This window comes from Haliotis rufescens, unplaced genomic scaffold (assembly GCF_023055435.1).
Source record: "Haliotis rufescens isolate VD_foot unplaced genomic scaffold, xgHalRufe1.0.p SCAF_13, whole genome shotgun sequence".
NCBI classification, from domain to species: domain Eukaryota; kingdom Metazoa; phylum Mollusca; class Gastropoda; order Lepetellida; family Haliotidae; genus Haliotis; species Haliotis rufescens.
In genome coordinates this window covers 27,103,481-27,247,659 of record NW_025963813.1, presented here as the reverse complement: position 1 = coordinate 27,247,659, position 144,179 = coordinate 27,103,481, and the positions used below count along the sequence as shown (strand labels likewise).

At 39.7% G+C, this 144,179-nt stretch overlaps 3 protein-coding genes across 10 annotated transcripts in view; 2 read left to right on the top strand and 1 right to left on the bottom strand.

Moving 5' to 3' along the window:
* Positions 1-43,774, top strand: part of LOC124152499 (zinc finger protein castor homolog 1-like) — a 50,999-nt gene extending 7,225 nt beyond the window's left edge. For 4 of the 5 annotated variants that reach the window (XM_046525452.2, XM_046525454.2, XM_046525455.2 and 1 more), the window contains 10 exons: positions 11,008-12,150; positions 29,085-29,210; positions 32,363-32,507; positions 33,335-33,587; positions 33,969-34,185; positions 34,674-34,811; positions 34,996-35,614; positions 36,793-36,915; positions 37,829-37,946; positions 38,166-43,774. In XM_046525452.2, the coding sequence (XP_046381408.2) occupies positions 11,079-12,150; positions 29,085-29,210; positions 32,363-32,507; positions 33,335-33,587; positions 33,969-34,185; positions 34,674-34,811; positions 34,996-35,614; positions 36,793-36,915; positions 37,829-37,946; positions 38,166-40,457 (5,103 nt within the window). In that variant the 5' untranslated portion in view covers positions 11,008-11,078 and the 3' untranslated portion in view covers positions 40,458-43,774. The remainder of the gene's footprint in view (positions 1-11,007; positions 12,151-29,084; positions 29,211-32,362; positions 32,508-33,334; positions 33,588-33,968; positions 34,186-34,673; positions 34,812-34,995; positions 35,615-36,792; positions 36,916-37,828; positions 37,947-38,165) is intronic. The other variant, XM_048394370.1, reaches the window with a different exon arrangement.
* Positions 43,775-49,766: 5,992 nt separating this feature from the next.
* On the bottom strand, positions 49,767-53,067 carry LOC124152502 (signal peptidase complex subunit 1-like). The gene is made up of 4 exons (XM_046525460.1): positions 52,941-53,067; positions 51,824-51,883; positions 51,047-51,133; positions 49,767-50,006 (listed from the first exon to the last, which is right to left on the bottom strand). Exons 1-4 carry the CDS (start codon positions 52,995-52,997, stop codon positions 49,887-49,889), a joined length of 324 nt encoding a protein of 107 aa, XP_046381416.1. The 5' UTR covers positions 52,998-53,067; the 3' UTR covers positions 49,767-49,886.
* A 226-nt stretch (positions 53,068-53,293) lies between these two features.
* LOC124152504 (5'-3' exoribonuclease 1-like) lies at positions 53,294-141,999 on the top strand. 4 transcript variants are annotated; one of them, XM_048394366.1, is made up of 41 exons: positions 53,294-53,520; positions 63,688-63,819; positions 65,096-65,196; positions 67,314-67,411; positions 69,080-69,189; positions 70,040-70,150; positions 73,323-73,411; positions 74,154-74,241; positions 75,479-75,650; positions 76,291-76,358; positions 79,690-79,821; positions 79,977-80,052; positions 80,569-80,710; positions 82,634-82,723; positions 84,514-84,670; positions 86,727-86,846; positions 87,436-87,605; positions 88,892-89,018; positions 89,617-89,715; positions 91,712-91,815; positions 92,412-92,534; positions 92,680-92,754; positions 93,247-93,334; positions 94,888-95,001; positions 98,524-98,610; positions 100,123-100,382; positions 101,928-102,011; positions 108,926-109,061; positions 121,118-121,180; positions 122,037-122,239; positions 123,464-123,809; positions 124,398-124,511; positions 125,601-126,026; positions 126,452-126,590; positions 127,878-128,061; positions 130,753-130,831; positions 131,247-131,360; positions 132,444-132,470; positions 135,620-135,749; positions 136,976-137,244; positions 138,750-141,999. In XM_048394366.1, the coding sequence occupies exons 1-41, from the start codon at positions 53,446-53,448 to the stop codon at positions 139,023-139,025; spliced, it is 5,598 nt and encodes a 1,865-aa protein (XP_048250323.1). In that variant the 5' UTR covers positions 53,294-53,445; the 3' UTR covers positions 139,026-141,999. The 4 variants fall into 4 exon arrangements, with proteins under 4 accessions (XP_048250323.1, XP_048250322.1, XP_048250325.1 ...); XM_048394365.1 differs by having other exon boundaries at positions 127,878-128,073; XM_048394368.1 differs by having other exon boundaries at positions 127,878-128,073; positions 136,976-137,146; positions 138,750-138,888.
* The last annotated feature ends 2,180 nt before the right edge of the window (positions 142,000-144,179 follow it).

The following is a 144,179-nucleotide window of genomic DNA, read 5'->3' as shown; positions in this document are numbered from 1 at the left end:
ACATTGTTAGACATTGATGCAGTCCATGATGTTAAGCCTTATGTTTACAGGGGTTGTGGTATGCATGATATTGCATGCTTTCTTGAAACAAATGTTGCAATAAGAAAACATCTGAACACAAAGTATTCTTCATGTTTATATGTGATTCAAGGCACTTTTCAGTAATGTATTTTATCTGTTTTCTTTTTGTGGAAAGATACTGTCTCACAGCCTTCTTTGACTTATTAAAGCAGTAACTACCCTTGTGTTTAAGTAATTGTACAATGCATAATTTGACAAGTTTTCAGCTGCACAGATAATGAGAAAGCAACCGTCAAGTAAAATTATTATGCATAGTAATATTACTATAAATTCATCCAAGGTTGTCTTTCTCAGAAATAATAGAGTTTTATCAGAAAGTGATCTAGGAAGTTACTCAAAAGATATAATTGATGATTTTGCACCAAGCAACATATCGCCTAACAAAAACTGTAAGAAATAAATAGCTTATAAGTGTTTTGGGAATCAGTGTATGTTAATGATGTTTTTTTTTATTATATTATCTTATTTTTGTCTTCTTCTTTTTTTCTCCAAAACCAAGAGTTCCAATGACTTTTCTTGAGAAAAAAGATTAGCCTATGCAATCTCTTCTCTTTATTCTGTTATTTTAATCTTTCCCTGCTTGGAATTTGTATTCATTGTCTGATTTGACCAGAATATCATTTTCAGATTATGAACAATGATAAAAAATCTGTAAAATTCCATGAATGTGTTTGGGTAATGACATGTTGATATAATGATTTGCTCAGAAATCCTTGTAAACACAGATCTTGTGGGTATTGATTAAGACAATGTTGGATAAATATTTACATTTCACTTTTTGAGGCAATATTTCTCTGACTGGAGACCAGAGTTGACGATGCTACAGCATCATCTCATTAAATGGAATAGTCAAAATTCCTCCCTCTATTAAAGGGTCGGTTCACTCTCCAGGGGGTAGGTCTTTTACCTTTGTTCCTTTCCTGGTTAAAACAATTGAATTGGCACCAAAATTAGTCTGTGTGAAATTGGCATTTAGGATTTATAAGTATTGTAAATATAGGATTATCAGATATTAAATAAAAATTATCTAAATGGAACCATATATAATATAATAAGTTGTTTTGAATACATTTATAATAGGATCTTTGTATGAAAGATGATTTTTTAAAATATATTAACATATTCAAATACTTTTTGTGTGTGTGTTTGTGATGTGTAATGGAATGATAAAGTGTACTTGATGTTGGACATTTGTATTAAAATATTTGATTGACAAGAGGTTTGCATACTTACGTCAGAGCACTGACTGTTAATTGTTTTTTCATGTTTATTTGTAGGTTGTTATCTACATTGAAACACATGGTCATGATACAATTTACAGTTTTAGTTATTTCAGCTGCTTACCCAGTGATGTTGTAACAAATGATCGAGTAACAACAGAATGAATTATTTTGAATAATAACCACCATCATCAAAGGCATGCCAGCCTAGGCCTGTCTCCATTTTCTGTATATGTGTGTTTTACAAGCCAGGGGATTTGGAATGATAAATAGACATACATATCGTTTGTGGTATTCAAACAAAATGCCTGCTGCAGCAATCACCACACTTTACCCTTCACCCTGTCACAACCAGAAAATATGATACATGGCTTGCACCTAGATAAAATATTACCCAGTAATATTGTGTTACTATCAATTTGTGCAGTTATCTCGGTACTCAGATCAGGTGCTTTGCATATAAGTATTTGACCTAATAGTGTACGATAGGGTAGATAGAAATGTTACAGTGAAGACTGTTCCAAATAAGGTTCTCTCGATAAGCAGATGCTGTAATATGGGATTTGGTTTACGATAAGGGGCTGATTGAGTGTTGTAGAAAGATGGGAAGGGCAATTCTTTATCCACGAGTGAGGGTCTGTGACCCCCAACAAATGTATGTAATGATCAGTGACTAAATTTTTCGGGCTATACTTGCTCAAACTTGTCTTTTTGTCAAGATTTAGGACTCACATGAACATGTTTATTGCCCAGTTTACAGTCTGAAAGATATTTTTCTAGATTTGGTTTTAAGTCTGTGAATTACTCTCTCAGAATACTTTTCTGAATTTGGCCATGACCCTTTATGCTATCCACCCTTCCAAGGCTGTAACATGTTTTAGTGAATTTGCCTTCATTCTTCCTGAGAACACTCTTTTTCGATTGTATTATCACTATCAGATTTTCACATACTATGTTCTGAATATGTTAATTCATAACAATTTGTTTGTTAATATCATAATTACCAACTAAAAAAACTGTACGTAGTGTTTTCAGATTAAAGCATTTGGACAATCCATGTTAAGGGTGAGATATTAAGCCTTCTTTCCTGACATTTTGTACAGTTCTCCCAAATCAGTTTTTAGCTTATGGCTAGGATCCCTTGATTTGTATGCATATTTGATTAAGTAATTTATGTTTTGTCAAACAACTCTCAACCCCTCCTAATAACATGCTTATATCAAGGTTTCCCTTGAGGCTGTAGGTGTATTATTTCAATATTATCAGGTATAAGATTAAAGTGTAACTTGTTTGTAATATTGATTGTTACTGTAGCATACATATTATTTCAAAGATGTTCATCTGTACGAAATAATCCGACATCTTTGAATAATGAATTTTTCAAGTTTTTGCCTGTCCCTTTTATGTGAGATATTACCCATATCTTACAACCCTATGCGGGGCAGAGCCAGCCAATAGCTTGGTTGTTATGCTAAGTCATATATTTGTTTCTTTTTTAGGGAATTATAAAATCCTAAACATGATACGAGGCTCTATCACAACACAAACACTTCTTGGACTCAGTGCACATATTTTATCATATTACTGCCTGACCCACATTTTAACATTTATTTATCAAACATTATCCACCACTCGATGGATGAGGTAAGTCGCTATGTGTGGAGATGAGTTTGTCCTATCCAGAGTTTTCTTTCATCTGGGATTACCGTTCCGACCTACGAACTCCAGAAATGATACGTTTGAGAGAAATTTAAGGCATGTGCATTCTTCCAAAGCATTTATTATTTCCATGCTTTGCTGAATAGTTGTCCAAAGGAAATTTGAAATTTTGCCAAATTTGATAAGAATTCTTTTGTATGCATTCATTGTGGATGTATTATTTGACTAAGAAATCGTATGTTGGGTACTTCGACATATTGAATTAGGTTGTGAAAGGTAAAATAGTCATACATTGCTGAAGGACAGTGTTTGACTTCATAGCTTAGTTTACACACCAGGTCTCTTGATTCAAACTCTATGCAGTAGGTACAATATGGCTCCTTGAATTATGTTCTGAACAAAACCTAAAACTTAAAGAAAGATAAAGTTGCAGTCCTGTATTTTGTTTCCTAACTATACTGAAACACTTTGAAAACACATATTCAATGTTTGGGTAACATTTTTCAAAATGGCCACTAAAATCAAGGTTGTTCTGGGTATTTACACATGAGATATAACACAACAATCTCATTGTATGAGTTTTAATTTCACTAGTTGTGAGCAGAAAAGCATGTCTTTTTAAGGTTTCGAGTTAAACTTGATTATGTGTTTTCATTGTGTGTCAGTGTATTTGAAGGAGAGAAGTATGGGGGTTTAATTACATTGATTACTTAGTCGGCATCCCCATGTCGAGTCTATTTGGAAACGCTGCTGTTAGGGTCATGATAAAATCAGTCAATTATTTTTTCATCATTGATTGAAATTTAGTAATTTCTCTTGATGTTGGAAATTTTTATGTCATATTCCATTTCTTAACATGTTAGTACTTTCTTGCACAACTTTGTCTCTGTATATACTACTCAAAAGAAGTTAAGGAACAACCCATTCTTTCATATTACTTAGATAATTAATCGGTCATGCCGTGACAGATGTTCTTTAAGTTCTTCGAGAAGTATAGAACAGTACTGCTTTAAAAATATGTCAGGAATAAAACTTTCATGTAATCCTGTAATCAGCCAAGTTCATTATGCGATATGAAGAATAATACATATAACTACTCCATTTTTATAGGGATATTTTCATCTTTAGATACACCAAAATGGTTCTTGTAATATTTCAAGTACCTGGCATATATGTGATTATCCCTTTCAAAAGTTGATTAGTATACATAGGAATAAGTTTTCTCCTTAATTAGCTCTGGGAATAGTGAACCTTAACTAGTTGCAATAAGACTTGCTTTTATCTGCGACTTAATTAATCCAAATTCGACCTGGGAATAGTGAAACTTAATTAGTTCCCATTAGAGGCATAACGATACATCAGTGCACTGGTGCATTGTGAGTTTTCATGTGCAGATACGATACACAACATCGGTATTTGTTTACATTTATTTCTGCATCGATACAAGACGATACACTTGCTAAAATACATCACAGCCTGTTTCATGAACCCCCAGAGGTTTTGTTAGTTAAAAATCGCAAAATGTGTTGAAATTAAGTTCACTGCTGAAAAGTGCTGCAACAAACATGTGTCTACAGCTAGCTTTTCCTTTTGAACCTGCTCTGAAATATTTATGATCAAGACGTTTCCACACGATTTGACGTAAATATGCATATCACGATACGTATCGTATTGTGACCTTTTTATCGTGATACATATTGTATCACGACCTTGCTGTTTTACCCCTAGTTCCAGTAAGATATGCTTTAAAAAGGTATTATTCAAATTGAACTCCCTGGAAAAGAATATGCAGGACAATTTTTGGGTCAATCTGAAAAGATTTAAAATTCTGGTAATTCTACAATATCTAGCTAAAACATGTACATCTTGATATTTAAACATGTATGAATTTTCTGTATATATGTTATCAACTTGATCTACTTAGTAACAAAATTTGGTCAAAACCATGTCAATTTCCACATTAAGCATTTGTCTCTGTGTTGACATACACAGTCAATAAACAGAGGATCTATACACAATAAACCTGTCTACAATCATCCCTAATTACCCCAATTGTGTGATTGTTATTTCATCCCATCTGTCATATACCCCCCACACCCCCCACACCCTATCCCCATCCCCTTCGCTAACCCCAGGGTATTAAGCACCCGTAAAGCACCAGTGTAATGATCCTCATTGTCCTCTATGCTAATACATTGTCTCCCCCATCTGGAAGGCTCTGACTGGAATGGTGTGTTGTGATAGTGAAGGATTATCTCTAAACTCTTACTTTTAATTAGTTACTGTTCAGTGTCAGCTTAATTACTGGCTTAATTACCTGGATTAATGTGATTATCTCTTAATCTCTTTCTTAAGAACAGATTATACCACTGATGTCCTTTTGAGTAACTTTGGTTGTTTTCTTTGCAAAAGTGTTATATTTAAGCAGATCTTGTTCACTGAATCAGTACATTTGTGAATCTTGAATGGAAAGGAGGTTAAGGTTTATTTCCCAGAATCTTGGATTTATTTTAGCAGTCGTACATACCGGTAAGATAGCCTGTCACATTACTATATAACAATGATTCTTGTGCACTGGTACTTTTTGGGTCAGATGATAGCTGAACAAGAGTCATTGTTATAAGTGCATGTGATTTCACAATTCATTAAACACATGCATTATAGCAGAATTATACAGATAAATGTCATGCTTTAAATGCCACATCGTAAGCATTATGTAAAGTTCATTGTTTTCAGCTTCTTTTGTGTCGATGGTGTAATTATTTCATGTTCCTTAGCTTTTGTAATGTTCCAGCTATATATATTCATGGTGTGTCAGTGTTCAAGTTTGTTCAAGAAGCAATGTTTTAGACAGTTTGACCCTCTTATGATATTCACCTGAGAGCAAGTTCATGCTTGTGAATTAGTTAAATGTGTCGTTGGTGTTGAGTTACTCACAAGCTTAAAAACCAAATTTCACAGGATTAGTACAGCTAAATTGTGCAGCCTGTTGAAATATTCCCAAGTGAATTTTCAAAAATATTTAGCCAGGTCAAAACTGGTTCTTCAGAAAGGTAGGCGAAATGAGAAGTGATAGGGGTGGAGTGTGAGGGTGGTAAGGAAATTTGTGTCCGTTTTTTGCGAAATGAGAAATGTCAGATTGTTATGTTTTTAGGAAAAAGTTTTATATCAACTTAATAACATTATAACAAAATTATAATTGGTTTGGAAACAAAGGGGTTGTGTTTGATTTGAATACTTAATTTATTTATCAACAATAGACTTGTGACTGACATGTGACCTGCAGTTTGACATGCAGATAATCATAACATGAAGCTAATTCAAAATTGTATGTCTAGAATGGGCTGGAATGAATTTGCTTTTGACTTAACTTTGAACGATGAGCAAAACAATTTCTCAGCCTCAGTAAATATATGGCCTTATCCTTGGATGGTATTGGACAAAGGGGGTATCTTCATTAAGGAGAGACAGGTGATTGTCTTTTTGCATGTCATATTCCCATCTTGTTCACCCATGTCATATCAACAATACTTGTTTTATGAATGAGGCGTGAGTTTAACACACAAATGAATACACATGAATGGGCAATAACCTTTGTGTCAAAAAATGTTGTCATTGTCAGGAATATTTGAGCACAGAGTGACCAGTGAAGGTAATGACAAGTTGACATTGACGGATCACTTTGAGGAAATGGACAGATTTTAAAAAGGCCATATTGTAATAATTGACAAGATTAGGCCCTAAAGCTAGTATGGGGATCTAATCCTGTGTCAGTTTAGCTACTTTTGTCTCCCAATTGCATTTACTGCAGTAACCTGGATAGGGAGACTGTCGCCTGTGTTGGAATTTCCTGTATAAACCATGTTTCTATGGCAGGAAACTAGCGGTAGGGAAAGTCTATAAAAATTGGCTGCCAGTGTCCCTAGTTATGTCGCCATGGGCATACTTGCCCCGATAGTTGTGTAGATATATGAACAGAGGAGGGGCCTCACTGATATTGCAAACTTTATGTACTTTGATATTTGGAGAAGTCTTGTCTTTCTGTGGTTTGTTGGCAATGAGATAGCTGTACATGGTGAGTTGGACCAGCTTGCTGTTTTTCTGGTGTAAATTTCCACCAGTGCTCTTAGGAAAATCACTTTCATTGTTTTAGTTGTCAATTTATTGTATTTATGTTATAATTTTTAATAATGTTGTAATGTTTTTCTTAATTTCATTTAACTGACACTTTGTGTTAGTAACACTGAGGGACCTACATGATAGAAGTTTTGTAATTTATTCCATCAAAAATGAATATGCATTCATGATATCACTATATTTGTTTAAAAAATCTTATGTTGCCAAAAATGTTAATGCCGGTAATTCTCTTCAAATTATTTTTGCTGACTTTTTTTGGTAAATATGCAGACTATTATTATGAATATTAGCTGTGACAGAAAGAGTTTTGAGGTTTGGAATAGGTGCTGAAGTTCCAGATTGTTAGTGTCTTTTGTAAGAACCACTATAAAAGACATGGTATAGTAATAAATATTTGTTACATTGCAATTTTATGAAAACATATTTAATTTCTGTATGTATTTTGGCATGGTGTGCATAATCACGACCATATTTTTTATATGTGACACAGGGTGATTGTTGCTAAGGGCTTTGTTTCTGCCTCAACTGTTGGAATGATTGATATTTTTCATCAGAATGTCATTTTTGTTTTCCCTACTGCATGAAGGACAGTGTTCACATCATTGTGTCCCCCACCAGGCCAGGAAACTCACCTCAGTCACAGGGTGAAAAACACTGCCTCCCGTCAGGGATCATTTCATTACTGTCATTATCATTTATTCATCATATGTTAAGAAACTCAATCTTTTGCTTTAATTTGACTGGCATCTCATGAAAGGTAATGTCCCTATCAATCCCAAGCAAAACCTAATGATTGATTGTGTAAATTTTTTGCTTGTAAAATAAGGCGACGCTAGAAGTAGGTGCGTTCATGTTAAAAAACAATTGAGCTTGACTATTATGTTTTTGTTGCCATAACAAGTGCAAGATCTTTCTGTTTCCATGGTATGAGGTGGCCAGGATAAACTATTCATGTCATGTTAATTTGGACGGGCATTTCTAATGTGAAATAATAGTTTCTAAGTGCTGGCTATTGTCTTGGAGGTGAGATATGCTTGATGTTTTTATCCTTTTAACAGGGAATAATAGTGATGTTATAGATTAGTCTTGTCGATTGTTGGGAGGATTAACAGTGTTTCTGACACGCATGATGCGTTTCGTGTTGGGCTCCGTTACTATAGCATCAGATATCAATATGTGTAATGTCGGCCTATATTGTAGAGTCTATGTGGAGACTCCTACAGCGTCTATGGGGTTCACACACAGGACCAAACTGAGGCTGATTATGTTGGAACTTGGTGATAGTACCTGCTCACATTTCACACCAGATTGGTTTTGTTGTCAGGAGAAATGGAATATCTGATGTCACAATGTCCTTTGTGATAGTTTGCCATCTACCAAGTTTAACTCAGAGTGAACAGTTTATTTACTGGGAAAATCTACAACAGGGTGATGAAATATACTGTAAAAAGAGTGTTAATCTGTACATATTGGTCGGAATCAGATTGTTGCTATGGTTACAAGCAAATTTGGTCAATTTTACATGAATAAGTAATTTGGTAGTTACAAATATTTTGTTACGACTTTCAATTTAAAAGTTTCTGTAGTGTTACCTTTCTATATATTTTTTTAATATACATATTATACTAATACACATTTCCATTCCTCTGTGCTCCGAATTAGCTAATGTATATGTGTGTCAGTTTTTACACATATATTTCTGCAGGAGTATTTGAACAAACAAAGATGTACAAAACTTGTGTTTGTTGGAGCAGCTTTCATGTCCGTCTACATCACTATAATTATCCAACAAAGCCTGACACTCTAACAACAGTACTAGAGGCTGAGCAGTATAGAAATTAACCCAACCAGAGGAAATGTCTCTCACCAGCTTCCACCAACTCAACAACTGGGAAATATTTTATTATTTATTTGTCAAAGTACTTGGCACTGTCAATGGATTTTACAATTGAGCTGATATTAACTCAGGGTTAATAAATATTTCATTGCGAGAACATATTTCATGAGAATTGTGCCAGCACTACTACTGTATGTAGACAAATTCTAATAAAGTGAGTAACTTCCCTGAGAAATTCAGCTGGTTCAGTCCCAGGCCTTTGTTGCTAGTGTAATAACCTGCATTTGATCTGTTTAGTATAATTTGGCTATGAATGGTTGCCATAACGATGTCATTTAAGAATGTTGAGCATTGATATGTGGCAGCTCGCTCAGTCAGCAACTGTGTGAATACACCAAACATCAATCCACGTTGACATTTCACCAAAATACGACTCCAATAGAAAATTATTCAAATTGCCACAATTTAGTGAGAAACTGTAAATTGGGGTGAAAATTGATATATCCAGTGCCACGGAATGAGCTTCGTCGCAGTTTCACTCAGTTTTTGAATGTCAAAAGTTTATCCAATATATCTGAATCATGTGAATTATGGGTAAATTTATTGGAAGAATGTCGTCCGTGAGAAAATGGACTTTGATCGACTCAAATTGCTTACATTAGTAGAACTGTGATTTATATTGTATTGATATATGTAGTGCTAATTACATGGTGCTGAATAACACTAGCCACTGTAATTGATGCTTAATCATCCAGCTATGTAGGATTCTTTAACTGGATGACAAATCCAATAATTTTCCATATTCATGTCATCGTAAATGGGAAAATCTAGTTCTAAAGTTTTTTTACGCCTTGTAAACATTTGTTGTGCATCATGGGACTTGAAAACATATCATTTTGCTGGATAATTTTATTTTATTGAGTAAATTTCAATTGTGGGAGTTGCAGATAATTTCACTTCACCTACATGCGTATGGTGGATGTTGTGAACTAAGTCACCTTATTTCATCTATTCATCATTGGATTTTTAAATACAGCCTGTGCTGAAGTATGTTTAACACTAGCCCCAGAATAGTATGCTCACATGCCTGTTATCAAATGTGATATCCTCCAGAGTTTTTCTTGAGGGAAATGTACTTTAGTTGTAAAGACTTATGTGGGATGGTATTTTGAACGAAATAGCAATATTTTGCATGCATTAATCCATATAATTTCATAATTGTCACTGTTTGAAATTAGGGGAGGTCTAATCTAATGGTATTTGAATCTTGGGCCCCCTGAATCTTTAATTTGTAACATAAGGGTTATGACAAGGACCCCAGACTCTCATGCTTAATCTGAACACTGAAAGTAATCTCGGGAAACTACTTTTTGTAAACTTTATGATTTATGGATCTGGATCCTCTTGGACAAAGTGATCCAAGTGCTATGACGATTGTAGCTCCCATGCTTTAACAGGGACTTACCTTAGCCTTAGCGCTAAGATTACTTTGTGCAAGTGGGCCATCGTTTTGATGGTGATAAAGTTTTGGGTTAACCTTTCAATATTTTTCAGTATTACCCATAAGCTGGCTGGATCACTGAATGTAGTAATTGTCCAATATTTGTACATGTGTAATTTTCACACTTCTCAAAGATGATTGGTTAGTTGCATCATCATCAAGTCAAATTGCTGTGTATTTATATATAATACATAATATAACATCCTCCATTATTCATGACATCACAGATTGATGACATTACTCATTTGAATAAATATGCTAACATCAGTGAAGCATCACTTCATGAACTCATAATTACTTATATCCCATTGTGACTGAATGCCATAGTTTTCCACTAAATTGTCACCATATGGCAGAGGTATTGCCAGTGTGATACAAAATTTTAACTCACTCTTTTTCGTAAGGCTAAGGACTTTCATCATTCTTTTTCATAACTTTGGACAGCAAATCTATAATTCATTATAGCTATAGGGTTAGTTATTATATAAATGGTCCTGGTTTCTTGTTGAGTCTTTTGATTTGGTTGAGGGAAGATCTAAACATCATGTGACAAGTCTTTTCATCATTTACAGGTTGTACAGTACTCTCGTCATGTGATCTGGCCACGTAAGAACAAAATACAACCCTTGGTCAAACTGCTGATATGGCGCTTTCATTGAAACTTGGCAAGCTGGATGCCATCTGTGCCAAACTCAAATCCCACACACCTGAAGCGCCGAGTTCTAACGACAATGATGAGGCTTCGCTTTCGGAACCGCCAGAGGCCTCAGAAAGCAACAACAACAACCAGAAGACCCTAGACTTCAACGGAAGTGTGCCTCCCGAGCCAGTTGCTCCGTCCACCCCCATCATACAACCTGCACCTCTTCTTGCTTCGACACCTGACACAGCCAAAACTTATCAGGCAGCTACACCCAAGTCATCAAAATCAAGTGGTCGCAAGAAAAGTCGGAAATCTGCTTGCCCTAGGAATCTAGCCCAGTATGAAGATGTGAAATTCTCTGAGGGTACGAGGAAGGATGAGTTGGGTCCGTATGAGATCAACAATCAGAACACAGACTTTCCCCCACAGGAAGGAGAGACGGATGAATTGCTTGCTCAGGACTTGTCCATGGACAGTTCTCGCGCCACCTCACCTGGTGACCTTGACCCTCACTCACAGATTGATTCAATGGCAAGTGATAAGGAGGATTCTATATGTGCAGAGAAGTCAGAATTAAACTCTAGTTCCTATGCCAGTTCGGGTTTCCCACTCGACCTGTCGGTCAGTCGTGCTGCTGATGATGCAAGTGTCAACGGTAGCCCTCGATCAGCCGATAGTGACAGAGAAGCCACGTACCAGTCAACGTTGGAGTCACATGATCATGCTGCTGACCTCTCTACTGATCACGTGACACCAGATACTCACGATTCCCCTGCGAAACCAATGGTATCTGCTGAAGCACGTGTTCTTCAGGACTATGCAAAAAACACAATGAATGAACTGCTCAGTATTTATGGTTTTGGTGGGTCTGCTGATTCCGTCACGAAACAAATACCTCTCAAAAACTTTACATTGTACCAGCACCAGTCCCCAAGCGCCCAGGACCTGATGGAAGGGATTTCGTCAGACATTCAACCATTATCCAAAACAGCTCACATGGATGGAAAGTCCCAGAGTTCCACCAAGGGCATCTTCAACAATCAATTCCAAAAACTTGCTCAAATTAATGGAGGTGAGTTTATTGTATTTTATATGAGTATTATTTTGTTCATCACATCGAAACATTAGCTCCTATGTTTTCAAGGATCAAATTTGCACTATTTCAAGTCAGTTCACCTAACTAATGTTGAGGGTATGCTGAGGGCTAGTAGAATTTCAGCCTTTTTCAGAGTGAGTGGTAGAGGATTGACGCCACTTTCAGCAATGTTTCAGCAGTATCACTGTGTGGGGCACCTAAGGTAGTTGTTGTTCTTGTTGGTTATTCCTAATTGGCTTAGTAAACATTTCAGTTCTATTTCTACCACTGTTTTTTTTAAGCCTAAATAAAACATAATCGTAAACCATTAGAGATATGACTTTCTGTTGCTCGTGCACTCATAAAATGTTGCTTGGTCGAGTTGCTGTGTACATCACAGCTGCATGCATTGATGGCCTCCAATCCTCCCATGTTTGTGTTTATTTTGTAAGCATTAAATGAAGCACACATGATTTTGTTGATTACACCTATGGATCATTAAGGACGTAATTGTTCTTTTTCTGCTTTATTACTGAATCTAGGCGAGACATGTTCTTATTAATTTGTTAGTTAATGTTCAGTATCAAATGGGAATTATGATAATGGGCCTACAGTGTGTCTGTAATTGTGTGATGGAGTGGCAGGCTACTCGGTAAGGTAATCCATTCCTTGTATGGAAATGCCTGGCCGTGTTGCTTGGAAATGCATTGGTTGTTTGGAATCACTGATGCTAGGGAAGAAAGACTTTGTGTTCAATAATTTAGAAGCAAGAAGGATGGGAATGAATTCCATCTACCTAGGCAGCTGTGCGTGTGACACCTTCAATACTATTGTCAAGACAACCAATGTAAAGACATTGGTGATTGTGGGATGTTTCCATGGCTGATTGGTTTAGGAGAAGACTATTATTCCTGTAAACTGGCTATCATAATATAACTGCTTTACTCCTCTCCAACGAGAATAATTTGATGACATCAAATTACCTTCAAATCATAAACAGTAGAACATTATCTGCATTTTACTTTACAGTTTGTGTTTAATGGTTCTCTTTGCACATGGATGATCCGCAGGGTTGAAACAGAACTGTGGTTACCAGGTCCTGAGGTTAGAACCGTGATGGTATGGGACGGATTTCCTAATCAGATGTAGAGTAGGAGTAAGTGGTTTTAAACTGCTTTTAGCACTATTTCAGCAATATCATGGCGGGGGACACCCGAAATGGGCTTCACACAGTTAACAGTGAGAATTTGAAACCAGGCCTATGGCGTGACGATCTAATGCATTAACCACTAGGCTACCAGACAGATCTTGAGTGGAAGGATGTTATGGAAGTTATAACTGTTATAGTTTGTTTGTTGTTTAACACTGCCCTCAGTGAGTCTGGACCAGACAATCCAGTCATTGACATCATGCACATCGATCTACACAATTAGTACGGGTCTTGGGAAAGCATTACCTTGTCAGAGGCATAAGAATAAGTTCCCAAGTTGCAACATAAGTTGAAAGTCCTGTCATGACACTAATGTTAAAAATGAAATGTGTAGAGTGTCCATACACAAGAATAGGTTACTAGAGCCAAAACATGATCACTTTGATTTGTAAAACTGTATGTTGCGGGGTGATTTGCATTGTGATCAGATTGAGGTACGGTATACAAGCCGAAACACTGGAAAGTCTGCATTGCCATCAGATAAATGAGTCTAGCTAGAGGACATGTGGCCATTTCTATCTCTGTAAAAACCAAGTGGAATTAGGCATTGGCCTTCACAACTTTCTATGTTTGCAGCCAATTTCTTAAAAAAAAAGATGTATACTGTGTTATATTTAGGACCCATGTCAAATCTTGACACAACACTGGTGTCATACATTGAAAGTGAGTTTTGTTTTTCACCTCTGTCAAGTAACATGACAGCTGAATGTCATATAATAATTAAGTCTAGATGAGACGAACCAGTGGTTGACAGAATGAGCATGTTACTTGGCTCTTACATCAAGCACTAAGGGTGCTGGGGACCTATTCTGCACAAGTACCCCAGAGAGAGACGTAAGTTGAGAACAGTGAAGTTACTCTATGTATGATGTTGAGAAGATACATGGATTGTGTGTCATATGGTCAGTCAAGTAACAAATCTTTTGAATTAAATCTTAATGTGGAGGACAAGAAACGGCCGATGTTGGGTTCTCTTACATTGTTACAAGAAATATCTTTGGAATAATAATACTTTGTTACAATTATAGGAATTAACTTATAATTCAATAGCATATGGTTAATATTACTAAAGGAATATGACAGTATGTGTTTTTTATTACAAGCCTGAAGTTAATGTTATTTCTGGAGTAAATTGATGTCAGAAGCCTTAACTTGAGATGGTAGGGTAAAGATAAATATTATATAACACAGCATTGCTGTGCAGTACAAAGTACTAGTCGCTTGTTCTTCACAATCCCTTCATATAGTGGTCTGATAAAAACTGATAATTTCCTCTCAAAACAGGTCAGGCAATTTGCTATCATTTCTCCCTATTTGATAAAATCTTTATCAGTATTTTTTTCTCAGCTCTAAATGTGCAAAACAACAATGTTATACTGGTTCATTACTTCATCAGATAACATTAGATAATTCATCATTTATTCTTGTGTATTCATCTGAGAAGTAGTTTACAACCTTCCCTTACTAGGAAGTCTGTTAGATATATTTATGAACGGGGAATGTAAGAGTTGCAAATCATGACATGTGAATAAATTTACATTCAAGTTGGTTATAAAAACTATTAAGATTTCACACATTATTTCTAGTGTGTCACAGCTCACATGTAGTCACAATGATAGCTTTCAGGATTTCCTATACATGCCTGGCATGTTTTTTGAGTATGAAGAAGCCTTTGAATATAATATGAATATACTTCTGAATATATGTACTGTATGTGTGCCAGAACTTGATATTTGTATTAATAGTGATATCTTTCAATGACCTGGCAATCTGCCTGGACCTGTTTCTACCTTCCTAGCAATGGACTAAATATTTTTGTCTCTATGAAAAAAAAGCATTATTGAGTTGGTATGTTACATATTAACTATCTTTGACTTTGTTTTGTCAATAATGCTGTTACACTTAGATAGTCACTTTGACATATATTTAACTGTTTGGGTCCAAAGTTAATTTTGTTCTACATTTAAATGTAAAATTTGAAGTTAAGAAAAGTAAAAAAGTAAAAGTGTTATTTTTTTAAATTGAATATTTTTATTATTTGAGTTTGATAACCTTTTCCCCCTTTTTGTGTACTTTATAATCAATATTGTATAAGGTACCTCTCTGTGCCTAATAGTTGAAAATAAACAAGGCAAGAGTTCGAGACAGATAAATATTGATAAATTTGAATTTAGGGGCATTTCCTGCATAAATCAATGTTTTATGAGTTATACAAGCTACATAAACCCAATAGTTTTTATTGGGAGACTCTCTGCTCAATATTTGTGTTTGAATAGAATTGTGAGTGATTAAATATGGTCGTCCTACAGACCCAATGTTGGGTTGAAATAACCTGCTTGATGAACCAATGGCGAGACATTCATACATAATGTCTATAGATATAGCTCTATATCCCAGCAAACTCCATACAGGTACAAACAATTTTCCCCTGATTTTAGGCCTGTTGGCCCACATGTTTATGGAAGTTTGTGGAATTGCTAGGCATTATGGTTTAGTAGGCTGAACTCTATATTGAGAAATGTCCTCGTGTCAAATGATAGAATTTGTCTTTCAGTCCCCTTGACTACCGGTTGCCGGGGCCATGACTTCCCGATTGTGTGCTTGTTTAAGATCTTTGACTGGCGAATACTTTTGATATATCTTAATTCAATTGAACAGCCTACCCGGGTTGGCAGATTTCACAGAAACATTAGGTGGTGTAACAGTGATTACGATTTCTATACCCATGCCCCGTTTGTCAACTCTATTGGAAAATCCTCTATAGTTCCATTGGTTGCCATGGTGTCATTAGCCCAAGCAGAGAATTAGTGACGATCAGGTTTATTATGGGTCTCTCTCTCTCCAAAATACTGGAATTTCTGGTTTGGGCCGTCAGCCAATAAATATCAAGGCTTGTAAGGAGACACGTTTGTCTAAAAGTTTGCGGGAGCAATTGCTGTTTAGTTATTGATAATACTGTCCCACCCCTCAGATTGTATAGTGCTGGAGTTTGGTGAATGAGAAGGCTGTTATGGTTTTTGTCAGTTATTTAGTGTGTTTAACATGGACTGACATTAAATGAAATTAGACCCAATTTATGAAAATGATAAATAAGGAAATATGGTGTGTTTTTTGTATTTGCCTCAGTTTTCTCATATGCGATAGGGAAATGATTTATTTTCGGAATGGTATTTGTAATTTTAATCTTTACTATCTTGAATAGATGTATTGTAAATTTATGAATTGTTTAAATCCTTTGTGGTAATTGAAAGGATAATTTATATGATTTTGCTTTGATCAAGTTTTATGATAATTTAGAATTGATTGTATCTGTGTTTGCTAAAACAAGCAAATCGCTGCAACTTTGGTGGGTCATGGAAAGAATCAAACATGGCTTTATAAATCCCCCTTGACCCTTCAAAATATGGGTGGGGTGGGGGAGGGGAAAAGGAGGATTTGACAATAACCCCAATGTGACCTGTGACCTGTAGTTCAAATAGTATTAGAATAGATCAGGAGGAAGTAGCCATTGTGTGTCCATTGTGTTGTACCCCTGATCAGCTGGGCCATGGTGGCTGGTCATTCAGACCATGCTTACCTACCTGTGATATAACTTGACCGCTCCCACCCAGCTGCAGCCACACCCATTCTCTAGGAAACTGACCCTTCAATACTGCCCAGTTAAAGTACATGTGGAGGACTTGATGCAGTTCACTGGGTAAAGTAGCACAAGGGTTTTTACAGTAGTTCCACTCAGCTGTTTTTCTTGTGTTTGGGAATTTAGTCAATGGAACCTTCTGCCATACAGTCAAACTCTTTCATTTAAGACAGAATTTGGTCCAGATTTTTAAAAAGAGTTTGGATTGTATAGCCCTTGAAATAACTCTATTCTCTGTTCTTAACTAATTCCATATATCTGTAAACAAATATCTGGTTTCATTTGAAGGTTCCATTTTGAGCGTTTGTAAATATGATTTTGAGAAAAAAAATTATGATATGTCAATTTCATAATTCAATCTGAAATGTATTGTTGGCATATTCCTTGGTAGAACAAGAAGTTTGTGGTTTATGAAGGAAACCATGAATATCAGTAATTTACATGTGGAGTTTTTTCACAACAGATTTCATGGATGCTACAGTGTAATCCGACTTTGCAAAAGGAAGACAAAGCGATTGACATCGTTCATTGCTGATGTGTGGAATATATATTTCTGGTTTCTTTTCCAAAACTGTATCAATCATAATCAATCAACTTTTTGGAATATGATGATTGTGATGCAATAAAACAAGTATTTTAAACTTCCATAAAAATTATTCTCAATAACAAGCAGAATCACAGAATTGGAATCATTTCAGGAAAACAATAGCTCTAATATTTACTTAGTGTTTCAGTGTGGATTCTTAACATTCTAATTGCAAGGATTACGATTAAATACTAGAGATGTAATTGACAAAATAATCTGCCATTATCCAATATTAGATGTTTGTGTTGTTGAATTGCTACAACACTAGAGAAGTATCATCTACTCGTTTAGCTCGGCCAAATCATATCTTAACGTTTACCTGGACGTGTTCTCACCTGTAGACTCACAATCAATTGCTCAGATTAAATTTCAAATTCATCACCCAGTGGACAGTATTTGAGTCCTGCTTTGATAGAGCAATACAAATATCGCATTGATTTTTTTTGGTATTTTTGTGTTTATTGCTTGCATGCAATGTTAAGATCAGATAACTGGCCCTATAATCTTGCATGGCTGATTGTATCAGGTCTGGCTAGAACACTGGAGGACAAGGCTTTGTATTCTATATTGAACACTTTATTGTACTTCTGGATATATTCAACATATATGGACTCCCTATGGATTCGTAATGAAATATATTTCAAAGAATTAATTACTTGGCCGCCGGAAGTTATAACTTGAGGCTCATGATTTTAGAAATTTACAGTTTATTTACCTGTGTTATTTTCTTACCATACATTTATTATATATAAGTATATAAATAAACGGTGACCTTGCGGTGCCTTCATCAATTATAATTTTTTCCAGTTCAGTTCATATTATTCTACTTTTATTATTATTTGTTTAAAATCCGTACTTGTACTATTGGTCTGTGGTTTTACAGTTAAACGACAATAAAATTGAATATTATTTCTGTACTGCATGTTAGGTGATATTTTAGGGACGTCAGTGTTTCCATATTGTGGTCAAAATATTTTTGTCTTATGTTAGAGAACTTTTTTGTTTAGGGTGAACTACACCTAGAATCATTCTGAGAGATTTAGCTTGAGCTGGTTACCAGTTCGGACATGACGCCACAGGCGGTTTTCGACTGAAACTGTGAAGTTTTGATTAATCTCAATTATGCTGCAAGAGTTTATGGCAAAGTGAAGGGGGAAAGGATGTCAGCTTCCACACTTTAGCCATGTTTTATTGCACATTAATTAAACATACCTCACACTGTTGTCATATATATATCATTGTCGTTAAAATACTAGAAATTCTCTTGTAATAAAACTGTCAACAATACAACGTATATTGCCTCAAAACGACACTGTTGGTCTTGGCCATGTTGTTTTCTTGGGGGGTGTATTTTTAATTTTCTGCCTTTCAGTGTTTGCAATTAATGGACACTAATATTATTCAAGACTTTATTAAACCTTAAAAATGAGTCTTTTGTCGTTTAACGCATTTTAGACGATGCATGTACAAATGAAATAAGTGGTAAGGATATCAACTTTTGGGACAGGAAGTTGTGTGTTTCCCATCATCATGCACTTTATGCAGTTGATGCTTGCCAATTCCCAATGGAGGCCCAGGTTAGACTGTTTCGCCACTACCCAATTGCTTGTCGTAATAGGCATAGTGGTTAATGGTTCGCTTGTCACGCCAAAGACCGAGGTTCGATTCCCCACATGAGTACAATGTGTGAAGTCCATTTCTGATGTCCCACCCCATGATTTTCTGGAATATCAGGGATGTCATGGAGCGGGACCACAAAAATGGGCTTTACCCATTTTACCCATGTGGGAATCAAACCGTATCTTAGCGTGGTGATGAGTGAACACTTTAACCATTAGGCTACCCCACAGTCCCTCTCTGTGTTGACATTGGAATAGGACAAAAATAATTTCATTCATTTTCAGCTCCATTCTCACATTATACTGTTGTGATCTTTTATATCCTGTGATAAAACTCTTGATGCTTCAAACTCAAGGACCTCACATATGAGCTCATGCCTTTGTCATTACTTTGCAGCAACCCAATACAAGCCATGGGTGTTTGCTTATAAGTAATAGCATGGATGGTAAGGTCTTCCATTAAGGTCCCACACAATAATATCAAACACCCTAGCACAGGTGAGACTGTTGCATTGTCATGGTAACAGATTGACAGGGCGTAATTTTCCAATAAACTTCTTAAAAAGCCCTTGCCGATCAACTGTCATGAATTGATTTGGGCTGGACTCAAGTGGTGCTATTGTGAAAAATTGATGTGTCCATGATGATACCTGGCACTGCAGACTTGTCAAGATTAGTCAACGAGGACTTGGCCCCCTTTGATGTGTCAGGTTGCCATGGTTACTGTAAACTCTGATAAGGTGGCGGTGGAGGTTTGGGAGACAAGATCTGTATGGGACCGGAAGGAACTGGTCTATCTTGGATGTGGTCAATCCCCAGCAGCCTGCCGGCCATTGTTTCCTCTCTGATGCTGTTGTCCATTTCCATGGCAACGCGTACAGCAGAATTTCCTCATGGTTCTATGCGGTTTATGACATTTCGTCTTCGGCTTTATTTTATTTTCTCATTGAAGCATGCAGTAAACAAGAGATGAATTATCAATGAATGTTAATCCCCTTGTGGGCAGGTAGGAAGGCAAGCAAGCAGAAAGCCAGCCCAAGCTCACCTACAGTTAACACTTGGCTCAGGTAATCAATGTGCTACACCAGAAGCTAGAACAACTAGAGTTGCACATCTGATCGCAGTCTATTAAAGAGCTTTTGTTTAACTTTCCGCATGGGGTTGAGGTAATCGCTACAGGGAGGAAATACAGACGTAGTTTGTAAAGATGGTTTTATGCAAAGTATGGAAAAGGAATTGCACATTTGACCCCCTCAATTAACGATTGTTTATCATCAGAGATCTTAATGTTGAAATATTGATATTGTATTATTAAATATTGATGTCTGTTTTACCATTATTGTGTCATGGGAAGGGTTTGAGAAAAAAATAACATGCTTTTGGGGATGATTGTAAAAGAATGAAATACATTTAGCGGCGGTCATCAATATGTTCCATGCATGTCCAAAATTAATGAGTGGCAAGGAGTCTTTGGCATCAGGGCAGTAGATCCCACATTAAAATACATGTAGTAGCTTTAGGGTCATTATTTTGAAATTCCATCACCAAAATCCTCAAAGACCCAATCTCAGAAAGGCTCCCTTCATTTCCAATACTGCTTTAATTAAAGTGAGGTCCTCCCCTTCTCTATTATCATGTAAGACAACTAATAAAGAATTAATAAATAATAGGTCCCTAATTAATCTGCTTATTTTACCCATATGGCATGGATATAATGGAAATTATTTTCAGTACTTCTCACGGAGCATAATGCCAATTGTTCCATTGTTTTCATTGTTTGAGAGGATCAGTGTGAGGTCGCTATTCATGACGTCATGACAATTTTAGGCGATGCCAAGACTTAGAACTTACAACATTATTCCCTCGGGACTTTGCCCTATGGAAGCTGTTTCAGAGGATAAAGAGTTTGGATATTTTCTGGTGTTGATGTTTTGTATTATGTTGTCTATCAGCAGAAATACTGCAGTATTTTGACAGGAGTAAGAACATAGGTATTGGTTTGAAAAGGCTGATCACCTAGTATGAAGCTACATGATGGCATTATTTGGAGCCAGTTATAAATTTGGATCAATAATCTTTAAATTAAACCTTTTAATTGCTAAGTAGAAAATTACTGTTCATATTTTTCTGAAGTTTTGACTTTAACAAACATTGAGATCCTGGAAACAATACTTATAGTTGATGAATGTGGAGAGGTATCTATTGTGAGGATACATTACTGAAGCTCATGATGCATTAAGCTGGAAATATGTTAATGTAGAAAAGATTTCTTCTATGAAATAGTTCATTAATATGTGGGCCCGGTTTGAAAGAAGGAACTTTTTTTTATCCAAAAAGTGGTTTTGGAAGACATGCAAGGAACAGGTTTATGTGGGCCGTGTTCTCCAGTGGGACAGTGAATACAATGCACTTGGTGAACTCAGCCTGAAGTGTTAGAAATATGCCAGGTGATTAAGAACACTTGCATCAATAATAAATGAAATGTTTTAATCAGCAGCTGAAGCAACAAGGCCAAGGCGCTTCATGCTGTTATTATGTTGTAGAAGTTTAAAGTGATCCCAGTAATTGTTATAAATTTGAACAAGTTCTTCGGTTTCACAAGATGACTATCAAGGGAAGGTATCCCCTTTCTGGGAAATGTCACCTTACACTAATTGAGGGACAATGAAGCACTTGCATTTCACCAGTTTGGAAGAAATATTTCTGAATAGAATCATACATATATTTTTGTCATTTAATCAGTTTTGATGACTATAAACACACTTTGCAGTCTGGTAATTTAGTTGAAGGTTTTATAATAAAAAAGAAAATTATATGCTTTGGAGCACATTTGGCAACAAGTTTCAAATCTACGGTCACTTGAACATGTTGAAAAGTAATATTTTTTTAGGTGGTCTTTTTTGTCTTATGTTCAGGTTATATATGTCCCATATTAATGTATGACTTTTATTGTAGTGTGTTTACACATTTTTTGAGCATATTTATGATAATAAAAACAGTAGAAGTGCTATTATGGTTGAACATGTCTTCAGTGTCATATCCTCACGTTAACATTTGTGATGTCCATATAAGTCTGTACAAGTGATACCTCTTGGGCTGAATATCACGTTAAGTTTTTATCTCTCCAGTGTGTAACATTATAGAAAATATAGAGTTCATAGTTCATTTCATGTTTTTATTTGTGTCAGTTTCAGCAGAAAAATGCTCACATCTGGGTTTCCACTCAGCTAGAAAAATTCTTATGAAAAATGTCAGCTCTCCTGTACAAAACTGTTTTTCCTTGCAGGTGTGGCTATATATTTAATATGTAATTTAGCATTTTTCAATTTGAATCCAGTTTAAGCTATTTATCTTGCTATTACCAGCCCACGTCAGTGTGTCGTGGTCTTAGTCATGGTTGTGTTGTGTGACTTGTCATGCCTCACTGGACAGCTATAATAACACTATTGACAGCTTTCTCATCAAGTTCAGAAACATCAAAAACTCGCCATATTTCCCACCAGTATTCAGAAATAGCTCCATAATTCTTTGAAAGGCAAATTCTCCACTACTTGTGAAGTAAATATTGAAAACTGTGTGTCCCCTGACCGGATAAACATTATCCAGGAGTACGGGTTTCTCTGTAAATTCCATAGTTACGAACAATATAGCTTATCACTCTTGCCTGGCCTGTCTATCTTAGCAATATTTGTTCTTCAGCAAAACCAAACAAGATAGGCCCTCCTTGTTTGCCGAACTCAAAAATACCTGATATTCCCTATGAAATTCGGTATTTAGTTTCCGAGATTTTGGGACCCGAGCCATGAAATACACAAGTTCGACATAAATTTGAAAACAAGGAGGCTTTACTGTCGTATCGCTGCCTGACATTTATTGTCGTGTATTATTGTAAATTACCAAATTTTTATGATTCACCCAACCTACATACTATGAGCCCTAGGCATGACTTAACACTTTGATAGCTGGAGCTCTTTATCAGGCTTTTGAAAATATCTTGTTTCCAAAGTACGAAAGATATTCATTTTTAGAAAGAACTTGAAAAGTACTGTATGAAGGTCATGTATAAATGGGGACACATATATTTAGATAAGACACTGTTTGTTCAGGGAAACATTTCACCTTCAAGACAACACGAACAACCTGATTTATTTCGGAGATTTACTTCTCAAAAAAGAAGTTTGTGAAGTAACAAGGAAAGATTAGGAAGGTTGTTTTAAAAAAGGAAATAATCTATTTTGAGGTATAATTGGTTTTTTGAAGCAACATTTTAGTATCATATTACATGTATTATAAAAAAATTTAAAATGTGAAATAGGAAAAAAGAAATAATCTATTCTGAGAAATAATTAGTTTAGCGAAGCCACAGTTTGGTACATGTGTTATTTTACATGTGTTGTATTCTATCAAAAGTGTCAAAATACAAAAAAATGCAAATAAAGATTTCAATGTGATTAAAATATAAATAAGTTAAGAAGGGTTAGGGGGAAGATAAACTAAGAATGAGTGAGTGGGTGGACTCTAACACCTTTATCATGACGTAGAGAAATCAAGCTTCAACCAAAAAACCAGTGATCGATAGTGTGAGCACCTATCGATGCATACCCTGAAGGCATGCTGTCAGTCAATGGTGTGGCGTGGGTCACTGGTGGTTCAAGCATTTACTATTCTTAAAAGCTGAAAGGAGAATTGTTTCAACAATGAGCTTCATAATATGGTGTAGTTTAATTCCTGAAAATTAAAGTTGAGACATCAAGTGATGGTTTAGGTGATACAGAAGCAAAGGTGAATGGGTAAACCAGGATGTGTGTGTGGGAGGGCGGTTAACTGGCGGGCCTTTTGGGGTATACATTGAATGGCTAACTTTCCCTTCTTAAACAATGACTAGCAGACATTAAATTCATTTTTATCCTTTTTACATAAAATTGAAACAATCCCTTCAAAGTATTTCAAATTAACTATTTCAAATATTTTGATTGGGTTGCTGGTTAGTATTGAAACTAATGGCCTAATTTCTGACAGGTTTTTGTGAACTAGTCATGCTTCCGTGTGGCTGCATCAGTGTAATTACTTCAAATTCATTGCATTCCTGGAAAGTCTTAATTTGGAACCCCCAAATATGGCTATTTATCTGTCTACAGTTGTATCAATGGGAGGAAAGGGTGAGGGGAGGGGAGGGTAAGGGTTGACATGTTGTATAAGCAGCATCTCCCTTACTGCCCATGCCTCACATATCTAGCCCCACTCACGACCAGACACAGCATGGACAAGTAAAGACTTGACACTTTACAGCTTATTGATTAAGAAACATGAAAATATGAGAAAAAGTAGATGTGAAATTAAAAAATAACAAGCACATGTAAATTTGGATATTTGTTTCTAAGGGCAATTTTCTAATTTATTTGTCATGAAATAAAACATACATTCAAATTGGTAGTTAACATATGACATAAGAGAAATGTCTTTTGAACAATATCACTAACATAGGAAATTGCCTCAGGCAAGTGGGTAATGCCTAGTTCTGTTCCTGCTTTGCCAAGTTTATCTCCATGGTTTGCCATTCCCAGCCTGATCTCAAGGTCTGATGTAATAGTGTGGAGCTATACCCAACTGCCCCTTACCTAAACAATACATTCATATTTCATATCAGGGTAACGACTGTGACTGTTCTACTTCCCTCCATTGTCCATGACATAATTCATTTCGACCCATCCCTAAAGAATGCCTTGTGTGTCAGCCTGTACCAGAGGATTGTTGTCGTATTTTCAGGGAAACTTCTTAAAAGTTAAAGAAAATAATCTCTTTTTTCCTCAACATGATCTTATTTTCTTGTGAAAATCTCAAAATTTTCTCTGCCAGCTATCCCAACTATTAAACTCCTTTTTGAGATCTCTGGCACACACTTCCCGGAACTTTTGTCTTGACAAGGCTCTGTCTCACCCAACAGAGAAATTCCCCGCCAATTTAACCCAACTCCAGCAATTCCCAAACCCGACGTTCAAATCTTAATCCATGTAACTTTTGTCTTTATGCTACACTCTGGATACATATTTATTTTTTGCATTGAGAAAATATCTAGACAGGAAAGTATTTTTCTGTAGAGTTCAAAGTGAAGGCTGTGATCAAGCTTTATTTGTGACGTACATATTTTGAATTGACAGTTAAACAGCTAACACCCAAATCTAGTCCAGATCACAAGTATACATTTCACAAAATGTCACCTCGGCTAACTACGCATATTTTGCACAGAGTTTATGGTTTTGGGCCTACAAGTTTGAGAGAAATGAAATGTAAATATATCAAGACCAAACCAAAGCTGAGAGATTTGTTTTGTGACAATTCAATATGTTATTTGTGCACTTGCGGGGAATGCTGTCGTTCCTTTTGTCCCCACCAACTCTTCTTCAACGGTCCTGGATTGAAGCCAATTTTTTTTTGTGTGAAAAGGTAGTTTTACTCATAAGTTCCAAAAAGGCCATATTTTACAATCTTGAAAAGACTGGCTTTGATAGGGAGGACAAAATCTTAAGCAATGAATGAAAGGTTGCGTCATATTGCTCTATCTTCTTTCCAGTGAAGGTGTTTGTGTTAACAGGTTTTCTAAATGGTTGGCATTTCAATAGTCAGTGCATATAGTCCCAATCACCCTAATTTGTAAAGACGTATCTGTCAGCTAAGAAATGCCACAAAAGCTATTTAGTGGAGTAAAACCGTCCACTGCAGTCAGCGTTACACAAGCATATAAATGTGCATTTGATTGTGTAAGTTACATACAAGTTGTAACCTGTGGTTTCCTGGCAATACACTGTTGTGTGTTTACAGGTATGGTAGTCAGTTAGAGGTAGGCTTTCTGTATACCATCTTATAGTGAGCAGTAGATGAATAGTTGTTGAGAATATATATAACTTCTGTTGATATGTCTTTATTGCTAAAGTTGACTTTCAGGCCAACTCAGAAAGAAAGTTGTTGGTACATATTTGTTACTGTTTTCAAGTGGAAGGCTCCTGTTAGTGAAAAGCACTGTTTGATGAATATCGTTCACAAGTGAATAAATGATATTTAGTCACCCTTATTATGATTTTTCAAGTTCAATATCAGTTTTTTTTTAAAATATTTTTTCTTTTATTACATATTATTTTAAATGTGCGGACCACATAACCCTTGCGTTTCATTATGAGATGTATTACAAGGAGTCACTGCATTCATAATTTCTAACGTTGTCGGTTGTTTTTGTTACATCATTGACTTCTGGATCCCATGTGTATCAAATCTTCGACTTTAGCCACCCGGGTGAAGTCAGAGTTGTCTAAAATTTCTTTAATCTGGTAGTATTAGCTGCTAAAACTCCTTATGACGAGACGAAATTCAGTTGAGAGTGATGCTGAAAGACTTCAGACTAGCGAAGCTCAATGGAATGTTTCAGTACAAAGTTGTTGGTTTTTTGGTTTAACCTGAAAATGGTTTATGTTGTTTAACCAATATCAATGTCACTTTAATCTTTTTTCTCGTGTTTCATGTACCGGTTTCAGAATGACTACAAATTTGAATCAATTATTGTTTTGCTAGAAATTCATGTGAAGCAAATCCTTTTTTATTACTTGGTTATAAGCTTTCAATGTTACAATACTGTGTTGGATTTAGGATAGTGATAAACATTTGTTTGTGTTCCTAAGCTACTCTAAGGTTTTATTCTAACATTTTGCTCAAAACATTTTTTGTAAGTTGTTAAGTGGATTAGGATCTTGTATTGTCAGATCGTGGGTTTGAATAACGGTTTTGTCCCGGTTATGTTTCTAGGTATGTCAGCACCATACCAGAGCTTGTTGGTTTCACAAAAGTATTAAACGTATGAGACCTGCATCAATTCTGGCTTTCCTCCCACATTTAACTGACACACCATGATGTAACTGGAATAATGTTCAAAGCTGTGTTAAACCTAACTCACTCACTCTTGTATTGTCGGGTATTCTAATTATTTAAAAACATGTCAGTTAAATAGAATGGCACAGTAAAATGGCCATAATCTAGAAAGCTCGAGGATGAGAGTCATTAGCTCAACTTGAAAGGGAAATTATGGTGTTAAAGCAGAGATATCTTTATGTCCTAGATAATTTTACATATTTGATCATAGCATGTGTGGAAAGAGATTTTTTGTTCCTAAATTGCTGGAGCTAAGGTCGCTGTGTCACTTTACCCTGGCGTTTGATAAGACCATAATTGCCCTGTTATCTGAAAACAAAGGTTTTGAATCAAAAATACAGTTTTAGGTTTCATGTGTGATTTTGTGTCCTGGACATGTGGTCTCCGACACACGATACTTCCTTCTTTCTGGAAATGTGAAACATCATCTTTCATTTCTTCTCCTGTCCTGCCTCTTTTGGGCTACAACTTGAACATATCTTTGTGCAAATATAACCAGCTAGTTGTAGAGATACTGTACACTGTATAAAACAGAGTGTGAAATTCTACCTCCCGTGGTTTCTGTGTTGTGTGGAGACTGAACTTTGAGTCAAATATTTTGAAAGTGTATGATTTCAGTGTGGTACATATTGTGTTTCGTCAAGTGTAGCTTGAGTTTGTGTGGCTACATCTGTATCAAGATTCGCGTGATCATGACAAGCAGCATCATTTATGATGTTGTCACAGCTTATAAGCACTAGTTTGGAGTTTATGAAATGCATCTAAACTGTGTATTAATTGATTCACATGGGCAATTTGTATAAAATGAAGCCTCAGTTTCACCCAAGTTGTATATACAAGCATCTATATCAGTGATAGAAACTAACATGTTTAGCCCACTAGTCCTTTTATGATAACATATTGTAAAACCCTTAAAAAAACCTTCACTATTGGGTAGTTTGACAAAGACTACAGGACTAGTGCCAATTTCTAACGCTGTATATTTATGACCCAGATTAATAAAATTACCGGTATTCAAATTGTTTTCTATCTGCAGACAGAAAAAATACAATTTTTAAAATATTTTGTTGTATTTTCTTCAACCACCGGTTACCCTGTTAAGAATGATAAATTGACTTGAGACATAATAATTTGATACCTACAGTGGAGTGTCGCATATGGATCTCAGATGTTACAGAAGTGTCTCGTATAGATCACAGATCCATGGTCTAGTGGTAGAGCGTCCGCAAGGAGAGCGGAAGGTCCGGAGTGTGATCTCTGGCCGCGTCATTCCAAAAGACGTTAAAAGATGGTACTTGTTTTTACCCGGACTGGTACTTGTTTTTACCCTGTCTGGCGCTCGGCATTGAGGGGCTAAAACTAGGACTGGTCAGCTCGGAGTCAGTATATTGTCTGAGTGGGGTATTCATGTTAAACTGCGGCATGGTATCTCAGTGGGCTAGCACTATAAATTGGCATCAGTCCAGAATAGTACAAGCATCCACACACATGGACGCGATGTTATACCCGATTTCACCTCAACTCACCTCACCTCACAGATGTACAGCAGTGTCTCGTAAATAAAGATGTAATAGAGAAGGCTCTTTCATATTCATTCTAAGATTTAACATTCGTATAAATCTGCACCAGTGTGAACAAAGGTCAAAATATGTCCCCAGCGCTCAATTGTTTGTTGTAAATGGCCGCTAAATTATGTCAGGTGGTCAGATTTGTTGACATGGTTGATAACGTGTTGTTGTACTCCAACATCTTTGGACGTTACTCATATCAACCACTAGTTGTCTGGCCCAGACCTGATTAATTACAGGTGTCTATGACATAGCTGGAATATTGCTGACTGGTCTTTAAGCAACAAACAAACAAATCGTATTGATCTGCAATGTTTTCTCAAGTTTCTTCTATATTGATGTATGGAATGTTTTCTATGTAATTAGCAGTTGCATCTTTCTCTCTCTCTCTCAGGTCACCCGCATAGCACCCCTTCCCCCATCTCCAACCCCGCTACCACCTTCAAACCAATTGCACCCAGCATCAAACTCAGCCCTCCGCTCACCCAGTCTTCCTCATCTGCCACCCAGCACCATGCAGGTGAGTTGCTTCCCTTGGCTCAGCGTTTCACTCTATTGCTTTTGTTTTATATTAATCACTGTAGCATTATGTTGGCTGTGCTTTGAAAGATAGATATATATCTTGTCATGTAGAAGTCAGGGCTAGTTTTAGAATGTCATCTCATAGGCTGTAAAGAAATATTACTGATAGGGGTAGAATGATTGCATGTAATAACTTTTCTATATTCACGTCAATGAAATTTCTCTGTAGAGTTGACATTTCATGTGGTTTTTTTCAGCTTCCGTAATATGTATGAGTGGCAAACCCCAAGGGCCTCAGGACCCCCCTCCGTTAGGTTTGAACACTGAATATCTGTCTCATATAATGCATCGCAGCATGCTGTGTGTTAGATGATGATGTGATTGTACATTGCTGACACAAAAAAGACAAACAGACAGACTAAAGACCAACAGTTGTACATACATGTATATACATGATAGAATCACACAATGCACATGCATCGCAGCATGCTGTGTGTTAGATGATGATGTGATTGTACATCGCTGACACAAACAAGACAATCAGGCAGACTAAAGACCAACAGTTGTACATATATACATGATAAGAATCACACAATGCACATGCATCGCAGCATGCTGTGTGTTAGATGATGATGTGATTGTACATCGCTGACACAAAAAAGACAAACAGACAGACTAAAGACCAACAGTTGTACATATATACATGATAAGAATCTTGTGGCCGTCTCACACAATGCACATGCATCGCAGCATGCTGTGTGTGTGTAGGGCCCTCAGCACCAAGTGGTGTGCGAGTAGTTCAAGTACCTCCCCCCACCTCCGACAGTTCACTGGGTTAGTGCCGCCAATTAAACTCAAGTCCAGTCGTTCACATTACGTGAAAAATTTGGAGGATGTTAAATGATTATTGTTCCTTTCAACCTATATTTCCCACATTCCTGTTTGACATTTATATTACACAATATGTGCTTGCTATATTTGGAATGTGGAACTCAATTTTCATCATGTAAGTTTGAATGGAAGCTTGAGTTATTCTTGGTGTGAAAGGTTCGAAATTTCAAATTATAATTGAAAGCAGAGGTCGTAGATTCAGTATCGGATGATCAGCTGTTGCCGTTTATCATCTAACTTTATTGATTATATAATCATAGTTGTCACAAAATTGTATAAAAGTTACAAAATTGACGTTATACTGTATATACATAAACATTAATCAATATCACTTTATGATTAAATTAAAAAATACATATCAAGCCCTTAGGCCCAGACTTTATAACTATTTTGTCCAATATTTATTATCTGTGTTAGAAATTAGGGGAACAAAGTATTTGAGGTTTTCTGCTGTAGTATTCTAAACCAGGTTATTTTTTCATGTTTGGAGAAGAGAAGGACTATATTACTATATTTTTAAATATTGAACATTGATAATGATTTCTTTAGTAATAATTACTGTACATTATATTATGCACTTCATCCATAACCATCTTTCCTGGATTATGTCAGCTTGTTTTAATTATTGTTTTCTAAGTGGTGTATGTATAGGCAATGACCGCCTTCTGTGAAAGTGGACAAACAGAGACAGGGGATATTCATGGACAGGATAAGATGTACGAGTGTGTACCAAAGTAGGCTAATTGCCAGCTGTATATAATGACTCTCCCACAATATTTCTCTCAAAGTCACTCTCAACGATGACATGCTTCTCACATTTCTCAACTCAGCGTTCTGCGGAACATTTTCAAATGCTTTATATCGCATTGTGTTCTATGCAAATGTCCTTAGTTACGCAAAGGAACGTGAGAATTGTTACATTGAAATTAAGTTTTCGTCAGTAAATGTGAGCTTTATGCAAGTCAGTTTTACGAGACTGCTATTGCCCAACTCTGAAAGGGGGCCGGCCTGACTGTTGGTTGTCTGGGAGATTATATATCAAGTATATGGGAATATATCATGTTTCAGCATGTATCAGGTCAAAGCCTACACTGTAGTCGGGGTAACCAATGCATGACATGTATAGTCATGAGTTAACCAGTTTCTAAGGAAATGATCAGCATTATAATGTAGTCTTGCTCATTACTCTCATGTCATGCTTATGGGTATGTGTGTAATATATCTCTTTCTTTATTGAACTTTTGCATGCTGTAAGAAATTACAGATGATATGGGCAATCTATAATATTCCAACCCAATATCAAATGTTCAGTTTTTGAATTTAAGTTAGTAAATTCTCACACTTGACTCGTACCAAGATGATTAATGTTTATCTTAGTTTAATGATGAAAATGGGGATGTCAAATTATTAATTATTAAGTCATAGCAGGACAAATGGTTTAATGAAAAAGGCCTAAGGATTATTGATCCCGAATTACATTAAGTAACATAAAACATTATCAAACTAGGTTATGGATGGACAGACTCGTGTTTCCTTTAGCTTGATGCAGTGTTTGAAAGTAGGCCTGAAAGTCCAGTGGTCCTTTGTCATAGCCCTAATAATAACAGGTAAAGATTTAGGGGTCCCTTTATCGTTTAGACAAATGCTGTAGCAGCTACCTCAAGGACAGGGGACCCCCTTAATTTCTCTTCTATTAAAAGATTCCTAGGATCATGTGTTCAAATCTTAGACTTAAACCAAGCAGATCTTTGGCCTGTTATCTCGTACCTGTGCATACTTCTAGCTGTTTCACTTTGGGCTTTCGCAGTATTATTAAGAATACACATTATGATGTGACCGAAACGTGTGTTGAACCCAACTCAATCACATGCTAGTGAGACCGCCTCTGTGGTCTAGTGGATAGAGCGTCTGCCTGGAGAGCAGACAGTCTGTCATGTGATTCCCTTCAGTGTCATACCAAGAGACGTTAAAGGTGGAACTTGTTGTCACCCTGCCTGGTGTTTGAAATTGAGGGGATAAAACAAGGACTGGTCAGCGTAGAGTCAATATACTGTGTCTGAGTGTGGTAGCAATGTTAAAACTGTGCCATGGTATCTCAGTTTTCTAACACTATAAAACTAGCTTGAATTGGGACTAGTACATGCACATGCACATGCACATGCACATGCACACATTGCTATATAAGAGCAATAATCTTGGCGCAACATTAAACACCATATCATCACCATCCCATGTTAATGAGTGACATGTCTATTTCAGGTTTGAAGTCGAGTCCATCCTCTAGTAAGTCAAACGTTGGTGGAGAGTTCTCCAAGTTCCGCCTGAATCCAGCTGGGCACAAACTGTCTCACACCAGCTCCTCAGGGAAAACTTTCAGCCCGGATTACACCAAGTATCTCAAGCGGTACGGCACCATTTTGTCTTCATCTTGTTTGTCCTTGTTTAATGCCATAATATTCCAGCTAAATTACATCTTGTTGTTTAGTGCCCCACTCAGTAATATGCCACATAGTTGATGATGGCCTGTAATTAATTACCAAACAAACCTGTGATTATTATTATGAACGACAACCCACTCTTGACATGCTATCACGCTGACCACCTTATCCAATTTAGTTGCCTTTTACAACAAGCAGTAGAGTACTGGGGACCAATTCTAGCCTGGAATTTTTAATGTTATCTGTATCACAATAAGTGATACATAATTACGTTTTAGGCCACAATAAATCAATTAGTAGATTTTAGGCCAAATATTAAAAAATGTTGGTTTGGAGGTGTTTTATCAATTGGTTTACTGGTTTTAAAGAAACTGTTTAATGCATCTGTTTACATGATGGAAGGATGTGAGTGAGTTTGATTTTCTGCCGCTTTTGGCAATATTCCAGCAATATTACGGTGGGGGACACCAGAAATGGCTAGTGATGTTTAATTGCAAATTTTACATTTTCATTTGACAGAGATTGTTATAGCGTTGTTCATTCACCTGAAGCGATACGATGTACTTCTTTCTTTACCAACAGACAAAGAGTTTGATGAAAGTGTAACCTTTACATAAAGCGACCCCTTTCTACAGAATTTTCTGGTCCTTATCTTCGGTCATATATGGTAGCCTTTTATAGGGTTAAATCTGTCTGTCTAGAATAGAAGAAAAGCATACTGAGGGATAATTGAGAGACATGTTTGGCTTGGAAAGGTTCAGGGAAGGTCACATGGTCTCTCTGCTTGTTTCAGATTTCACAATGGCGAGGACTGTGGCGGCACCCACTGCAAGGACCTCGGCTACAGGGAGCACTACCACTGTATGGACTGCAGCTTCAAGGTGTTCGTCAAGAAGGAAGAGATGGTCCGGCACTTCAAGTGGCACAAGAAACGTGATGATTCCCTCCAACATGGCTTCCTCCGGTTCAGCCCCATGGATGACTGCAGCCATAAGTTTGGGACCTGTACGCACAATGGACGCCAGACCCACTACCACTGTCTACAGGTAAGAAAGTCTTTCATTGACAGGAATCAAAGAAATTAAAACGACACCCGATTCTTTCATATTACTATACTTATTGTTATTGCATGACAGATGAACTGTATTATTATGAAAGAATCAGGTGTTCTTTAACTTTGTTTTAGAAGTATATATGCAGTGACAATCCTTTTATGGGTTACTTATTTAAATTATGAAAATTTGAAAATTAATTTTGAGAATTTCACTGTTCACATAAGTAGTTTGAAAATATGTGATGTAACAATTCATAGTAAAGAATGAAAGTAACTGACCGTAAGTGAGAAAGTCAAAACTTCTTTATGTCCTTAATGCATGCAGAGCTAGGTTTGGTGTTCAGCTGTATAAGGTGTTGTTTGTTTCCTACAGCCTGGCTGTGACAAAGTCTACATCAGCACATCAGATGTGCAGATGCATGCTAACTACCATCGCAAGGACTCCGCTATCATCATGGAAGGTTTCCAACGATTCCGCGCCACGGAGGATTGTGGGACTCCGTCATGTCAATTCTATGGTCAACGCACAACACATTTCCATTGTCGACGAACAAGCTGCAAATTTACTTTCAAGAACAAAGCTGACATGGGTATGACAGAGTTATCTCCCTTTATTCTCCCGTATGATTTGATAATCCTGGCAATGAAATGATACAGTTTCATACCTTGAAAGAGTCAAATGAGGTTCCTGATTGTTTGAGTGTCTTTAGAATTTAGGTTATCAATGACAGTAGATTCATATGAAAATGATCCCTGGATAGTTGAGGACTTTAATGTCTTTTGTATATTGCCATTCTATTTCAATAAATACCCTGCACACATTGGACACCATTGCTTCGTATTGGAAGATATGTCATCTTCTCTATTGCTCCTGTCTCTAACTTTGCACAGACTTCCTCTCGCTCTTGAGATTGATTTGACTGGATGGCAATTTTCCATTGTGCTATTTAAGTTGGACTCAAAACAAGATATGGTGGCGAATGGGTCCAGAGTATTTTTTCAAAATAGAATGGAAATTTAATGCTGTAGATAATGGAATCTGGAAGTCAGCTAGTGTATGTGACTGCCTGTGTTACAGAGAAGCACAAGAGCTACCATCAGAAGGACGAGATCCTGGGGCGGGATGGGTTCAAGAAATTCATGAAGTACGAGCACTGTTCCTACAAGGCTTGCAGGTTTTCCAAAATCAGCAACCATATTCATTGCATCAGACCAGGTGAGTCTTTGAAGGCTGTTCTACTTACTCGTTTAGCTAAAAGGAGCTGTACTGAAGGTTTTATCTATAGTTAAGATCACAGGAATACAAATTGCAAAGTGGATGAAGATTTGCTTTCGGAATGTTCAGAGATTGTGACACATGTATCAGTGGCATGCGCTTACATTCACCTCTTTACTTGCAGGTTGCAACTATGTGCTGCACTCAACAGCTCAGCTGTATTCCCACAAACGTAAACACGAACGTCGGGACTTTGAGAACGCTTACCGCAACTTCCGGCAGGTCCAGAAGTCAACAACCCCCCAGCCTCGCCCTGCTCAACAGGTGATTAGCTCCTTACAAGGGGTCTCTGCTCTGTCCGGTGCTGGGCAGATTCTGTCGCAGGTGCCCATGACAATGGGGACAGGCCTGGCCCATCAGGTCGTGCCCTCCATGTCTCTGCCTGTTAAAATCAAGACAGAAATGGAATGGCCCAAAGGGAAAAAGTCTGACAGCGGGAACAGTAATAGCATGTCTCCTCCAATCATGGAGAGGAAGGTCAAGGTCAAGCTTGAGCCGAAAGAGGTCAAGGACACCATGAGACTGGACCAGAGTTCAGGGCTGTTGAATCATGCGGCCATTGTCTCTGAGGAAAAGCTGAATGATTCACTGACCCTGCCAATCCCGTCTGCCATTAGTCCCCAGAAGGATAGCTCCAATCCCCCGTCGTCCGGTGAGAACACACCATCACACGGCATTGAACTGTTACGTCCATCTCCGGAGAAGAGAGAGAAGGATGAGTCCTGGAAGGCCTATCTTATCAGGTAACTTTAGTTTGTGCCCAAACTGTCTGGCCCAACCTTCCCTACTGCATTATTATGCCCCAAAACTAAAAGGGCAGGTGTTATAGTTATACCAAGGAATTGCTTCCTTCCGGGGACATTTGTTTTTGTCTAACCTATGACTTGGAAAGCTACTGCATAGATCCTTTTCAAACTATTTCTTTACCAATAGGAGAGGTGCAGTTAGAGGTTTGATTTCAATTTTTGGATTTTCTGGAAAAAAAAACCCGCTATTTTTCATTTTTTGTCTTGAATGTTTTTACCTAAACATATGTGTGACCTATAACTGGAAAGCTACTCATGGATTTTTTTCAAATTCAAGGAACACTTTCTGTGCAGTGATTTGATAAGTGGATTTTCTGAACAAAAGTGTTCTTCAGCTGATGTTGGAGTCAAGGTCGGGGTATTAGTGAGCCCTGTTCACTTTTAGCCAAGTTTTCAGTTTCTTCTGATATCTTGTTATATGAAAACCGTCTTTCAAATAACCCGTGAATAAAGTATTTTGAATGTTTGATGAAATTAAGCTACATTAATCTGTTCATAAAGTCATTAAGCTGAAAAATAAATACAGCTAGTACTGAGACAAAGAAGGTTGATCAGCACTATTTCAGTGGGCTTTATGTTTAGTATGGGACTGGCATATGCTTAGTTTTCAATGTGGATGGAGATTTTACACTTTGGCTTTAGACTGGTGGGGTGGGCCCATGGTTTAATCATTCACTTGTTTGAATTCCCACATGGGAAGCCCAATTCTGGTATTACCTGCCATGATATTGCTGGAATGTTGTTTTGTAAAACCATCTGTAATACTCATGGAGACTGGTAGTCAAAGTGTATCAGTCATTACTGACTAGTTGGGGGGCACAGGTGGCCCAGTCTTCTAAGGCGCCGTGATTCGCTGTGCAGAGTTGCGTCCCTTGGGCATGCCAGAAACCTATGATTGTGGGTTCGATTTTGTTTCTTGGTTTGTCAGCACCATACCCGTGCGTGTGGGTTTCACCGAAGTGGTAAATGTATGAGACCTGCATGACTTCGGGCTTTCCTCCCACATTAAGCTGACACGCCGTGATATAACTGGAATACTGTTAAAAGCGGCCTTAAAACCCAACTCACTCACTCACTACTAACTAGTTATTAACATCCATGTGTTGTGCATTCAGGTACACGGCCAATGACCCCTGCAACTCACGCTGCCAGTATCTGTACAAGGACCACTACCACTGCAGGGTGGATGGATGTCAGGTCCTCTTCCGATCCAAGGACGGGGTGCGAGAGCATGCCAAGTGAGTTACATGTTTCCGCCTCTTATGTAGTACCTCAGTGCTTTCAACATACTCCGGTAGCTGCATTCCTATTGGATGTGGGGTGGTCGGGTAGCCTATAGTTAAAGCATTCACTCATCTCGCCGAAGACCTTGGTTCGATTCCCGACATGGGTACAATGTGTGAAGCCAATTTGTGGTGTCCCCCGCCCTGATATTGCTGGAATATTGCTCAAAGCGGCAAAAAACTAAACTCACTCACTCACTCCTATTGGATGCCAGGTTTCACCAAAATGGTAACGTCTGATATCTGCATCACTTTGTTTTACTCCTATCTTAAGCTGACACGCTGTGATCAGGGTTAGAACTAAAATGTAATGTTAAATCAGTGAGGAAACTGGGAAATTTGTACCAACCTGCAGGTCTTTGTACTAGCCCCCGGCTTGTGGGCAGTGTTAATTTGATGATGGTACTGAAATGCTGTTCAAAGTGGTGTTTTTCTCAATTTAATACTGATTCATAAGAGAACAATAGATGAAAAGATGGTGAGGTGGTCTGTTGCTTAAGGTTCTTCCTTAAAGACCAGGGTTTGATACATGTGTATGTCCCATTCTTGGTGTACCATGTGATATTGCCAGAATATTGCTTAAAGTAAAAGGTGACTATGCTTGTCGTAAGAAGCGACTAACGGGATCAGGTGGTCAGGCTCGCTTGACTTGGTTGCGTGGATTGATGATTAGGATATCAATCACTGAATTGTCTGTTACAGACCGCCGCCATATAGCTGGAATTTTGCGGCAAACAAACAAACAAAGCTTAAAGGGGCAAAAATCAATACTCACTCTCATGTCCTTATACCCACATATGTGTGCTGATGTTGCTTGCCTTATCGTTTTTTTCCATGGATGTGCTGAAAAGTTTTTTCTGTGTTTTAGGTTCCATGAAATCCAGGACCGTATCACACCTCTTGTGTATCTGATGTATGAGGAGCTACAGGCATGTCCCCAGAGCTGCCAGCTCAACCTCAAACAGAAGCACTACCACTGCAACTGGGTACGTACATACAATATATCAGTGTTGAATAGAAGAGAAAGTTATGAAGCTTTGTTATTGGATTCATGAACAATATTTCCTATAAACATTCTCTAAACATAAAATGATAATACATATTGTTTTCGTCAAGATTCAATATTTGAGGTAGAAGAAATGAAACAACAATGAAATGAAAGACTAAAAAAATATGAAAAATAAAAATAATCATTCTGTTTTCAGACTGGGTGTTCCCATGCTATTCCCCACACCGGCCCAGCATTTGCCCGACTTGAACATTACCGCATCCATGAGTATGCCAAGGCTTCAGGTGGAAAAGGCAAGTTTGGTAATTCCAAGGATGACGAATTCTCAAAGCGAAGACGAGGTCGCCCTCCCAAGTATCCCAGGACTGAAATCCCAACTGTTCCGAAAGTGGAACTGCCAGAATCGGTGATCCAGGAATCTGTGAGACTGTACTCAGAGGGGAAGTTTGACCCAACGGCTGAGGTCATTAATGGATTCAAGCACTTCACATCGGATGAGCCCTGTCCGGACACACAGTGCATGTATTACATGAAGGATCACTTCCACTGTGCCCGACCTCGGTGTCATCATGCCACCGACAGGATGGATGTTCTCAACCTTCATGCAAAAGACTTTCACAACTTCGTCAACATCTTAGAAGGCTTCGAGTTCTTTGACCGAAATATTGACTGCCGACGTCCTCACTGTCACAACAACCGTGCTAATCGCCACTTCCATTGCCTGAAGCCCAAATGTGACTACTCATTCGTCCGGCACAGCACTATGGTACAGCATGACAGAAAACACAAGATGCCACCAGTTCCCAAAATTGCCCCAGTCCCAGCCTCAGCTAAGAAGGAGGTCTCCAATTTCATCCCCATCGTCCCAGCAGTCCCAGGATTACAGCTTGATCCGAAGAACAAGAACATTGTTAAGGCAGCTGGCACCTTCTACCCAATGTCTCCCCTGACTGACATACGCGGTACAGCTCCTGGCACAGTCTTCAGCCAACATCTGTCCTTGAGCATGGCTAGCAATCTCACAATGGCCAATACCCTCAGCACCCAGGCTATGGTGGCTCAGCCCCTACCGTCAACCATCTCTGCACTTCCTACCAACATGTCGACTTTGTTCATGGCTGGGGGACAGTTGCAGCTTCCCATGGCCAGCGCCATGCCCCTCACAGTGCTGCTACAACAAAAAGGGCTCACCCCTCCCCAGCCAAACTGGGGTCAGATGAGAAGCAAGATGCATTATGCTCTCAACTCAAACTGTGGACGGCCGTTCTGCAAGCTGAAGAAAAAGGATCATTATCACTGTCTGGAGTGTAACCAAGCTTTCTCCGACCCAGCCAGGTTGCGCTGTCACATGGGAAAACATGGTCTTAGATTCCGAAGATCTGAGTCTGGAGGGAGAGCAGGCAAACATGTACACCTTATGCCCAAACCTGCTCCAATGGCAGGTCTGGACCTCTCCAACACTGCACAGCTTGTTGAGGAGGAGGTGGATGAGGAGGAGGAAGAAGAGGAGGAGATTGCTGAGGAAGATGAGCAGCAAGAAGGCAGCTTTGAGCTCTCGGCATCATCATCTCTCAACCTCAACCCAGAGGCTTTTGCTAACATGCTGCAAAGTAGACAGACTCTCGGATCCGACAACAGCAGCGAGGAGATTGAGGACGAGGAGGAGGAGGACATAAATGGGAACAGTATGGATGGGACGCTTGTAGAAGAGGCCACGAATGGAAGCGACTCCTACAACTACAGTTATGACAGCTATGATGATGGTCCTCTGGTGGTTGATGAAGGGCAAGGGTCAGACGCTGGTAATGAGGATGCAGAGGAGCCAGAGGTTGGGCTCAATCTGTCCATTTCGCGCCGATCAGGACGAAAACGAATAGCTACAAGGCATGAAGATTTCATCGACAGTGATATGTTGATGGCCAAGCAGAGAAGATTGTCAAGCCCGCAGAGCTCAAAAGATCAAGTTGTCATCCCAGAGGGGTTTACCAAACATCGGTCTGGTGATGATTGCGGATATACCACCTGCACCTACCGCCAGAGCTCCACCCATTATCACTGTATGAGGGAGGACTGTGGGTACGGTTTCAGTGATAGAACACGCTTCATCCAGCATGTGCTACGACACGAAAGACTTGATAACATAATGGGTGGAGAGTTCTACCACTATCGCTCGTCTGTGGCGTGCGGAAGCTCAGATTGCGAACTGTCTATAAAGTCATCACACTTTCACTGTCTTAAGTGCCCATTCGCTTGTGCCGATTCCAGCAAAGTTCAAGCTCACCGTAAATATCATAGCAAGATGGACAGTATTGCATCCAATGGCTTTCAGAAGTTCACTGGCAATGAAGACTGCAGGAATACCATGTGCTCCTACTACAAGAAGCAGACTCACTACCACTGCACATTCCCGTCGTGTCACTATGCCGTCCTTGGCCCGGCACAGATGGCAGCCCATAAGGCGAAACACCCTCAGGAAGAGCTCAACTGAAGAGATTGTGATGAACAATGTTACACTTTACACAGCATTGTTACAACATGGGGACCATTGATACAATGTTACACCGTCACTGCGCCACTGCTGACACTAGAATATGCAACGCTGTTGCAGAAGAGTTGAAGTATATTTTTTGCAACACCATCACTGCTGATAATACCCATGGACTGTTCCCATTCCTTTGTTAAGTTTATTGTTGATTTGTTTTGACTTAAATCACGACTGCTGCATCGGTTTACAAACAGTGACGTCCTACTCTGCTGATGATCAACCTTTTCGTGGACCTGTTTCCATGGCAACCTTTACATGGGATCTGCTTCCGTGGCAACCGTCAAGGAATCTAATTTCCTGGGCAGCAGAAACAGTTGGTCATGTTTCTTGTTTTGTTAAGTTTCTTTCATGAAGTCACGTAGACAAAGATTTCCAGTGTGACTATAATAATCCTTATGTGTACAATATTTTGCTATTTTATACTGACGTGTATTATGTGAGTTATGTATGTTATATGACCAGTATTTCCGGTCTAGCCGGCCACGCCCACAGGGAAGCAAACAATCTTGCCTCCACACATACCTAGGTTATGTCAAGCAGACATATTTTCTATACTGCTGCAGCAAATGGCTTATACTGTCTCCTGTCCATTATATCTTAATATTGATGTAACAAGTCATATTACATGTGATACATCTTCCCTACTGCTGGTGTCATGCAAATTCTGCTGTATTGATGGCTGTAGCAGGATTTTCTATTGGCAGGTGGCCTGTCAATCACTTGTTGAAAAGAATGCTGGTATATTATTGGTTGAGTAACAATCAGTCATGTTGATTTCACTGCTACTAATACTGTGACAATGGCCAGTGATAACCAAGGTCTTCAATTTTAGGAGGCCATTTGACTCATAATTTCAGAGCATAGTTTCTGTGATATATTTTCTTCAAATCAGTTTATATTCTCTGATATCAGTGGATAGTTCAAGATGTACTCCGGATTTATGCAACTGTTTATATTATGCTTCATAAACTGCTGAATTTATGCTGGTGTTTGCATATTTGATTACTTTGAGCAATAAATTGGACAATTTTTCAAATATTATTGAGTACTAGTGCTTTTTGCCTTTTTTTTGTACAAAAGGGGAGAAACTCCTTGTTACCTCTTTGAATAAATAGTTTTTTATTCCACAAAAAATGTGCATCAATATGTGTGGAGGCCAGATCATGCAATATCTGTAATATAATGGCTTGGTCACATGATCACAAGATGTCCCAGAGTCATCCAAACATTGTTTACTTAATGTACAAATTCCTTTGTTGCCTCAGTACCTATCAAGTCATGTAGTCGTTGTACCCTTGTAATCCTGATCTAGAGGTTTGTATCGAGATATTTCTGTATAGTCAGTGAGTTATATTTCAGAACAGTTACGTGGTAGTCATTTACTAATCTGCAGGAGTAATTATTTAGATGTACCTATGTGGCTGTATAAATGTACAGAGATAACAGCAGAATGCAGAGACTGTTTATATTGTATTTATTCAATACAGAGGACTATTGAAACTGTGATCATTAATACATTATTTTAGTGAACATGGCAATATGCTATCTGAGATCACCGCTGAGAGTCACTGCAAGTCTGAGGCGTGTGCAGCACTCAGACGGACCCTCCCTGTCTATGCAACCATTTTAGCTGAATAGTCCACCATAAAGGTCTTAATCACAATCCGTCTTGGGGCTCCCTCGTCCAGTGGCTTGATATACACAGGGTGTGTATGCCTATCAGTAGCATGAAGCCAGGGCCCTGATCACGAAGTGTTCGTAGCGCTATGATGATCGTAACTCCCATACTTTAACATAGACTTACGACAGTCGTAGCGCTACGATCGTTTTGTGGCCCCGATCCACAGAGTGTTTGTAGCACTACGATATTAGTAAGCCTTCGTTAAACTATATGGTTATGATGGGTCGTAACGCTGCAAAAACTTTGTGGATCAGGACCCAGGTCCAGTTAAATATGTACCAGGATAGTAAACTTAGCTAGGAGCCATGTTTATGGGATAAATGTTTTGACAATTTATGACAAGAAACTAGTTCTCAGTGAAACCGATTTTACTGTGACTACTTTAACTGGATATTTTGTCTGATTTGTAGTGGCACTGGTGTGATGTCACCACTCTAATTGTCTCGAACTACGGATAACTTGATGTAATTTTTATGATCCAAAGAATTTCTAGTTAACAAGGAATAGTTGTACACTTGGCATGATAGGATTGTGTCCATAGTGATACTATAATATGAACTTTACCTAGAATATTCTCATTTTGTACTGAAAAGATCATTTGTGCATGTCATATTACAGAAAGCATTGTGTAAGCCTGAAATATACCTTGTTGGTTAAGCACGATATGTATTATTTTGTGGCCCATTATCACGTTGTGTATTGTTATAATACAAGGAAATTTGCTGAGTTTGCAGATATTTCATTGTGTGTTAAGATTTTGCTCAGATTTCATTTCGTGAAAATCAAAGTGTTTGTACAGTTTCATCCCAAACACCAGTTTTTGATACTGCATGAAATGAGAGCATAGGATGTGTGAGTAACCGATGTGATGCCTGAAGCTGAGTTAGGTGGAAGATTGTGTGTGTACTCGTGGAGTGTTGGGCCCCGAAATGTGTGTCTTATTCAATGTACTTATGGCCTCTTGACTTTCATCCCCTCACGAATGATGTACACACAGTGTTATTGTATATAATATAACAGAATTTAAAATAAAAGTCTATATATTCAACTAAACAAATCCTGCAACATCCTATTTTCTAGATATGTCACTGTCAGCTAGACTAGACCTGTTTTTTGTTCCATAAATCCAGTTCATTCCATTGTCAAATACCATTCCTACCCAATTCTCAGCAGCATTGATTAGAGTCATGTATCTTGTGAGGAAATTGCTTGTTGTGAATGTTAGTGCTTTTATAAGATCATGAATCTTTATCATTCTCCAGAATGTTTTCTTTGTTCTAAATGACACTGCTATGCCTTTTTTTAAAGATTTCATTTGTTTTAGATCCAGTATAGATTTGGATTTTGCGTCCTTGAATTTTGGTTAATCAATAGTAATTATGAATAGTACAGATATGATTTTGTTTGACACTGTTCATTACATAAATTCTAAGCTGTGTAAAGAAAAATTATGAGTACCGTATTTGACGTAATAAGCACCCAGGGCGTTCTCAAAATTAGAAATAGGTGGCTCTTATTAGAATATAATTTTGGTGAGAAAAAAAAAAGTTGAAAGATCGTAAATTTTCGTGGTTTATGCTGACAGCCTGAAATAATACTAAAGAAAAGTGTGTGCGTATTATACACAACAGATATATTTTCCAGAATTTAATTGCCCATAATTAAGGGTGCATATAACACGAATAAATAAGTCTTGTGTACATTGATCAATCGGAAGGGGTGCTAATTGGGATTGTTCACTGGCTAATATATTAGCAAATATCGCCCTGGGCGCTTGTTAGAGCGGGGTGCTTATTACATCAAATACGGTAAGTGCACTTAGTTGATTTCAAATAATAGAGCCTTAAGATGGTTAATTTTATCCCATTAAATGGAATATTAAGAGTAGTTTTAGTACCCTAGGCTGCTTCTTAGGAGAACATTTGGAAAGTCTCCCAGAGATTAATTATATTTAGTGTTATAATGAATATACTCACGATACAGATGAATCTTAAAAGTTACTAACATTATATTATACATTCCATGTCAGTCAGTTCAACAATTAACCAATATAATAGCTGTAATTTATTTTATTTATTTCATACTTATATCAACAAAGTCATTTATTGTTACCAGTACATTTGTCCTTGAACATTTTCTTTGATTTTTTTTATTCACGCTTTCGCTGGAATATCTAGCCTTATATTTATGTCTTGTATCAAGTTTCTGTAATGTAATTTAATTTTTGTGCCAAATTTTGTTTTTGTAATGAGTGATAACTTTCTCACCACTGTGTATGTACTGCTGGTTTCAATGTGTCACTGTTTGATAGTGCCCTAGGAACATGCTTATTGCAATGTCTTGATGTGTAGCATAGACGTTGTGTGGTAGAGTTAATGTAGAATAAACATTTCTCTTTTTGTAATCCCCCTCATTCAGATATTGTTTAGTAGAAAATTTAGATATTTTTGCAATACACAATAAGACTATTGTAGGATATGACAAAATGATATTTACTTATGAAATCAGATACTGTTCTGGTATTTCTTTGTTGGATAAAATAATTCATTCTTAATTTAAATCCTACAATGTATTTTCTTTGTATTGTAGGTTGATATAATTGCTATTTCCTTTTAAAATCATTTACAATTTAGTTTTTTTTCTTTGTACAACATATGGTTTTTACTTAACAATGGATTTTTTAATTAAGTTTGAAATATTTCCACACATTTGCTTATATAAGATTTACTTACTTAGATTGTGCTGTAATTTGGAGAAGTCTTAATTTTCCTGTTAACTGTATATATATAGATATATATATATGAGACACAAACTGCACTTGGAGTATACATTGTGTTTAAGTTATCCTTCTTGTGTTATATACTCTGCAAGCAGCCATGTCTGCACACAACTATTCACAGCTTGGGTCACAGATCAATCATGGTCCTTAAGTTTATATTCCATATTCTGATAACATGGCTACTTTTCTGTTATCCAATATTTTGTTTATGAAAATATTTATTAAATATTTTTTGTAATTTTATTAATCGATACTAAACTGCTCATTGAGATTCTTGAAAAGAATCCTAAAGTCATGAATATCTTTTGTTTGTATGCAATATTTTCTGTAAGATGAAAAACCAAGTAGATGTGTTGATACGAGTTGTTAGGGGAGTTCTTTAAAGCAAAAGACCTAGTGGTATCGTAATGGCAGGGAGAATAATGTCAACCGACTCTTTGCAGGACATTCCCAATGTGTATTATTTTTTTGTGACGTTTTCCTAGTGATTTGACTTCTACGGTATGTAGTTATACAATGTTTCTAGTCTTGAGATCAGAAATACACCATCTTCCTGCTGCTGGATATGTAGATTTAGAATGTGTGGTGCCTCGAGTGCTTTTACCCAGTGCAACGAATACCAATTGTGAAATTTCCAGCGAAACTAGTTTCTTACTACTAAATGTAGCCAGTTGGGTTGTGTCATGGTTGTGTGTTGAATTCTTTCAACGAAAAAATAAAACCATTTTAACATACATGTGGAGACAGTATTTTGTAATGAATTTTGGAGGACTTTTACTGTGTGTACTTAATGTTTACAGTTGGTGTGCTCAGATGAGTCTCAGTGTCAGTCATATGTGTTATTGTGTGAACAAATGCCAGCACAGAACATCAACAAAGAAGTCTCTTGGGCTGTTACAGTTACTCTTGATAAGTTTACCATCGAAATCTACCCTGGGTACAAAAGAATACATCAAGTTGTACCAGATGGCATTGCAATCACGATTGTCTATGTTGAAAATGATCCGCAAAAGTTTGTCGTTGAACAACATGGCTGTTCCCAATCCTGCTAGAATTCTCCGAGAAGTTTCGGTGTATCTAAATAAAATACCAACATTTCCCAAGCTGATTTTGTTAGAAAGAGACTTGAGATTAAGTCCAACGTTGACCTTGTGCCAAGAGTTCTCCCCCCAAATGTCATAAAGCTGGTTCAAGCTAAATGACTCATGTCCCTAACAAAAATAGGGTTGGTTGGTTGGTTTGGTGTTTTACACCGCACTCAGCAATATTCCAGCTATATGACGGCGGTCTGTAAATAATTAAGTCTGGACCAGACAATCCAGTGATTGATATGATGAGCATCTATCCACACAATTGGGATCGATGACATGCATCAGCCAAGTCAGCGAGCCTGACCACCCGATCCCGTAAAATAGGGGTACACTTAGATATGTTCAGGGTAAAAAAAATATACAACACAAATTTGGGTACAACTCAATATTTATCGTTTTGTACCCAGGGTACATTTTGATGGTAAACCAGTCGAGAGTGACCCTATCAGGGTCAGTTGGTGTGGAGAACAATCACATTCAAATTAGATAAATACATTCCACAAAAGTTGTGATCATAGTCCTAGATCAGTTTGTGAAATGTATGGAGGGTTGCACTTCAATCCAAACATATCCTAACTGCTAGTTTGAAGTATCAAATGGTTTCATCATTTGTCAGAACTTTTTCTAGTACGAAACAATTTTAATGTATATACTCATATTCTGATGTGTATTCATCAATGCTGATTTTGATTTTTATGATTGTAGATTTCAATGTGAGAGAGCACTGTCACAATGAATAACACTTGTACTGTTTGAACATCGCATGAAGTCATGAGAGATACTAACAGGACTTTGGGAGTGTACAATTCAGCCAGACCATGTTTTACAGCAAATCTTCATAAATGTTGCAAAACTGAACCAAATGAAGATGTAGTATTTGATTGAAAATATGGGTGTTTTTTAAACCTAAAAAATTGTGAGATTAAGTGAAGAGTGAAAATGCTTTTTTTTTAATTTTATTTTTTCCTTTCTTTTATAACATATGGCTGTTTTTAGGGGACCAAACTCAAAATGTCCTGACAATTTGACTTTAACCTGCCTACTGATTCATGACATTTTCTGAAATATTGAACAACATTCAAGAAATAATTTAGTCTGATTTAATGGTACTGGTAATTTTTTATGTCATGATTCACAAATTCCAATATTGAAACAAATACATAAAATTGTGATTTGACTGCAATATTATATAAATATAACAGGAATACTGTTCAAAGCGGTGTTAAACCCAACTCATTCTCTCACTGTCACTACATTCACCATATAGCCAGATTCAGGAACAAAAATGAAGAGATGAGACTTTATGATGACTTTGTGCTATGATTCGTACAGTGGTTTTATCCAGTTTGATAAGCATTGACACTGGCATCTACTTATGGCAACTAGCAGACCAGGTTCCTCATATATGCATCATTCCAATATAACACAACACGTTTCTGTGTTAGCTGTACTAAGTTGTATTCAGTTTATACTCTTGTATATAATGCCTACTTGAGTTTACACCACTGGAAACAACCAGAGAGTATTAAATAAACAGAATGTATTAGCTAGCTCTGTTTTTGTCTTTGTTTCACATCGTTTGTTTGTTGTTTAACGCCACACTCAGCAATATTCCAGCTTTATGACGGCAGTCTGTAAATAATCGAGTCTGGACCAGACAGTCCAGTGATTGACATCATGAGCATCGACCCACGCAATTGGGATACGATGAAATGCATCAACCAAGTCAGCCTGACCACCCGATCCTGTTAGTTGCCTCTTACGGCAAGCATGGGTTGCTGAAGATCTATTCTTTCCTGGATCTTCACGGGTCGTCTTTGTTTCACAGGAGAGCAAGCTCCTCAGTGATAGCCCGTTAACAAAGCTCTCCAAACTATCACTGCCACCAGTCAAAGTTCCCCACTGTGGTAGGTAACCACAACCATGCATGGAGTTGAACTCTCAACCGACCGACCGTTGTGTTTGCAAACAAGTGATGACTGTTGTGACGCCAAATACTCTTACCCCAGCTAACTTATTTTCTTTGTTTGTCAATTTGAATTTCTATTTCTTTTCAACTATCATATAGATGGTTGATTTTCCGTTAGTTTGCAATCTTAAACCAATCTGATTATAAACAAACAAAAAGGTCAACTCATCTGGGAAATCTGGTCAGTTGTAAACCTTTTAAAAATTCACTATGATGGCATTCCCGAACAAATAAACAAAAGTATAAAAGTGTAGAAAGAGGTGTCATACCTTGAGACTGAGATCAAATGACAATGTCGACACTTTGACCAGCCTTATAATCTAAAAAAACCTAAGATTTTTTTTTAGACTTAAGTTCTTTTATGTGTATAACATCTCCATCGTACTGGACTCATTTGCTACCATAGTTTCGTCTTGGAAGTGACATAATCTCCATCTCTCATAACTATCTCACCACAGAGTTGCTCTCATTCATGAACGTGTTTTGATTGGACAACATGTTTTAGCATTGTGCATTTCAAATAGGGCTCAAACGAAACTACAATGGTGAATAAGTCTCTGGTATATAATTACAATATATCCTAATGGAATAGAGATTCATGAGATGCAAGAATGCACCTGGACTGAAATCAGGCACTAATAAAACCTGGTCCAGTTTTAACAATCATTGTGATGCTACAGTCACAGGCTTGACAGAGTTACCTCCCTTATATCAGTTACCCAGCAGTACCATTTCATTTTCAGGCAACAAAGACCTGAAGTTCAACTTCTGTGTTTAGACATGGCTGGCTGATAACCATGATGAGTAATCTAAATTCCCTCAGTGAAGTCCTAGCTGTGTCAACCTCAACACATCACTATGTAGGCTATGTCATTTTTCAATCTGTTTCTTTGTTTGTTGTTTAACACCACACAAAGCAATATTCCAGCTGTGACAGTGGGCTGTAAATAAACAAATCTTGAACAGACGATCCAGTGATTGATATTGTGATCAAACGATCCACTTCGTTGAGGTACGATGCAGTCAATTTTAACAACAAATTCATATGTAGCCAGATGGGCTTGTTACTTTTAAAAGATACTTGCCCTTCTCCAAACTAACTGGCCCAAAACTAAATGTTGGAGGCCATGACCCAGGTCGCTCCAAAAATGTTAGAACTCCTAACCCCTTGAACATCATTTCCTGGACGTTGAGATTAAATCTTGGCTTCCATTTGCCTCATTTCGTGGTGATTTTATGAGCAAATAAAGATGTTGTTGTTGTTGTACAGAACATTACAAAATGGCCGCCGGTTGTGTCATTCTTCCGAGATGATCTTTGCACTAACCATTCACGAGACCTCACCCCCCATAAATAGTTTCTCACTGAAATTACAGGATTCACGAGCAGTGTCCAATTAAAAAAATTAAACATACACAGAGAAGGGGTGAAATTTGGACACGCCAGACGGGCCATGTACTTTATGTTTCAGCAAGCCTTTTGTAATTTTAACTGGCCACGGGTCAACGGGTCAGCATTTAAACCGACCCCTGCTCTTAAGACCAGCATAGGTGCTTCAGACCCTCCCCTAATGGTTGTCATATTTTTGGATGACCCTCCCTGTTGCTTATACATTTTTTTCAAGACCCTCCCTGTAAAGACAAAATGCATGAGCACTTTATATCCTATAACAAAATGTTCATTTTTTTCATGACCCTCCCCAAACCCTGAAGGCAGTCACAACAAAACAGTGTTTAACGAAACAATATTTAATGAAACATCTGCAAACCTTTCATCCACATCCAAATGAGTTAAACCGACAGAGCATACATTTACAAATATGAGGAAACAACATAATTTCGCCATGTTGAATTTACTTATTCTTCTTCTTTGTTTTTTGTTGTGTGTTGGGTCCATCCCCGTCAGCCCTGGGGCGGGCCTTCTGCCACTGGAGGGGCTTGCGGCGGTACATCGGCCATGGGGGCAGGGTAAGCTGCAACAAGCAGGTGATGCATGCAACATATAAAAAACAATTTGATTACTCTATCTGATGCACCTCCCCCTACCTCTTCCCCCAAATAGGTGAGTTGAGGTTAAATGGGGGTTTAACGTCACATCCAAGATTATTGCACTTATACAGTGACGTGCATGCATGTGTGTGTGTGGCGGCTTGTACTAGTCTGGACTGTTGTCGATTTATAGTACTAGCCCACCGAGATACCATGCCGCAGTTTGACATGAATACCCCGCTCAGACACAGTATAATGCGTCTGAGCCAATCAGAATCCAACATTCATGTGTAAGGTAAAATAATAGATTGTATGACACCATTTACTTGGATAACTTTCTTAAGAAAAATAACCAAAAAATTCTGAAATGTCTCATTTATTTTTCAACTTTTTCCTGCCTACAGACCTGGATTTGTCAAATCTAGCTAAAAAAAATCTTGAAACCATTGTTGAATTTGTCTTAAAATGGCAAAGTGAAAGAGGTAATTTTTTATATGATTACCATGATTATCTATTGTCAAACAGGCAAGTGGACTATATTACTTTTGTTCAGGTTTGTTGTTTAATGCCACACTCAGCAATATTCTATATTTATGAAGGTGGCCTGCAAATAATCGAGTTTGGACTAGGCAATTGAGTGATTGACATCATGAACATCGATCCACCCAATTGGGCAACTGTATTAAGTTGAGTGAATGATGACAGTCCGAACTAACAAAACAGGTTTGATTTTAATGCCACTTCTGTTGAGTCAGCTTGGGGCAATGTTTAGCGCAGAGCCCAGCAACATTCCAGCTCTATGATGGTGGCCTGTAAATAATGACCAGACTGTGCAGTGATTGATATTGTCAAAAACAAATCGTGTCCTTGGAGTACGAGGACATAGTATCAACAAAGTCACCGAGCCTGACCATCTGATCCATTTTCGACACCTCTTTCAAACAACATTATTGGGTGCTGGGGACTTGTTCTAACACAGAAATCCCATTGGGAGATATACATAAGTATGACAAAGTTGACTTACAAGGCAGGACAGGGCAAACCCAGCCAGGAGGATGTACATTGTCTGTGAGAACTGCTGGCAGATGTACCCCCACACAAACCCAACAAACTGAAACAGATATAACCCATCATCATCATCATCATCATCATCATCATCATCTACCTCAAATAGGCACCATTCCAAAGATATGCTCAAGGTGCTACAATGTGAACATCTGTCCAAAGTATATACTTGATACATACACCTGATTAGTAACCCAAGTTTAAAACTAACAGTCTGGCCTAAACAGTATTACAGTCATATCTGGATGTGGGAGGAACACCAAAAGTGATGCAGGTCGTAGACATTTATCGCTTTGGTGAAACCAACAAGCATGTGTATGGTGCCGATAAAACAAGTATCATAAGATTTTGGAGCGGAACCCAAAAATCACTGGATCTTGGCACAACTAGTGAGTGAGTGAGTAACAGTATTCCAGTTATATCACAGCGTGTCAGCTTAATGTGGGAGGAAAGCCCGAAGTGATGCAGGTCTCAGACGTTTACCACTTCGATGAAACCCACGAGCATGGGTATGGTGCTGACAAACCTAGAAACATAATCGGGGCGAACCGGGATTCTAACCCACGATCATAGGTTACTGGCATGCCCAAGGGACGCAACTCCGCACAGCGAATCGCGGCACCTTAGACAACTGGGCCACCCTGCCCCCCTTGGCTCAACTAAGGGATACAACTCTGCATAATGGTTTGCTGTATCTTTGCCCCTGTTGATAATGAAATAACAGTAATTTACTTACACCAAACAGGACAATGATGATCTGGAATGTTTTCTCTGCTCGACGCTGCCCATCAAAATCCTGAAAATATAATTTTCGTGATGATATAATTCATATTTGTTAGAACGCACGTTCCAAATACCTTCCAACATTTTGTTAAGGGATGTGAAAGACCTCCTTCCTCAATATGTTCAATAAATTGTTTTAAAATCTAATTATGAGCTTAAATAATACAAAACCATACAAATCCTGTAAAAGTAATTTCTCTGCTCATTTGAGCTGTATCCAACTGCCGTGGGCTGCCATATTTCATATCATTAGTAGACCTCCTCCATGGTCTAATGGATAGAGCGTCTGCCCGGAGAGCAGAAGGTCAGTGGTTTGATCCCAGGCTATGTCACACCAAAAGACTTTTTTTTAAATGGTACTTCTTGTTACCCTGCCTTGCACTCTGCATTAGGGGATAAATGATGAAATAGATAATGTGGCCCCTAAAAATAAAGAAAAAAAATGAAAGGAGGTCCAGCTGGTCACTTTGTTTAGCATACCTTTAACTGAGAAAAAAGGTGGAATTTTCAAACACAATGTTCAACAAATATATTGTTCTACAAGACAATAAACTTGAATGAGAACCAGAAACAATAAAATTGAAGTGGTCCAGCTGGCTGAAACAAAATCTGTCGCCATGTTTTGCCTACCTTTAACAAACAGAAATGGTGGAATGTATGTGTCATATAAAGGGGCAACTTGTGCAAAATATGTGAAATAAGTAACATTCCTAATATTATGCAATTGCCTGTCAAACTGTGTGCCAGTGAGTTTTCTCTGGCACTGGTCAAAGTCGACCACTGAAATGTTTTTACATGGATATCAGGTTATGGATATTAGTTATTCACTAATTAAGTCAGACTTATCAAAAATAAAGCATTGCTTAACAGACACCATACGAGCAAATTTGTTTATTGCGATATCTACTTATTATCTAGTGATCACGGTGATACTGGGATAAGAGATGACGTGTTTCTCGCATCTGGGAATGGAACATATGGCATGTTCTCTCATTCGCGTCAATTTGAAATTTTCTTTGTCTTCAATTAGATTCCCAACAATAACTAAATAAGAAAACTGTGTTTCTTACCATGTACACAGGAAGTGACTTAATACTATCTGGGACCAAGCTCATGGCAAAATCCATTTTCGAAGATATTCGTGCTCGCCGACAAAACCGGAAGTAAAAACTCTTCTGCGAGGAAGATAGCTATCTATATTCTTACATATGTTTCACAACTTACTAGTAATGTATATTCAATAAAAATACAAATTTGATCATTTCTGCAATAAAATATATCCATCTTTACAGTTAATATAATAAATACAAATAACTAGAGTTTTAAGAAATAACACTTCCAACAAAGATCATATCATTCTCATATCAGAAGTATAGTTTATTTCATTGGTAATTAGTTGTAAAAATATAGTACCCACATTGATCTGCGAGACTTTGAGAGGGACGAGACTTTAGAAGGGAAAATGATAACCTTACTGTAGCATTTGTTTATATTGTTTATAAACAACTTGTGCCAACGTTTTAGTTATTTTACAGCATTTTCTAGTCTTGTTACAACAAAGATCAAGTTTGCAACATGGGTGTCCCAAAGTTTTACAGATGGATGAGCGAGCGCTATCCATGTCTCAGCGAAACTGTCAAAGAATTCCAAGTAAGCAGTTTGCGATAGGCAGGCGACGTCTGTTGTGAAAGCGTTTAGCATATTTGATAAATGTAGTTCGATGGTATGATGTCATGATGTACGATTGATGCTGGGGAACAGACACTCAGATATATATTTTTATGAGGAGACATTCCTTTTATTCATAAACTTTCTTTCATTTAACATGGGAATATTATCTGTGAGGATGGTTTCAACCAGAGGTGTTGCACAACAGAGAATCATTTTGATTTTGAGTACTCATAATTATGACAATTACTCCAACATAGAAGTTCCATTATAGAGTGGCGTAACCTCATCAGTGACATCCCTCAGGGCCACATTTTTAACAAATATGTAGTATTTGTCATTAAAGGGAAGGGGCGGTCGGGAAGCCTAGTGGTTAAAGCGTTGGCTCGTCATGCCGAAGACCCGGGTTTGATTCCTGACATGGGTACAATGTGTGAAGCCCATTTCCGGTGTCCCCCGCTGTGATATTGCTGGAATATTGCTAAAAGCGGTGTAAAACCATACTCACTCACTCACTCATTATTGGGAAAGAACACTCCAACTTGAAAGTATTGAAATATGGAAAAGCTTTTTCTTAGTGGATTTAAAATTTGCGTATTATGGAATATAATCTCGACTGATTTGACTTGTGTTCTGCGCTCCTCCATGTAGCGACACCTATCGGAGGATAAAAAAATGAGAAGCTGTATATCATAACCAATGATATACAATCAAGAGCTGTAGTAAAACTGACATGTGTTTTTGTTGCTGATTAATGCATACACGGCTTAAAAGGGGAAGTTATTGGTCAACATCATATTATACACAGTCAAAAAGTACATAGTATCCCTTCAGAGAATTTAGGTAAACAAACAGGTGATAACAAGCTTGGTTAATAAAAATGATGATTTACCATATTTTCTATTTTGCTAGGCATTTCTCTATGCGTAGAAATACAGATTACTGTGTGTATGTTCTCGTCAACTAAGCCAGAAGTAGCAATCAGCTGTACGCACATTTTCTATACCAATCTACCAGTGATTCGATGAACAAAATAGGCCTACCCAATAATGTAAGTTGTAACTTCAAAGAATTTTGATGCAGTGATAGGATGAATTGTATCTGAAACTATGATTTTATCAGAAACAATATCTTCCAATATCGAGTTCTGTAGTTGCAACTTTTACAATGTATATTTAAAATAATAATAACCATAAGAGAAGCACTTTTGTAATCTGATTGCTATTGCCAGATATGTTTTACGTATGGAACAATTTGATCAGTCACCGTTGCGGCCTCCTGTGTTCTTGTAACAGCAAATGAATGAAAACAATATGCGAATATCGTAATTACAACCGACAAAAGTATATCAAGCAGTTACCTTGGTCAAGGAATGTATCCATCAATATCCATGTAAAGGAAAAATATCCTGTACATCTGAAGCTGTACAAAGAAACTTTTTCGATGTCTTATATTTTAATATATATATAGTGTTTCAGGATATTTTAAGATAATAACCCGCGTTCTTCTCTCAACTGATCACTTAAGTTTGGTTTGGGTGTTTCACATAGGTGTCTAATGGTCAGCTGAGATAGCACACGTGCCAACTATTTTCATGATGTCCACTTTCTTAAAAATATCCATTGAGGTTGATAACCATGAGCAATCAATCAACGTATTATCAGCTGATCCTTTCCTTTGAACAAAGTATGTTGTTTCAGATATGTGTATATTCCGTCTGCTTTAGTAAACCTACAAATATAATCACTTACTTTTGACCAGTCCACTGTGCAAGATTATAGTAATTAATCAATCAACATATTATCGCTTAATCCTTTGGTCGATGTTTCTTTCTACTTGCCTCGTCCATATTACATTACACGTAATACCTTCACCACATCAGCTCTGGATTTATAACCTAATCTTAGATTAAATAATCATCCCAGACATAAGAAATGCCAAATCCTAAACATTGATTGCTATGTATTCTTGACACCCTCAGAGGCAGGGGTAAATCATACACTGAATGTTATTGAGTTATTCTGCATAGTCTTTGTCAGGTAATCTGAATGGATCTAGCACTAATAACACTTGCAATAAAGTCATTAACTGGTCATCAAGTGAATGATGAAAAATGCAAGCATGAAAAGAAGGCAGTAGTAATTGTTGTATCATATACAATTTGCCTGATGAATTAGTGTCATTGCTGTTTTCAGTATATGAACTGAACTTCATTGTTGCAAAAATAATACGGACACATATTTGCTGTATATTAAATTACATAATTGTACGTGCACATTTACACATGCAGATGAATTTGCAGGGTGAAATGTTTTAGTAAGCATCATCCAATCAAATGTGAGGATTCAAAGGGATTCCCCCCACTGGACCGAAGACCAGTTTGTTGGATCGCTGTCGCTAATTGGCATCTGGTGATTAAGCAGGTTAATTTAAATGGTGCCGAGAGTTGGAGTGTTGTTTCCCTTTAACTTTTTTTCCCCAAAATTGTAGTTATTTAGTTCATTTAGTTCAAGTCATTATTTAGTTCAAGTCATTATTTCAAGCCAACGTGGCTAGAAATGGCATATGAAAAATGTAGAAACCGTTACTAAGGTTGGAGCTTGTGAACATCACTGACCCACATGTCGGAAGGTGCCCGATAGTGGCATTCTTTCCTGCCTCTGTCAAATTGCTCTTATGTTTTCAATACATGTGTTAAACTGTCACCAAACCTACGCTACATGACTGTCAGAATGAATCATATCTCTGAATGATTTGTTTTGAAATTTCAAAGAGCAAAGATAGGATATTGTAGGGCAGAAACATATAGTTAGACGACACTATGAATGTTATGCCATTTATGGCCAACCAGGAATACTAGAGAATCTGCATAAGCTGGTTGTTGAACAGTTTCTGTTATTATTCATGTGTTGTTATAGCAATATAACTTGTCATGTCATGTTTGTATGTATCGCGATACAGGGGTTGTAAATATATGTGTTGTACAATACTGTATTGCCGTATCATTACACCACTACTGTGGAGTACATACAAATGTGGGGTAGTCGGGAAGCCTAGTGGTTAAAGCGTTGACTCGTCATGCCGAAGACCAGGGTTCGATTCCCGACATATGCATGAAGCCCATTTCTGGAATCAGGTGGTGAGGCTCGCCGACTTGGTTGATGCATGTCATCATATCCCAATTGCATTGATCAATTGTTGTCAATCACTGGATTGTCTCGTCCAGACTTGATTATTTACAGTCCGCCGTCATATGGCTGGAATATTGTCAAGTGCGGCGTTAAACAACAAACAAAAATGATTTGATTTGTAAGTGCATGATTTTCAATTTTCACTACACAACAACCAGAAATAGTTTTTGTACATATGGATAGGGGCAAGAGTGAAAATAAATAATAAAGGTATACAATGTATCAGTCATTTGTCTAAGACTCTATGACACTATTAAAAAAGCTATTCAGCAAGCGACACCAACGTGTGGACACCACAATCTTGTTGCTCTGAACACTGCCAAAGCTAGCTAAAATGGTCTGTTCAAATGGTGTTGGACACCATCCTGATGACCTAGTAGCTCATTGCAGCTTACCTTGACATTAGAACTTTATAACTCTTCCTTAAAACTACTGAGGTGAGTTGAGGTGAAATGGGGTTTAACGTCGCGTCCAAGATTATTGCACTTATATAGCGACGTGCATGCACGTGTGTGTGTGTGTGGCTGCTTGTACTAGTCCGGACTGATGCCGATTTATAGTGCTAGCACACTGAGATACCATGCCGCAGTTTAACATGAACACCTCACTCAGACACAGTATACTGACTCCGAGCCGACCAGTCCTTGTTTAAGCCTATTAATGCCGAGCGCCAGACAGGGTAACAACAAGTACCATCTTTTAACGTCTTGGTATGACGCGGCCGGGGATCGACCCCGGACCTTCCGCTCTCCGGGCGGACGTTCACCACTAGACCACGGAGGCGGTCTTAAAACTACTAAACATATCCATATCATATTCCCACTTGTCCTCCATGTCCCTGGCTTCAACAGGGTTAGAAATTAAGATTTTTCACTAGTCTGCCACAACAATACCTAATGGTATAAGTGCTATTCCACATGGAATTGTAACAAGATATTCATAAATTATTTGAGACCTCAATACAGAGCTCCAGATAAGCTTTTGGTGTTGTGGGTATTTTACCCATGCATTTTAAAATCATTGGGTATCAGTAATTCTATCTGGGAATTCAACTTTCTGTTACCCACTAGCTTTTACACATGTGGGTATTTAAGTTAAATATTTATAAACACTATTCATCTAGTCCCTGCAAACTGGTGTCGTGTGGGTTCGAGAGCTTTATCATGTTTTAGGAATCAAAAATACCACGATACTTCCACACGAATGTGTGATGGCAAATGATCATTATGTAACTGTCATCGTGGAGTTTGGCAAGGTTGACAAAATGCCTGTTTATAATTTCAAAGTAAGTTGCTGATTTGCTAATTGAATATGCAGGGTTACTTCACAATATTTTGAGGATTCACACAAGTTTTAATTTTGTAGCGATTCTTTATGTTCGTTGGATATTTGATACGCTTGGATTTTATTTTACTGCGTATTTCTGCATTTCTGATGCATATTTTACACAGATACGCAGCTTATCTGGAGCTCTGTCAATATTTATAAAGAAAATATTTAATTGTCAAAATGATCAATGCTGGTAACTTTCACTAAGTGGCTGTTTTTGACAATTTAAAATGTTGACTTCATATCCAGGTGAGCTACATTGCCGTGTCATTATTTTTATTAATCAATAGTGTGCAGGTATTGAAATATGAACAGGAGAATGTAAACAGATTAGTCTGATTAAGAATTAATATTTATGTAGATTAATGATCAAATTTGTTAACTGATTCAGCGTGATCAGGATCAATCAGCCATTCTGAATAATTTCTCTGAAAGAGGACTTCGTGTACATGATGAATGCGATGTTTTACACAAAATAGATACTTTTTTGTACCACTAGAACTAATAAAAGGTGACAGCTTGCTGATTCACATGATGGTTAATTCAAAATTTATAAATATTATGCCATGTGAATATTGTGCTGATATCATATTTATCTGAGAAAATGACTTCCCATAAAAATATATGCAGTAAAGATTATTGTGCCAAGTGAGAGTGTGATGGTGCTGGTATCACTTTTAATGTTTTATCTTTGAATATTACTTCCCTGAAAAATAATAAATGCAGTAAAAATTGAATTACGAGTGTTTTAAATGAATTGATGGAACAGTATTGAAATATGAAGGTCAAATGCGAGCATGGTGAGAGTGTTTTGTTTTTCGCTACTTTCCGCAATACATCTGTATCTTGGAACTATTACCATGTTTACCCTCAGCCAATGACTAGTTAATCTCCTTTCAGGCCCCTATCAGGGTTTATGAACAAAATAGGTCCCAAATAGCTTCTTCTGGTAAGAATTGACTAACATTATAGTCTAAGAGCTCAGATGGAAACAACGAACTGTTAAAAAATCCCTGATTTATCTCTTATATATTTTTATATAGAATTAACGTACGTACGTACAGCGAAATAACGGATATCGCGAACTGATATCTGATCCCTGACAAGCCCATTTACCACTAATTAGTGACGTGTATAGCCAACTGAGAAATCTCACTCAGTGTCAAGTGTCACTGACAATTGGCTGTACGCAATCAGCAGCGAATCAACACGATCAGCGGTGACAATTCAACTTGTTAAACTTGCAGTACGTTAATCTTACCTGTACATGTAATTGTACTAATCTTGTCTGTAAAACAGCTATGAAGTGATCACTGCTATTACACGTCAATGCTGCAATTATGTGGATTGTGTTTTGTTTGATCAAAGAAGGTGGACGTTCCCGAGCAAAAACGTGTAAAAGGAACAACGTATATAATGAACTGATTTCTCCATTCTCTTGTAGTTTGTTATATCCATGTTCTACTGTGTATATGCTTATAAACCTCCAGTGACGTCATCCTATTGTTCTCTGGTCGGGTTAAATCTCATAAACAGGGACGCTGTAATGTCCCTGGGATTTTATATAATATCCTCAGGATTTTATAGGATATTCAAGTCAATTACATTAAGTAATACGTTACCACTGTTATACCGAGGCTGTTGTCTCCCACAACTGCTGCTATAGCGAAATCTACCACAGAGATCTCAATTACCTCATGCAGCACGTGCGTAGCCACCTAGCTGCCATGTGACACCCTTCACTCTTGTCTCCTTCGCTTGCGTTAGCAAGACGTGTAATCCTCTGCTGAAGCGTTCCTCGAATATTCAACCCCCTCTACCCCTGCTCCTCGGTGTTGCGGAGTGTGCCGCAAGTTCTTGTCGTCCCGGGATCCCCATGATCGTTGCCCGCAGTGCAGGGTTCCTTGGGGGACACCCGGTGCACCCTGTGCGAAGGTCTGGGGCCTGCAGAGTTTGAGCGTTACCGACTGTACATCCAGTCCGTCTCCACCCCTGTGGTGGCCGGCTCGTCCGGTCGGGGTCCCCGTGCGGTTACCACCTCCTTGGCTGCGGCGGATCTCTTGGCGTCCCTCGGGCTGTCCAGGGATTCCGTCGCCGCATTGTTGTCTAAACTTGTGAACTCCAAGCTGGTGGCCTTATCTCAGGATAGGCCGCTGGCTGTTCCGTCCCCGGCCTCTTCGGTGGCCACGGGGTCCACCGGTACGGCGGCGGCTGCCGTTGTCTCCGGTCCTTCCCCCGAACCGTTGCTCCCGCTATCGGTTAAGGACCGTGTGGCCATGGTTTATGACCTCTTCGAGGACATGCCCAAGACCCTGCCGGTACCGCGGGGAATCCACGGCTCCGTGGGTTCCTCCGAGGTGTACGATGAGTCGTCCGACAGGGCTTTCCCGGCATCAACCTTGCTGCGCGGGATTAAGCCCTTCGCGGCTGCCTCCGGTCGGGGTCTCCTGTTACCTCCACCGTCGTGGAGAAAAGGGTCCTTCCCGGTGCATGACCTTGCCTTTCCCGAGGCTGGTCCTACCGCTGAAGCCCATGTTGAGCGTTTGGGTGTCCGTGCAGCAGCTGGACACCCTCGCTCGACACTCCATGCTGGCAATGTCTCACGGAGACACATACCTGGCTGCAGCGGCCAGTCTGGTCGAAGGTTTAAATGCTTCCCTGGAGTACGTTGTCGGGGCTTCGGCCTTTATTTCCGGCATGTGCCATTTTCTCCGGTGCCAGTCGTATCTGGTTGCCTCAGGGTTGGACGCTGCTAATCAGGAGGTGCTCCTTTCGCAGCCTTGGTCTGCTCGGACCCTGTTTAATAACAAGATCCCTGGGGTTCTTAAAGAACAACAGGCCGCTGTGTCTGCCGAGGCACATCCCAGGTGTGCGGAATGTACTGGCCGATGTCTAATGAGGCCTCGGGATCCGAGCCCAACAGAGTGGATGCTGAACCCAGTAGTGTTTCAGTGGCTGTGCGAATGTTTGGGTCGTCCGATGGTCGACCTGTTCGCAACACGGTTCAACAATCAACTCCCGTTGTTTGTATCACCAGTCCCAGACCCGAGGGCCATCGATCACGATGCTCTCGCGTTAGACTGGACGGGCTTGGACGCTTATGCTTACCCGCCGACAGCGTTGATACGACACATTCTAAGCCGGCTCCGAGGAGTTCGCTGTCGAATGTTACTGATCGCGCCCATGTGGCCGAACAGATCATGGTACCCCGACTTGCTGACCCAGGTCACGCAGTCGCCACTTCCACTGCCTGTGAGACCGGATCTCTTGATCCACCCTCACACCCGTCAGCTTCATCCAAACGCAGGGCAGTTCAATCTGCACGCGTGGATGTTGTCACCGAGCGTCTGAGGAGTAAAGGTTTTTCTCGTTGGGCGTCTCGGGCATACGTTAGTATGCATCGTGATTCTACCCAGAAGGTGTATAATGCACGTTGGGTTATTTTCACGAAGTGGTGTTGTAAACATCACATTCATTCGCCCTCTCCGGTGGTTCCATTGCCAACTATGTCTCGTCCGTTGCTATGGTACGGGACGTTGCTATGGGTACCAGTCTCTCTAAAGAGCCGGTGATACGGGGTATTATCAAGGGTTTCAAACAGCACGATCTTAAGAAGGGCCGCCTTCGGGCACCGGCCAGGGATCTTTCCCTAGTGTTACAATCACTTACGGAAGCTCCGTATGAACCCTTGCATAGTGCTTCGTTCTGGCATGTGACTTGGAAAACAGCATTTCTCCTCTCCTTTGCCACGGCGGCACGTGTATCCGAAATTCATGCACTCGATGTCGCCAAGGTACGATTCGACGGGTGACGAAGGAGCGGTCCGCCTGGGCCTGCTCATTGGCTTCGTCGCCAAGAATCAGAGAATCGGGCAAACGGAGAGAGAATTCACTATAAGATCACTCAAAGAAATCTTACATCCTGCTGATACTGAGGACCTGTGGATACTGAGGCGCTGTGTCCGGTTAGGGCCCTTAAGTATTATCTTAAGGCTTGGAATGAACGTAGACAAGGGCGTGACCGTCTGTTCATATCGTGTAACCCTAATCGCACGGTTGACATAACTTGCAACTCGATTGCGTTGTGGCTTCGTTCTGTCATCAATCTGGCGTACCGGTCTCGGGGGTTACCGGTAGCGGGGTCAAACCCGCACGAGATCAGGGCGCTAGCGGCAACATTTGCCCTACACTCGAATATCTCTGTTCACAGAATATTACGAGGTTGTTACTGGCTGCCAATCATTACCTCAGAAAGGTTTCTGATGAAGACGTGGAGGGGGTGCACCGTCTTGGGCCGCTAGTTGGCTACGCACGTGCTGCATGAGGTAATTGAAATCTCTGTGGTAGATTTCGCTATAGCAGCAGTTGTGGGAGACAACAGCCTCGGTATAACAGTGGTAACGTATTACTTATAGAATATTCCGAATAGGAAAATTCTACAATATTTGCTATATAATGTGTTATAATATCCGATGGATTTTATATAATGTCCTGGGTATTTTATTTATACGGTTCGGATTGTAACATGTAATGAAATGTAAAATCAAATGACAAATATTTTCTTTATATTCCCAAGGATCGAACACGCAACCTTCGTATCTGTAGCCCAGTGAGTGTACCACAAGGCTACAGAGGCGCTGATAAATCACAATGTTTTTAGGATGCCCTTTTCAAGATCCGTATGCCAGCAACAGATATTTTACGCCCGTTTCCTAATGTTCATGGAATGTATGTTTGAAACATAAAAATGTTGACAAATGTTGTTTTAAGTTTCTTTTTTCGGTTCATAAGTTAGATAAAACACTTCCCCTCGGGTTGTTAGTGATATTTAAAACCCTTTCCCTTGGAAAAACCCCTCGGGATGCGGGTTTTAAATATAATAACAACCCTCGGACGTGTTTTATCCTATACCTAAAAAATCAGCTTTAGAAATTGGCACTGGTCCTATAGTCCTTGCCAAACTGCCCAATAATTAAGGTATCATAACGACTAGTAGAAATTTGCCCTTTTTAAGGATTTTGCTATGTGTTATCATTATAAGGACTAGTGGACTAAAGCTAAATACAGTATGTATGAAACAAACCACCCCCACACAATAATTTTGACCCTCTGCGTAATTACCCAACCTTTACCTTTTTAGCTTGTGTACCTGTATGTCTTGTATACTGATCAATGCATGCAAGGGAGTAAAAATAGATTGAATACCAAAGAAAACTAGGGACAATTAGTTTAATATCCTAGAGAAATCTTGTACGTGGTTAACACACCACTTCCAAGATATCTGGTGAATTTCCAATATCTTGTCAGGGATTGATGCCACAACGTTTCAATATATATGAAAATGATGTTAATCTTCCTTTTAGTTTCTGGGTAAAGGATAACAAGATTATCACTTGCCTTTTTCCATGTCTTACGTGAGTCTTGGCTAGATATATAAGAAAGAATCGGATGTTCTTTAACTTCTTTTGAGTAGTATACAATGATATAAGTGAAGGCACCATGTGGTTCCGTGCAAGATTAGAAATTAGCACATCGTGGGTGGGTGGGTGGTTAGGTGGGTAGGTAGGCAGGTAGGTATTTCCAACCATTGACAGCTGTACTACAAAGACCTGATTGTTTGTGTGTTTCAGATTCCAGAGTTTGATAACCTGTACCTGGACATGAACGGCATCATACATATTTGTTCACATCCAGAAGATGACAACCCACATTTCAGAATCACAGAAGAGAAAATATTCTCTGATATCTTTCATTATATTGAGGTAAGAACTGTCCTTTAGTACTTAAATACTACTTCAATATGCACATATAGTCATGATAATGACATTGCAATGTATTCTAAAATATGGTAAACTTATTTGTAAATTAGGAAATATGTTATTAGGAAATATGTTTGTTAAGCATGTTAAACAAAGTAAGTACATGTACATGCCATCTATCCAAAGAGAATGCTATTTTACAAATGTCAGGTTTACATGTTGCTGCAAAAAGCTGCAAATTTGCTGATGCAATATAAAGCAACATTCACTTGGATAGATCTGATGTATGAAATTTTAAGACTTATCCTATCTCACACTATGCATTTCCTCTGTGGAAACGTGCTTGAACAAAGGTTTTACATCTTCTAAGAAACAAGGAACCAGAACACATCCCAGCATCACCATGGTCACTATCCAAACAAATGGGTCACGGCATATAATCCCGTGCATAGCTACCTACACGACTTGATCACATGGCTACCTCTGCCACATTCTCTTTCTCATCGCCACCCTGTGGAGGTGTGTATTGAGTCTCAGAGAATATAGATATTTTTTTATTATTGAGCTGTCTCCTGGTGATAACATCTACAACACAATTGACATGATTGAAGTGAATAGGAACAGAACGAGATAAATGTCATTAGTCGCAAGCTAATAGAATATTTATAGCTGTGCGGTTGATCATTTATCAATGTCCTACGTGAAAACATGACGCATATTATACCTGATGTCAGGTTGTTAAAGTGATACATTGCTTAATATGTTGTTCTACCCACTCACAAGTTCTTGTCTTTACGACATGCGACAGTGTTGTAACTATTTTTTTTGTCAATGTTAGGCTAGGGGATCTGCGCCCCGCAGTCCCACTGTGTGAAAATGCATCGTCTGAGATAGGATAAGTTAAACTTTTTATGAATTGTATATTTATTATACTTATCCTATCTCACACGCTATATGCCCACCTGGCCATCCCATCACAGCTCCTCTAGCCTGTCAGCTCTAAGGCAGAGATAGTCATGTGATCAGGTCGTGTAGGTCGCTATGCACAGGATTATAGTGTGTGACCCATTTGTTTGGGTAGTGACCATCTAATGTGTTCGGGTTAATTGTTTTTAGAAGTTGGAATCTTTTGTTCAAGCATGTTTCCACATAGGATCAAAAGAAGGAGGAGTAATGCATAGCGTGAGATAGGATAAGTATTATAAATATACAATTTAATGGAAAATTTACAATTCTGTAGAAACTTCCCAAACAGCCAACTGACATGATTCTTTTTCAGTTTTTGTTTCGCATCATAAGACCAAGGAAAGTTTTCTACATGGCTGTTGATGGTGTTGCTCCTAGGGCAAAGATGAACCAGCAGCGTGGGCGAAGATTCAGGTAAATACGGAACATGCACACATATTATGCATGTACAATGTACACGGTTCTCAAGCCATGCATTAACCTAGCTTGTCCAATGCCTTTCTGCTACTGAGCACTGGGTCAGAATATGTTCTCTGGTCACACGTGGCCAGTTTTTTTCTCCCTAAATTTATTTATGTTCATAAGCCACATGAGGTTCCCCCCCCCATGTATGAGGTGTGAACTAGTTAGATTAGCCAATGGTGTCTTCCCCTGCGTTCCCAGTAAACCTTTACTATTCTTATAACATGTCTGCAGTGACAATTGTGCTGCCACATCAGCAAGAATGTATGGCTATTACTTTGAACATGGAGGCACAGGTGGCCAAGTCTTCTAGGGCACAGCAATTCGCTGTACCAGCTGTGTACAGAGTTGCACCCTTTAGTAGTTGTGGGATAATACACTGATACATCGGTGGATTGTGATTTTTTTTTTGCTTCTTGCTACAAGTATCGATCACAACCACACACTGAGTAAAAAGTATTGATTCTTACCTTAAATGCATTCTTTAATAAATCTTTTCACCAAACTAGTGAAAATTAGTAGTGAAAAACAGACATATTTTCATCCATTGCGCCATACTTGACACTGCCAACTGAATCCTAATATTGCATGTTTGATTCCCACATTTGCCCTGATTATTTCTTTCTTTGCTTTCATCAAAGTGGTAAATGTCTGAGACCTGCATCACTTTGGGCTTTCCTCCCACATGAAGCTGACACGCCATGATATAACTGGAATACTGATAAAAGTGGCGTGAAACCCAACTCACCCACTAACTCACTCACTCACTCACTCACTCACTCACTCTCAAATTTCAAATTTGGACTGCCCAAGTTTCTTATCACCCGTTTGTTTACCGGAATGCCCTGAAGGGGGTACGGTATAATTTTTTTCTGCGCATAATATTCGAAAAATCTTTTTTCCAAAATACCGAATCCACTAGAGCGGGGCGCGCATTATACTTGGGTCCGCACTATACCCAAGAAAATACGGTATATAAAAGTACCGAGTCTCTAAACAACTCTGCACACTTAAATGTACCCAGCAACAACTCTTCATGAGACTTCTAAAACATCACCAGTTCAGTTCATGACATCGGTGAAAGACTCATTTATGGTTTTAAGACTCTGTGGGTACTTTCTAGTCCCCTCAAAGTACCCGGGTACATCATAGTGCCACGTGTACAAGGTGTGGCGACAACGACCCCACAGCACATGATTCCGTGCTCACAACTGGTTCCAAGCCTGAGTACCATTACCAATAACAGAGGGAAAATATCAGGCAGTTGCCCTTAGCAATTACTCTGTCAGAGGCATCCTTTAGGGAAACAGTAATGTTTTTGTTTTGATAGTTTGATTTTATTTTGTCCTTATTCTGGAAAGTACTGAAAAATCCCACCAAAAACAGGATTTAGGTTGCGATGGTGTAACTGTGATATTGCTGACAACAGTATCAAAACTAGGAGGTTATTTACACTTATTTTGTGTCATCCATGATTATTCTAGAAATGTGCTTGAAAACTGAAAAGTAGCTTGTCAGTAGTATCTTTAATATGTTCATCTTCCTGAGGCAAGAACGTCCACTAGCCTTTTGATCAAAGTCTTGTTGTTTTCATCCTTGCCATTTCAAGTCTGCTTTTCTGTGCTAAATATGATTGGACTATTGCACATATCAATAGTCCAATCAGAGAATGCTTCCTACAATCAATAGCCATGACTGGTACATGTTTGTGTACAACTGATTTGCCCTTGCCTGTCTTTGTTGACACGAATATGTCTTTTCCATCTTTTAAACCCCTCAGCGATTGCCTGTGTTTGTCTGTCAGGGATGAAATTGAAATGTTTTCGTTATCTGAGCGACTAGGTCGTTGTCTATGGTAGTCGCCATCTTTGTGAAGCCATACGAGATAACAGTGATCTGATTGGATATTGTGTTTTCATTACAAGGAGCACAACTCGTGATCTACGCGAACTGGTGCCAGGGTTAAGCCAAGAAAAAGTGGACTTCATGTGGCAAGGGTAGAAACTGGGCATTGGTATAGGCTAGTGGACAGGCTTCTGTGTGTTGATGAACATTTTTTTCCAATCCAGATCAGCTCGTGAAGCTGAAGATTTGATAAAGAAAGCGCAGGAAAAAGGAGAAGTTTTGCCAACTGAGAAGAGATTTGACTCCAACTGTATCACTCCAGGTATGTTGGATGACTGGGACAATACAACACAATGAAGTACATACACTGCATCATAGTAAGCATCTTATTGCTAGTCACGATCAGGAGTGTAGTGACTCAAAGTGTTTGTTTGTTTGATTCCTCACATTGGTTGAGACGGCCTTCTTGGTCTAGTGGTAGAGTGTCCACCCGGAGAGCAGAAGGTCTGGGGTTTGATCCCTGGTTGCGTCATACCAAAAAAACGTTAAACGGTGGTACTTGTTGTTACCCTGTCTGGCCCTTGGCATTGAGGGGCTAAAACAAGGACTGGTTGGCTCAGAGTCAGTATTTTGTGTCTGAGTGGGGTATTCATGTTAAACTGTGGTATGGTATCTCAGTGGGATAGCACTATAAATTGGCATCAGTCCGCATGCACGTCGCTATATGAGTGCAATAACTCGGACACAACGTTAAACCCCATTTCACCTCACATTGGTTGAGGGTATGAAGGCACGGGTGTCTCTCACGATGATATTGCCAGAATACTTCTGGAATAATGTTAAAGGGCATGACAACTTACTCAGCTAATTTGATCTGAGATATACACAGAATAGTATATCGTATTATACATGTATTTGCTGCACTTGTCCAGACATTTCTGCTCAATTTCGTATTATTCTCACATCCCTGGGGAGTATACAACCCAAATTGCTTACAGGCACTAGAAGGTTTTTACATCCGCCTCATATTGGGAACCCTTTCCCTGCTGGGTGAACAGAAGTACATTTGAACTAAGTTTCTTACCCAGGGTGACACAACTTGTTTTGACGTGTGTTACGGGTGTATGTACGTATTCATGTTTCCACCATCTCGTCATATACCATCGTACAAGTGGGTTCTCTTGAGTACATAGGGTGTATGTACTGTACACAAGGGGTAGTGACAACACTGTAAAGATGTGTAAACCTTGTGGGTCCATAGGCTGAAAAACAACCCATTCACTAGCGGGATACGACCTCAGCACCTGTTGCTTGCTAGGCTGGAGCTTTAGACCGCTCGCCCACCCTGCCCCATGTTATGGTGCAAATGATGTATTTGAGAGATTAGAAACATGCTAAAATAATTTGAATAAGTTCAGGTAGGTTAACTTAGACAAGAGGTACACCATGTACACAGTATCACTTATCAGTGTTAACAATTAACTTAGGATGAGATCCATAAGTTGGCTTCTATAGTCTTTGAATCTTGGGGCCAACTTAAATTCAACTTTAACATCAGGATTATGACACAGACCCTTTTATTTTCATGAAACTAGCTAATGAATTAGCCTGAATCAATTTCAAAGCTGTACTGACTTTTCTGAGTTTTCATAATGATGTTTTCAGTATTTGTGCAAGTAGTCATGGTAACTGTCCAGGTTTGACCATTGGTAGTACAATTATGCTGATGCAGTTATGATTGTTATTTATATGTACACTTTATTATCCCCCGTCATGAAGTGGGGCAGGAGACATTGGAAATTGAATGGAGTTTGTCTGTTCGTCCGTCTATCAGTCCGGTGCCTCATGGCAGGGGATAGTGATGATGCTGTTTCGATGTTTCATTTTTCATTTATGATAATTTAGGTTTTAATGTGACATTGAATTTATCATGTATATGTAAAAATAATAATACTGATAAGATGATATGTTGTCTTTTCCTGAATGACAGGAACGGAGTTCATGGTGAAACTACAAGAACAACTGAAGTATTTTGTGGTACAGAAAGTTACAACAGACCCCTTGTGGCAGGGACCTGAGATTTACTTGTCTGGTCACGAGGTGAGTTCTGTTATGATTGTATCAAATATACCAGGCACAATTCTTGGATAGTTCATAGTCAGTTTTGCCCAATTGGGACCATAGGTTTGAAAAGGTCCCCAGCAAACAATGCTGGTCTCAAGAGGTGACCAAATGGATTGGACGGTCATGCTTGGTGACTTGTCATCATACCTAACTGAGTTGATCGTTGCACACAACATCAATCACTGGATTGTCTGGTGCAGGCTGGAATATCATATAGCTGGAATATTGCTGAGTAGGGTGTTAAATGACTAACAGTCATTTTGACATAAACAGTGATCCAATTGGTCTTTATACTACGGGGCATATATGGACCAGTTGTCTAAGGCAGACTGCAGAGTTGCATGCCTCAGACATGCAGTGACCCTATGGTCTTTTATACTATGGGACATATATGAACCAGTTGTCTAAGGCAGACTGTACTGAGTTGCATGCCTGAGACATGCAGTGATCTATTGTCATGGGTTTGAATCCCAGATTCACCTTGATTATGATCATTAGATTGTAAGCACCCTCCCCATACTTGTGGGTTTCACCAAAGTGTTAAACGTCTGAGATCTGCATCACTTTCAGCTTTCCACCCACATTAAGCTGACGACTATGATGTTGCTGCAATACTCAATAAAGAAGCATAAAAGGCAAAAGACTGCCTCATTTTGGAGAACCATGATTTTAATATATTTTACTTGATATTATATAGATAGCGACCGAAGACCTATCTTTGTCCTCTGTGTGTTATCCCTGCTTTTCTGACATGATACATAACACAAAATTGTGTGTATTATTGATTTCCACTCCTGAGTCTAAGTATTTGTGCGTATTGTTTCAGACCCCTGGCGAGGGAGAACACAAGGTCATGGACTTCATTCGTTATGAAAAATCACAGCCAGGTTACGACCCTAACACACGCCACTGTCTCTATGGGCTGGATGCTGATCTTGTAAGTTGTCATTTGTATACGGCTCCACTTTTCATAGAGATATGTTTAACTTTCCGTGACACACAAAACAGATTCTCGTAATATATGAACGTATGCTATCTCACACAACGCATTGCTATTTACTCTTCAATCCTGGTGTGGAAACATCCTAGAACCAAGTTTCCAACTTCAACAAACAACTCACCCCAACACATCACATGCATTACTACTATCACCACTGTGATCATGGGTCACGTACCATTGCAATCCTGTGCGATGCAATCACGTGCCATCCTGTGCGACTGGAGCCCTAGCGATGCAACCCCTTGTGATCCGATCACCTGATACTCCCTGCATCCTCATTCACTTTTTACAGTCGTCCTGGGGGCGGTCGGGTAGCCTAGTGGTTAAAGTGTTCACTTGTGACGCCGAAGATTCGTGGTTCGATTTCGGGAGTACAATGATGTCCCATTTCTGGTGTCCCCCGCCGTGATATTGCTGGAATATTGCTAAAAGCGGCGTAGAACCATACTCACTCACTCACTCACAGTCGTCCCGCATTCAGCCGACTACCATACTGTATCATCAACTGACGTGTTAATGTTATTCTGTCGCCATAATCGAGGGATATGCCTAGGTTGTCAGCCGACAGTCGCATCTCCGAACCTGTGAATGTCCCAGGATTTCACCGCACCCTGCTGGTTGCTGATGATATCTCTCCTCTCCTATGTTTGTCAGATCCTATCCCTCGTCGGCTCTTAACTGATGCATCGTCACTCTAGGGTTTGACAGCTCTCAACAGATTGACATCACTCGAGAAATTGATGATCGATAGATCAATGTACATTGACAGATTTACATGACACAGTCTTTGATGGTTCGACAATCGATAGCTCATCATAGTTTGATCACCCTGAGCACCATACATTGACAGTTCACCACGTAGCCAGTGATTGACAGTCAATGTTAGATTGATGTGGCTCGACGACCTTGGATTGTTCAACAGGGATCAAAAGAACGTTCTCGTTCTCAGGATTGTCGTCTATGCATCATCACTAAGTTGACCAGGAGTGGGATCTACATATGGATTGCTGTGATCTGATTTGCTGGAACCATCTGGTCCGAGATCAAGGTACAGTTCATAGATCTCGTATTCTGATGACATGCATGGTGCTCTTAGTCTGGCGACAATATGACAGTCAAGATAAGGATTGTCATCATCAACCTTGCTCATCAATCCTATGGGTTCGGAGACATAATTACAGTCTAGATCACATCAGACTCTATCAACTGCGTTCTCTCAGTCTGACTTTCAAGCTTTCGTTCAGATCATGTCTACTGCTTTTAGCGTACATGGCTTGTATCAGTACCTGACACTTATTCCACATGATTCTTCTACGAGAGTACTTTCACCCTCACCATGGAAGCGTTCAGACAATAATATAATAAACCTTCGTAGATTAGACAGGGACGATTGGCGGGAGCGTTCTCCGTACCCGTGCCTTGAGGTTCCGTGGAAATGCCACATTTATGAAAGTGATCATCACCAGTCTCAAGATCAATACCCTTGTCTAAACAAGGAAGATTTTCACAACATAAGAACGCTCGATTAGATGATCCACAGAGTCATCATGTGCTACTCCTGTTTGGGATCGTCGTTCACAACCTTTGTTATTTTCACCAAACCCCAGCTATTGTTATTGCGGTTATATCTGAGGATCGGTCATTCAAGATCAAGAATATACCCCTCTCGGGATAGACATCGACTGGGTTCTTCAAACTTTCACCAGTACGATCAGCAGAGATTCATAGATTGTCAACTCTCAAGATTTATTTTCAACTATAACAAAGATCAACTTGCTACTGCACCGTTCACACATTCTACAGGGAACTGACAATGAACGATGACCCAGATTTTCCAACTGGTGGCTTAGCTTCACATTCAAGTACGAGACGGACGCATTCAAGAGATTCACAATATGATCATAGATACTCTATTGCGATCGGATCATCCATCCCAATGACAACTCAAACTGTCGACCTGTTATTGACCAGATACAACAATCTGAGAAACTACTGACATTCATCTCACCCATACAGGACTAGGCAATAGGAAGCACAATGCACTAGCCATCTCTTGGGAAGAACTTCGGCTACTTTTGCAGGTGCTCTTCTGACCAGCAAGGAGCTGACTGTGCGCATCTTTACCGAACACCCAACCTTTACCTCTTTGCAACCGGATTCAACTCGTTACCAGACATGCTTCATCTTTGCGTTTGGCACATCTCCAGAAATCTCTCACAGCCAAGGGTTATTCTCGGAAGGTGGCTCGGACTAACACTGAGGCACATTGCACATCTTCTAAAGCTTGGTGCGATCACAAGTGGAAGTCAGTTGAAGACTTTTGTTCAGATATTTCATCTCCGACCACTGTGTCTGGTCAACAAATAGCTGAATACCTTCAACATTTACATATTACCAAGAAGTTGGAAGGCTCCACTTCAGCTACTATTTGTCTGCGATAAATTCCATCAGTGCCACAACTACGGATTCAAGGTCTCTTCTGTTGCGGAGCTGACTTACAGTAACAAGGCACCTCCCTTCATCAGGTAATGGGAGCACTTATACGACGTCCAGGGGATGGCATTTATATATATATATATATATATATATATATATATAGCTTTATCTACTGGATACAGCTTCAACTTTATCGTTCTTCCCACAACAGTCTCGTCAAGCCTCGACAGTCGGTTAGGGAGCACGACTTATCGTCAAGGCATGACACGATCAGAATTTCTCCTGAACTTTACACTCTTGTAGACAGCCTAATTTAAATCTGCAACCTGTTCTTCAGCAGCCCATTACACTTCACCAATAGCAAGTGCTCTTGGGACTGCACACATCAGCCTAGGACCTGATGAACAGGGGTTGGTTGCATTTACAACCGATCCAACAGTTCTGCATCCCTCTACAATAAATGTCAATAAAGTTGCTTGGTTTTGTGTCTTTAATCAGAAGAACATGTGCCTGTTGCTTCTTCTTTTATTACTCTTTCGTATTGAATTATTGAAATGTACACTTCGAGAATTTAGGAACTTTCAGAAGAGTCTCATTTGTTTGTTGCATCTGCTGTTTTAACTTGAGATGTGAGCAGCCATTGTAGAAATCTACTATGTTATACCTGTTTCAGATTGTATTGGGTTTGGCGACACATGAACCTCATTTTTCTCTCCTCCGTGAAGAAGTCCGATTTGGTGGAAGGAAAGAGAGGAACAAGAGGTGAGATATTAGCAGTAACTGTATCACTAGTACTATTTCGCTTTTTATCTTCATTTGAGCTAGGGGTCACAAGTAACCAAGTCATCTAAAGCGCCGCAATTCCCTGTGCAGAGTTGCATCCCTTGGGCATGCTAGAAAACTATGATTGTGGGTTTGAAACCTTGTTCGCCCTGATTATGTTTCTAGGTTTGTCAGCACCATACCCGTGCTTGTGGGTTTCACCGAAGTGGTAAACGTCTGAGGCCTGCATCACTTCGGGCTTTCCTCCCACATTAAGCTGTCGCGCCTTGTTATAACTGGAATACTGTTAAAAGCGGCGTTAAACCCAACTCACTCTCTCATTTGAGCTATTTTGCAAATGACCAGCAAAATGTGAGAAATTAAGTACCCTATATTTGAATAGACAACATGGTATTGATTTTAACAAGCAAAACACAAAAGATGCTAAAAATGGTACTTGTTATTACCCTGCCTGATGCTCAGCCTTAAGGGAAGTCGGTATACTGTGTCTGAGTGTCTCAGTGAGCAGGCACCATAAAACCGGTGTAATTCCGGACTAGTACAAGCGGACCCACTCGACTATGTAAGTGCAATGATCTTGAACACGATGTTAAACCCAATTTTACCTCACCTCCTGACAAATGAATGTTTCCACTAATGATCTCATCTCATCACGTGTAGATAGATCACAATTGATTAATGTCACATTGTTTGAATGTGAATTTGTTTGACATTTTTCCAGACCATCAACACCAGAAGAAACAACGTTTCATCTCCTCCATCTGTCTCTGCTCAGGGAATATCTGGATTATGAGTTCTCTGCTGTCAAAGTGAGTGGGCATGTCTCAACTAATATCGGTACTGTGCAATTGAGCTCCTTTGAAGCCTTGGCCTAAATATAGTCATTACTACCATGTGAAATTGCTTTGTGCAGATTGGGGCCAAATAGTTCCCCAATACCCCATGTTTGTCATAATTGCAGGATGCCGTTGTACAAAACAACCTCAGCACTACGACTGTCGTAAGTCTGTGTTAAGGTATGGGATTTACGATCACCTCAGCGCAAAGATCACTTTGAACAATGGCACCCAGACCAGTGAGCTTGGTAAGGGTTGGGTAACTTCTTTGAGTGGCATTTAGAAGTTGGAATGGTAACTAAGACAAAATTGTTATGGATGAGCAACTTCTTTATTACAATTGGGCAACGTTTCAGTGTAGATTCTAACACCTTTATATAAACATCTATCTATTGTTATGTATATAGATCATGCTCATACCTAGTTTGTACATCATTTGCTTGATAACGGTGTTAGAATCTACACCGAAACGTCGCCCAATTTTTCATAAAGAAGTTGCTCATCCATAACAATTTTGTCTTAGTTAAGGGTTGGGTAGTTACAATGTATGACTTGGCTGACTGTGTGTCACCGTACCCCGGATGCCAAGCTCCTTCCCTGCTCATAACACACGTCACTGCCTAAAGAGTGGATGTGGCCAATACAAGAATATTGAAATCTGCCCTCTAGCCTCAAATGTAGTGACCTTAGTATTTTTGTGTAAGTCTTTGGGAATGCTATCATAGTGAATTTTGAAAAGGTTTACGACTGACTTACTATTTCCCAGATAAATGTTGGTTTTGTTTAATCAAATTGGTTTGAGATTGCAGGATAAAGGAAAAGCACATATCTTCCCTAGTCAATTACTTAATATGGGTAGATGAAATGAAATAGAAATTCAAATGAACAAGCAAAGAGAATAATTTAGGTGGGGGAAGAGTATTGGCTGTCATGACAGTCCTCACTTGTCACAATCCTCAGTCGGTTGAAAGTTCAACTCCATGCATGGTTGTGGCCACCTAGCACAGTGGGGAGCTGTGACTGGTAGCAGCAACAGTGTAGAGAGCTGCTGTAACAGGCGGTGACCTGTAAAGCCCATCAGGATATATCTGGAATATTGCTCTCTGTGATGCTGAACACTATTCACAAATTCACTGTTTTTTTAAAATAGTATCAACTCAATTAAACACTGTGAACTCAACATTTTCAAATTTATGTTTCACGTTTCCAGAAAAAGAACCTGCCCTTTCCTTACGACATAGAGTGCATTATAGACGACTGGATTCTCATGGGATTCCTGGTGGGCAATGATTTCATCCCACATCTGCCTAACCTCCACATTAACCATGACGCATTACCATACCTCTGGCGGACATATGAAGAGGTGCTGCCATCACTGGATGGTATGTTAGGCAGAAACACCTCACTTCTTTTTGCAAATTGTGTGGATGCCGGTGGAGCAGCACATGCTTACCCTTTTCGCAAACACCTGGTGTCATCACTGACATTTGGTGATCCATTCATATAAGCTTAAATGTTCTGTAACTTCTTTTGAGTAGCATACTACACCAAACCAAATGTATTGGTATCTGTCTGGAAATGCATGGTGGTAGCCAATGATTTCTGGCACTTCCTGGAAAAGATGAAGGGATTGCTTCTGTTTTGGTTTGAAAACTGTTTTCTTGTTTCCTTCGATTTTTCAACTTAATGATTTCATTGTGCTTTGAGACCCGTGAAGATCCGGGGTAGAATAGGTCTTCAGCAACCCATGCTTGCCATAAAAGGCGACAATTCTTGTCATAAGAGGCGACTAATGGGATTGGGTGATCAGGCTTGCTGACTTGGTTGATGCATGTCATCGTATCCCAATTGCGTGGATTGATGCTCATGGTGTCAATCACTAGATTGTATGGTCCAGACTCGATTATTTACAGACTGCTGTCATATAGCTGTAATGTTGCTAAGTGCGGCGTTAAACAACAAACAAACATTGTACTTTGACATTGTTGCCTTTGTCAAATATTCAAAATATTGTTTTCACAGGTTATTTGAATGAGGGTGGCCATTTAAATTTGAGAAGATTTGAGAAATATCTTGAGGCTCTGGCAAAGGTAAGTTTGTTCTTGCAGTAACAGCATCTGCTTAGTTTAGAAATCCATTCAGTGTGCACAGATCATTTGTGAGCCTGGGCACAGGTGTCTCAGTCATCTAAGGCACTGCAATTTGCTGTGCTGAAACCTGGGTACGAATCCTTGTTCACCCTGATGATTTGGTGTGCTAGCACCATCCCTGTGGTTGTGGGTATCACCGGAGTTGTAAACTCACTATGATTGACCTGAAATACTGTTCAATGTGGCGTTGAACCAAAATCACTCACTCACTCTTTTGTTTTTGCAGTCTTAGATGATATGGGATAGACACCACGAATATAACCCAACTAGTCCACAGTTCAAGTCAGACAAGTGGTTCATTTTCACTCCTCTTTGGCTAAATAAACAAGACGGAAGTCAATGAGCACCTATATTCAACACTGTGACTGCAATATTTTTGTGCAACAGCTTATGTGCTCTCCATATTACATAATATCAGGCAATGGAATATTGGTGTGTGTGTGACATTAAACAACAAGCAAACAATACTTGATTAAAAACAGACTCCCATCACAACTAGGGCTGTGTTTTGACCTGTATTTTGTATTGCAATACATTGCCATACTTTAACTTGTATTTACATTTTCATGAGTTAATCAGAGTTATACCCTGTATAAATGTCAGATACCGTCAGTCAGTGTCCCTTATTTGGGACGATGTCGAAATCATCTACCATTTTGTATCCCAGCAACGATCAAGGGAGATAATACGGTCACATGGTAGCGCAAGCTCCTTCCCGGCGCGTGACACCTTTGTTATATTCTAGGTATAGAGATCTCCGCGAACAGGCTACCGCTGTGAGGAGCTTGATAGTCGTGATGTGTTGATAGTCGTGATGTGAAGATGCTAATTGATAAAGAGATCGTCAGGCAAGTTGTATCTCCATATCAATTAGGAACACATAAGTATTCTTATCTATATTTGCCCCAATTTATGCTACATATACAAACGTATCGCAATACATATTGCTGAAGATTTGCACCACAATATACAGGTGTACCGGTAATACTGCACACCCTCAATCACTATTTCCACTATCAGCCATATATATTCATGGGCCATGGAGGAACATACATTGTACAAATATGTGAAGTACTGACAATGACAGACTTGTGGCTATATCTGACCATGATGACATTGATATTTTCACACAATCATGATCAGTGGTAGAAAAAATCCCATATTATTAGTTATGGTGTCTTTAGTTGCCATATTAGTTAGCAGAAAAATATTGAGCGAGGCACCGTATACGGCAACTAAAGACACCATAACGAATTTATTAAGCCGAAAGTTTACACTCTCTGGTATCCATATCGCACATGTGTCAAAATGTAAACTTGACACTTACAACCGTACATTAAAGGTCAAAGGGAGCCTACTCTTCAAACCTTTGACGACAAACCTTGTTGACAATTTTAAGTCACGAACGTGATCTTAAAAACAGATTTTTGTCCTTGCACATCACAATTAATGATAGTAAAACATAAAACAGTGTCAGATAATGAATTTCGGTACCAGAATTTTCATGTGAAATATGTGATGTGGGTGTTTGAAAATCCAAGATGAATGTTACTGATGGTATAAAGTCTCATATTAGGTCAGTATCAACCATCTTGGATTTTTGACCCCGCCGCGCGAATGCGCGAAGCGGGGGACATAGTATTCACGACCGTCCGTCCGTACATCCCACCTGTTTGTTGCCGCGATATCTCAAGAACTAAACACTGGATTGTCTTCATATTTGGAACTATGGTGTATATACAGACTCCACAGACACCAGTCGGTTTTGGTGACCTTGACCCCATTTTCAAGGTCACAGCAGGCAAATCTGCTTTTGGAGTTGTCAAACGGTGTTGCCGCGATATCTCAAGAACTAATTGCTGGATTGTCTTCATATTTGGAACTATGGTGTATATACAGACACCGCAGACACCAGTCGGTTTTGGTGACCTTGACCCCATTTTCAAGGTCACAGCAGGCAAATCTGCTTTTGGAGTTGGAAAACGGTGTTGCCGCAATATCTCAAGAACTAATCGCTGGATTGTCTTCATATTTGGTACTATGGTGTATATACAGGCGGGGGACATTTCGTCACTTTGTGACAAATACTTGTTGCTCATGTGGGGTCGGTAGTTCTGCTCTCTGATTGGTCAATCTCACTTTGAAGCATAATAAAACCCACTCTAGGTCTCAAGAGATGGGTACAAAATTGCCGATAGGGAATTGTTTTACCAGAACCTTGGCAAAAACTCTTTTGATAAACATATAAAACATTCTGATCACACATACACTGAAGTTGACTGAAGCTTTGTCTTTAGCAAAACATATGAACGTCAGAAGGAATTTGTGTGTAGTGAGAAAGAAATGCAAATTATATCAATGACTTGTAGTGTAGCCATGGACTTATACTGTTATTGTCATTTAACAATGAATCACATGACTAACCATGGATCTGAGTGCTCCTATGGTACCAGGTTCCTACTCGGGATCCACCCAACCTATAGATACGTTTTGCAGTCTAGCGTGACAGGTTAGAATATTAATTAATTTGTTTGTTTGTTAACCCCCGCCCAACTTTGTTCAATATTTTTTCATCAAACGTTGCAGGTTTGTCAGGTACATGCTGAACTGGTGCCTTTTGCTATTTAGAAATTTTAGAAATTTTTATTTTTTGCGTTTCCATGGCAACAAGATGGACTTAGGTTCTGTGAGGGTAGGGTTGTTTCCGGAGCATAACTCATGAACTGTTCAATTTTTTTTCATGAAACTTTGCAGGTTTGTCAGGTACATGCTGAACTGGCGCATTTTGCTTTTTAAAATTTAAAAAAAATATTACTTTTTACGTTTCCATGGCAACAAGATGGACTTAGGTTCCAAACTCTCTTTTTTTTTTTACAATTTCCATGACAAGTTCCACCTCGGTTAAAAAAGGTTAGGGTTTGTTTAGATTTAATTATGTCCTAAATTCTAGCCATGTTAGTGGCAAACTCTTGTTTTTGTTGTTTAATGCCACACTCAGCAATATTCCAGCTATATGACGGCGTTCTGTAAATAATCAAGGCAGGACCAGACAATCCGGTGATTGACATCGTTCCACCCGATCGGGATACGATGACATGTATCAAGTAAGTCAGCGAGCCTGACCACCCTATCCCGTTAGTTGCCTCTTACGACAAGCATGGGTTGCTGAAGACCAATTCTAACCCAGTTCTTCACAGGTTAAATTAATATGTAACCCTGTCATAATCATTTCTTGTTCATGACACTAATCATTTACTAAATGAACTTTCAGTTTGACATTGAGAAGTTCAGTGACCAGTTCACGGACATGAAGTGGATGGAGAGCCGGCTGGGAAAGAAGCATGTCAACGAGGCAGCTGCCAGAGCCGCCCAGGAGGAGGAGCGGAAAAAAGAGAGGAAAAAGGTGACAGTCTTGCGATTTGTGTCCATATACGATTTCTTGTCCTGATGTTTGTCCATCAAGAACATTAATTAATAAGACCAACATTATAGGATGTAATTCCCCGAATTATCCTCGTCTGTTGTCATGGATACGTGTATTGTTTTTTTATGTTGCAGTCTTTCAACGATACAAATCCATTTGCTGCACTGGAGGGTGTGTTAGATGAGTTTGATCCCAGTCTGTCAGATTCTGGTGAGTAGAAACCGGCACTGTGTGAGGTGAAAGGATGGTTAACATCACATTTCAAGATTATTGCACTTATATGCAGGGATGAGAATCTTCGGTTGATCCGCAAATTTCCGAGAAATTTTAGTGACCACAAAATGGTTAAAATCTGATGGCTTACCCCAGATTATGGACCACGCTCCATTGCTAAGATGTTTCAGCTGAAAACAAAAATATCCATTCTCGTCCCTGTATATGGCAACATGCATCCACATGTACATGCATGCATACAAGCATGCATACTTGAACTAGTCCGGACTAAGGCGTGTTGTGAATAAAACAGCCATTATAGATTATATGACGGCTTGCTTTTGGTTGATTCCACCGTGAAGACCTCAAGTTGCACTGGAGTGGCAATATATAAACTTGGGCTGTGTCATATTATTATTGGAAACTTCCCAGGACTCTGATTAGTTTGATAGATATTTCTTCTCTATGTATATGCCTTTTTTTTTTTCTTGAACTTTGTAATGTTTTTTAAAGGTGCTGACACATTCACAGAGCCAACAGAGGAGACAACTCTGTCTGATCTGTCTGATGACGATGTGGACACGTTCGATGCCGAGTTTAGACAGCACAAGCGGAACTATTACATGGACAAGCTGGACTACCAGACTGTCACGCCGTAAGTACAACAGTGAAGCAGGAGGCGGTGGGCTAGCCTAATGGTTAAATTGTTAGCTTGTCATGCCAAAGGCCCGGGATCGGAATACAGTGATCCCTCGCTACAACGCTACCTTCGGGGTCCAAATAATTGATGAACGTTATAGATGATCAGCGGTTTAACGAAGGTCGAGTCGTAGGTGGTAGATGACCAACGAAACAGTATACATGTACATGCTCTGCCTACCTATCATGATATACGTTGCACGTTTCTGAGTTTCCAAAAAGATTAGAATAGAAGTTATTTATGATTCATAGTGTAAAAAAAGATTTATTGAGTATTAACATGCGCTTTAAAAAAAAAAACACATCGTATCCCTTCAGGTGAATAAGCAGGTAGATCTATAACAAACTTGGTCAAGGCATTGTATTATATGCAGAGATTAAGATTACCGTGTGTATATTCTCGTAAACTAAGCCGGAAATAGCAATCAGCTGTGCACACATTTCCTCCCAATCTACCGGTGATTCAGTTAAAACGTACCCAGTGATAGCACTTTAAAGAATTTTGATGCAGTGGCCGGATGAAATTATTATTTTATCAGGAATAATATATTCCAATATCGTTTTATTTTAGTTTCAGCTTCCACCATATATACTTAAAATTATGAGAACCACAAGTGTAGCATTTTGGTACAGATTGTATGCAAGATATTTTATGGAACGATTTTGACCAGTCACCGTAGGGACTTCCCGCGCTACATGTAATTCGATTTCGAAAACGTTATGTTGACATTTAATAGTCAAACTGCCTCAAATATGGCTTTTAGCGAGTCATGGTACGGCATTTATGATTTGTGTATCCATTCTCTTGCAACTAAAGTTTGTTTCAAGGCGTCAGTAGCGGTAATCTGACAGTGGTTGCTGTTAATATCGGTGAGTTGTGCGATCTCCCAATCACTTCACAAACAATTTCGCCGAAATTATTGTAAATATTATTATAATTATTGAATGAAATTTTGAATATGATTAAATAAGTATATTGCAAACATTAGTCCAGATAAACAATGAACATTTTTTTTAATTAGATCTACCAGATATTATAATAATAGGATTAAATTGCGTACTTCAGTTCGGATTTGTTGACTGGTATTTCTGGTGTTACGTGATCGCGGTGATCAGCTGATAATGTGTCATTGGAAAACTTGAGTGTATTGAAAATGTTAGACAATTTTGGGAGCAATGCTTTACCGCGCGCTATAACCGAGTTAGCGCTATATTGAAGGGCACTATAACAAGGGAACACTGTATTGGTAAAAGTGGGATGAAAACCAACTCACTCACTCACTCACTCACTCACTCACTCACTCACTCACTCACTCAACCACTCAACCACTCAACCACTCAACCACTCACTCACTCACTCACTCACTCAACCACTCAACCACTCAACCACCCACCCACCCACCCACAAAACAAATAAATTAGAAACACTTTTGAACACTGGGGAATGCTAAATACCGTCTGTTGGAGTCAGAACTAGATTCAAATTCATACAAATGCTTCCATTAAACCAGCCCTGATTACTTCTGAGCTCAGTACTCCATATACACCAAATCGTCCACTCCGCTCAAGTGAAAACAGTCTTCTCTTAGTTCCTCTCTTCCATTGCCTCAAAACAGGCTCGAAACATTTGGCTATATATATAATGTTCTCTCACATTATTCCAGTTCTGTAGAACTCCCTCCCTTTAGTGCTTCAGCTCTGTCCCAGTCTTGAAAGCTTTAAAGGTAACTCTCCTTTCGTATTTTTTCTTATGCGATTTCAATTCACAAATTTTACGTTTTCATAATTCTTCCTTATTCTTCCTTGTCGCGCTTTAAGCAGCCATTCTTGTACATTATTATTATTATTATTATTATTATTATTATTATTATTATTACAGCGAAGTGCTACAAGACCAGGCTCGGGGGTATGTGACTGCCATACAATGGATCCTCCTCTACTACTTTGAGGGCGTGCCGTCTTGGAGCTGGTATGTAGACACAGAACCATTATGAGTGTTGTCTGAGATGATTATCTTTGTTAGATCTCATTTTGTATTCAATGAACATACGGCTACAGTGGGGTTGTTGACACACTTTTATATTATCAATGAATTAAATTATGACAGCCATTTTCCTGAGCCTCCAGTTCTCGATGAAGATTTCCTTATGTTTGATCGACCACCAAACACCAAGATCACTTTACCGGCATCCCGTATTTAAGATCTCTATACAGCCACACATTCTTCAATTGACATCAGTGCGTATGTTAACTGGTTTGTCGCAGGAATCAGTCACGTCATCTCCTCCTTGAGGACATCCTATGAAGGAATATCTGGAGCTACGCTACAGCCTACATGGACCGATCAAGTGGGTCTCATTCACAGCCTCTTGGACTACATGGTACGCATGCAAGAGGATTTATCGTCAACCCTGTCTACTCTGGATACAGGGCAAACAACTCCTCGTTCAAATCAGGTCCTGTGCCATTTCTGATCAAACTAAGAAAAAGATCATGACTCAGCCTATTGCTTCGTGCTGGATCTTCAATGACAAATTAGGAAGTGTTATTGATTAAGTTCGTCAACATGCGGCTGAACGATTTCAAGTGTTGACAATCCACCTAGCAGCCAAGGCTCCCGGCTCGTCTTTCCCTCCTAAACGCCCATGTGATGCTCCTCGGGATACGAGTTTCAGGGAACCACGGAAGAAATTTGTCCCTTCAAGGAAGGATTCTTTCCAACCTAACTGTCGACCAAATCGTTTCTGGTACCTCGTCCAAAATTCCAGATGGAGTTGGTCAGGAAATTATGTCCGATCAGCCTCGATCTCCAAGATGCTTATCTCCATGACCCCATCCGTACGTCATCATGGAAATACCTCCGTTTTGGAATCTCAGTAGCCCCTTGGCTCTTCACCAGGGTCACAGCTTCCATCATCAGCTTCGTCCATCTACGTCCATGAAGTTTTCATGGGTATCTGGACGATTTCTTTGCTGCGGACCAAGACAAGGGCCACCTCTATCAGAATAGTATCTTCCTGATTCAGCTCATAACGTACCTCAGTTTTCTGATCCACCTGACCAAGTCAGACATGGTACAAGACATCATATACATTGGGGTCCAATTCCAACTCCACAGCCGGCGCTTATGCCCACCTGAAGATTGCTTTGTCAAGACTCACTCAATGATATACATGATCCCATCTCGACCCTCTCGTCACATTTGTTAGTAGATGTCTTTACTGGGAAGATTGTTACTGGTGGACTCACAGGGATCACGTGATGATGGGCATCCCCCCAGTTTTTCAGTCCCCGAAACTTCACCTGTTCACGGACGTCTCCTACTCAGGATGGGGAGCCCACATGGATGATCTCACTCTCCAGGGACTTTGGACATATTAGAACAGAATCTCTACACCAACTGCAGGGAAATGAAGGCGATATATTATGCTGGCAGATACTAGAAAGTCCTACTCTCTCATTCCTCAGTCCGTGGCTTACATACAGAAATAAGGCGGAAACAACTTATATAGTTGACAGTAAAGAGGACTTCTGTTGAAAATTTGAAATTTCAGTTATAGTGGGTTGCAGCCAAAATACAGGATTTATGACAATGATGTAATAGAGGTAGTATTATTAGAATTATTAACAATGATAACTATTGTTTTGACTATTGTTATAGACTCCGGATTCTGACTTGTGGCTAAAGTTGCAGACTGTATCATGTGTTGTCAATAACTATGGTGTCATATAATAACTCCTGTGTGTGTATGAATACAGGTTCTACCCCCACCATTATGCGCCATACATCAGTGACGTGAAAGGCTTCAGTAACATGAGGATTGAGTTCCAGCTGGGCAAAGCCTTCCTGCCCTTCCAACAACTCATGGCTGTGCTGCCAGCAGCCAGCAAAGACCTTCTGCCAGAGGCTTTCAGGGTGAGTAGCAGTGGTGCCCCCCATGGGGATTCCGGAGTAAAATTGGTCCTCAGTCATATATGCTTGTGCGGATCGGTAGTCAGGAACTTTGACATGGCTGCATGAATATTATCAAGAATGAATTCTGGACAGCACTGGAACTTTGGTTAAATACCAGCCCTCAAATCAAAGGAAGTATCACCAAACGACATCTTTTGCTTACCGTATTTTCTTGAGTATAGTGCGCACTTTTTTTTCGAAAAAACACAGCTGTGTAGAAGGGGGTGCGCATTATACACGAATTATGATTTTGGATGTTTTTTTCCCCCATGGAAAGACATTACCGTAAACACGAAACACCGGAAATACCATGTCAACAAATCCATACTGAAGTACGCACAATAATTATGTAATTACACTGTCTGGCTATAAAAAGTGTTCTTTGTATATCTTGACTTATGTTTGTAACTTATTTCATTGATTTTATTCAAAATTCCTTATAATATTGTTTTTATTAATTTCGGCGAAATCGTCTGTGAAGCGATCGGAAGATCGCACAACTCACCGTTATTAACAGCAACCACGGTCAGAATACCGCTATTGACGCCTTGAAACAAACTTTAGTTGACAGAGAATGGATACATATATCATAAATGACATACTTTGACTCGTTAAAAGTCATATTTGTTTTTGTTTGACGATTCTATGTCAACATGAAATTCTCGCAATCACGTGATCACGTGCGCGTGAGCCTTGACGGTGACTGGTCACACATGTTCCATGTTAAAAATAATACCCCGGAATAGCGATCAGCTGCTTCGCTTAGGGTTATTATTATTTTAAATATGTTTAGTAAAGGTTGCATATAATTAAGAAAATAATGGAATATATTATTCCTGATAAATAAAATAGTTTCAGATACAATTGTTGCCGATCCTTGCATTAAAAATCTTATAAAGTTATATCATTGGGTGTGTCTTGACCGAATCACCGGTCGATTCCAAGAAAACGTGTGTACAGCTGATTGCTGTTTCCAGCTTAGTTTACGAGAAAATACGCAAGGTAATCTTAATCCCTAAATATAAAACAATGCCTAGCAGAACAATAAATGCTATTTAAACGGTAAATAAACATGTCTGGTGATTTTTGTATCTCAAATTTCGAATTTGTACTGACGAAGTTTCTCAGCACCCGTTCGTTTGCCGGACTTTGCTGAAAGGGTACGGTGGAAAAAATTTCTGCGCATAATATTCAAATTTCTTTTTTTCCAAAATATTGAACCCGCTAGAGGGGGGTGCGCATTATACATGGGTGCGCACTATACTCAAGAAAATACGGTAGTTACTTATCCAGAAGTAATGACCCATTAAATCTTGTAATTATTCTTTCCAAAAACATTATGTTCTCATGTAAAGACACAAATAGAGAATGTCACCCGAGTGTCTTTTGATAGCTAATATATCAACATGAGTTGATAAAAGTGGAACATTCCGAGGTTTGCCGAGGAATTTTTCCACTTTTATCAATGAGTGTTGATATATTTGATATCAAAAGACACTCGGGTGACATTTTATTTATCATCCAACATCATTCTTCCAACTTTTTCAGTTTGTAGACAGTAATTAGCAGTGCCTTTAGAATAAAAAGTACTGCTGACAGCTTCAGTAGCAGAGCCATTAGTGATGTCATTTGATTATGACGTCATGGTAACCAATGCAATTTCATTGCAGCGATATCAACAATGTAGAAATCGCTTGATCTAATCCAAGCGATATCTCCTGTGGGATCCAGTTTTGGATGATAAAGCATATTCCATCGTTCCAGATCTTCCAGAATGAATGGAAGCAGTATTACTTCATCTCCAAATGTACAGCACTTATGACTGGGAATTTAGACAGATGCTATAAATATTGGTCATCCTGCCGTACACTTTTTTTTTAACATCAAAGTCACTGATTCTCTGCTAGACGATATGAAATGCAACAAAGAAAAAAAGAAAAAATAAGAATGAATCCGCTCATTCAACGGCCTCTAATATTAACGTTATTTGACTAACATTGGCCTTGCGTGTTCACAGGGCCTGATGACCATGGATACATCCCCCATCATTGACTTCTACCCTGTCAACTTCAAGACAGACCTCAACGGCAAGCAGCAGGACTGGGAAGCTGTGGTTCTTATTCCCTTTATTGAAGAGGTGAGAGTCAGAGTCCCACACTATAGTGGTTTGTCTATTTTACAAAAGCCAAGTAGAGGTTGTGTTTTATCATTCTTAACAAGATTGTTGCACACAGAATATACCAATGGTTTATCTTTATTGGAAGACAAACTGGCCACTGTGATTGTTTTTTATGTTTAAAATTGATGATGAACAGGCAATTAATTTGTTTTTAGTTGGTTTACAAGATTTCGTCCTTACAATGTTGGTAGTTGAAAAAAAAATCCAAAATCATCTTGAATGTGGCAATTTTCAAGCCTGAACGAGCATGCAGCTTGTTGGTCTACATTGTTTCAAACTTTGCGGTAAACACTTCTCAATGTATTTCATATTTCACATTGAATCCTCTTTTCTTTGCAAACTAATTCATGTTAATTTATTTTCGCTTATATTCTGTTTTAGTACCATTAGTGTCAGTGGTATTATTAGTTTTCATTTTGGCAGATCTGTTTACCCTAAATTAGGTAATCGCCTCACAATATCAACCTTTTATGCATGTTATACTTGATTCAGTTTGTCCTCAAGAGTAAGAAGTCAGGCTAATTTATGTTTTGCTTTCCAACTTCAGGAGCGGTTGTTGGAAGCCATGCAGCCGAAGTATGACACAATGACAAAAGCAGAGACAGCGAGAAACAAACATGGTCCCAGTACAGTGTTCGTGTATGATGAGGAACGACAAGAGCCATACTTGTCTCGTCTGCCAGGCATCTTCCCTGACATTACTGTCAACCATGCTAGGTATGGAACCATTGTCAATACTTGTCGTGTATGATGAGGAACGACAAGAGCCATACTTGTGTTGTCTGCCAGGCTTCTTCCCTGACATTACTGTCAACCATGCTAGGTATGGAACCATTGTCAATACTTGTTGTGTATGATGAGGAACGACAAGAGCCATACTTGTCTCGTCTGCCAGGCTTCTTCCCTGACATTACTGTCAACCATGCTAGGTATGGAACCATTGTCAATACTTGTCGTGTATGATGAGGAACGACAAGAGCCATACTTGTCTCGTCTGCCAGGCATCTTCCCTGACATTACTGTCAACCATGCTAGGTATGGAACCATTGTCAATACTTGTTGTGTATGATGAGGAACGACAAGAGCCATACTTGTCTCGTCTCCCAGGCATATTCCCTGACATTACTGTCAACCATGCTAGGTATGGAACCATTGTCAATACTTGTTGTGTATGATGAGGAACGACAAGAGCCATACTTGTCTCATCTCCCAGGCATATTCCCTGACATTACTGTCAACCATGCTAGGTATGGAACCATTGTCAATACTTGTTGTGTATGATGAGGAACGACAAGAACCATACTTGTCTCGTCTCCCAGGCATATTTACCAAAGTAGTAAACGTCTGAAACATGCATCTTTTGGGGCTTTCATAGGCGACTATGCTTGTCGTAAGAGGCGACTAATGGGATCGGGTGGTCAGGCTCGCTGACTTGGTTGAAGCACGTCATCGATCCCAATTGCGTGGATCGATGCTCATGATATCAATCACTGGATTGTCTGGTCCAGACTCGATTATTTACAGACCGCCGTCATATAGCTGGAATACTGCTGAGTGCGGCGTAAAACAACAAACGAACCAACCAACCTTTGGGGCTTTCCTCTCGCATTCAGCTTTGATATTTTGGAAATATTGTTAAAAGTGGTGTTAAGCCCTACTCATTCACTTGTTGCTTTGGCCATTGTTGATGATTGAGTAGCCGAGACAACTCTAGCTTGTCTTACCGAAGAACCAGGTTCGATTTCCCACATGGGTTCTGTGTGAGAAGCCCATTTGTGGTTTCACCCTACTGTGATATCGCTGGAATATTTCTAAGAAGCAGCGAAAACATTGCTCATGTTTGATACAGATCGTTGTTCATGCCATCAGTATAGGGTTTGTTCAACCCATACCATGGAGAAATAATTTGTAACAAAATTCCAAGAATATCCTGATATCAATTTGCCTCTGTGAATAGTTCAATCCCTTTAGAAGGGTTAAGACTGGCATGGTTGTGTTGACAGACAGGAGGAGATTCCACTAGAATTATACCGAGTTGATGGTAACAAGTTGAAAAAGGGGTTGCTGCCTGAGGTGCGACTAGATGTGTACTTTCCAGGATTCCCGACACTCTTCCACATCAAACACTCGGTGAGTAAACTACTCTTTCCCGCATCAAACACTCGGTGAGTAAACTACTCTTTCCCGCATCAAACACTCGGTGAGTAAACTACTCTTTCCCGCATCAAACACTCGGTGAGTAAACTACTCTTTCCCGCATCAAACACTTGGTGAGTAAACTACTCTTTCCCGCATCAAACGCTCGGTGAGTAAACTACTCTTTCCCGCATCAAACACTCGGTGAGTAAACTACTCTTTCTGCATCAAACACTTAGTGAGTAAACTTCACTCTCCCGCATCAAATACTCGGTGAATAAACTACACTCTCCCGCATCAAATACTGTGAGTAAAGTACACTTTCACATCAAACACTCCGCTGCGGTCTCGTTTTGTGAATTGCAACCCATATCTTGCCTTTTCCTTACAAAAATGTCAATGGGTAATACAATGAAACCTTGTTAGTCTGTACCCCATTATTCTGGTAACCATGACGATTACTGTAGGGAACAGCCACATGTAGCTTACTGGAATCTACTACTCACCATTGATCCATTAAACCAGAAATGTATTTATCTTGATGTAATGCTCATAGTTTCATATAGTTTGATGCGTTGGTTGGTGTTTCTAGGCGGAACTGAAGAAGGAGGGAGTAAAGGTGTTTCAGATGAACAGTCGTGGAGAAAACATGATCCTCAGCATCACACACAGAGAGGCGGATCTTAACCTGGTGAGTGATGGCAGGAGTGGACAGTGTTGGCTGCCATGTGTGCAGTGAGTGAGTGAGTGAATGTTATCCATGAATGGAAGGAGTGTGTGAGTGTATTTCAACTATATGGAAACAGCCTGTAAATAATCAAGTCTTCCCCAGGCTGATCTTAACCTGGTGAGTGATGGCAGGAGTCCGCAGTGTTGGCTGCCATGTGTGCAGTGAGTGAGTGAGTGAGTGAATGTATTCCATGAATGGAAGGAGTGTGTGAGTGTATTTCAACTATATGGAAACAGCCTGTAAATAATCAAGTCTTCCCCAGGCTGATCTTAACCTGGTGAGTGATGGCAGGAGTCCGCAGTGTTAGCTGCCATGTGTGCAGTGAGTGAGTGAGTGAATGAGTGAATGTATTCCATGAATGGAAGGAGTGTGTGAGTGTATTTCAACTACATGTATATCGAAACAGCCTGTAAATAATCAAGTCTTCCCCAGGCTGATCTTAACCTGGTGAGTGATGGCAGGAGTCGATTGTGTTGGCTGCCATGTGTGCAGTGAGTGAGTGAGTGAGTGAGTGAATGTTATCCATGAATGGAAGGAGTGTGTGAGTGTATTTCAACTATATCGAAACAGCCTGTAAATAATCAAGTCTTCCCCAGGCTGATCTTAACCTGGTGAGTGATGGCAGGAGTCGACAGTGTTGGCCGCCATGCATGGCCATTGTGTTCATCCATTACACCCAATAGGTCAGATTGGTACCCAGTATCCCATGCTTGTCGGAAGAAGCTAAGAAAACTATGAATGGAATCAGGTGGTCAGACTGTGTGACTGAATGTGTTTCATCATGCTTTCATCTGATTGCTTGAATTGTTGGTCATGCTTTTTATCAGATTTGGGGGCACGGGTGGCCAGGTCGTCAAAGTTGGTCCCTTGGGTGCGCCCAAAACCTTTGATCCGCTCCCGGTTTGCCGATTATGTTTCTAGGTTTATCAGCACCATACCCATGCTCGTGTGTTTCACCAAAGTGATGGACGTCTGAGACCTGCATCACTTCGGGCTTTCCTCACACAGCAGATGACACACCATGATATAAATGGAATACTGTTAAAAGCGGCATTAACCCAATTCACTTACTTTTATCAGATTTATCTGGTCCACACTGGATTATTTACAGCCAGTGTGTCTGGTGTCCCCCACCGTGATATTGCTGGAATATTGCTAAAAGCGGCGTAAAAACTGTACTCACTCATTACAGCAAGTGTGCTAAACCCAGAATGCTGCTGACTGTGGCGTTAATCAACATTCATTTCCTCCCTCACCCTCAATAACAGTATCAGCTTGATAGTCAGTATTGCTTTGAAATAATTATGATCCCTGGTGTGTCTGCAGCCTACCCCTACCTTTGTTTTCCCCTTTAATTATCTGGGACCTGCATCATTTTGGTTTGATCTAAGTGAAAAACTGTCCAAAGCATTTGCTCTCTCACTCAGCCACCCACTCAAAAACATGGTGTAAGATGTAAAACAGGAAATAAATTGACTGATATTATTCATATTGATCCGCCTCCGTGGTCTAGTGGTAGAGCGTCCACCCAAAGAGTGGAAGGTCTGGGCTTTGATACCCGAACCTGTCATACCAAAAGACATTAAAAGATTGTACCCTGCCTGGCGCTCAGCATTAAGGGAATAAAACAAGGACTGGTTGGCTCAGATTCAGTATACTGTCTGAGTTGGGTATTCATGTTAATCTGCGGCATGGTATCTCAGTGGGCTAGCACTATAAAATCGGCGTCAGTCCGGACTAGCATAAGCAGCCACACACACACACTTGCATGCACATCGTTATATAAGTGCAATAATCTTGAACGCAACGTTAAACCCTGTTAAACCTCACCTATTATTCATATTGTTTTATACATGCCTGTCTTGATTAAACATTTAAGAAAAATGTCTTATTGTACTGACTTACTTTACCGCCTTGTTGATGCTTCGCGTCAAAGTTTGTCTTGTTGCTTTTGTAGCCAATTGAGGAGGCAGCACACAAATACCTGGGTAACAGTGTCTACGTGGGCTGGCCGCACCTGCATGAGGCCAAGGTCCTTGAGGTGTCTGATGGGGAGACCAGGTGAGTTTTAGATAAGCATGACGCCTGCTCCAGCTGAGATCGATAGGCCAAACAGCAGTAAATATGGAGATTAAGACATCAGTAAAACTCACTTTCACATTAAGTTAACTTTCTATTGTAATAATCCTTAACAGGCCTAAGTAAGTATGTTTCAGTATAATCATGATAACTGTGTATTAGGCCATCCCCCCTAAATTGACCCTTGAAATCACTGCCGAAATGATATGCCATGGAGCAACAAGAGACCAAATATCTATATAATTCTCACAAAACATCAATTGAAAGATATGGCTAAAGACTTTATAATAAAGCTTGTAATGACAGTTTTCCAATTTATTTACAAGCATTGTATATACAGGAAACTAATTGTCTTTTAAACTATTAAATGATAGATTATCAGTTTGTGTGCTGTGTGCTGGTGTGTCTGCAAAATACTTCCTAGAATAATGGTTTAAACTTTGTCAGACCTTTTCTATCCTTTTGCTTTTGATCTTTAAAACGCCCTTAACGATTTGTTATTTTACATCGAGGTTTATGTAATAGAGTTCTCTGTAAGAGCAAAATCTAATGCAAATGAAATTGGTGTATTATTTCAGTTACAAGTTGTTAGAGCGTAAGGGAGAGAAGGGAAAGAAGTCAACGTACGAGAAAATTTGTCGTGATCTCCAGAAAGATGAGTCAGCTGTTTGGAGATCGGAATCATCATCCATCAAGGAGAGGTGAGTTCACACCATGTTTGGGAATAAACAGGTCACACCTTCTATATCCTCTTGTAAGAGGAACTTTCATTGTCAGTAATTTATATTTAGTCAATTAATTTATTTATGTTATCCTTGTTGAAATCTCCCTATGTCTCTATTTCAGGTACCATGATCGCCTAGGTGTAAACATTGGGCGTACCAACATCTTGCTGCATGCCCTGCCCATGACAGGCCGCAGGTGAGTCATGTGGTCATTTTCATAATTTTAGAAAATATTGTTAGGACGTATCTCATTACCAAGTGAAAAATGTCTTGAAGACTCTTTGGACAACAATCAGTGAGTGTCCTAGATAAGGAACCGATTTGAAACTCTGGGCTTGACATAAAAACTCACGAAGTTACATCGTGTTTCTCATGCACTGACAGCATTCCCTCCCAGGTGATTAGAAATATATGTTATGGTATGTTATGAGTATGTTAGGCATCCTTGCTTCCATATATGATGACAGTAGATGATAAAAGTATGATTAACAGAGATATTGACATTGTTATTGTGATGTTCTTTTTGGAAAACCACCCAACATGTTGCCACCAGATTTTACAGTGAGATGACAGCCAAAATTTTCAGGATTTATGGCTATGATGTAACAGAGGTAGCATATTCACAAGAATTATTGAAATTGTTATTATGATGTTCTTTCCATGTTTACTCTTCTGTTGTTTTGCCAAGGTATGTGTGTGGGTCCCATGGGAAGATAACTCTGGAGAAACAGTTCTGTGTCCGTGCTGTCCCGTATGCTCTGCAGGCGACTGTCAAGGTATGTCATGTTCCCTGTGCAAGTCTTCAGAAGTCAAGTCAGTCCTGTTAAATCACTAAATCATTAAAACACATGTACTAAATCCTACATGCATCAGGCTGATGTACAGGGTTTATTTTGTGAATATGATGTTTATCTCACAGCAGAAATCACTTCGGATCTTGATATCCAAAATATGTTTGCATGAAAATTAGAAATATGCTACGGTAGCTTTCTTGACATTCAGAATTGCCACCATGGTGTAGTGGATAGAGTGTCTGCCCAGAGAGCAAAAGGTCTTCGGTTTGATACCAGGCCATGTTGTACCAAAAGATGTTAAGATGGTTCTTGTTGTTACCTTGCCTGGTGCTCGGCATTAAGGAGATATCATGTTGGGTTTCCATGTTAAACTGCAGCTTGGTATTTGAGTGGGCTAGCATTATAAAATTATTATTAAACCCTTTTTCACCTCACCTTAGCTCACCTAACGGCGACTATGCTTGTTGTCAGGCTTACTGACTTTGTTGATGCATGTCATCGATCCCAATTGCGTGGATCGATGTTCATGATGTCAATCACTGGATTGTCTGGTCCAGACTCGACTATTTACCGGACGCCGTCATATAGCTGGAAATATTGCTGCGTGCTGCGTTAAACAACAAACAAACATCAGAAAATCTAATATTCCAATTACTCATCATGAATAGAGACTTCTTGTGTACACATTTTGGGCCAGACATTTCTTGTCATAGAAAACATGGTATTTTCACAAGGATCTAGTTATTCCCTAACCTAACCAAGGATGATTGTTCACATGCCTGGCAACTGATTCATGTTGTTGGACTTGGTTGATCAGGGAGATGTGTTCCTGTAAATTCTTCAGGAGCCCCATGGTAATTCCAAGGTAAAATTGGTCCCAGGTAATCTATGCTTGTCATAAGGGGCGACTAAAATGATCACGCTCTGTCATTATACCTGATTGTATGGATCACATGCTTTTGGTTACTGGATTGCAAGACACAAATGGATTATTATATTTACAGGCCACAATGATGTGGCTGGAATAGTGCTTGCTACAATGTTAGACCCCACCCACTAACTCACTCCACACATGGCTGTCAACACAGTAGACTCCAGCCAGACAAGAACTCCAGGTTAAGATCATCCTCTCTACAACTGTTCATCTGAATAACCTTTACCAGTGTTTGAAATACCTGCCTGCCCGACCGTCCGAGACGGGTTGATTTCAACTCGGGCTGCCAGATTTTCAAATCCCCCTGCCCGACGGTCGGGTTATATTTCATATGTGAAAATATTCTAAATATTTCCTGATGATAAGCATTAATTCACATGTAAAGATGAATGATAAAATGTAACCCAAAAGAAACCCCGTTAGCTTATCCTGAGAAACATATGATTATAGTGGGCAGGCAGGTTTTGGTCAGGGCTGGCAAGTATTTCAGCTAGCCAGTCCTGTGGTCTGGCTGAAATTTTTGGGAGTTTCATACCCTGCCTTTACTCCATCCTTCTTCTCCCAAACACAATATATCAAACTATCAAACTATTTGCTTCAGGACATTGCCATCCACGATCCCGACTTCCAGCAGTTCCGCTCCCTGGAGGAGTTGTTTTCCACCGAGACGTCAGTGTTCATGATTGGTCAGCCACACTACGGCTGCCAGGGAGAGGTAGGAAGTCAAGTATTTATTAACTCCTTGTAAATTGCTCAATCCTTTCCTCAGGGACTAAGAACTACTCTTGTTTGGTCAGAACTGTTTCAGGAAGAATCAGCCATACTAAGGTTAATGAAGAGAATATATGGATGTCAACTTCCTCATGATGAGAAACACAACGTTTCGGAGTATATGCTTACTCCTTCCTCAGGTGAAAATGAAAGAGTAAGCATATACTCCGAAATGTTGTGTTCCTCATCATGAGGAGTTGACATCCATATATTCTCTTCCTTATGTGAATCACTTCTAAATGCCTTTCAAAGACCCGCATACTAAGGTTGTCATGTTGTTTCATAAACATGAATAATTAATAAAACCTTCTTCTAAAAGGGGGGCACGGGTGGCCCAGTCGTCTAAGGCGCCGCGATTCGCTGTGCAGAGTTGTTTCCCTTGGGCACGCCAGAAACCTATGATTGTGGGTTCGAATCCCGGTTCTCCCTGATTATGTTTCTAGGTTTGTCAGCACCATACCCGTGCTCGTGGGTTTCACCGAAGTGGTAAACGTCTGAGACCTGCATCACTTCGGGCTTTCCTCCCACATTAAGCTGACATGCCGCGATATAACTGGAATATTGTTAAAAGCGGCGTTAAACCCAACTCACTCACTCACTCACTCACTCACTCACTCACTCACTCACTCACTCACTCACTCACTCACTCACTCACTCACTCACTCACTCACTCACTCACTCACTCACTCACTCACTCACTCACTCACTCACTCACTCACTCACTCACTCACTCACTCACTCACTCACTCACTCACTCACTCACTCACTCACTCACTCACTCACTCACTCACTCACTCACTCACTCACTCACTCACTCACTCACTCACTCACTCACTCACTCACTCACTCACTCACTCACTCACTCACTCACTCACTCACTCACTCACTCACTCACTCACTCACTCACTCACTCACTCACTCACTCACTCACTCACTCACTCACTCACTCACTCACTCACTCACTCACTCACTCACTCACTCACTCACTCACTCACTCACTCACTCACTCACTCACTCACTCACTCACTCACTCACTCACTCACTCACTCACTCACTCACTCACTCTTCTAAAAGACTTGAGGGGCCAGAGTTGTGAAACTTGGTGGGTGAGATGGTCACCAAGTGTAGTACCAGGTTTGTCCTGGACACACTGACTGGAATATGACTGCCAGTGGCCATATTGGAAAATATGAAAATTCTTGGAAAGTCTGAGAAACTACTGAACCAATAAGGCTGAAACCTCAGGTGTTTGTTCCCACCTATAATGACATCTGAATTTGTTAAGGAGGTTTAAATCAGATTTGGCAAACCTATTTATGGCTACTGCTCAGCCCTCTCTGCTCAAAATGTTTAGTAATGCTCCACAAGATTCTCTCAAAGTGCAGTTTTCACTCTGTAAACGTCTTCTCTGAAATTGACAAGAGAAGCTGAACTTTGGCACTTAAAGTTCTCCTTAGGATGAGATCCGACTTTGTTCAAATCATTAGGATTTCACTGTGTTTTGTGTGAAAGAATTGGAACAAATTGTCTGTCTTTAGAAACATTATTCTCTTTAGAAGTTTATGAGACTCGATATTGAAACTTTGTGTGAAGTTTATTTAACAACGTTCTACAATAGTATATTCATTCTTGCAGATTTGAGTTTGTTACTTGTTTCATAATATACTGAACAACAAAAGTTCCTGTGACATTGAATAAGATTTAATGCAAAGTTATGTTTTTTACCAAATCTGAAACAATTTCGGTTTGCAACAGATAAATGACTCCTGTAAGTGTTCAAATGGTTTAATTTGCCATACTGACTTCAGAAAATGCGTGATTTCATTAAAAAAAACCATAAACATGCCAAAATGTCAATTTACAAATCAATAGCGTGTGTGTCCATCTCTGGTTGCGATGCAAGCAACACATCTTAGTCTCATGGAATGGACCAGGCGTACAAAGTCCTGTGGGATATCTGTCCATATCTGCTGGAGCATGTTTCGAAGTTCCTGGAGTGTCTGTGGAACACTTGGTTGACGTCGAAGGCGCCGATCCATCTCATCCCACATGTGCTCGATTGATGAGAGACATTCACGTTGTTTTGTTGAAGAGAATCATGAACAAGTCGAGCAATATGAGGCCGGGCGTTGTCATGTTGAAAAGTAATGCCTGGGCCATGACGACGCAAAAACGGTAGAACAACAGAGCTGATGATCTCGTCGCGGTAGCGCTGTCCATTGAGATTTCCCTCTACCACTATCAAACGGGTCCTCTGTCTTGCTGTAATTCCACCCTATACCATAACGCTGCCGCCCTCAAACCGATCTTCTTCCATGACACAATGATTGACGTAACGTTCACCTCGACGTCGGTACACTCGAATCCGTCCATCGCTGTAGCTGAGGTGAAAAAGAGACTCGTCGGTGAATAGAACTTGTCCCCACTGCATGGCTGTCCAGAGTAGACGCTGTCTGCACCACTGTAGACACGCTTGACGGTGGTTTTCTGTCAAAATGGCACGTCTGGCGGGTCTTCTGGCGACAATCCCTGTACATCTGAGGCGCCGACGTACAGTTTGTGAAGATATTCGTCGAAGGCCAGGGATGCTTCTTGCAGTCACTGTTGCTGGCTGGAATCGATTCGTAGGTGTGTTGTTCAAATCCAGTTGTCTTGTCGATTATTGGTTACGTGTGGCCTGCCATTCCGAGGATGGTCTCTGACTGCATTTGTCTGTTGCCGACGTTGCCATAAACACCAGATAGTGTTTCTGTGGACGTTAAATTGTCTTGCAAGATCACAAGCATACCAATGATGACAGGCGTGGCATTTTGTAATGTTGAATAATTGTGTTATTTTGTTGTTTTTCTGAGTGGTTGTTGTCAGCACGATGCTAAACAATGGAATCCCGTTAATGCACATGTTTTTATACCCATTCTTGGGTAGTGAAATGCATTGGGCTTGCATAAAAGTCAACTTTTACATGAAATGCATGCTTTTCTGTAGCAGTTGAGTTTTTGTGACTTGATTCCATACATGTACTAACATATTGAAAACCAAACTTTACTTGTTTGAAAAATACACTAAAATATTGGTGTCACAGGAACTTTGGTTGTTGAGTATACTTAATACTTTTGTCCTGAGTTTATGCAAAAAACATCTGAACAGCAATTCTGACAGCTACTGATTTTGAGTGTCTGTTTTTGTTGACATTTTACTACATATTCTGATGAGCTACAGTGCCATGGCTATTTTTGATAATCATACACAAACACAGTTTGTGAAAAAGAAAGTACAAATTGAAAGTTTAACATTGTATGTTTTCAATGTTACGCTGTGTTACCTGTAGATTTGCCTCACAGGTGATGCAACTGTCAGATCAGTGGCATGTATTCTGGGTTGGAAACTTCTGACTGACAAATTATAATGAAGTATTTTCCAAACTCATGGTAAATAATGATTGACACATTACATGTTCTGTGTTCAGGTGGTAGACGTGGAAGATGGTAGAGTTAGGGTTAACTTCACTGTTCCGGTTGAGCCAGACATGACGAATGTCATGAGGATGCAGGAGGTCAGTACAATAATTGTCATGCTGAATTCAACACACATCATCCACATACAGATTATGACGACAGTCGAACCAGTTTCCATTTCCACCCAAAATCAGGACCATGGTGTACATGCTGGGACTGTTATTGTAATATTAAAAACTGTGAAAAATCATGGGCATCACACCATTTTGACTAACACATGAACATTGCACCAGATTGTCACACCATGGTGCTTGACAAAAACAACAAAATGCTTCAAAGGGGCATAACTCCCCATTAATGATACACATACCACTAAAAAGAAGCTGCATGCCTGCAGTAACATAGAGACTGTCATATACAGACATGGGCATGTGTTAGGGCAACTATTGTAAGGCACTTCTTTCTCTGGAGCTCACGCTCTTAACTTTTTAGGGGCATTCTGGGGTTGAATTGGTCCAATGTGACTTTTCCCTGTCGTATTAGTGATCAGTTTAGGCCTGGGACGGTTAACTTGGGCACTCGGGTGGGATTGGTCCTGAGGAGGACCTGGGTACCCACAGGACTACCTGGACCTGTGGTTAGTCACGTAATATATTGTTTAATGACAAAAACTGGCTATAGCTCAGCAGTTACTCTACAAGCTGCTAATGTTCGCATTTCTTTCTGACGATCCACACATTCCTTTTGACTTGTATATGTTTGAGTGAAGATCTTCAGTCAACCTCAGTGTACGCATGATCTGATTGTTTGATACATGTATCTAAATAGTTTTAGCTGCGGTAAAACAATTACCAATCAGACATTTTGTTCCCAACTCATGAGACTTGCACTGGGTACCCGGGTAGGTTTGGGTAATAGGGGGTTGGGTATCCAGGTAGTAAATTTGGATTCATCCCAGCCCTAGATCAGTTGGTTCAGTGACTTGACTCATTCCGTGTCATCATGCCTCTTTGGTGTGATCGTCACGATATGGCTGAAATACTGCCGATGTGACGTTAAATATTAACTCACTCACTCACTCTTTGGTGTGGATGCTTCCAGTCACTGACTGCCCAGTTCCATATGATTTATTTACATCCGCTGTGATATGTTTGTTGTTAAATGCTGCACTCAGCAATATTCCAGCTATATTGAGGCAGTTTGTAAATAATCCAGTCTGGACCAGACAATCCAGTGATAAATATCATGAGCATCGATCCACGCAACTGGGATATGATGACATGCATCAACCAAGTCAGCAAGCCGGACCACCCAATCCCATTAGTCGTCTTTCACAACAAGCATTGTCGCCTTTTAAGGCAGGCATGGGTTGCTGAAGATCTATTCTACCCTGGATCTTCACGGGACCACGGGGAAATGGAGCGTATTTTCCTGATTGTGGTGTTAAACAACATTCACTCACTCACACACACTCTCTCTCTTTCAACTGAATGATTTTTACTACCATTCTTTTTCAACCTGTTTTGGTGGAATGAGACCCTGGAGCCGGTTTCACTCCCTTCTGACTTTGATAACATCACAATACAGTGACATTGCTTCATTATTTCCAGTCTTTGGAGACTAACTACATGCCTGGTTACATGATCGCTCAGCGGCTCGGCATAACGGGGCTGTTCTTGTCACGCCTCACTGGCTCCATCCTCGTCATCCAAGGCAGCAGGGACAACCCCAAGGCCAACCGGATCAATGTGGGGTTGAACCTGAAACACACGAAGAGGAACCAAGAACTGCCTGGCTATACCAGGAAAGTGGATGATCGGTGGACCTACTCTCAAGCTACCTTAGAGCTGGTTCGAGACTACATTGACAAGTTAGTATAAGAAAAGTTCAGTACTAAACATGTTGTATAACTCATCTGTACAGTAGTGGTGTAAAAATACTGTGAAACAGTATTGCATCATATACTATAACGGTATCCTATACAGTATTGCATCGTATACTGTGTGGCGATACAGTATTGCATCGTATACTATAACAGTATCGTATACAGTATTGCATCGTATACTGTGTGGCGATACAGTATTGCATCGTATGCTATAACGGTATCGTATACAGTATTGCATCGTATACTGTGTGGCGATACGGTATTACATCGTATGCTATATCGGTATCGTATACAGTATTGCATCGTATACTGTGTGGCGATACAGTATTTCATCGTATGCTATAACGGTATCGTATACAGTATTGCATCGTATACTGTCTGGCAATACAGTATTGCATCGTATGCTATAACGGTATCGTATACAGTATTGCATCTATACTGTGTGGCGATACAGTATTGCATCGTATGCTATAACGGTATCGTATACAGTATTGCATCGTATACTGTGTGGCGATACAGTATTTCATCGTATGCTATAACGGTATCGTATACAGTATTGCATCGTATACTGTGTGGCGATACAGTATTGCATCGTATGCTATAACGGTATTGTATACAGTATTGCATCGTACACTGTACACTGTGTGAAGTCCAGACTTGATTATTAACAGTCTGCCGACATAAAGCTGGAATATTGCTGAGTGCGGCATTAAACAACATATATAACAAACAAACAAACAAACAAACAAACATGCACAGTGCCCTCTAGCCTGCATATTTCCGTCCTACAATATTCAATCTTCGATCTCTGAAATTTAAGAACAAATGATTCAGGGTTGTGATTCAGCTGCAAAAAGAAAGAATATCAACTTATGGAAATAAAGTACTTCATAAGATCCATGTGTTTAAGGGGTGCACGAGGTGGGCTCTGGTTTGGGCACCCCACTGGGATTCTAGGTTCGGTTTTCAGTAACCAATGCTTGTTCATGGTGACTAAGATGGATCAGCTGTTTAGGCTGAGTGACTTGGTGACTCCAGCAGTGTGGGATGTTGCTTGTAACTATTTACATCCTCAGGTGATATCACTGGCATTTGCAGACAGTTGCAAAAAAAAAACAACACTATTCAGCATTTTCTTTTGTGAGAAATCAAATCAAAGGATGCCTGATCTAAAACAAACATATACTCTTTATTTTCTCATAATGACCTCAACAAGAGTAGTCAATTGTTTTGTATTCCGAATTTCATTTATAAAGTGCTTCACTTTTAAAAACAATGTTGGCATGCCATGTACTGCTTCTCACAGACACTATTTTGTTTTCTAGCAGATGAAGTCAATATTGTCAATAATGTGATGGGTTAAGAGTAATCACGTGACAAGTCAATATTCGAGGTCATTGTCAGTCACATCAGTTTGACCAAACTTTTGGTCAGTTTTCTGTTTTTAGGTCAGCAATTGTCTTGTCATGTAATACAGATTATCCAATGAAATTCCAAGAATCAAGGTATAACCAAATGATATGTTGTCAGATTCCACGATGTGATGCAAGTGTTGTCAGCGGGTGGAGGAGGCGGGGATCTGATGTCAGAGGAAGAGATATTTCCTCCTGACAGGTAGGTACTCAAGCTCCTTCCCTCCCGGTATCACCTACCACCAGTGTGCAAGCGCCATTGCAGGAATCTTAAAAGTTTACCCTCAAGCCCCAAATGTTTGTTTACTGTTTCCTAGATGAATTTGATTTTTTTTTTGATCAGCTTTGTTCGAGAATGCAGACTTACAGAAAAGCTTTCAACTGCCCCCTTACATTCTCACTATACTACTAACATGATAGTTGAAAGGAAATAGCACCCGTGAAGACCAGGATAGAGAATAGGTCTTCAGCGACTATGCTTGCCGTAAGAGGCGACTATGCTTGTCGTAAGAGGCGACTAACGGGATCGGGTTGTCAGGCTGGCTGACTTGGTTGATGCATGTCATCATATCAAAATTGCGTTGATCGATGCTCATGATTTCCATCACTGGATTGTCTGGTCCAGACTCGATTATTAACAGACCGCAGCCATATAGCTGAAATGTTGCTGAGTGCTGCGTTGAACAACAAACAAGCAAGCAACAAGAAATGAAATAGAAATTCAAATTGAAAAACAAACAAAATAAATTAGCTTCAGAATAGTATTCATTTGTTTGCAAATATAATAGTCAGGCGGTTGCGAATTCAACTCCATGCATGGTTGTAGGCTGCCTAGCACAGTGGGGAGCTGTGACTGGTGGCAGCTATAGCAAAGAGAGCTCTGCCAACGGTCTATCGCTGTGAGGAGTTTGATAGCTAGTTAATGATGGTGTCCATATTTCGTGATATTCGCATACGTCAGAAAAGTTAGAGATTATGAAATATCTTTGAGGATGTTTTTTTTGTAGTGAAGTCTGAATTTCTTGAAATGTGTATGGTACATAAAAATAATTCATGATCTCTAACTTTTTTGTTCAGTATAGTTTTTTCATCACTCGGTTCATTTCTCGCTTAGCTTTTTCTTCACCTCAACACAACATGTTTGCCCAACATTGACATCAACACTGCCACTGTGACAGATCCGAGATGACGGGGCTTTCTTTGTGTTATTTCAAAGCCGCATAAGCAAGCTGACAAGTATAGAGTGTGAGGTCATTCCCTCCACGAGGAGGACCACATTGATGAGAAGGTCGGGCAGGTCGGCTACATCTACTCACACCATTTTGTCTGTGAGTAGGAAGAGACAGCACAGCTGGATGCCATTCCATCAAACCCTTAACAACTGGTATGTTTTTTGTTACAACCCTGTGGGAATACCGTTGAGGGAATAGGTCCCCAGTACTATTGCTTGTTGAAAGAAATGATTGAAGTGACATAAGGATCAGGGCCCCGTTCCACAAGGCAATAGCACAACGACAGTCGTAAGTCAATGTTAAGGGAGTTACGATAACCTTACTGCTACAATAGCTGTGTGGAATGGATCGTAGGGCTATGACGATCGTTACTCCCATAGTTAAACATAGACTCATGACAGTCGTAACGCTACGATCGCTTTGAGGAACAGGGCCCAGGGCCCCTTTTCACAAAGGGATCATAGTGCTAAGTGTGGGACAGTGCTACGACTGTCAGAGGGCTATGTTAAAGTATGGGAGTTACGATCATCAAAGTGCTACGACTGTTGTAAGTCTTTGTTAAAGTATGGGAGTTATGATAGTCATAGTGCTACGACTGTTGTAAGTGGATGTTGAAGTATGGGAGTTTTGATAGTCATAGTGCTACGACTGTTGTAAGTGTATGTTGAAGTATAGGAGTTACGATAGTCATAGTGCTATGACTGTTGTAAGTGTATGTTGAAGTATGGGAGTTATGATAGTCATAGTGCTACGACTGTTGTAAGTGGATGTTGAAGTATGGGAGTTATGATAGTCATAGTGCTACGACTGTTGTAAGTCTATGTTAAAGTATCAACATTATGAAGGTCGTAGCACTATAAATACTAAGTGAAACGGGATCCAGATAGTTACTATCAGTGGCCCAGGTGATTGGATTGTTGCTCATCGTATCAACCACTGGTTTGTCTGTCCCATTCTGCGGTGATTCACTCACTCACAGATTTCTTTCTGCATGGGTTGACTTGCTGAATGAATAGAAGTGATTGACTCACAGCCTTGATTCTCCAAGAGCTAAGTTGTCATTCATAACTGTAAACTGTAAACTATCACTATTCCCTGACATGGGATATTTTTCAGTTTATCAGTCACTGGTTTATCTGGTCCGGACTCGATTATTTATTGTCCTCTGTGATGTAGCTGAAATATTGCTGAGTGAAACAAACAAATAAACGAAGAAACATTTGATGTTAAGGAACTGTTGATCATATTATTCCCATATGAAAATCGTGACGAGTCACCGAATTTATGTTTTGTAGTAGTAGAAAATGGGTAGGACAGCTTTTCACACTGGGGGTATATTGGCCACTTTCGAAGTAAGTACTGTAGAACCAAATGTGTTGTATTTTTGTATACTTGTATCATGTCTTATTCATGACTTTTATTCAAATTTATTTTTAGTCGCCAGTATCACCAAAGGAAGGAGAATCAATGCACCGGCTTTGTCCGATCACGGTGGCTAGGACTGAAGAAAGTACCAGCTCATGTGAACATCAGAAACAAGAGGAGTTGTCTCCTCCTGTCTGTGTCATGTCTTGCTACTGCAGCACTTCATTATAGGAATAGGTAGCTAGGTCATCGACCTGTGTCAGGTAGGTCATTGAGACAGTGTCATGTAGGCCCATGTCAGATAGGTCATTGAGACAGTGTCATGAAGGCCCATGTCAGATAGGTCATTGAGACAGTGTCATGTAGGCCCATGTCAGATAGGTCATTGAGACAGTGTCATGTAGGCCCATGTCAGATAGGTCATTGAGACAGTGTCATGTAGGCCCATGTCAGATAGGTCATTGAGACAGTGTCATGAAGGCCCATGTCAGATAGGTCATTGAGACAGTGTCCTGAAGGCCCATGTCAGATAGGTCATTGAGACAGTGTCCTGAAGGCCCATGTCAGATAGGTCATTGAGACAGTGTCATGAAGGCCCATGTCAGATAGGTCATTGAGACAGTGTCATGAAGGCCCATGTCAGATAGGTCATTGAGACAGTGCCATGTAGGCCCATGTCAGATAGGTCATTGAGACAGTGTCATGAAGGCCCATGTCAGATAGGTCATTGAGACAGTGTCATGTAGGCCCATGTCAGATAGGTCGTTGAGACAGTGTCATGTAGGCCCATGTCAGATAGGTCATTGAGACAGTGTCATGTAGGCCCATGTCAGATAGGTCATTGAGACAGTGTCATGTAGGCCCATGTCAGATAGGTCATTGAGACAGTGTCCTGAAGGCCCATGTCAGATAGGTCATTGAGACAGTGCCATGTAGGCCCATGTCAGATAGGTCATTGAGACAGTGTCATGTAGGCCCATGTCAGATAGGTCATTGAGACAGTGTCATGTAGGCCCATGTCAGATAGGTCATTGAGACAGTGTCCTGAAGGCCCATGTCAGATAGGTCATTGAGACAGTGCCATGTAGGCCAATGTCAGATAGGTCATTGAGACAGTGTCATGTAGGCCCATGTCAGATAGGTCATTGAGACAGTGTCCTGAAGGCCCATGTCAGATAGGTCATTGAGACAGTGTCATGTAGGCCCATGTCAGATAGGTCATTGAGACAGTGTCATGTAGGCCCATGTCAGATAGGTCATGGCCACACATTCTGGGTTCAGTGTGTGTCCAGAGAAAAACTAATAATATAAATCTGTTTATGATGAGCTAGATTCCATTCACAAAGTGACTCATGGTGCAACATTTTATTGTCCCCATCTTTTGATCAGTGTGAACTCCAATTTCATTCTCGGGCTCCCTGGGGAGTATACAACCCAAGGTGTTGTATGAGGCCCTAGAAGGTTTAGTCATATTACCATTTCATCCTACCAGGTACCCATTAACTGCCATTCTTGCCATGGTGATAGATGGTATGTTAATTTGTGGACATGTAAGTTTTAACATACAACATCCTAGCTCTATTAGGTGCCTGATGATGTCAGTACTAGTTACGACCTGTGAAGATCCGGGGTAGAATAGGTCTTCAGCAACCCATGCTTGCCGTAAAAGGTGACTATGCTTGTCGTAAGAGGCAACTAACGGAATCGGAGGGTCAGGCTTGCTGACTTGATTGATGTATGTCATCATTCACGATTGTGTAGTTGGAAGCTCATGATGTCAATCACTGGAATATCTGGTCCAGACTCGATTATTTACAGACCGCCATCATAAGCTGGAATATTGCTGAGTGTGGCGTTAAACAACAAACAAACGAAAGTCCTAGTTACAAAATAACCAGAAATGGTACGGAGGACCACCTCAATATCGACACATGAAGGTATTTGGAATCAGAAACCAATCTCCAGCATGTATGAAAAAGGTGCTCATGTGCTTGATATGAGTGCAAGTGTCAGCATTGATGTATCTTACTGCCGTTACTTGGAATGAAAATCAAAGATGTACTAGAAAGCCTGCAGCAATCTGTTCACTTTCTACATTGTAGATATATTTTAATATATTGTGACCACAAACTACTGCTGTGATACGGGTGTGTATGTGTACAAAACATTGTGTCTGTGTGAGTGTACTCCTGTCTGTGATTGTCTGTGGAAATTTATTTTTGTGATCAAAGAATTATTTCCTCAATATGTGCGTTGGAGCTATGGGCCTCTTCAATGCGTAGCGGGTGTGCCAAATCTTACGAACAATCCCAAATTGTTTACTGTGAGGCTAGTCAATGGATGTAGGCCATGAATAAGTTTGCAGAACACAACACTCTATGAACAGATTAAAATTGTGTGCAACCTTTGAATGTAATTGATCTTAAGAAAACCACTAAAGTGTTTTGCATAAATTTATCTATGGCCGATGAGCATGATAAGCAAGGTAAGGCTGGCTAAAAAGATCGATAATCGGAATTATCGTCATTGGTAAGAAAAACGAATGATTATCGGTATTGTTGATATCGATAATAACTCGCATAAACTATTGTGATGAAATAAGTTTAGATTTACCCGAACAGTAAAGTTGCTTCTCCAATATTTATTGATAATTGATCGATATTTAGTTGCCGATTATCGATTTCTATGATCTGCATCGTTCGCCAGCCCTAATACATTTGTCTAAAATTTCATTGACCACATGAAAAACCACCCACCTTAAAATGATTTTGCATGTTGCTTGAGTAAAATGAAGCTTGACCAAATGTTTCTATGGCTGTCACAACAGGGCCCGTGAAGATTCGGGGTAGAATAGGTCTTCAGCAACCCATGTTTGCCGTAAAAGGTGACTATGCTTGTCGTAAGAGGCGACGAACAGGATCGGGTGGTCAGGCTCGCTGACTTGGTTGATGCATGTCATTGATCCCAAATTGTGTTGATAGATGCTCATGATGTCAATCACTGGATTGTCTGGTCCAGACTCAAATATTTACAGACTGCCGTCATATAGCTGGAATATTGCTGAGTGCAAACAAACAAACAAACAAACAAACAAATCTAAAGACAGGATGTTTGTTGTCGTGATAATGTGAGACAACATCTCAGGAACATGTGGGTCTTGTGCATTGATGTAATTCTATTGCATGATGATGACAGAAAATAAAATATGTGACAATCCTTTTTGTTTAGTTTTATTGTTTCTTCCATCCCCAAGTACAAGGGCGGCTCCTTTCAAAAAGAAGGGTCCAAAATATCAAAATCTTCTCTCAGTGGTGGTGGTGGTGGGTTTGTTGTCTACAACATACTACACTTGGTTTTCAAGGGGGGTGGGGCTAGACCCCCTGGACCCCCTCTGGATCTGCCTATGAACTATACTACTCAACTTTTGATAGGGATAATCAGATATCATTCTATGTAAAAATACACTTGACATTTGAGAATCAGTTTTGTGTATGACGTAAAGATAAAAATATGCCTATAAAAAGTTGAGTAGGATAGTTGTGGCATCATAATGATTTTATCTTAATCAGACACTGAACCCTTTGGGATTCTAAGGAAATATAGGTTCCTGTATCCAGTGCTGTTTAGTAAGAGCTGGCTACAGGGCTGGATGGTCAGTCTCTGAGACTTGGTTCATTGCGTGTCCTTGTACTCCAATACTTTCTGTCACTGGTTTCTTCTGGTCCACAGTGGATTGTTAACCAGTTGCCATGATACAGCTGGAATAGTGCAGCTTACTGACATTTTCACTCGCTCATTCACCTGTTTTAAAGCATTCCCTCGTCATGCCGAAGACCTAGGTTTGATTCCCCACATGGGTACAATGTGTGTAGCCTTTCTGTGGTGTCCCCTGCTGTGATATTGCTGGAATATTGCTAAAAGCAGTGTAAAACCATAATCACTCACCATAGTTAATCTTTAAAAATGGGCCTATTTAGAAAATCTGCCCAGAAACAATTGAGTTCCATAAACAAGATATATTCAAACCGTAAAATCAGAATGACCAAGATTCTAACTTGCCCTATTTTAAAATGTACATGCCCAAAATTAAGCTAATAAATTCAGTAAAATGTTAGATCTACAGAACTGAGAATCAGAGATAAACACAATGTTTCTTTGCTCAATATAGCACCAACTCAGTTATAGCGCGCGGTTCAGGTGAACGAACAGGTATAACAAACTTGGTTGATATAAATATGAAATTTGACATAAATCATCACTAGACATGATGATTTACCATTTTAATTGCATTTCCTTCTCTCCAAGGCCAAAGTACCCAATGATACAACTTCAAAGAATTGTCGGAAGAAATTGTATCTATTATAATAATTTCAGATACAAGCTAGAAAACGCATATTTCTCGCCCGACATCTAAATCTTACTTGGCACGGACGTTGGGCAATGGTATCTTTTAACCCCTAAAAAATGAGTATGTCTTATATAAATTGTGAGATATCTGTATGTTTACCTTTCCTTCCAGTGAATACAAGCTGAAGCACATGGTAGACTTTGTGAGGAACCTGCCATGTAACAATGTCAAGCCACTGTCCACAGGGGCTGACATCCTGGAGGAGGGCGTGGTCAAGGCAATTGAAGAGGAGGTGGACACGGTTAATGTGAGTATTGTGTGCGTGCATTCCGGCCATGTTGACCTTAGTAAGATTGGCATAGGGTTAGGAAAGCTCAGACACCGTGTAAGAAAGGTGTCTGTTATTCTTTTGTAACAGGTGACTACTATGGGAATGGGAGATGTGTGTTCTGTTGCTGACATACAATTCTTTTCTCTGAAAGTTGGAGCAGAACAACTTTTTTGTTCACAACATATTTTTTCATGATATTCAGAATGTACAACAGCACACTGGCAGAATTATTTTCTGCAAGCATTTACTTGCACAAATTGTAGGCTGATATACAGAATACCGGATACCTTCTGCCATATTGGTAAGGAATGGGCACAAGCTCCTTCCTTAGTTTTGTTAGTAACGGGGACAGACTTGCCACCCATATAAAGACTTGAAACAAATGCTGTCGAAAGTAAATGTCATATTCCGAAGTTAATGAAAACTAGTTTGTGTTTGTTGAAATGTGACCCTGATGGATGTCACTGACGAAGCTGCCATACACCATTTAGGAACTGCTTAATTCCTTCCAAGACCTCTATTTCATCATAGCGATAATTTCCATTTTGACTAAACTCACACTAAAAAAATATTAAGATATTTCAGCAGATGTCCTCGTCTCTATTAGTTATATAATGAGCAGTTGCATGGGAGAAAATCTTTTGACCCAAGTTCACACAGAAAAGAAGTGACACAGAACGCATGCCCTCTGTTGTCACGGTTGTAGGTGATTGTTAAAGTGATACAGACACAGTCCCTATGTTGTCACGGTTGTAGGTGGTTGTTAAAGTGATTCAGACACATTCCCTCTGTTGTCATGGTTGTAGATAATTGTTAAAGTGATACAGACACATGCCCTCTGTGGTCATGGTTGTAGATGATTGTTAAAGTGATACAGACACAGTCCCTATGTTGTCACGGTTGTAGATGATTGTTAAAGTGATTCAGACACATTCCCTCTGTTGTCATGGTTGTAGATGATTGTTAAAGTGATACAGACACATGCCCTCTGTTGTCATGGTTGTAGAGGTTTGTTAAAGTGATAAAGACACATTCCCTCTGTTGTCATGGTTGTAGATGATTGTTAAAGTGATACAGACACATGCCCTCTGTTGTCATGGTTGTAGATGATTGTTAAAGTGATACAGACACATTCCCTCTGTTGTCATGGTTGTAGATGATTGTTAAAGTGATACAGACACATGCCCTCTGTGGTCATGGTTGTAGATGATTGTTAAAGTGATACAGACACATTCCCTCTGTTGTCATGGTTGTAGATGATTGATACAGACACGTGCCCTCTGTTGTCATGGTTATAGATGATTGTTAAAGTGATACAGACACGTGCCCTCTGTTGTCATGGTTATAGATGATTGTTAAAGTGATACAGACACATTCCCTCTGTTGTCACGGTTGTAGATGATTGTTAAAGTGATACAGACACATGCCCTCTGTTAACATGGTTGTAGATGATTGTTAAAGAGATACAGACACATTCCCTCTGTTGTTACGGTTGTAGGTGGTTGCTAAAGTGATACAAACACATGCCCTCTGTTGTCATGGTTGTAGGTGATTGTTAAAGTGATACAGACACGTTCCCTCTGTTGTCATGGTTGTAGATGATTGTTAAAGTGATACAGACACATGCCCTCTGTTGTCATGGTTGTAGATGATTGTTAAAGTGATACAGACACATGCCCTCTGTTGTCATGGGTGTAGATTACTGTTCAAGTGATACAGACATGTGCCCTCTGTTGTCATAGTTGTAGATGATTGTTAAAGTGATACAGACACATTCCCTCTGTTGTCATGGTTGTAGATGATTGATACAGACACATGCCCTCTGTTGTCATGGTTGTAGGTGATTGTTAAAGTGATACAGACACATGCCCTCTGTTGTCATGGTTGTAGATGATTGTTAAAGTGATACAGACACATTCCCTCTGTTGTCATGGTTATAGATGATTGTTAAAGTGATACAGACACATTCCCTCTGTTGTCATGGTTATAGATGATTGTTAAAGTGATACAGACACGTGCCCTCTGTTGTCATGGTTGTAGGTGATTGTTAAAGTGATACAGACACATGCCCTCTGTTGTCATGGTTGTAGGTGATTGTTAAAGTGATACAGACACATTCCCTCTGTTGTCACGGTTGTAGAGGTTTGTTAAAGTGATACAGACACATGCCCTCTGTTGTCATGGTTGTAGATGATTGTTAAAGTGATACAGACACATTCCCTCTGTTGTCATGGTTATAGATGATTGTTAAAGTGATACAGACACGTGCCCTCTGTTGTCATGGTTGTAGGTGATTGTTAAAGTGATACAGACACATGCCCTCTGTTGTCATGGTTGTAGGTGATTGTTAAAGTGATACAGACACATTCCCTCTGTTGTCACGGTTGTAGAGGTTTGTTAAAGTGATACAGACACATGCCCTCTGTTGTCATGGTTGTAGATGATTGTTAAAGTGATACAGACACATTCCCTCTGTTGTCAGGGTTGTAGATGATTGTTAAAGTGATACAGACACATTCCCTCTGTTGTCAGGGTTGTAGATGATTGTTAAAGTGATTCAGACAAATGCCCTCTGTTGTCACGGTTGGAGATGATTGCTGAAGTGATACAGACACATTCCCTCTGTGGTCATGGTTGTAGATGATTGATACAGACACATTCCCTCTGTTGTCATGGTTGTAGATGATTGATACAGACACATGCCCTCTGTTGTCATGGTTGTAGATGATTGTTAAAGTGATTCAGACACATGCCCTCTGTTGTCATGGTTGTAGGTGGTTGTTAAAGTGATACAGACACATGCCCTCTGTTGTCATGGTTGTAGATGATTGATACAGACACATGCCCTCTGTTGTCATGGTTGTAGATGATTGATACAGACACATGCCCTCTGTTGTCATGGTTGTAGATGATTGATACAGACACATTCCCTCTGTTGTCATGGTTGTAGATGATTGATACAGACACATGCCCTCTGTTGTCATGGTTGTAGATGATTGTTAAAGTGATTCAGACACATGCCCTCTGTTGTCATGGTTGTAGGTGGTTGTTAAAGTGATACAGACACATGCCCTCTGTTGTCACGGTTGTAGATGATTGATACAGACACATGCTCTCTGTTGTCATGGTTGTAGATGATTGTTAAAGTGATACAGACACATGCCCTCTGTTGTCATGGTTGTAGATGATTGATACAGACACATGCCCTCTGTTGTCATGGTTGTAGATGATTGATACAGACACATGCCCTCTGTTGTCATGGTTGTAGATGATTGATACAGACACATTCCCTCTGTTGTCATGGTTGTAGATGATTGATACAGACACATGCCCTCTGTTGTCATGGTTGTAGATGATTGTTAAAGTGATTCAGACACATGCCCTCTGTTGTCATGGTTGTAGGTGGTTGTTAAAGTGATACAGACACATGCCCTCTGTTGTCACGGTTGTAGATGATTGATACAGACACATGCTCTCTGTTGTCATGGTTGTAGATGATTGTTAAAGTGATACAGACACATGCCCTCTGTTGTCACGGTTGTAGATGATTGATACAGACACATGCTCTCTGTTGTCATGGTTGTAGATGATTGTTAAAGTGATACAGACACATGCCCTCTGTTGTCATGGTTGTAGATGATTGATACAGACACATGCCCTCTGTTGTCATGGTTGTAGATGATTGATACAGACACATGCCCTCTGTTGTCATGGTTGTAGATGATTGATACAGACACATTCCCTCTGTTGTCATGGTTGTAGATGATTGATACAGACACATGCCCTCTGTTGTCATGGTTGTAGATGATTGTTAAAGTGATTCAGACACATGCCCTCTGTTGTCATGGTTGTAGGTGGTTGTTAAAGTGATACAGACACATGCTCTCTGTTGTCACGGTTGTAGATGATTGTGAAAGTGATACAGACACATGCCCTCTGTTGTCATGGTTGTAGATGATTGTTAAAGTGATACAGACACATGCCCTCTGTTGTCATGGTTGTAGAGGTTTGTTAAAGTGATACAGACACATGCCCTCTGTTGTCATGGTTGTAGATGATTGATACAGACACATGCCCTCTGTTGTCATGGTTGTAGATGATTGATACAGACACATTCCCTCTGTTGTCATGGTTGTAGATGATTGATACAGACACATGCCCTCTGTTGTCATGGTTGTAGATGATTGTTAAAGTGATTCAGACACATGCCCTCTGTTGTCATGGTTGTAGGTGGTTGTTAAAGTGATACAGACACATGCCCTCTGTTGTCACGGTTGTAGATGATTGATACAGACACATGCTCTCTGTTGTCACGGTTGTAGATGATTGTGAAAGTGATACAGACACATGCCCTCTGTTGTCATGGTTGTAGATGATTGTTAAAGTGATACAGACACATTCCCTCTGTTGTCATGGTTGTAGATGATTGTTTAAGTGATACAGACACATTCCCTCTGTTGTCATGGTTGTAGATGATTGTTAAAGTGATACAGACACATTCCCTCTGTTGTCATGGTTGTAGATGATTGTTAAAGTGATACAGACACATGCCCTCTGTTGTCATGGTTGTAGATGATTGTTAAAGTGATAAAGACACATGCCCTCTGTTGTCATGGTTGTAGATGATTGTTAAAGTGATACAGACACATTCCCTCTGTTGTCATGGTTGTAGGTGATTGTTTAAGTGATACAGACACATTCCCTCTGTTGTCACGGTTGTAGAGGTTTGTTAAAGTGATACAGACACATGCCCTCTGTTGTCATGGTTGTAGATGATTGTTAAAGTGATACAGACACATGCCCTCTGTTGTCATGGTTGTAGATGATTGATACAGACACATGCCCTCTGTTGTCATGGTTGTAGATGATTGTTAAAGTGATAAAGACACATGCCCTCTGTTGTCATGGTTGTAGATGATTGTTAAAGTGATACAGACACATTCCCTCTGTTGTCATGGTTGTAGGTGGTTGTAGGTGGTTGTTAAAGTGATACAGACACATGCCACCGTTGTCATGGTTGTAGATGATTGATACAGACACATGCCCTCTGTTGTCATGGTTGTAGATGATTGTTAAAGTGATAAAGACACATGCCCTCTGTTGCCATGGTTGTAGATGATTGTTAAAGTGATACAGACACATTCCCTCTTTTGTCATGGTTGTAGATGATTGATACAGTCACATTCCCTCTGTTGTCATGGTTGTAGATGATTGATACAGATACATTCCCTCTGTGGTCATGGTTGTAGATGATTGATACAGACACATTCCCTCTGTTGTCATGGTTGTAGATGATTGTTAAAGTGATACAGACACATTCCCTCTGTTGTCATGGTTGTATGTGATTGTTTAAGTGATACAGACACATTCCCTCTGTTGTCACGGTTGTAGAGGTTTGTTAAAGTGATACAGACACATGCCCTCTGTTGTCATGGTTGTAGATGATTGTTAAAGTGATACAGACACATTCCCTCTGTTGTCATGGTTGTAGGTGATTGTTTAAGTGATACAGACACATTCCCTCTGTTGTCACGGTTGTAGAGGTTTGTTAAAGTGATACAGACACATGCCCTCTGTTGTCATGGTTGTAGATGATTGTTAAAGTGATACAGACACATGCCCTCCGTTGTCATGGTTGTAGATGATTGATACAGACACATGCTCTCTGTTGTCATGGTTGTAGATGATTGTTAAAGTGATAAAGACACATGCCCTCTGTTGTCATGGTTGTAGATGATTGTTAAAGTGATACAGACACATTCCCTCTGTTGTCATGGTTGTAGGTGATTGTTTAAGTGATACAGACACATTCCCTCTGTTGTCACGGTTGTAGAGGTTTGTTAAAGTGATACAGACACATGCCCTCTGTTGTCATGGTTGTAGATGATTGTTAAAGTGATACAGACACATGCCCTCCGTTGTCATGGTTGTAGATGATTGATACAGACACATGCCCTCTGTTGTCATGGTTGTAGATGATTGTTAAAGTGATAAAGACACATTCCCTCTGTTGTCATGGTTGTAGATGATTGTTAAAGTGATACAGACACATTCCCTCTGTTGTCATGGTTGTAGGTGGTTGTTAAAGTGATACAGACACATGCCACCGTTGTCATGGTTGTAGATGATTGATACAGACACATGCCCTCTGTTGTCATGGTTGTAGATGATTGTTAAAGTGTTAAAGACACATGCCCTCTGTTGTCATGGTTGTAGATGATTGTTAAAGTGATACAGACACATTCCCTCTGTTGTCACGGTTGTAGAGGTTTGTTAAAGTGATACAGACACATGCCCTCTGTTGTCATGGTTGTAGATGATTGTTAAAGTGATACAGACACATTCCCTCTGTTGTCATGGTTGTAGGTGATTGTTTAAGTGATACAGACACATTCCCTCTGTTGTCACGGTTGTAGAGGTTTGTTAAAGTGATACAGACACATGCCCTCTGTTGTCATGGTTGTAGATGATTGTTAAAGTGATACAGACACATGCCCTCCGTTGTCATGGTTGTAGATGATTGATACAGACACATGCTCTCTGTTGTCATGGTTGTAGATGATTGTTAAAGTGATAAAGACACATGCCCTCTGTTGTCATGGTTGTAGATGATTGTTAAAGTGATACAGACACATTCCCTCTGTTGTCATGGTTGTAGGTGATTGTTTAAGTGATACAGACACATTCCCTCTGTTGTCACGGTTGTAGAGGTTTGTTAAAGTGATACAGACACATGCCCTCTGTTGTCATGGTTGTAGATGATTGTTAAAGTGATACAGACACATGCCCTCCGTTGTCATGGTTGTAGATGATTGATACAGACACATGCCCTCTGTTGTCATGGTTGTAGATGATTGTTAAAGTGATAAAGACACATTCCCTCTGTTGTCATGGTTGTAGATGATTGTTAAAGTGATACAGACACATTCCCTCTGTTGTCATGGTTGTAGGTGGTTGTTAAAGTGATACAGACACATGCCACCGTTGTCATGGTTGTAGATGATTGATACAGACACATGCCCTCTGTTGTCATGGTTGTAGATGATTGTTAAAGTGTTAAAGACACATGCCCTCTGTTGTCATGGTTGTAGATGATTGTTAAAGTGATACAGACACATTCCCTCTGTTGTCATGGTTGTAGATGATTGATACAGTCACATTCCCTCTGTTGTCATGGTTGTAGATGATTGATACAGATACATTCCCTCTGTGGTCATGGTTGTAGATGATTGATACAGTCACATTCCCTCTGTGGTCATGGTTATGATTGATACAGACACATTCCCTCTGTTGTCATGGTTGTAGATGATTGATACAGACACATTCCCTCTGTTGTCATGGTTGTAGATGATTGATACAGACACATTCCCTCTGTTGTCATGGTTGTAGATGATTGATACAGACACATTCCCTTTTATTGTCACGGTTGTAGATGATTGATACAGACACATTCCCTCTGTTGTCATGGTTGTAGATGATTGATACAGACACATGCCCTCTGTTGTCATGGTTGTAGATGATTGATACAGACACATTCCCTCTGTTGTCATGGTTGTAGATGATTGATACAGACACATTCCCTTTGTTGTCATGGTTGTAGATGATTGATACAGACACATGCCCTCTGTTGTCATGGTTGTAGGTGATTGATACAGACACATTCCCTCTGTTGTCACGGTTGTAGATGATTGTTAAAGTGATACAGACACATGCCCTCTGTTGTCATGGTTGTAGATGATTGTTAAAGTGATACAGACACATTCCCTCTGTTGTCATGGTTATAGATGATTGTTAAAGTGATACAGACACATTCCCTCTGTTGTCATGGTTATAGATGATTGTTAAAGTGATACAGACACGTGCCCTCTGTTGTCATGGTTGTAGATGATTGTTAAAGTGATACAGACACATGCCCTCTGTTGTCATGGTTGTAGGTGATTGTTAAAGTGATACAGACACATGCCCTCTGTTGTCATGGTTGTAGATGATTGTTAAAGTGATACAGACACATTCCCTCTGTTGTCAGGGTTGTAGATGATTGTTAAAGTGATTCAGACAAATGCCCTCTGTTGTCACGGTTGGAGATGATTGCTGAAGTGATACAGACACATTCCCTCTGTGGTCATGGTTGTAGATGATTGATACAGACACATTCCCTCTGTTGTCATGGTTGTAGATGATTGATACAGACACATGCCCTCTGTTGTCATGGTTGTAGATGATTGTTAAAGTGATTCAGACACATGCCCTCTGTTGTCATGGTTGTAGGTGGTTGTTAAAGTGATACAGACACATGCCCTCTGTTGTCATGGTTGTAGATGATTGTGAAAGTGATACAGACACATGCCCTCTGTTGTCATGGTTGTAGATGATTGTTAAAGTGATACAGACACATTCCCTCTGTTGTCATGGTTGTAGATGATTGTTTAAGTGATACAGACACATTCCCTCTGTTGTCACGGTTGTAGAGGTTTGTTAAAGTGATACAGACACATGCCCTCTGTTGTCATGGTTGTAGATGATTGTTAAAGTGATACAGACACATTCCCTCTGTTGTCATGGTTGTAGATGATTGTTAAAGTGATACAGACACATTCCCTCTGTTGTCATGGTTGTAGATGATTGTTTAAGTGATACAGACACATTCCCTCTGTTGTCACGGTTGTAGAGGTTTGTTAAAGTGATACAGACACATGCCCTCTGTTGTCATGGTTGTAGATGATTGTTAAAGTGATACAGACACATGCCCTCCGTTGTCATGGTTGTAGATGATTGATACAGACACATGCCCTCTGTTGTCATGGTTGTAGATGATTGTTAAAGTGATAAAGACACATGCCCTCTGTTGTCATGGTTGTAGATGATTGTTAAAGTGATACAGACACATTCCCTCTGTTGTCATGGTTGTAGGTGATTGTTTAAGTGATACAGACACATTCCCTCTGTTGTCACGGTTGTAGAGGTTTGTTAAAGTGATACAGACACATGCCCTCTGTTGTCATGGTTGTAGATGATTGTTAAAGTGATACAGACACATGCCCTCCGTTGTCATGGTTGTAGATGATTGATACAGACACATGCTCTCTGTTGTCATGGTTGTAGATGATTGTTAAAGTGATAAAGACACATGCCCTCTGTTGTCATGGTTGTAGATGATTGTTAAAGTGATACAGACACATTCCCTCTGTTGTCATGGTTGTAGGTGATTGTTTAAGTGATACAGACACATTCCCTCTGTTGTCACGGTTGTAGAGGTTTGTTAAAGTGATACAGACACATGCCCTCCGTTGTCATGGTTGTAGATGATTGATACAGACACATGCCCTCTGTTGTCATGGTTGTAGATGATTGTTAAAGTGATAAAGACACATTCCCTCTGTTGTCATGGTTGTAGATGATTGTTAAAGTGATACAGACACATTCCCTCTGTTGTCATGGTTGTAGGTGGTTGTTAAAGTGATACAGACACATGCCACCGTTGTCATGGTTGTAGATGATTGATACAGACACATGCCCTCTGTTGTCATGGTTGTAGATGATTGTTAAAGTGATAAAGACACATGCCCTCTGTTGTCATGGTTGTAGATGATTGTTAAAGTGATACAGACACATTCCCTCTGTTGTCATGGTTGTAGATGATTGATACAGTCACATTCCCTCTGTTGTCATGGTTGTAGATGATTGATACAGATACATTCCCTCTGTGGTCATGGTTGTAGATGATTGATACAGTCACATTCCCTCTGTGGTCATGGTTATGATTGATACAGACACATTCCCTCTGTTGTCATGGTTGTAGATGATTGATACAGACACATTCCCTCTGTTGTCATGGTTGTAGATGATTGATACAGACACATTCCCTCTGTTGTCATGGTTGTAGATGATTGATACAGACACATTCCCTTTTATTGTCACGGTTGTAGATGATTGATACAGACACATTCCCTCTGTTGTCATGGTTGTAGATGATTGATACAGACACATGCCCTCTGTTGTCATGGTTGTAGATGATTGATACAGACACATTCCCTCTGTTGTCATGGTTGTAGATGATTGATACAGACACATTCCCTTTGTTGTCATGGTTGTAGATGATTGATACAGACACATTCCCTCTGTTGTCATGGTTGTAGATGATTGATACAGACACATTCCCTCTGTTGTCACGGTTGTAGATGATTGATATAGACACATTCCCTCTGTTGTCACGGTTGTAGATGATTGATACAGACACATTCCCTCTGTTGTCATGGTTGTAGATGATTGATACAGACACATTCCCTCTGTTGTCATGGTTGTAGATGATTGATACAGACACATGCCCTCTGTTGTCATGGTTGTAGATGATTGATACAGACACATTCCCTCTGTTGTCATGGTTGTAGATGATTGATACAGACACATTCCCTCTTTTGTCATGGTTGTAGATGATTGATACAGACACATTCCCTTTTATTGTCATGGTTGTAGATGATTGATACAGACACATTCCCTCTGTTGTCATGGTTGTAGATGATTGATACAGACACATGCCCTCTGTTGTCATGGTTGTAGATGATTGATACAGACACATTCCCTCTGTTGTCATGGTTGTAGATGATTGATACAGACACATTCCCTTTGTTGTCATGGTTGTAGATGATTGATACAGACACATTCCCTCTGTTGTCATGGTTGTAGATGATTGATACAGACACATTCCCTCTGTTGTAATGGTTGTAGATGATTGATATAGACACATTCCCTCTGTTGTCACGGTTGTAGATGATTGATACAGACACATGCCCTCTGTTGTCATGGTTGTAGATGATTGATATAGACACATTCCCTCTGTTGTCATGGTTGTAGATGATTGATACAGACACATGCCCTCTGTTGTCATGGTTGTAGATCATTGATACAGACACATTCCCTCTGTTGTCATGGTTGTAGATGATTGATACAGACACATGCCCTCTGTTGTCATGGTTGTAGATGATTGATATAGACACATTCCCTCTGTTGTCATGGTTGTAGATGATTGATACAGACACATTCCCTCTGTTGTCATGGTTGTAGATGATTAATACAGACACATGCCTTCTGTTGTCATGGTTATAGATGATTGATACAGACACATTCCCTCTGTTGTCATGGTTGTAGATGATTGATACAGACACATGCCCTCTGTTGTCATGGTTGTAGATGATTGTTAAAGTGATACAGACACATGCCCTCTGTTGTCACGGTTGTAGATGATTAATACAGACACATGCCTTCTGTTGTCATGGTTATAGATGATTGTTAAAGTGATACAGACACATTCCCTCTGTTGTCATGGTTGTAGATGATTAATACAGACACATGCCTTCTGTTGTCATGGTTATAGATGATTGATACAGACACATTCCCTCTGTTGTCACGGTTGTAGATGATTGATACAGACACATTCCCTCTGTTGTCACGGTTGTAGATGATTGTTAAAGTGATACAGACACATGCCCTCTGTTGTCATGGTTGTAGATGATTGTTAAAGTGATACAGACACATGCCCTCTGTTGTCACGGTTGTAGATGATTAATACAGACACATGCCTTCTGTTGTCATGGTTATAGATGATTGTTAAAGTGATACAGACACATTCCCTCTGTTGTCATGGTTGTAGATGATTAATACAGACACATGCCTTCTGTTGTCATGGTTATAGATGATTGATACAGACACATTCCCTCTGTTGTCACGGTTGTAGATGATTGATACAGACACATTCCCTCTGTTGTCACGGTTGTAGATGATTGTTAAAGTGATACAGACACATGCCCTCTGTTGTCATGGTTGTAGATGATTGTTAAAGTGATACAGACACATGCCCTCTGTTGTCATGGTTGTAGAGGTTTGTTAAAGTGATACAGACACATGCCCTCTGTTGTCATGGTTGTAGATGATTGATACAGACACGTGCCCTCTGTTGTCATGGTTGTAGATGATTGTTAAAGTGATACAAACACATGCCCTCTGTTTAAGTTGATTTTTCAATGTTTTTCTTTCAGGCGGAGAACAGGAGGAAACAGAAGAAAGTCAAGATGCAAGTGAAACCTCATTTGCTCTTCAGAGTGAGTATAGTTGACTTACTATGAGACTAAACTCTGTGGTCATTTCCAGATCTAGACATTGTAATAATAATGCCTTGTGTGTAACTGAGAAACTCTTTCTGTAATTACAGTTATCATGATTATATTGCTTGTCAGACGTTTTAAAATTTGAGTTACCTGACCAGACAAAGTATATTCTATTTGCAACTTAAATATATTACGCTTGCAAGAACTGTGAATTGCCCTTAGCCAAATCGTTCGTTAGGAGACTCAAAGAGGAGCCTTCATACAAAGAGTTAACTTTCAGTTCACACTTTGATATTTCCTTCAGTGGTGTTTTTCTTTTTAAGAAGCAAGGATTTTTTCAAGCGCAACACAATGGATCTGGTGTTTTTTCTTGATGAGTTGGCTGATGACCCCGACAGCATGAGTCATTGCTCCCAATATCAATAACTGGATTGTCTGGTCATGACTTGATTATTTACAGACTGTCATCATATAGCTGGAATATTGCTGAGTGTGACGTCAAACAACAAACACACACTGACAACAGGGTTATACACAACTCAGAAATGTGCATCCAGTGTCAAGAATGGACACAGATAAGAAATATATTGCATTCCGAAGGATGCATAATAATATTCATGGTACCAAATTCTTGACAAGAATTATTAAGGTCCTGTAATTAGAGTAGTTATCAAATCTTATGGTACAGTACACTGCACCATTTCATAACTTTACAGGACCCTCATATTTACTATAACCTTGAAATTAGTAATTCGGGGGCCCTCGACCCCTAGTTTTGTAGGTCAAGGTAAGACCCTTTTCAATATTCAAAGGTATTTAGAATCTGAATGAAGCACTGATGTGTTTTCAGCCCCTGATCAACCAAGGCCCCCTGGTGCCGGACCAGACTGCCACCTACTGGCTGTACGACCGTGTGGTAGCTGTGAAGCTGGGGTACCCTGTCCCCCTCGGGCTGAGGGGCGTGGTCGTTGGCATCCACCCTGACGAGAAGGAGAGCGACACGCTGTATGATGTTGTGTTTGATGCAGAGTTTGTCGGAGGAATCAGTGTCAGGTGAGCTACAGGAAGGTTGTGTTTGTTGATAGTCAGGCTGGGATCAGGGGGGTGATGCCTTCAAGTGGCACTGGTAGCCCAGTTGTCACCTCACCACCAAAATAAATCAGTGACTAAATTTGATACTGCCTTGTGCTTAATTCTTACGAAACTTCTACCTCTATTACATTTTTGCCATAAATCCTGTATTTTGGCTTCAGTCACAACAATTAAACTTTTCAGATTTTCAACAGACGTCCTCTTCACTGTCAATCACACAATTAGTTGTTCCCCAGAGAGGCACCACAATTTATTATAAAGAGTAACGTCTCTTAGGCATACCAGAAACATATGATCATGGCTTCGAATCATGAATTGGCGCTGTCTTTCGAGGTATATCACATCCATGCTCATTGGTTTCGCCTGAGTTGTAAACATCTAAGACCTGCATCACTTAAACTTTTCCTCCATCAAGTTGATGTGCCATTAAAACTGTTCAAACTATCCAAAAACCAAACAGTTGAGAGCTTTCTCAAGGTGCCTTGTCTTTTAATATATGTGACCCACCAGGGGATAAGGGACCTTATGGTTGAAAATTCACATTTAGACTTTTCATTATATTTTCAAACCTCAGTATCGGCACACAAAAAAACAATTCACAAGCTTCAATTCATATTTATTACAGAGATACGTGACATCGATCATTTGGAATCATTTTCCGACTTATAACTGTTATGTAATAATTACAGTGTTTGTACATATGTCTGATGAATTGAAGGCAGCTGTGTATGCTGAAATGTTTTGTAATTATGTTTTTATTACATAACGAACTAACAATTGAAATAGAAGATACTGTTGTACAGTCCACACACATCTTCACTGAAGTAAGTTGATGTCAAACGTCTTTAGGACATCACAGCACAACTGTATTCTTGCATGCATAAAGTCCCTTTTCTCCAGATTGGTCATATGGGATCCACGTGAGGATTCCAGGTCAGGAGAGGACCCTGGTACCCGCACTCAGCAATATTCCAACTATATGATAGCGGTCTGTAAATAATCGAGTCTGGACCAGACAATCCAGTGATTGACATCATGATCATCGATCCACACAATTGGGATTGATGACATGCATCAACCGAGTCAGCGAGCCTGACCGCCCGATCCCCTTAGTGGCCTTTTACAACAAGCAGAGTCGCCTGTTACGGCAAGTATGATTCTAATTCTATGTATGTATTGTTGCAGGTGTTCTTCAAACCGAGGCTACCGTGTCCCGGCAGCTGCGATGATCAACCTGAGCCACGGAGAGAGGAAGGAGAAGAGGAGTCATGATGGGGCTCAGGGTCTCCGTCCAGCCATTGGCACCTGGGGTCTCGGGTCAGGGGCCAACCTCAACACCAACCACAGTTACAGCGATCTCATGTCAAAGTCAGGGGGACACAGAGGTCGGGGCAAGGAGCCCCATATGCAGTGGGGGTCTGGAGATCGACGTCCAAATCACAGACACAATGACCAGTTTGATTCATCACAGAAACAGGACAAATACAATTACTACAATGGGAGTGACAGCTTCAATAAAGGATTTGGACAGGTGATTGTATAACTTGATTAGGCAGACCAACTTATTTTTGTTTTGTTTTCAGACTTTTTTTTGAAAGATACTAAAGTAAAAAGGAAGTAAAAAAAATCAACCGCCTCTGTGGTCTAGTGGATAGAGTGTATGCCCAGAGAATGGCAGGTTGGTGGTTTGATCATACCAAAAGATGTTAAAAGATTGTTACCTTGCCTGGCACTCGGCATGAAGGGGGATAAAATAAGGTGTGGCTGGTTGGGGAGTCAGTGTACTGCATCTGAGTGGGTACCCATGTTAAACTGGTATCTCCGTGCTAGCACTATAAAACCAGCATTCAATAATCAAACTTAGTAAAAGAAGCCACACACACACACACATGTGCATGCACGTCGTTGTATCAAGTGCGGTAATCTTGAATGCAACTTTAAACCCCATTTCACCCCACCCAAACAAATAATCAGTGACTAAATTTGATACTGTGTTTATCGAGATATATGATAGAGCAAGCATGAGAGAATAAACACAACAAAGAATGACCGTTTACTGTATATTGGATGAATACTAAACTGTCGCATGGACTAAACATTACTGTCAATTTGTTCACAGAAAAATGGCGGGTTTACCAACAGCAATCCCCAGTTTGTTACACCGAAGGTCACACAAACACAGTTCTCTAAACGAACACCAAACAGAACTCAACAGACTGGAGGGAAGTCACAGGTAAGTACTTATCTCAAACTGTTTGATTGTAAACACACTCACTCACACTCACTCACTCACACCTGATCACTCACTCACACTCACTCACTCACTCACTCACTCACTCACTCACTCACTCACTCACTCACTCACTCCAACATTTTCCGAATAAAGCTTCCTACATCAATTTGTTGCAGCTGAAGCAACGAAGCCCAGAGTTGTTCCAAAATTTGAAACATGACTGTTCATAGTTTCAAGGAATAACAGGATCTAAATTATCCAAACATCACTCATTTTGTTGCAACAAATGTGGTTTAAAAACAACATTGTCAATATCTGAGATTTTAATTACTAATTTGAACCCCAATGATCCCAGTTATTATTTTCTTCCACAATTTGGGATTGGTATGTCTGGATCTACACTATAACTTCCTGTCTACTGAAGTTTAGTATTTCAACTTGAGCACCCTATGTGTATTCCGGGGACCTGTTCAACAAAGTGATCTTAGCGCTTAGGTGATCGTAACTGCTATGCTTTAACATGGGCTTATGATTGACATTACATCTTGTTCATTCCTAGGCCCCGTTCCACAAAGTGATCTCAGCGCTACAATACCAAAGCCATCTTAGGGCTAAAGTGATTGAAACTGACATACTTCAACTGGGCTTACAATTGTGGTAGCGTCTTGTTCTGTCCTAGGCCCTGTATCCATCAAAGTGATCTCGGTGCTATGACACCAAAGTGATCTTATGGCTAAGGTGATCGTAACTGCCGTAATTTAACAAGGGCTTACGATTGTCATAGCATCTTTTTCTATCCTGGTACCCGTTCCACAGAGTGATCTTAGCACTACAACAATCGTAAGTCCATTATAAAGCATGGCAGTTACGATCACCTTAGCCCTTGGATGACTTTGGTGTCGTAGTGCTGAGATCACTTTGTGGACCGGGGCCCTTGGCAGAGCAAGACCCATCCTAGTTGTAAGAGCCGACCTGGCTGCTTGTTCTTTGTACCCCGGCGGTATAGATGGCTGCTTGTGCCTGTCAGCCACTGGTTGGCCTGGTCCAGATTTGGTGCTGTTTTTACAGTAATGATTTTCATGATTGTAGCCTTCCCAAGATGCAGCAAGCACAAACTCCGAGTTTGCCAACATGTGGAAGGAGCTGCAGGCCGGCACCGGACAGACAACACCATCTGGTGGCAACCTCATCCAAGAACCATCACTCCAACAGGCAGCACTTGCATTAGGGCAGATAACTCCTCCTACAACAAGGCATCAGAAGAAACCAGAACTGAGTGGAGGTAGTGACAGTGCCACTGTTCAGGACTCGGAAAGTGAAAACAAGTTTGGAGCTAGCAGTAGTAAGAAGATAGATCTACAGACTCTGTTTGACCGTGCCAGCTTGCAGAAGGACGCCGCAGAGAAGGACGAGTTCATCGCCATGATGGACTCTCTGGAGTTGTCAGGGAAGACCCAGAAGGAGGAAGAGGTTGTTGGAGGGATCAACAGTAGTAATAATAATGCCACGGAACAGGTGAGACCGTCACAATCAATCTCTTCACTCCCTGTCTCCTAAATAGTATAGCCTACCCATGGGGTAAGAAGAAAGGTCTGCAGCAATCCATGCTTGCCATGGTCAGACTTTGTGCCTTGCTTGATTCATGTCATCTTATCCCAATTATCATGATTAATCACTGGATTGTCTATTCCAGATTTGGTTATTATACATATCATGATCATTAAGCTGAAATATAATGCAGCGTTAAACTACAAACAAACAAAATGGTGTTTCCTCATGGTCAAAGCTTTCACTTTCCAGACCTGTGTACCCCACATAGGCACTAATGTACCCATTCTTGGTTCTGACCCAGTATAAAACAATACTTACGTCATGCTATGATGTTGATGGAATATTATAAGATTACTAATTCATACACTCTCTCCTTGTTTGTCATACAGGATGGTAGTTCTGCACTGAAACACATGCTGAAGATCGGATCGGACACAGGTTCAACGCCAGACGGTGGTAGTGTGCCTAATACATCCTCGCCAACAAAAGCGTATGGGAAACAGTTATCAGTGCAGGAACTGTTTGATGGTGAGTATTTGTCCTTGTGAGGTCATTGTGGGACCTAGAACCCATAGTAATCATCAAGTGTATGAACAGCAGATGTAGTGCTGTGACGGCTTTGTCAAGCAGGGCCCAGGTATCCAACGTGCTAGGGCCCATGTGCACAAAGTGATTTTTGCTCTATCACTATTGTAAGCCTATGTTTTGTATATGCGTTCCAATGGTAATAGCAAAGATCCCTTTGAGGAAGTAACAGTGCACTTTGTGATATGATATGATTATGAGTTCATGAACTCTTGATATGCTACTTGTATCATCGTATCAAATATTATTGTGATGCTTTTGTGAGGTCGTGATCTCATGATATGCTACTTGTATTGTGGTATCAAATAATATCGTGATGCTTTGTTGAGGTCGTGATCTCATGATATATGCTACTTGTATCATCGTATCAAATATTATCATGATGCTTTGGTGAGGTCGTGATCTCATGATATATGCTACTTGTATCATCGTGTCAAATATTATCGTGATGCTTTGGTGATACATAACAAGTACAAGAAGCACCATGCAGTGTTCAGTGTAATCATATATTGCATTAACATGTGAGGTGAGGTGAAATTGGGTTTAATGTCGCGTCCAAGATTATTGCACTTATTAGCAACGTGCATGAACGTGTGTGTGTGTGTGGCTGCTTGTACTAGTCCGGACTGATGCCGATTTATAGTGCTAGCCCACTGGGATACCATGCCGCAGTTTAACATGAATACCCCACTCAGACACAGTATACTGACTCTGAGCCGACCAGTCCTTGTTTTAGCCCCTTAATGCCGAGCGCCAGACAGGGTAACAATAAGTACCATCTTTTAGCGTCTTTTGGTATGATGCGGCCGGGGATCGAACCCCGGACCTTCCGCTCTCCGGGTGGACGCTCTACCACTAGACCAGGGAGGCGGTCTGCATTAACATGTATCTGCATGTGCAGCCAGATATATATCTCTGCTGGCCATAGTATCCTTATCTTGATTACCTGCAGGGTTATAGTTCTCATACAGTATTGATTGTATGACATTGCATACAAATTACCAACTTTAGTTTTAAGAATTTAGTTTTATGATCTTTGTCAAGATCTGGCAACATGAGTTGAACTTCATGATCAGCTGATAAGCATGGATGCGATTAAAGTATCCAAGGCATCATTGGTGACTTTTGTATCATGAAAACGAATGTAAACAGGCAGTTCTGAATGGAGAATAATAACAGCTGTGTTAATTGTGGATATTTTACAACATAACATTTTATGACATTTTATAGGTGCTAAACAACAGGAGACCTCTCCACCACAACCCAAGCAACAGCAACAGCAACAGCAACAGAAGGAGCAAGAAAGAAAGCAGCATCAAGGTCAGGGTCACAGACAACAGCAGCGGCAAGGTCAAAGGCAACAGCATCAAGGTCAAGGTCATGTGAATCACCGACCTCACGAATCTGGACCTAGGTTAGACACAGGGTGTGTTGTGGTTTGTTTGTGCTTACTTTAATTGCATGGCGGAAAGGGTTGTTCAAGTTTTCGGTTCTTGATTGCGTTTATCATAAGAACAAGGTAATATACAGGCACTTTTTGGCCCATATAATTGGTACATTTTAAATTCATGTGTCATGTTGACATGACTGACAACTAGGCGTCCAATTAACTTTCTGTCACTTTAGACTGGGGGCATGACCAGGTCAAAGGTGAATTGACTGCTTTGGTTTGTTTATTATTTTTGTTTGTTTGTTGTTTAATGCCGCACTCCGCAATATTCCAGCTATATGACGGCAGTCTGTAAATTATCGAGTCTGGACCAGACAATCCAGTGATTGATATCACGAGCATCGATCCATGCAATTGGGATCGATGACATGCATCAATCAAGTCAGCGAGCCTGACCACCCGATCCCGTTAGTCGCCTCTTACAACAGGCATAGTCGCCTTTTACGGCAAGCATGGGTTGCTGAAGACCTATTCTACCCCGGATCGCTATGTTATGGTTATTCAGACATATTCTAAAAAAAATAACTTTTCATAGACACAACCTAACTCACCAATAGGGACTGCTGCTGATATTTTCAAAGGGAATATTTAAAAATACATTTTTAATTTATTTTTATTTCAATGTCATTTGGATGTGAACTTGAACAACTCTTTTACTGCATGGTTAATATCATCACAATGTACACTGTGTCAAGACATAGTGAGTGTTTGTTTTAAGTTGGGCACTATTAATGGATGCTTTCTGGACAAAATCTGAATGCTGGTTCACAGAAATTGTGGGTATTGACAGTGTGCACTGTACATGTTGCATGATTTCACACATATTCGTAGGAAAGTTGACACAAAGTTGACTTACAGGCTTGTTACTTACGCTATGTTGTTATCAATAGTCGGTGTGCCCTCACATTGCATGTTGGATCCGTCACAGCATGATATGTTCCTTGTTTTGGGGGAGGTCTCGGTGTTCGTCGATATTATTATGTTCTTGTTCTGAAGATCTCATTATGTTCTTGTTCTGATGATCTCATAACGTTTTTGTTCTATTGATTTCATTACGTTCTTGTGTTTGAGATCTCATTACATTCTTGTTTTGTTGGTTGTTGCCGTCTTAGTGTTCACCATAACATTGTTTTTGCAATGATAATGTTGTGTTGAAATTGATGGTAGAGAAAAGCACATGATTTAAACATGATTCAGTTGAATTAAGAAAGTTGATCTTGACATTCTTTACCTAGTGATTTACAAAAGGTGGTCTCAAAAGTCAGTTTGGTCATCAAATTCATACATTTTTTTGTACCTATTAATTTGCAATAAAAAATTTACCCTTGTGTATTTTAAGATAAATTATATCAACACTCACTTAAAGAAACACTCCTCGGCAAGTTTTGTTACTTTGATTTGTGTTGTGACCGGTGTTAATATAGTTGTTACAAATACATTTGTGACAGATTCTCTGTATAATGGGTGTTGCTGAAATATGCCTGCTGCTTGTGACAAATCTTCCTGTATTAGTTTGATCTAAGACTTATTTTGGGACGCCAAGGCTCTGTTTCACAAAGTGATCGTAGCTCTACGACTGCTGATTAGTCTGTGTTATAGAATGGGATTTACGATCATATTAGAGCTGTGATCGCTTTGTGGAACATGTAGTTTCAAACAAAGTGCACATATAAGTAACACATAACAAATAAATTGTTTCATTTACTGATTAATAAACATGATAATGCTAGCCAACACACACTGTATTCCTTCAAACACAGTTGAAAATAGCTTATTCATTACCTTGTCTCCAAATTTTACACTTTCAACAAGAAAAAGTTACAGTCTGATGTCAGGTTTAAAGTGATCATGGGTGGTCCAGTTGTCTAAGGTGCTGCAATTTGGTGTGCAGAGTTGCGTCCCTTGGGTATGTCCAAAGTCTATCATCATGGTTCGAATCTTGATTCACCTAATTATGTTTCTAGGTTTGTCACTACCATATCCATGCTCATAGGTTTCACCAAAGTGGTAAATGTCTAAGACCTGCATCACTTTAGGCGTTCCTCCCACATCAAGCTACCTTGCAGTCATATTACCCTAATACTGTTCTAAGTAGTGTAAAACCCGCTCGCTCGCTCACTTAAACAAATGTATATGGTCCGAAGGATCATCATTTTATTTATCAAATTTTCAAAATGCAAAATTGTTAACAGTTGGCCAGTTGGCCACAGAGTCCTCAAGAAAGTGAACTGATTTTGTTGATCCCAGGGATTTCATTATGTTGGCTGTAGTAATGTAGTAATCAATAAGTTTGTCAATGATTGTTTGAAGGGGCACTGGTGGTCAAGAATGCCACAATTTGATATGCAGAGTTATGCCCCTTAGCTGTATCTGGATACTCTTATGAAGATCTTTGGCTTCTGATGTCATGACCTGTATCATTTTGGGCTTTCATACCACATTCAAGCCAAACTTGGTTTCTAGCATCATTTTCTGTAGAAGTTGGTGGTGTTAGTATGTTGACTATTATCAGCTGAGTTTACCAGATCAAACAGAAGTTTGCTTGTCTTGGGCTTCAGTCTAGTGGCTAAAGTTGCAGACTGTAGTAGGGTAATCTGCTATATATCCTCAATTAAACTTAAACCCAACTTACTCACCCACTCACTCACATTACAGGAACCCAGTGCTGGACCTAGAGGCCAGGTGTAAGAATCTGGGGCTAGCAGCTCCGGGATACGACTTCAAGCGTGTACAGGTCTGTTCACTTGTTCAGTAACACATGGGAAGTCCGGGGAGGGGACCCAGACAAGAAGGCTAAAACAAGGACTGGTCGGCTCGGAGTCAGTATGCTGTGTCTGAGTGGGGTATTCATGTTAAACAGTGGCATGGTATCTCAGTACTATTAGATGTGCATGTATGTCGCCATGTAAGTGCAAAAATGTTGAATGCGACGCTAAACCCCATTTCATCTCACCTCACCTCACTTCAGGTGTGGGTATTGGGTCTTGAGGTACTGCAATTTGCAGAGTACAGACATTCCAGGATCCCCTTGTCTATCTGTGGTCTTGGGTTTCATCCAAGTGGTAATATCAAATGTTTTTTCCTTAAAGCCACATGACACTATAACCACTCTTCAGTTGCACTAACAGGAGTCCTGTGTGTTTGTGCAGGGTCACTTCACGAGCATGGTGATGCTGACAAATGGGGCAAGGTTCGAAGGATCCGAGTGTGGCAGTCGCGAGGAGGCTGCAGAGAGTGCTGCAAGCATTGCCCTGCTTCATCTGGTGAGTCACAAACATACGTTCCTAGAGTTCTAATGTTCTGCAGTTCGCTGTGCAGAGTTGCATCCCTTTGGCATGCCAAAACACACACACAGACACACGCACGCACGCATGCACACACACACACACACACACGCACGCATGCACACACACGCACGCATGCACGCACGCACACACACACACTGTCAGTTACACACATTGTCACACACATATGCGTGCGTGCATGGCGCAGTTAAACCTTGAACTCGAGATTAAACCCCATTTCACCTCATCTACAGGGTTCCACAAACCCGTTGGTCCACAAGACAAGTCAAGGAATCAGTACCAGTAGTATTAGATGGTCTTACAGGCTAGTGGAAAATGTGAAATGACTGTCTTTGCGTTTTCTGTCAACAGAATGAATGGACAGAAAGTGATTGAATATTCGTGTGGCTACTCCAAAAAATATATTTGTCACAAGTCACGAGGAGTTCACCCATTTTGCTACTTTGGCCCACAGCATAACGTGGGAAAGTGACAGTTAAAGCATTTCTGTGCACTTTCTGATAGCTAGCATACCAGCACAGGGTATTTATCATTATCAAGTTTGGTGCTGCAGCAAATTTATTTGGTCTTCAAAAAATAATTCTCGTTTTCTGGTTACACCTCCATCTGATAATTTCTCATTTGTACTGGAGTCTATTCTCAAGAGTTAGTTGTGAAAATTTGTCAAAACTTAAAAAAAATAGAAAATATTATTTCTACGTGAACAAGCTTCTGTCCCCTGCGTTTTCAGAATGTGTTATTTTACACACAAATATATTGTCAGATTAGCACACTGTGATCTGAACTTCTGCCGAATATTCAACAGAATTTTGGACATGTGACAGTTGGGGATCTTTCAATGGACAAGAACATGTTCTCTTACTGTTAGTGTTACAGATATGTTACATTGTTTTTTGTTCAACATATCTCGCCATGACTTTACATGGTTTTGACAAATATATTTTTTGTACGCATATGTTGACAGTTTTGAAGATATCATATCTGGATGAAATGTTTAATTCAATTTTTTAAAATGTTTTTTGTTGTTTTTTTGTCAAAAAGTTTACTCTTGAATGGCAAATTATCCTGGTGAGTTCTTACTTGATCTTTGACCTTTGCTAGTTTTGTACACCACTGGTGACTTAATGCTTTATTCTTTGTACCTCTGTACACTAGACATGTTACCATGGTTACAGAGATGCCAACGATTACAAATTAGGCAAGATCATTTCAATATTTTGGACCAATGTTCATTATAATGAAGTGAAATATATAATGTTTTAAAATTAAACATTGGCAGTTATTTTCAGCTAATCACCATCGCTATTAGCTAATCCATCAGTGTAGGTTTTTTTGTTTTCTATATACGCTGTCTGCATGGAATGACTGCCTACTTCACTTTAGATACTGAGTTTGTTACAAAGTAGCATGATATTTCAAGCTTTGAAAAAAAAGTTTCAGTGCACATGAACAATGCTTTCTCAATGTGATTTGTACCTGTGAAGATCCGGGGTAGTATAGGTCTTCAGCTACCCATGCTTGCCGTAAAAGGCGACTATGCTTGTGGTAAGAGGCGACTAACGGGATCGGGTGGTCAGGCTCGCTGACTTGGTTGATGCACGCCATGTATCCCAATTGCGTAGATCGATGCTCATGATATCAATCACTGGATTGTCTGGTCCAGACTCGATTATTTACAGACTGCCGTCACATAGCTGGAATATTGCTGAGTGTGGTGTTAAACAACAAACAAACAAAACCAATGTGATTTGTACCATATAGAACAACATCCCTAACTTGCTTGTTCAAATTTCTACATGCATCGTCATATTTTGCCAATGAATAATCACTTGTTTTGCTGAGGAAGGGAAGGGTTACACACTTTGAGAAGTTTGGATAATGATTTGAAATGCAAATGGTGATTTAAGTAGCAAAACCAAAGTCAGTAATGCTAGTGGTGAAACTGAAAGCAAATGCTCGTCACACCAAAGGCCCGGGTTCGATTTCCCACATGGGTACAATGTGTGAAGACCATTTCTGGTGTCCCCCGCCGTGATATTTCTGGGATATTTCTGAAAGCAGTGTAAAACTCAGTTTGGGGTTGGCATCTCTGATGTTCAGCAGCTTCAGCGCCATTATTTCGTCTTACTTAGATACATGTATTTGTGTACTGTTTTTTTATATTTGTCTTTGTGTGTGTGTGTTTACGGCTGTTACAGCTCACTAAAAAAGTATTGCATATTCAAATTATATGCTTTGGCAACAGTCCTGCAGTCATAACTGTGAAGTCAAAGTCTGTTAACTGTCAAGTCAAAGTCTGTTAACTGTCTCTTATGAGTTGACAAAGTAAATACTTTTCATGAATAGGGGGCACGGGTGGCCCAGTCGTCTAAGGTGCCGTGATTCACTGTGCAGAGTTGCGTCCCTTGGGCACGCCGAAAAAACCTATGATTGTGGGTTTGAATCCCGGTTTGCCCCAATTATGTTTCTAGGTTTGTCACCACCATACCTGTGCTTGTGGGTTTTACCGAAGTGGTAAACGTCTGAGACCTGCATCACTTCTGGCTTTCCTCCCACATTAAGCTGACACGCCGCGATATAACTGGAATACTGTTCAAAGCGGCGTTGAACCCAACTCACTCACCCACTTTTCATGAAAAACAACAGAACTGTTTTATTCTCTTCAACGCTTGAGGCAATATAACTTGAGATTTATGCTTTTTTGTTATGTCTATTGATTGTCAGTGAAAGCATGTGTCTTGTGCATAGGTTTTGATTTCAGGATATTGTCTATCATTATTTTGTTGTTGATTTCGTCCTTGATGATCAGAATATAGATGGTTTTTACTTCTAAAAACTCCTGATTCACTGATATGCAAATGCACATAGAAAATTCATGATTACAATATATAGCTAGTGTTTATTAGCTGTTGCACACTGAGACATAGTTACAGCTTGGTAGCTTTGTATATTTTTGTTTATGGACATTTTCATCAATGATTTGCACCATGGCAGTGTAATTGTTACATACTATTCAAAAACAGTTAGGATAACCTGAATCTTTTGTATTACCATAGGGGGAGGGGGAGTAGTCTTGTGGTTAAACAGTTTGCTCGTCATGCCGAAAACCCAGTTCGATTCCATACATGGGTACAGCCAATTTCTGGTGTCCCCTGCCATGATATTGCTGGAATATTGCTAAAAGCGGTGTTAAACCATACTCACTCACTTGTATTACTATAGCTGATCTGTCGTGCTATGACAGGTTAACTATAGTAATCTGAAAGGATAGAGTGATCCTTAACAATTTTGAGTTGCCAAGTTTAGCTTAGTAGGTACTAGGTGAAGCATCAATGTGTTATTGTCAACATACTTAATGTCTAACAAGTGTTTTTGCTATATTTTGAAGTTAATATAAATGGACAGTGAATAAGGATGATAGAAATACAAGACTGACATTGTTTTATTTACAAAGATGGTTCTGATTGGTTTACAACCAGGTGGGAAATAAAATTTTAAGATATTTGATAAGGTTAAGATCTGTCTCTATTTAACCTTCATTGTTCATGTAATATGACGATGAACTACAGCTAATTGTAAAAAAAGAATTTACTCGTCTCGTTCATGGTCCCAGCATTGTTGTGTAAATCTTTGGTTGGTCCAAGCTGATAAAAAAAATAAAATTCATGAAAAAAATATTGCAGCAAAATAAGGCTAGACAGTTTTTTTCTTCTCCTTTTTGGCATTATGAATCTTGGACACCTATATTAATGTAGGTAGGTATAAATGAAAAAAAATCCAATTTCAAATACGTTTGGGGATTTTCTCTTCATGTTAAGTACCTAGGAAAGGTTAAAATATAATAGTTGAAGTTGGGACATGAGTTTTTAAGGTAAATTTGCAACAGATTTTAAGTTAGGTATAATACATTTAAATTGATAAGTTTCCTAACTTTCTTTTAACTTTGTAGTTATTCCTTGTCGGGGAAATATAAACAACCCTATGTTTTCATTTTAAAATATATTTTAATGCTTCAATTTCATTTTGGTGTTGCTATGTTGCACCATTTACAGATTTTAAGACCAATTCCTGTCATTTTTAGAAAAGTTACTACAGCCTACTGACTAAAAGTAAGAAATCTTACTGACTAATGACTACCTCTGACCCAGTCAGGACCCTTTACTGATGGGGTTGTAGCAGAGTAGCAGGAGTGTCATCAGTTGTTTTTGTTATTGCAGCAAGCCTTAGACCGGACACAGCATCCGCCGTTCATGAACATCCCACCCCCAGGGATGATGATGCCCCCACCCCCACATCTGTGTTCCCCAAACTCTGCCTTCAGTCCAGTTCGACCTGGTACAGCACAAAGTGAGTAGCCTGACCCCCAGGGGGGAGGATGCCCCACCCCAACATCTGTGTTCCCCAAAGTCTGCCTTCAGTCCAGTTCGACCTGGTACAGCACAAAGTAGCCCGACCCCCTGGGGGGAGGATGCCCCACGGTGGGGCACCTCATATCTGTGTTTCCCCCACCCCTACATCTGTGTTCCCCAAACTACAGCACAAAGTAAGTAGCCTGACCCAAGGGATGATGATGCCCCCACCCCCACATCTGTGTTTCCCCCACCGTCACATCTGTGTTTCCACCACCCCAACATCTGTTTCCCCCACCCCTACATCTGTGTTCCCCAAACTACAGCACAAAGTAAGTAGCCTGACCCAAGGGATGATGATGCCCCCACCGCCACATCTGTGTTTCCCCCACCGTCACATCTGTGTTTCCACCACCCCAACATCTGTTTCCCCCACCCCTACATCTGTGTTCCCCAAACTACAGCACAAAGTAAGTAGCCTGACCCAAGGGATGATGATGCCCCCACCGCCACATCTGTGTTTCCCCCACCGTCACATCTGTGTTTCCACCACCCCAACATCTGTTTCCCCCACCCCTACATCTGTGTTCCCCAAACTACAGCACAAAGTAAGTAGCCTGACCCAAGGGATGATGATGCCCCCACCCCCACATCTGTGTTTCCCAAACTCTGCCTTTAATCCAGTTCAAACTGGTACAGCACAAAGTAAGTAGCCTGACCCCCAGGGGAGAGGATGCCCCCACCCTCACATCTGTGTTACCCCCACCGCTACATCTGTGTTTCCCCCACCCCTACATCTGTTCCCCAAACTCTAGCTGCCTTTAGTCCAGTTCGACCTGGTACAGCACAAAGTAAGTAGTCTGACCTCCGAGGGAAGAGGATGCCCCACCCCACATCTGTTTTCCCCACCCCTGTGAGACTGTCGTAACTTCCATGCCTAATCTTCCATAGCTTTGTGGGACCTCCCTAGGACAGTAAGTAGACACACTCACGGGCCTGTGTGAAACTGTAACAGTAACCCTATATAATTGTAATTAACATTTTGACTCAGATTAAAGAATGTTCTTTAATGAGTTAGTCAAAATTCCTTTATTCTTCATCACCCCATAAACTCAATCGACTCACTCACAGGATTTTCAGGTCACATATTTGTTAATATTCTGCAGTATTAGAAAATAATAATAAATAGCAATAGTTTGTAACAATATTCCTTTTTCTGACTAGTGTTTGTACCAAGGGGAGGCTACTCTCAACTACGACATCCCCGCCATCAGTTTCCGGGCCCTCCACAGTCTCAGAGATATCAGGGTCATGGTCATCACCAACACGGGGGTCCACGACATCAGCATCCAGCCAATCAAAATGCAGGAAGTGGTTCGTGGAACCATCACCAAGGTAACCAGTCTGACATGGGGTTGGGAGGAAGCTATCAGAGCACAGAGGCATCGAGGAAGCCGGGATTGGTGACAGACCCTGCCTTCATTCCTCTACAGGTGATCTTCAGTAATACTTGCTTTGTTCCTACTTCTCATTCTTGAGAAGTAGTTTCGTGAAACCACATTAATGTTTAGCACACCAGTACCAAAGGTCAAAGTAATGAATCTCAGGACATGTTTTTTGACATAAGATGGTTTCTTCATTGGATGACAAATTGATTTCTTGACCATGTTGGGGGCACAGGTGGCGGCACAGGTGGCGGCACAGGTGGCTCAGTCGTGTGAGGCGCTGCAATTCGCTGTGCAGAGTTGTGTCCTTTGGTCGCGCTCGAAGCCTGAGATTGTGGATTCGAATCCCGGTTCACCCTGATTATGTTTCTAGGTTTGTCAGCACCATAGCCATGCTCGTGGGTTTCACTAAAGTGGTAAACGTCTGAGACCTGCATCACTTCAGACTTTTAAGCTGACACACTGTGATATAACTGGAATACTGTTTATTTAAAGTCAACTCACTCACTACCAATGTGTAGAAACTTCCGTTGATACTTTGATATATTCTTGTTAACCCATGTGAGACTTTTCTAATGTGGCATGGGGCGTTTGGCTAGCCTTGTGTTTTAAGCTTTTTAATGCCCAGTTTTCTTGCTCTGTGTTTAGTGTACTGGTAAATGACACATACTATATTTATTTTGGTAGGATGTTTTGGTCATTTCAATTTGTTTTGTTTTCATGCATAGTATGGCATAACATTGTTATCTTACTATTGGCCCAAAGGAACTACCTGGATAAAATTAGTCTCAAGTAACCTCAGACTCAGTGACATTGTTGCCTGAATGTCTTTGTATCCTAACACCATGGCATGTTGTCCATAATATCAAGCACTGGTTTGTCTGGTCCATGCTTGATTTATTACATACTCCAGCGATAAAGTTGGAATGTAGCATGAAACAACACATTCACTTACTATTGAGACAAAGTGTATTGTTACAGTGCTGCTCTTGATTCCAAACTACTGCCCTTTGCTGGGACATTGGGAAGTAAATTATATTGTTCAGAATGGGGATTTAAAAATAAAAAATTGACATTGTATTTCCACATGGCACTCACTCCAATAATGTACAACTTTTGGTTGGTTTGTTTGTTTGTTGTTCAACGCCCAACTTGGCAATATTCCAGCTATATGACATCAGTCTGTAAATAATTGAGTCTGGACCAGACAATCCTGTGATTAACATCATGAGCATTGATCCACGCCATTGAGATACGATGACATGCATCAACCAAGTCAGCGAGCCGCACCACCTGATCCTGTTAGTCGCCTCTTTCGACACTCATAGTTGCCTGTTTTGGCAAGCATGGGTTGCTGAAGACCTATTCTATCCCGGATCTTCATGGGTCCATTACATTACACAAGGACTCCTTTGGCTGAAGGTGGTTTGTAAGCCTACTAATGGAACCATTCTAATATGTGTTGGTTACAATTCCAATGTGATTTGCATAAAGTGACACAAAACCTCACTCACTCACTCCATATTGACTCCTCTTCTGCTCCCTATTCACAGGTTGCTAGGAACCAGAAGACACCCCAAAAGCGGCGCGACGCCCAGCCCCAAGACCATGTAGATAACAGTGCTGCTCCAATAAGAGACTCTGACAGTTACGCTAGAAGTGAAAACAAACAAACTGACAGTTCCCAGTCCCAGTCAGGGAGCTCCTCAGCTCTTAGAACTGAACACTGCAAGTCCCATAAACCTGAACCCAAGTCTGCTGGAGGAGGAGCACAAGCACATGGGAAGAAACGGCGTCCTCGAATAGCTGCTAACCTCAACTTCTCCTAAACTGTCACAGCAGGATGAGCAAGCACAGGTCGCCATGTTTGAAGGAAGTTGTGTGCCAATGATGCATATCATTTGAAGTTGACGTTGTTCAGTGGGCAAGACAGACCTCACTGAAGTATTGAATTCATGCAGTAGCCACAGTGAAAGTGTTTACTAGCCAGGCAGTTTTACTTGGTTTCCTTCAGACTTGAAAATAGTGACTCTTTTGTGTTTTAATTTTGAAAACTGGCTGTATTTTAATTCTTTATGTGCAAACAGGTTTCAAGTTTTGATGTATGCATTTGTATGAGATGTGACATGCAAGTGGAGTATTTCAGGTCATCTTTCATGTCTGCTTGGTGACTGGACAAGACAGTATGTATATATGCTGATCCATCCTCGATCATCCAGTGTATTATATCTCCACTCTTTCATAAGTACCCTGGACCTGTACCTGTGTACTGGGCACAAAGCGATCTTAGCGCCAAGATGATCGTACTCCCATAGGCTTACGATAGTCTTAGCGCAAAGATCGCTTTGTGCAAGAGGGCACTGATTGAAACAGGCCATATCACCAATTCTCAACTTGCTCTTTGAAATACAATTGCTATACCTTGTAGCATAAGGATAGTCTACTACTTGAACCACTAGTTTTGGCAGACTGTAAGTTGATCTACCTGTGTTGGTATTCAGTCAAACATGTTTTCTAACTAACAGTTCATTTATTATATAGTCTTCTGATTCATATATATTGAGGGCTTGCTCAGACAAGACAATCACTTACACATGCTCAACGTTCCGAGAAAACTATTTTGTATGGTTGTTTAAATTTGGGCATAGCTAGTAATGAGAGGTGAAGCTAGTGACATCACTTCCAAGTAGTGGATATGAGTTCAGGGTATTTATCATAATAGAATGGAGATTTAATACACTGGATTATCGAGGATGAACTGCTCAACGTGTTGTGATAAGTTCTCAGACTGATCTCCCCTTATGGTGGAGCTGCATTATCAAAGTCCAGCCGGCTAAATGAACAGTCTCTATACATGTACATGGTGATATCTACTACAACGTGTCGTATCTATGCAAAACCTGACACTGTTTCGTGTATTTTCAGTTGGAATGCTCTTGCTAGTATTTCTTATACTACACAATATTTGATAAGGATGTCCCTAATACAAATTGAGTAGTGTACATTGTTACGCCGAGTCTAGAAGACAAAAGTTATGGCATAATGTCAAATAAAGGTTTTTATGGTTGTTTTTTTAGTCCCAAAGTCCTTGCCAAACTGCCCAAGTATCATCAGGACTAGTAAATAAAATTGCTATTTTACAGGGCTTTGCTATATTTGATATAAGGACTAAAGATGTCAGTTTCTACCACTGATGAATGATGGTTGTATGAGATGAAGAATAGGAAATGGCAAAATCAAAATTTCTCTGTAAATGGCATTAGAAGGGGCTTCCTTTGCTTCCTGTACATCTGTTTCCAAACAGGGTGCCATTGTACAACACACTCTTAGCCCTAAGGTGAACATAACTCCCATACTTCAACAAAGACTTACGATAGTCGTAGAGCTAAGGTTGTTTTGTACGGCAACACCCAGGTTTTTGCTGTGTGAGAATGAACAATGCCCTGGGTGTCTCCATGACTATTGTAAGTATGGGAGCTGTGATCACAATGTGGGACAAGTTCCACAAAGCACTATGATTATTGTATGTATGGGGGTTGGGTGTAAGATCACTTTAAAGTACCAGGCTCCGTTCGTTAAGCATAATAATTGACTACAGAGGAATCCTGTCAACCGGTGAAATTGTTCACATTGATGTAAGAATCTGTCTGAAGGAATGTTCTTTTTTGAAATGATAAGTTGAAATTGGTCTTCTTTAACATCGGCAAAACTTTCGTTTTGTTTCTTTATAGCATCGCATCTTCATTAAAAGTATTGAAAATATGATCCTGATTAGAAAAAGATGGATGAAGGTTGCAATGCTGAATGAGAAAAAAAAAAATGTCCGATTTAGTGGTAGAAGAGTACTTTGTTGTAAGAAGTGGGCGACCGGTCTTGAGCCAGACTTGATTGCCATGATACAGCAAGACAATTGTTTTTTTTAACTGCAAAAGCCTTTTATTTAACAAACCAAAATACAAAACAAGTATCCTGCCTATATTCAAAGCCATGACTGTAGCATTGTTTTTTGCTTTAAAATAAACTATGGAATGAAGATTGATAAACTGTTGCAGTACGCTGTAGCATTTCCACCAAAGAGTTAGCATTGATTTATTTAAATATTTGATAATTGTGTTGTGTTCTATCATGTGTTTATTTCCTTTACAACATTGACCCAAGTCAACTGCTGCATCGTGCATTCTTCTTGATTTAAATCTCATCTTGGGTTTGTTTTATCCCATATGAAATTCTTCTTTCTTAACTTCCCGAAGTTGATGTTTGGACAAGATGCAACATATTCCATAATGTTTTAAGGGTTATTTTAATATGTACATTTATATTCATTTAATGCAGAAAGATCTTATAAACGCCAGGGGTAAAGAGTGAAAGAAAAATACGTCCAGGGCCCACTTGCACAGAGCTTAGATACTCGTAACTCCCATACTTTAACATAGGCATAAGATAATCTTAACACTAAGATGATTTTGTGCAAGTGGGCCCAGGCCTTTTAGGAACTCAGTAGGCTTGGAATATTTCAACATTATTGATACTCTCAGTTGAATAAGGCATTCGAATGTAATGATATTTGGTTATCTAGTTGTATGTTGATCGTCTATCATGGATCACTCTACCACTGCTGGTGCTACTTTGACATAGTACTGCCAACTTGTGCAGCTGTTGGTCAGCCTTGTCCATGTCGGCTCTATGGAGGACGGAGGTTACTCACTGCACCGATGTCTGTCACAAATGGCGACATGTCACTTAACAGATGAAAAACTGAGGTCAGCAATAACACAACTTGTAATAAATATTTTAAGTTGTGAAGTCTTTGTCTTGTGTTTTGTCAGCTGTGGTCAACCTTCTGCAGTTTTCGAAAGGAAACTACCAACGTGAAATACCGTTTTCGACGTAATAAGCGCCCACTGCGATATTTGCTAATGTATTTGCAAGTGAACAATCTCAATTAGCACCCCTTCCGATTGATCAATGTACACAAGACTTATTTATTCGTGTATTATATGCACCCTTAATTATGGGCAATTAATTCTGGAAAATATATCTGTTGTGTATAATATGCACAGAGTTTTCTTTTGTATCATTTCAGGCTGTCAGCATAAACCACAAAATTTACGATCTTTCAACTGTTTTTTTTCTCTCACCAAAATTATATTCTAATAAGAGTTCTAATTTTGAGCGGGCCCTGGGCGCTTATAACGTCGAATATGGTAAAATAAAAATGCCTAAAGAACTTTGTTCAGTTTTACATTTGTGACAGAAATTCAAATCCCATGCTACTTACAGACTGGTCTAGAAGCTGTTCTGGCAACCCCTGATGGAGCAGGACGCTTAATACAGTACATATAATCACAGTTACGTGAAGCAGCAATGTGCATAGGCCTGGAATGGACACAGCAAAATATATATATATTGAGTAACATAATATTCATTGATCCAAATTCTTGACAAGAAATATAAAGATCCTGTAATTAAAGCATTCATTAAGCCTTACCATACACTACACCACTTCATTACTTTACAGTAAGGAAGGACCCATGAAATTAGTACTTGGGGATCCTCTGGTCCCCTAATTTTGTAGGTCAAGGTAAAAACCCTGTACAATACATCAGGATTGAGGTAGTATTTTCAGGATTTAATACTAGAACAGCCTGAAACAAATATATCCAATACATCCTATGCAAGTCTATAGTAGTTGGCAAGTCTAGATTGGTGCAGTTTCGGTTTCTGAAAATAAAGAGTCCCTTGGCTCCCTTTTTAAAAGATAATTTAATTTAACAACTGTTATTTTTCTTAAAATATTTTCATTTCAGTGACCAAATGTTCATCTAATACTTGTGTAGCAGGGTTGCGTCCGACCACACAGACCACAGACGCTACTGTGTTCTTCAATGGCCAATGTCTATTCCCAGATATTATGAACGTAAATAAAACCACCCTGAAACAATCAGGTCCACAATATAAGGGTAAGGGAACGCAACTGTAGGCTAAGACGAAACCTACCTTAGCATATAAGCCTCGCTATCAAAACATCAAAAAGAGACCCAATCAAACCTGAGCCATGAAACTATAGACTTAAACAACAGGAATATATACTATGATCATTGCGTGCGTAAACAGTAATACAACTATGGGAAAATCAATGTCCAAACAGCAGTATCGTAACCAATTAAACAACACAACGCCTATTTACGATGTTAAACTAAATCACATGTTGGTCTGTTTACTAATGTTTAATTGCACTTGATTTTATTCAGCACAGAAACATCCAGCTCAAGCATTCATGTATATTGTGTCACTAAATAACAGCTAAACTGATTAGGTTAAATACTGCAGTGTGTGAGCGCTCATTCTTAGTCTAAACATTTACAAAACATGCTCATGACACAGAGCAAATTGGCCATGAAACACAGTGCACGCAGGCACAACCCGGGTATATTCAGCAAAAGGTACAATGATTCCGAACATGTTCAAATTCGACTTAAATTTGATAATGATGCATCTTACATGTACATCAAATCTGTGTAACAGTAAGTGTTCACAGAACCACTGGAACCACTGATTGCAAAAGTTTGGATGACATCAATACAATATGGACACTGTTCACGCTGCACTTAAGTGTCTCTGTATCTGCAGATGGCAACATATGTGTTGCTATATCACAGAAAACAACAACATATCTCACATCACGGTATTCCCTAGGATGACGTCATGATTCCAGTCACAGTTGAGGGATGGATCCTCAATGGTTGATGACAGCAGGCTTTCCTCACATCTCTGGTTAGGCCATGTCCTCCCTGGGGGCTCCAATGTAGCAGGACTGCAGAGGCGACTGTTCTTCAATGGCCAATATTTTTCCCCAGATAGTAAGAACGTAAATAAAAATCACCCTGAAACAATCAGGTCTACAATATAACACATAAAACATTATACACAAACATACACATACAATTCATACTAAGATAAGATACAGTACATAGCGTTGCTAT

What these genes read in the sequence shown, in the direction of transcription:
- LOC124152502 (XM_046525460.1), bottom strand. Translation starts at nt 52,997, where the DNA reads ATGGATTTTGCCATGAGCTTGGTCCCAGATAGTATTAAGTCACTTCCT. An exon ending in AGTCACTTCCTGTGTACATG is followed by an intron (nt 51,884 to 52,940) that starts GTAAGAAACACA and finishes TTATATTTTCAG; the next exon opens with GATTTTGATGGGCAGCGTCG. An exon ending in TCATCATTGTCCTGTTTGGT is followed by an intron (nt 51,134 to 51,823) that starts GTAAGTAAATTA and finishes TATCTGTTTCAG; the next exon opens with TTTGTTGGGTTTGTGTGGGG.
- LOC124152504 (XM_048394365.1), top strand. Translation starts at nt 53,446, where the DNA reads ATGGGTGTCCCAAAGTTTTACAGATGGATGAGCGAGCGCTATCCATGT. An exon ending in TTATTCCCTTTATTGAAGAG is followed by an intron (nt 86,847 to 87,435) that starts GTGAGAGTCAGA and finishes TTCCAACTTCAG; the next exon opens with GAGCGGTTGTTGGAAGCCAT. An exon ending in ACTACGGCTGCCAGGGAGAG is followed by an intron (nt 95,002 to 98,523) that starts GTAGGAAGTCAA and finishes TTCTGTGTTCAG; the next exon opens with GTGGTAGACGTGGAAGATGG.